Here is a 144179-nt window from a genome sequence, read left to right as displayed (position 1 = left end):
TGTGTCAATACAAGCAACTGTACAAAGCCATCTTCTATTGGCAATATAACAGGCCTTTGATAAGCTCCAACAATAATCAACACAGCTCATACTGATGAGAGCAGGATCAGTCCAGTCAGCGCTAATGTCTGCTCTGGCCTTAGATCAAATTTACTCATGTTTGGACCTCGAGGTCAGCATTTAATCCACGAGGGAGATGAACCATGTCAAATTTGCAATACAGAAATCAGGTTACCAACGCCTTCATAATTTGATGCCATCCAACTGTATTATTTTTAAAATGCAGAGCATTGTGTGAGTATCAGTGTATACAGTAGATTGAAAGGCATCAAGGTTTTCTATACTCATACATCAAATTACATCAGTATTCACAGTAATTCATACTGTACATTTAAACCTGTTTGAATTGATTTTCATGGGCCAAATGACGTGCCTTTCAAAATATATACATATTTACAATTCAAAATATGAAAGGTGAAAATAAGATTACTAAAGAGGTTAAATCGCCCATGTTTACAAACATAAGATACCAGCCCCTTGATGACAATGGCTCAAAGGCTGATATGATACTGTAATTAAAATTGCTCCCATAAGCTTTTGTAACATTCAGTAATAAGTGATATTATTAATAAGTGAGATAATAATGTGGATGATAAGTTAATAAGTGAGATTATAATGTGGATTCATTGTAAGGGTCCTACAATATAGGGAAAAACATCCAACCATAACACAATGCGCTGGTGGAGGCTAAGCTACATGAGGTCAAGAACATGAGGTTTTTATTTGATTTCACCTTCATTTAATCAGATAGGTCAGTTGAGAACCAATTATTATTTACAAAGGTTACTCTGCCCACAATAGAACACAACAATAACATCATCGTTAGCATTAACATTACCTTTCCCAGAAGGCTGTAATGCTGGAGTTTTACTTCTCAGGCAAAACTACTTATAATGTAAAATATTGTTACCTGTACATTGTAACATTGTATAATTGGCATTCATATGGATGCTACTGTGGAGATGAGTTGTCAGTCAATGAATGCTCACCATGACGAGTGGAGCCAGGCCTACAAAGTCCCTCTGAGTGGTGTAGATCCTCATGGTACCTTCAGTCTTTACTCCATCCCTGGAGTCAAATGGTAACTCCAGCCTCCATGTGATGGCCTGACTGTCTGACTGGCTGCCCAGCTCCTCCACCTCAAAGTCCACCTGGAGCACCTCTAGTTGACTGCTGTCAAGCCTGGGAGCGAGAGAGGAGGCTGGGTCATAACAGGACTCTCACAGTGCCATATCATTAGGCTACAATTCAATTCTTTTTGGATTATTTTTGGCTCTTATCCTAAGATGAATGATTAAATTGTGTGTGGAATGTTAATGAAGAACAAGGCCGGCAGTAGTGATGGGCAGGGGTTTGAATGTTTAATTTCCTGTGGGTCCATATACTATGTCTATCGATTCAGTGCTGCCCATAGCCACCGTCGGCCCCCATCAGCCTTGCTACCGATAGCACCTCGCACCCCACCCCCTGTCGGCCTTGCTATGGCTGGCTCCCCCCCTGTCGGCCCGTCGGCCCCTGCCCACCCAAGGTGTTGGTTCTGGCGCCAGGCCTGATGAAGAAAGAGAATGAGTAGCACTTTTTAGCAATAAGCACAGGGCCAGAGTTGCCATAAACCAGCAAGCCAGGACAGCGAAGCCTAAAGTAATCAAGGTGGTGACAGGAGTAATCCTGATGCAGCAGTCAAACAGAGTAGGAAGTAATAAAACACTGGGAGGATGGGAGGGTCTGAGAGCCTCAGTCAAATACACACTGTATAATCATTTATTACGGCATTATTTACTCTCAAGGAAATACAAGACAACCTGGAAATCAGTTTCTAACTCTAACCTTGAGTGGACTGAGAAATAGGGTTGATAGATAGAGTACATTGTTCATGTCTTTTCCACTTGTGCACAATAAAACTCCTTTCCATTCTCTGTTTTGCCAAGTGATTACATTTTAGCAAACCGTCTCCTCCTTCAAGGCATTCACTGTGGCATAAAACACAATTGTTTCCTCATTGATGTACTGTAATTGAATGTTCTTCACATACATTTCCTGTCGTGGTAATAACCTTGTTGATGCACACATGTAAGGTATGACTAGCTGAGCATGCCAAATGAGGAGCAGGGATTTTAATGTGTGTGAGACAACAGATAAATGGGATGGACTACCCTCCTCTAGTGAAACCTACTATTACCTCTAAATAGCCACTTGTGTGCCACAACTGGAGGGGCCCACAGGGGTTAGCAGGATAGATGGCTGATACCAGTGAAGTTTGCTAATAGCCAAATCCTCTCAACGTACCTTGCAAAGGACTTAAGTTCCCCTCTAATCTGATGAATCTATCTAAAATCTCTCAAGTAAAACAGCTTTAAAGCCTGACAAGAAGAGCTGAGAGAGGGTGAGGGCTGTTTTAACTGAAAGTAGGTTACATCATAAACATGGGGATTGAAGAAAGGGTCATTCCAGGGATGCTTTTTATCGTGGGTGTCTAACTCAAAGAGTACATTGGGCTTTCAAGGCTAAAACTCTACTATCATCTTGTTTTTTTTCCATGACAGTGTAACTCTCCATGTAAGCCCACTACTGAAAAGATCAGGTATTCACTCATGGTAAGGCCCATCTGCATCTATTGTCCCTAGCACACACCCTCCCTTTTACACATCAGACACCTACACTTACACAAACATCCAACGATCACATGTTTTCAAATGCATTGTACTGTATGTATGTCACATGCAAGCATAAAGCTTCTTGTATTGACTTTCACTTGGTCTCATTTCCTTTTAATTCCATGCACCATAGGCTATGTACAAAAAAATTATATATATATATATATATATATATATAAGAGAAAAAAAGAAAGAAAGACAGAGAATTACAATAATTGAATAATCTTAGCATATTGCCCAAAGAGACTGAGACCCAAGCAAGTCATAATAGTGCTTTACTTGTGTATCAAAACAAGATGTACTTGACTTAAAAGAGAGTCTATATCCCCTAAAGTATCTATTAAAACAGATTTTTCTATTTTAATCTGGCATTACAGTGAAAAGGGGCACACCAGCATTGCTTTCTGTCATTCTTCTGGGTAAGTAGTGAAATACTCCAAACTCAAAGGGACAGCACTCTCATAAAGTGGCAGTCTTAAAGTATAAAGATCCATCACAAGATATTATCACAGAGGCTAAACATTTCTTAATATCCAGATTCCCTCTGGGACCATATATACTGAAATGTATGCACTCATTGCAATGTAAGTCGCTTTGGATAAAAGCGTCAGCTAAATGGCATATATTATTATATTATAGCCTCACAATAATACTCACAGCACTTATTGGAGCCATGGAGCTGAGAGACATGAAATCCCAAAAGTGGTGTGACATTAGGCAGCTGCTGCAGGAGGTCTATTAAGTTCTATGACATTTTAAGATGGATTAGCCCAATGATTCCTGCTCCACAAATGTGTTACCCAAAACAGTTTTCAATAGAAAACAATGGACTAATCCCCATCAAATGGGAAAAACAAGAAAATGAGGTCAACTTAGTAATGATTCACTTTGCTCAATCAGTTCAGTGTTTCACTCTCTCCATTTGAGCGACAATATTTAAAGCCATTTGAATGAGTTGTTTGTGTATGTGTTCATTATCCTGCCTGCCTTAATTCCTCAAATATTAGTCCCACAATAAACCCCAGGTTCACAAAAACAAAAACAAATGTTTTTTCATTTCACATTAATATCCTGATGGACCACCTGCTGTCCCATCAGACTAAGTCTGTGCAGTGGCTTGTTGAGGTGATCCGAACCATGACGCTATAACACAGAGATAATACTGCATAACATTCTGTGTTCTGTGTTTTTTATGTTATATGGTTTAGAGGTCAATCACAGGCAGGGGTCATCTTATTGTGTGTGGAGGAGCCTTTCTAGTGGATTGTTCTCCAGCAAGGTAATGATTATGCAACCTGAACAACACCATGACTTTCCTACAGTACTTCACCAGTAGTGTAGGAAATACATGCAGCAGACTCAAAAGGTCATTGAAGTTGATCTGCTAGTAAATGAAGCTGCATTACCATAAAAGCCAATAAGCGCTAATGTTGTTAACTTCAAGGGCTAATTACTTCCTAGAAACACTAACGACCTACTGGGTACGCTGACCACACTTTTCAGAAACGCCATGTATAGATGGGTGATTAGAGACTTTTAGAGTGAAGCGCCCAGAGGGACCAATGAGGACAATGCCCTTCTTTTCAGGGTAGCTTTACGAAAGCTTTGTTATCAGCAGACCAGTGCTTAGAGAGCAGAGTTGTCTTCCCTCGTTGACTAAGTCCTGGTCAAATGGCACCACAAGGGGGATGGTGTATTTCATCTAGTTAAGTGTGCACAAGAACATTGGGTTATTCTATGTGCCAGACACTGAGCCTTCAACTCATCTTTCTCATTCTCTTCATATGCTACATTGTTACTGATTGAATCTGAGCAATATGGAGAGAAACAACATGGGCTGATATTAAAGGGAAAGAATTCCAGTGGGTGAAAAGAAAACATGTATGGTTAAATGGATTTCACAACACTGTCAGAATATACGGCAGATAGTTGTGTGTTGTTAGGAGACTTGCCTTTTTCCCGGTATGGCAGACTTCCTCTGACAAGAAACAACGATGCTGCTGTCCACTCCCATGTCCAGAGTGATGTCCCATAGTAAAGAGTTACTAGGTGTTGCTGTGCGAAAGGTCACACCTTTCTTTACTATTGCACTGTAAATACAGATAAAAAAGAGAGACAAACATATGATAAATGGGTAAGAACAAAGGGATTATAAATAAATAGAATAGCTCACATGATTTAACCAGATACGAATATACTTCTACCGTATTTTCCGGACTATAAGTCGCGGTTTTTTTCATACTTTGGCTGGTCCTGCGACTTATAGTCAGGTGCGACTTATATATCAATAATTCATAATCTCTGACTGACATGAACTGACATACGGTAATCTCTGACTGACATGAACCAAGGAGTAAATCCGCTAGCGCCTCATACACGATAGAATAGCCATTATACTTGACAATGTGGACATTAAACACGACAATGTGGACATTAAACATGATGTTATGGACCTTATACACAATGTTATGGACGTTAGAAACGATATTAAAGTCATTTATTCCTTCCAGAGGCTGTTTAACGTTGCAATGTTGTACCCGCGAGTAGCATTTTGCTACTTCCGGTAGCGCTTCATACGCGATAGAATAGCCATTATACTCGACAATGTGGACATTAAACATGACAATGTGGACATTAAACATGATGTTATGGACCTTATACACAATGTTATGGACGTTAGAAACGATATTAAAGTCATTTATTCCTTCCAGAGGCTGTTTAACGTTGCAATGTTGTACCCGCGAGTAGCATTTTGCTACTTCCGGTAGCGCTTCATACGCGATAGAATAGCCATTATACTCGACAATGTGGACATTAAACACGACAATGTGGACATTAAACATGATGTTATGGACCTTATACACAATGTTATGGACGTTAGAAACGATATTAAAGTCATTTATTCCTTCCAGAGGCTGTTTAACGTTGCAATGTTGTACCCGCGAGTAGCATTTTGCTACTTCCGGTAGCGCTTCATACGCGATAGAATAGCCATTATACTCGACAATGTGGACATTAAACACGACAATGTGGACATTAAACATGATGTTATGGACCTTATACACAATGTTATGGACGTTAGAAACGATATTAAAGTCATTTATTACCTTTTAGAGGCTGTTCAAAGTTTCATTTTTCCTCCGCGACGCCATGTTGTTAGCCCCGCGCTAGCTAGCGGACTTTACACTCGATAATACAAGTATTCCTTAACCTTTCAGAAGAAGTTTCAACGTGAATTATGTCCTTCCTGGGCTTACAAATCCTCTCATGTCTCTTCACAGTGCCAGACTAGAGTCAAGCTCAACAGGGTCTTCTTTCCCCGCTGATTCCGCCAAGCCCGTTCCCTTGAACCATGCGACTTATAGTCCAGTGCGACTTATATGTGGTTTTTTCCTCTTCATGGCCCATTTTTGGCCTGCTGCGACTTATACTCGGGTGCGACTTATAGTCCGGAAAATACGGTACTAGAAAAGGTTGGCTGTTATGTTATCAGAATAATATTCTATTTTATATCAGTGTTGGTAAAGCTACAGTGTCTTCCTATAGCCTCCTAAGTGGTCGTCTTTGTCCATACAACATGCATAAACTCAGAAATCTTTTAAAAAAAAATAATAATAATAATAATAATAATAAGTTGCAGAAGAATCTTTGTGGGCTTGCAAAGTCTTATTCTGGTAGTGGAAAAAGTTTGTTTAAAAATTAAGGTTTAAAAAATGTAAGTTACGGTAGTTGGATGGATCGATGAGTGGTTGGTTGGTTTGTTGGTTGATGGATATTACTACTACTAGGTCGTCCCGATCTCCTATACATCTGGCTAGCTCGCCAGTACTTTCTGCTCCTGCATCTTTCTTGAGTACGTCCGTCCTCGTATGTTAGTGTGGGATGCCCTTGTGATCGATGTCCGTGTGCTGGCTCCCACAGAACCAATTTGCTGGCTGACAGCTCCTGGTGTCTCTGGTAGAGACCTGCCAGCCTCATTCTCCTGACTGCTATTTTCTCGCTTATCCTTGGTGACCCCCCATACAGATGCTTGTTGGTATTATGCTCGCTCTTGTCGATGTTAAGTACTGCATACAGCATTCTGGTGTAGCACCCATCTAGGGACTTCTGCAGGGTAGGCTTCAGTGTCCAGGATTCACAGCCGTATAGGAGAACAGACTCTACTGTTGCATAGAAGAAGCTGAGTTTGATTTGTCGTGGGAGGTTGGAGTGCCACACACTGGCCATGCCGTTCAGGGCCCTCCATGCAAGCACCTTCCTCACTTTAAGGTCTTGCTCGGACGAGTTGAACCATGAGCCCAGGTATTTTAAGTCTTTGACTTCCTTCAGAGCAATGCCTGTTGTTATTAGAGGTGGATGGTCCGGGAGGATGTTATAGGTGATTACCTCGGTTTTCTTGGCATTTAGCCGAAGGCCAACCTTGGCACACTCTGTCTCCACTCTGCACAAGAGCTCCTGTGCTTGCTCTAAGTGGTCGGAGAGCAGGCTGATGTCGTCCGCGTAGTCCAGGTCCGTTAGGACTACGGCGGGGTATCGTCTCCCGTCCATTGATGGCCTTCCTGAGTGCATAGTCTAGGACTATGATGAAAAGGAAGGGGGCCAGGGTGTGTCCCCTTGCAACACCCCAGCCAGGAGGTAAAACTCCTCATTGTTGCCGTCTGGGGGCATCACCTTGGCTCTTGTACCCATGTACATGATCTCTATGGCCCGAAATAGATTGGGAGGAACACCATAGGCCTTAAGTATCCTCATAATTGAGCCTCTGTGTATCGAGTCAAATGCCTTCGATGAAGCACAGTACCCCAGTCAGGTTGTTCTTTCTCACCTCCTTGATGATTCTCCTTCAGGCCAAGGTCTGGGCCACAGTGGTCCTCTCCTCTCGAAAACCATTTTGGTTTTCCCTCAGGTGAGGGTTGATGGCACACCGTCTCCAGTTCAGTATCATGCGATTGTACATCTTTCTTCGCAATGATACATACAGACTGATGCCTCGGTAGTTGTCTGGTTTCGGGAGATCTCCGGATTTAGGCACTGGGATGATGTTAGAGAGAGACCACATATCAGGCTGGTTGTTTTTTATCAGAGCAAGGTTGCAAAACTCCAGGATGATGTCATCAAGATCACAGTTCTTAAGGACCTCTGGGATGGATGGATGAATTGATAGTTAGATGATAGATAGATAAATAGATAGATAGATAGATAGATAGATAGATGGAATGTACTCCGAGACTACTTGAGGGTACCACAAACTCTAGGCACTTTTAAAAACGGCCTAAAAACTGTCCTCTTTAGGAATACCTTCTGTTACAGATGTTTTAGCATTGTTCCTTGTTGTCACTATCCTTTGTAGCATCATCTGTGTTCTTGGTTTTATTTTTAATGCACTCACTGTAGCACTTTGAGATTGTTTTTTCGGTTGAACTGGTAGCCAAGTGAGTGCATTGTTGTGTACTCATTTTAAGACTGTGTTCTGAAGGTCTTGTTGTTTCATAGCAGTTGCAGTAAAGATAGAGTACCAATGAAGCTCTCAGAGCGTTTGCCTAAATCAACATTCCTCCATAGACCTTTATGTAAATGTTGCACTTTCAAGTTTAGTTAGTTAAGTTAGTTTAAAAAGTATAATTAGTTAGAACAATATAAATGTAAGCAATGTGAGCTAGATCTGGGGTTAATATTTTAAAGGTTGTAAGGTACAGTAGGAGTAGCAGTGAATAATTGGGAAGTGCTATGTTTAGCATAAAAGCTGTAGCATGTGGAATAATAATAAAAAGAAAAAGTTATATGAAGCAAGAAGATTAAGAAGAAGAAAATGAAATAATTGGAAGAACAATAATTGGACTTGCTGAAGCAAGCCCACTAATTACCCATACTGTATTAATGGATGCTTGGCCTTTCATGTAAATGTTAAACAGTATCTAATGCAGCTCAACACTTACACTGTTCCAGTAGAAAGAGTATACAGCTACTCTAGGGGGTGGAATGCTAATGACATTAATTAATGGCTTAAAGGCAGATGTCCAATTAGGGTGCTGAATTAAGTACTGTATGGAGAGTGCAGGGAGGGAAGTTGGACATGCACATACAGTACATGAAATAGTACAGTTCATTATCCTCATTCACAGCTTTAAAGACGCTTGTCAAATTGCATAAATAAACCTCAACAACAGCAGACTGGCAAGGTGCAAAGATTTACCTTTTCTTTTGTGAGCAATGCTCACCGTGCCGTGGTTTATCTGAATCTCCCCGATAAACATTGTGGCTGTAAAACAGTGTTCAGCACATTACTGACCTCTGAGGAGGTGGAATCTACGATATGAGAATCCATCTGATGCTGAGTACAGCACTTTCAGCACCTTCTGGGAGGGCCAGGACATCCAAGGTTAGGCAGGAAACGGTAGCAAGGCTACAGCATTATATAAACCCCCTACTAAATAAATACAAAAACTAATTTAAAACAAATAAAATAATAGTTATTGTCAATTGCAAGAGTTTGTTTTCTTTTTGTATGTACTGCATGTCTGTGCATGAATGCGTATGTCTGTTTGTGTGTAAGTATGTAAAAACATCTGCGCAAGTAGCTCTTCTGAGATGTAATCACCAGTACTAGCTGGTTTGAAGGCTCAAGGGAGCACTAATCTTGGCATGGAAGTTGCTGTGATTCTGCCACATGGAGCGGCAAGAAATTCTCTCTCTCTCTCTCTCTCTCTCTCTCTCTCTCTCTCTCTCTCTCTCTATTTGCTTGAGTCAGCCCGTCAGCTTTCAACTTGAGAGGACATACTTGTGGCACGTGTGAATTCTGGTGAATTTCACTGATCCTGTCGTGTTACTGCTCCAATCCTGATCTGACACATAACTTGATCTCATGCTTTTCTCAAAAGAGTTACAAGCTACAAACCAAGTTGATATTTGTAGGGCTGGAAAATATACAAAAAGCCACATCCCAATCTTTTTAATATTGATCACAAAAAAAGATTACACACCAGAAGCAATGGTCTGGACTCCCAGATACCTAGATTCTCGTATAATGGATCAGATTGTGGAAATCTCCAGACCAAATCCAAGGTCTATCTGGCCTGTGAAGAGTGACCTGCCTGTCTCTGTCCTGTCCATTAGAATGAACAGAGAGGGCCACTCTATTGTAGTAGGACCAATGACACAGGGGATGGGGATAGGCTCTGAGGGGGAGAGGAGAGAACATGCTTGTCACTGTCAATATCTCCTAGCCACTATGCTTATGGAGCCAGCACAGGTCACCTTGGGGCTTCTACAATATCTAGTATTATATCAAGTACTCTGAATATTCCAAAAGCCAATTCCAAGAAGCTCAATATTCAAACATTCAGTTAGGCCTTAAATTGCCTTTGTTATAATTGATTGGACCCAGAGTGGTAATCAGTACAATGGTATTGTGAATTTCACTGATCCTGCCCTGTTACTGCTACAATAATGTTGTGATTGAAGTAGCATTTGAATCTACTAAGCAGTATTATGGTGAATGACGATACCACAATGCCAGCCTTCTCGTTTTAAGAGATTTCAAGAAACCCTCTGAGAAGAGTTTAATGAGGGTATTTTTTATAAATAGCACACCTATGTTCATTGAAGTGTTTGGTGTAGGATTTACCAAATCAAAAGTGACTGCTACACAAGTACCTATCTGAAGTCTGTTCTCTGTCTTTAAAGGAAAATCCCCCTATAATGGCACAGGAGGAGGAGTTTTTCTTAAGAGTGGTTTAGAGCAGGGATAGAAGTGTGTTGCTGTGGTTAGTGGGCGCTAGGGGAGGTGGGGGAGACGAGAAGAGGCACCAGGGCAGGGAAGATGGATGGGTCTAGAGACTAGAGTTGACAGTGTGTGAGAAAAGCAGCTCTCAGGTGCTGCACCTGCCATCCATCTCACTTCTGGCCAGGCGAGGCTTGAGTGGCGGACTAACGGTGTGTGTTTTACATAACCCCCTTCCCCTCCCCTCTGCCCAACACACACACGCATGCACACACACACACACAGATACGCACGCACACATGCACATGCACACACGCACACGCACAGAATGCCACAGGAAGCCACATACAATCAAGGCAGTCCTTGCCCCCTGGCCCTCTCTTTAGCTTGTTAGCTATTTTCTTTGAGCTTTATTTCAGACATAATAGAGCATGTCAACAATGCCAAAGGGCCTGGACAGAACAGACATCAAGCAGCAGTCTTAATGCAGGATAGCCCATAGAAGAATATAGCAGCTCCAAGTTAATAATTAAATACCACTTTATTTGGAGGAAGTTTTAGATGTAGCCTAAGGCTCCACAATTTGAGCAGGGTCCAAGGCAGGCACAGAGCACTATTCTACTACAGTAGAAAACAGGGACATACTGTACAATCCCACAAACGCACCACTGCAGGGACATGGTACCAATGTACCCAACTGCAATCTGGAACAGATGTAATCGTTAATTATGCAAGCAAATACCCATCGCTAGCCACTCTGATATGCATCCAGTCATCAATGGCGTGCTTGTCATACTTATGGTGCCGTTTAGAGGGTCGGGGAGACATTTAGGGTCATGTCCAGACCAGATGTCCAGCACCAGAAGGCCAAAAACACAGTCAATAGATGGAAAAGTCCTATTTGTCACACAGATCAGTGATCAGCCTAGAAAGCCTACTGATACACTATCTAGCTGACAGCAAAGGTTGTCATGTTTTATCATCTTAATTGCATGATGTGCAGACTTTAAATAAAACACATGATGTCACATGACATCACAGAGATTACAGAGATATCATAGCTCAATAACATCTGATCACATTATGATCACCATTTAATACACTTAAACCAGCTCATTAAGCACATGCTAAACCAATCTGGAACACTCTGATCCCCTGATACCCCTTCATGTCATTCAGCCAACCAAATACCAGGGAGATGTCATGGGCCAGTATTGTCACTATCAGCTGCGATAAAGTTGTCTCTCTCTAGCTCAGATCTCTGGGCCCCTATTCACCAGCTATCGCCACCACTGGGTTCATCATGTTGATAAGTGAGCATTAAGCATGGCTTAATGGAACATCTGACCAGTGGTTAAACACACAGACTGCTGCTGAGGGCCAGACCAAAGGAGACACAGAGGGCCTGTTAATGGCTGGTGATGAGGGGGAGGACTGGCCGCTGTGGGAGGAAAACACTACACACATATATACAGACTAGTCCCTTACCTTGCAAGATAATAAAAGCGAAGGAGGAAGGAGAGGAGAGGAGAGGAGAGGAGGGGAAAAGAGAGGAGAGGAGAGGAGAGGAGAGGAGAGGAGAGGAGAGGTGTATTTTTATTATTGTATTGATAAACCCCATGAGACAGGATGATTGAGGGGAGACATAGTAAAAAGACAATTAAAATTTCATTTAAAGCAACAGTGAATAGAATACACAGCACAGGTGTGACAGAGAAAGTGTAGCGTAGGTTGTATTTCTGGCACCACTGCTTGGTAAGTAAATATAGACTCTAACACAAGGGAGTCGGGCAGGAGAAGAGATCCTGTATCAATCTAATTAAAATCGGTAGACAGATACTATGAGGGAGGTACACAAACTAAAAAAAAACGAATAAATAAATAAAGAGAGTCAGGAAAAAAAAAGAGGGAATGATACTGCACCACTCTCCCAGTCTCTCTTTGAACATAACTTGGTTGATGTCAGTAGAGAGACACAGGCTACTGTTGTTTATCAAACTGGTATCAATGTCCATGAATCAGCCAAAGCATTCCAACGGACCAGCCGTGGTGTGCTTGTTAATAAAACTGTAGCCACAAAGGGACCTATTACAGGAGGGATTACTGTACCTTCATCTCCTCATTGGCCTTCTGAGTCAACATTTTGCCTTCTGCAGCATTTTCATTTGGGTAACACAAGCTAATGAATGAAGGGCCAGCTGAAAAATATAAGAATCATGCAAGTTTGCACCATCCCCTTTTTCCAGCCTAATGGCACTCACCTACAACACACTGTGTCTCACTATCTTCTACAAAGGGAATGAGATCTCCTGGTAAGTCATTGTCATTTGACTGTAGTCGTAGTAGTAGTAGTAGTACTAGTAGTAGCTGTAACCAGGGAGTAGCTAAAAGGACTGTAGGATTTAGGAAGGGGCTGGTTATCTAACTAACTCTAAGCTAAATAGGCAGTGTAGGAGGATACAGGCAGGGGGCGCCAGCAAACCGTTAGACTAGCAGTTACTATTGTTAGCATTAGCATGGGAATTAGCATTAGCATTAGCATTGGAATTAGCATTAGCATTAGCCTTGGAATTAGCATTAGCATACAAACAACTAACACACGGTAACGGTATCACATATGAACAAACACATTTATTTACATAACTGATGTATACATCCCCCGATATATACACTCCCTCCCCGCCGGCCACACACACACTCACTCACTCATAGTATCTGGCCTGAACAGGCTTATAGTCCCGGACTGTGGTGCGCGTTGAGGCCTGGTTGGATGGCATGTGCGTCGAGGAAGGTAGCAGACAAGAAGGGGGGGGTGACGTAGCAACGCGGAGGGAAAGGGCCTTCTTCTTAGTCCGCGCCGAGGGGTGAAGGGCTCAGGTCCGGGTGGTCCACGTCGAAGCTCCGATGGAGTCAGCGTTCGGTCGCAGTCCGTTCGTGGAGGCGACGATTCTGTCCAGTTTGGCGTCTCGCTTGGTCCAACGTTTAACAGCCGGCTGCTGGCAAGGCTGTCTAACGGGGACACAACTAAACGGGCTACAGTGGTAAACTCAATAATCACTTTCCTGGCGTCTTCAGCTTCTGCACGGTGTGCGTGTTACTGAATCCGCCATCTTAGATTGACTTCTCGTTACTCTCTCTCGTTTGGTCTCTCTCGTTCTGATTCTCATCACACACTGACACACTGAGCACTTCCGTTCCTATATATACACCACCGAACCTAGCATCCGGGTCACGGACACACCCCGGATATACCACGTCATCAAACATATACATAAACATTACAATAACAATACATACACTTCACGAAACGTATATGAATAGTATAGAAAATAACAAAGGAAATAACTGGGGCAAAATAGGGCTGGTTTGGGGAAACTAAACTGGCTCTAAACTGTGGGCCTTCACAACAGCCGCCCCATGAAACCCTCGGTTTCAGTTAACTAAGGAAGGCACACTGGCTAGGCTGCTCTAGCAGCGTGAGGTAGGAGGTGATAGTGTCCTTGGTAATTTGAGGGAGCTCAATCAGGCGTGCCACAGGTCGGGTGTAAGTGCGACCACCAACGTCCACGATGGCCGTCCGCACCCTTCCATCCGGACCCGGCAGGACCTTGGTCACTCTGCCTGTCTGCCAGGCGGCGCGTGGAAGGGACTGGTCGATCACCAGTACCACGGCACCTTCGGACAAGTTGTCTCTCTCCCTCAGCAGAGTCTTCTGCTTCTCCTCCTTCTCCAGGGCGCGGATGTGCTCCTCGAAGCAGATCAGAGCGTCTTCCTTGTCCATGTTCTGCAGCTCCTCGTACTCAGCGAAGGTGGGGTTGTCCAGCAGGTACTGCTGGGCCTCGGACCAGGTGGTGCGGTAGGTGACGTTGGCCATGTTGTCCAGAATGCTCTTCAGCGCCTCCCAGTTCCTCTTCCTGAGCTGCTTGGCTTGTTCCTTCTCCTTCTTAGCCTTGTAGGCCTTAAACGCTTGCTTCTTCTCACTCAGCTTGGGCAGGGCGCTGTAGCGTGGGTCGTTGATGATCATTCTCATGGCTTGCTCCCATGACGCGTTGGATGAAACACCATTCTCCTTCAGAAGCTCTTTGAAGGCCTGCTTGGCCTCCTCTTTTGGGTTCCACTTGTACGTTTTCTTCGCCAACTCCGGCCTTTCCTCCTTGGAGGCGTCTACAATACTGGCTGAGACTTCCATGGCTGACGTGTACTCGACGGAGTTGACGGGTGCGTCAATGCTGACCTCGGCCACGTGAGGGTGCATGGCCACCTGCAGGTGTTCCTCGGCAACAGCTGTTGCCGCCATGGCCTCCATGTCCATCATGGTCGCCATGGTAGCAGCAGGATCAACCTGAAGAGTGGGAACGGGGGCGGTGCCAGGAGCTGCAACTTCTACCGTCCCATTCTCCTCCGCTTTGATCATCGCTTCCAGATCTTCCAGCTCTTTGGGCTTGGTCCACCGGGACTCCTCAGTCTGGGAGTTGTAGTAGTAAGGCTTTCCCGTGTCAGACTTGTACTCCTTCCACGGGCACTTAGACAACATTTGCTCAGCAGGAGATTTCAGGTCGTCTGGTTTCTCCCCTGAGGACTGTTTAGTCTCTGTGTTGTAGAAGTAGGTCTTCCCATCCAGAGACTTATGCTCTGTCCACAGAGACTTCTTCTTTGGTTGGTCATCCTGTGGTGAACCATTTGTGGTACTAACTGTTCCAGGTGCACTGGCAGCAATAGATTCCACTCCAGGCGGTCCGGTTGGTTGGTTTGCTTCTTCGGTTCGGACATGGAGGGATGACGTAGCTCTCCCGTCTCTATCTCTCCCCTCGGTAGCGCCCTGGAGGGCCCACCCAAGCGCAGTCTTAACAGCCATCGGGCAGCCTCGTGGTCCTCTCAGCGGAGGACGGAGCGACACGATCAGTTCAGCGTTGTCCGAGCCGATGAGAAGGGTTGGCTCCGCTCCTTCTATCGGATGTAGGTCTACTCGCCGTAGGTGGGGATATCTTGCGCGTAATCTCTCCAGGGGGTAGTCGTAGCGGGAGAGCGCTAGCTGGTCTGCGGTGAAGACATTCCGAAGCCGATATCTGTCCGACGGCCGCCCCGCCGGGGAGATAGAGAAGTTGATTCTCGCCCCGGTGACCTCTTTAAGGTCGCGACGTATCGTGCGCAGAGTCAGCTTCTCCGCAGTCCCTTGGAGCCCCAACTGGCGCACTGCCCCCTGGAGAAGGATGGTCCGTTCCGACCCGTCGTCTAGAACGGCGTACGTGTCGTACACAGCGTTGTTGTGGTGAAGTCGGACCTTCACCACCTTCAGTAGGACCTTGGAGCCGCTGCTCCGGGCTGGGTCTAGGTAGTAGACAGGTGTTGCCTCTTCCGGTGCGCTACCGGACCTAGGGCTTCTGGTGCCCTCCGTGGACCTGGCGAGGGAGACCTCGTGTAGGATGTTGAGGTGGACCTCCTCACAGCGGTTGCACTTTCTCCTCAAGGTGCAGTTCTTAGCCAGATGGTCACGCCCACAGTTCCAGCACCTCTTGTTCTCCTCGAGCCACCTCTGCTTGGCCTCAGTACTCAGGTTGTTGAAGTCACTGCACTCATTGAACCAGTGCTCGCTGGTGCAGTACGGACATGGCGGTGGACCTCTCCGTCCCTTTTGAGGGGGTTGAGAGGAATCCTTTCCCTCAGGTCGGGCTTGCCTCTCTCTCCGAGGCTCCTCCTCCGTGTGCAGCACTCCTACTGGGCGTCCTCTGTTCGAGCTCGGCCCGTCCCAGCGGTCTCCCTTCTCCCTCTCCTTCTTCGGCTCAGCGTAACCCATGGCGTCTACGTTGGTGTCATGCACTTCCTCCAGTAGGAACTCCGCGAAGGCAGCCATGCTCAGACCCAACTTCCCGGGGTTACGAACGCGCTGCTGTCGCCGGAACCTCTCCTGCCGGAAGCGTGGGATCTTGCGGAGCAGCCGCTCTACGTTGGAGGTGCTGTTGATCTCGCTGGCGCCAGCTGGGCCCTGCGTCTTCAGCATTCCAACCAAGGTGTGCACGCGGAGCGCGAAGTCATCCAGCGCCCGTTCATCCTTGATGGGGGCCTGCTGTTCGAGGGCTTGCAGTTCAGCAAGGGCGTGGTTCCAGGGACGACCGTAGCGGGCATCCAAGTCGGCGAGCGCTCTGGTGTAAGGTGTCGGTGCGGAGGCATGGGCCAGAACCATGTTGTGGGCTCTGGGGTTCCTCACATGCTGAAGGAGAATCGCATATTTGTAGGACTCTGAGCAGGAGTCGTCCAAGAGCGTGTCTAGGCAGATGCGTAGCTCCACATACTGGCTCCTGTCCTCGTCCTTGAAGAAGGGGAACTTGGGTCCCTCCACCTGGGGAAACATCCTGTAGTGGATGATCGGGGCTGGAGTGACGGTCTGGGTGTCCGGCCTGCATGCATTTTGGTGCACTGGAGGACCTAGGGGTGTGCTACGCTCTTGGGGGATGGCTCCCCTCCCGGGCAGCGACGCTGGCTCCCTCTGGGCCGCGTAGCGGTCGGGTCCCTGGTCCTCTTCCTTCCAGGTGGTCAGCTGGGCCTGTAGTTGGACAGTCATGGCGGGGGTCATGGAGCCATCGGCGGGGGGTTCAGGAGATGGCACTCGAGAGGGCCGTGCGGATGATGCTCTGGAGCTACGGGCCGACGGAGCTCTGCTGATGCACACGTCGCGCATGGTCTGCATCACTTCCTCCATCTTCTCCGCGTGCAGTTGCTCTCTCTCCATCTGGAGGCGGTCGCGCTCCATCTGGAAGCGTTCACGTTCTAGCGCCTCCTGGCGCTGTCTCTCCGCCGCGCGTTCCGCTCCGTCCATCTGGAAGCGTTCACGTTCTAGCGCCTCCTGGCGCTGTCTCTCCGCCGCGCGTTCCGCTCCGTTCATCTGGAAGCGTTCACGTTCTAGCGCCTCCTGGCGCTGTCTCTCCGCCGCCTCCATCTGGAGGCGCTCGCGCTCGAAATGGATGCGTTCCCTCTCTCGTTCACGCTCGAACTGGAGGCGTTCTCGCTCTAACGCCACCTCGGCCTGTTGGCGCATACATTCGGACAGCGCGGCACTACTCCCTCTGGAGTGCAGGCTATCCGCCCCAGAGGCAGAACTGCCCACGGAAACCCTGGACCGGGAGGAAGCCACTGAGCGGCAGGAGCTAGGTCTCGAGCGCGCCGTACTGGGAGGCAGATCGTTAAGGCTGAGGCCCTCCCTCTTCCGCCCGCAGGCGCTGTCGGACCGGGCCTCTCCTTCCTGCTCTTCCGTTTCCACGGCAAAACCCTGCGGTTCTGCCATCTCATCCTCAGGCTGGTGCTCTTTGAGGGCTGTCTCAGTGCTAGCCACCCGCGCGCCGGCGGACACCTCGGCCTCTCCGACCACTGTATCCCGTGGAGTGCGCTCCTCGCTACCACTCAGTGAGCTTTCGAGCTCAAGCTCATACTCCTGTAACCTCGGAGGCAACCGCGGGACTCTCTGTGGTCGTGGCTCTGGCTCAGGGGGCGGAGAAGGGGGGGTAACTGTCTGGTCTGGTTGGCTGCGCTCAGCCATGCTATCACTACACTACCTATCCGGCTCGAAGGACCAATTGTAACCAGGGAGTAGCTAAAAGGACTGTAGGATTTAGGAAGGGGCTGGTTATCTAACTAACTCTAAGCTAAATAGGCAGTGTAGGAGGATACAGGCAGGGGGCGCCAGCAAACCGTTAGACTAGCAGTTACTATTGTTAGCATTAGCATGGGAATTAGCATTAGCATTAGCATTGGAATTAGCATTAGCATTAGCCTTGGAATTAGCATTAGCATACAAACAACTAACACACGGTAACGGTATCACATATGAACAAACACATTTATTTACATAACTGATGTATACATCCCCCGATATATACACTCCCTCCCCGCCGGCCACACACACACTCACTCACTCATAGTATCTGGCCTGAACAGGCTTATAGTCCCGGACTGTGGTGCGCGTTGAGGCCTGGTTGGATGGCATGTGCGTCGAGGAAGGTAGCAGACAAGAAGGGGGGGGTGACGTAGCAACGCGGAGGGAAAGGGCCTTCTTCTTAGTCCGCGCCGAGGGGTGAAGGGCTCAGGTCCGGGTGGTCCACGTCGAAGCTCCGATGGAGTCAGCGTTCGGTCGCAGTCCGTTCGTGGAGGCGACGATTCTGTCCAGTTTGGCGTCTCGCTTGGTCCAACGTTTAACAGCCGGCTGCTGGCAAGGCTGTCTAACGGGGACACAACTAAACGGGCTACAGTGGTAAACTCAATAATCACTTTCCTGGCGTCTTCAGCTTCTGCACGGTGTGCGTGTTACTGAATCCGCCATCTTAGATTGACTTCTCGTTACTCTCTCTCGTTTGGTCTCTCTCGTTCTGATTCTCATCACACACTGACACACTGAGCACTTCCGTTCCTATATATACACCACCGAACCTAGCATCCGGGTCACGGACACACCCCGGATATACCACGTCATCAAACATATACATAAACATTACAATAACAATACATACACTTCACGAAACGTATATGAATAGTATAGAAAATAACAAAGGAAATAACTGGGGCAAAATAGGGCTGGTTTGGGGAAACTAAACTGGCTCTAAACTGTGGGCCTTCACAACAGCCGCCCCATGAAACCCTCGGTTTCAGTTAACTAAGGAAGGCACACTGGCTAGGCTGCTCTAGCAGCGTGAGGTAGGAGGTGATAGTGTCCTTGGTAATTTGAGGGAGCTCAATCAGGCGTGCCACAGGTCGGGTGTAAGTGCGACCACCAACGTCCACGATGGCCGTCCGCACCCTTCCATCCGGACCCGGCAGGACCTTGGTCACTCTGCCTGTCTGCCAGGCGGCGCGTGGAAGGGACTGGTCGATCACCAGTACCACGGCACCTTCGGACAAGTTGTCTCTCTCCCTCAGCAGAGTCTTCTGCTTCTCCTCCTTCTCCAGGGCGCGGATGTGCTCCTCGAAGCAGATCAGAGCGTCTTCCTTGTCCATGTTCTGCAGCTCCTCGTACTCAGCGAAGGTGGGGTTGTCCAGCAGGTACTGCTGGGCCTCGGACCAGGTGGTGCGGTAGGTGACGTTGGCCATGTTGTCCAGAATGCTCTTCAGCGCCTCCCAGTTCCTCTTCCTGAGCTGCTTGGCTTGTTCCTTCTCCTTCTTAGCCTTGTAGGCCTTAAACGCTTGCTTCTTCTCACTCAGCTTGGGCAGGGCGCTGTAGCGTGGGTCGTTGATGATCATTCTCATGGCTTGCTCCCATGACGCGTTGGATGAAACACCATTCTCCTTCAGAAGCTCTTTGAAGGCCTGCTTGGCCTCCTCTTTTGGGTTCCACTTGTACGTTTTCTTCGCCAACTCCGGCCTTTCCTCCTTGGAGGCGTCTACAATACTGGCTGAGACTTCCATGGCTGACGTGTACTCGACGGAGTTGACGGGTGCGTCAATGCTGACCTCGGCCACGTGAGGGTGCATGGCCACCTGCAGGTGTTCCTCGGCAACAGCTGTTGCCGCCATGGCCTCCATGTCCATCATGGTCGCCATGGTAGCAGCAGGATCAACCTGAAGAGTGGGAACGGGGGCGGTGCCAGGAGCTGCAACTTCTACCGTCCCATTCTCCTCCGCTTTGATCATCGCTTCCAGATCTTCCAGCTCTTTGGGCTTGGTCCACCGGGACTCCTCAGTCTGGGAGTTGTAGTAGTAAGGCTTTCCCGTGTCAGACTTGTACTCCTTCCACGGGCACTTAGACAACATTTGCTCAGCAGGAGATTTCAGGTCGTCTGGTTTCTCCCCTGAGGACTGTTTAGTCTCTGTGTTGTAGAAGTAGGTCTTCCCATCCAGAGACTTATGCTCTGTCCACAGAGACTTCTTCTTTGGTTGGTCATCCTGTGGTGAACCATTTGTGGTACTAACTGTTCCAGGTGCACTGGCAGCAATAGATTCCACTCCAGGCGGTCCGGTTGGTTGGTTTGCTTCTTCGGTTCGGACATGGAGGGATGACGTAGCTCTCCCGTCTCTATCTCTCCCCTCGGTAGCGCCCTGGAGGGCCCACCCAAGCGCAGTCTTAACAGCCATCGGGCAGCCTCGTGGTCCTCTCAGCGGAGGACGGAGCGACACGATCAGTTCAGCGTTGTCCGAGCCGATGAGAAGGGTTGGCTCCGCTCCTTCTATCGGATGTAGGTCTACTCGCCGTAGGTGGGGATATCTTGCGCGTAATCTCTCCAGGGGGTAGTCGTAGCGGGAGAGCGCTAGCTGGTCTGCGGTGAAGACATTCCGAAGCCGATATCTGTCCGACGGCCGCCCCGCCGGGGAGATAGAGAAGTTGATTCTCGCCCCGGTGACCTCTTTAAGGTCGCGACGTATCGTGCGCAGAGTCAGCTTCTCCGCAGTCCCTTGGAGCCCCAACTGGCGCACTGCCCCCTGGAGAAGGATGGTCCGTTCCGACCCGTCGTCTAGAACGGCGTACGTGTCGTACACAGCGTTGTTGTGGTGAAGTCGGACCTTCACCACCTTCAGTAGGACCTTGGAGCCGCTGCTCCGGGCTGGGTCTAGGTAGTAGACAGGTGTTGCCTCTTCCGGTGCGCTACCGGACCTAGGGCTTCTGGTGCCCTCCGTGGACCTGGCGAGGGAGACCTCGTGTAGGATGTTGAGGTGGACCTCCTCACAGCGGTTGCACTTTCTCCTCAAGGTGCAGTTCTTAGCCAGATGGTCACGCCCACAGTTCCAGCACCTCTTGTTCTCCTCGAGCCACCTCTGCTTGGCCTCAGTACTCAGGTTGTTGAAGTCACTGCACTCATTGAACCAGTGCTCGCTGGTGCAGTACGGACATGGCGGTGGACCTCTCCGTCCCTTTTGAGGGGGTTGAGAGGAATCCTTTCCCTCAGGTCGGGCTTGCCTCTCTCTCCGAGGCTCCTCCTCCGTGTGCAGCACTCCTACTGGGCGTCCTCTGTTCGAGCTCGGCCCGTCCCAGCGGTCTCCCTTCTCCCTCTCCTTCTTCGGCTCAGCGTAACCCATGGCGTCTACGTTGGTGTCATGCACTTCCTCCAGTAGGAACTCCGCGAAGGCAGCCATGCTCAGACCCAACTTCCCGGGGTTACGAACGCGCTGCTGTCGCCGGAACCTCTCCTGCCGGAAGCGTGGGATCTTGCGGAGCAGCCGCTCTACGTTGGAGGTGCTGTTGATCTCGCTGGCGCCAGCTGGGCCCTGCGTCTTCAGCATTCCAACCAAGGTGTGCACGCGGAGCGCGAAGTCATCCAGCGCCCGTTCATCCTTGATGGGGGCCTGCTGTTCGAGGGCTTGCAGTTCAGCAAGGGCGTGGTTCCAGGGACGACCGTAGCGGGCATCCAAGTCGGCGAACGCTCTGGTGTAAGGTGTCGGTGCGGAGGCATGGGCCAGAACCATGTTGTGGGCTCTGGGGTTCCTCACATGCTGAAGGAGAATCGCATATTTGTAGGACTCTGAGCAGGAGTCGTCCAAGAGCGTGTCTAGGCAGATGCGTAGCTCCACATACTGGCTCCTGTCCTCGTCCTTGAAGAAGGGGAACTTGGGTCCCTCCACCTGGGGAAACATCCTGTAGTGGATGATCGGGGCTGGAGTGACGGTCTGGGTGTCCGGCCTGCATGCATTTTGGTGCACTGGAGGACCTAGGGGTGTGCTACGCTCTTGGGGGATGGCTCCCCTCCCGGGCAGCGACGCTGGCTCCCTCTGGGCCGCGTAGCGGTCGGGTCCCTGGTCCTCTTCCTTCCAGGTGGTCAGCTGGGCCTGTAGTTGGACAGTCATGGCGGGGGTCATGGAGCCATCGGCGGGGGGTTCAGGAGATGGCACTCGAGAGGGCCGTGCGGATGATGCTCTGGAGCTACGGGCCGACGGAGCTCTGCTGATGCACACGTCGCGCATGGTCTGCATCACTTCCTCCATCTTCTCCGCGTGCAGTTGCTCTCTCTCCATCTGGAGGCGGTCGCGCTCCATCTGGAAGCGTTCACGTTCTAGCGCCTCCTGGCGCTGTCTCTCCGCCGCGCGTTCCGCTCCGTCCATCTGGAAGCGTTCACGTTCTAGCGCCTCCTGGCGCTGTCTCTCCGCCGCGCGTTCCGCTCCGTTCATCTGGAAGCGTTCACGTTCTAGCGCCTCCTGGCGCTGTCTCTCCGCCGCCTCCATCTGGAGGCGCTCGCGCTCGAAATGGATGCGTTCCCTCTCTCGTTCACGCTCGAACTGGAGGCGTTCTCGCTCTAACGCCACCTCGGCCTGTTGGCGCATACATTCGGACAGCGCGGCACTACTCCCTCTGGAGTGCAGGCTATCCGCCCCAGAGGCAGAACTGCCCACGGAAACCCTGGACCGGGAGGAAGCCACTGAGCGGCAGGAGCTAGGTCTCGAGCGCGCCGTACTGGGAGGCAGATCGTTAAGGCTGAGGCCCTCCCTCTTCCGCCCGCAGGCGCTGTCGGACCGGGCCTCTCCTTCCTGCTCTTCCGTTTCCACGGCAAAACCCTGCGGTTCTGCCATCTCATCCTCAGGCTGGTGCTCTTTGAGGGCTGTCTCAGTGCTAGCCACCCGCGCGCCGGCGGACACCTCGGCCTCTCCGACCACTGTATCCCGTGGAGTGCGCTCCTCGCTACCACTCAGTGAGCTTTCGAGCTCAAGCTCATACTCCTGTAACCTCGGAGGCAACCGCGGGACTCTCTGTGGTCGTGGCTCTGGCTCAGGGGGCGGAGAAGGGGGGGTAACTGTCTGGTCTGGTTGGCTGCGCTCAGCCATGCTATCACTACACTACCTATCCGGCTCGAAGGACCAATTGTAACCAGGGAGTAGCTAAAAGGACTGTAGGATTTAGGAAGGGGCTGGTTATCTAACTAACTCTAAGCTAAATAGGCAGTGTAGGAGGATACAGGCAGGGGGCGCCAGCAAACCGTTAGACTAGCAGTTACTATTGTTAGCATTAGCATGGGAATTAGCATTAGCATTAGCATTGGAATTAGCATTAGCATTAGCCTTGGAATTAGCATTAGCATACAAACAACTAACACACGGTAACGGTATCACATATGAACAAACACATTTATTTACATAACTGATGTATACATCCCCCGATATATACACTCCCTCCCCGCCGGCCACACACACACTCACTCACTCATAGTATCTGGCCTGAACAGGCTTATAGTCCCGGACTGTGGTGCGCGTTGAGGCCTGGTTGGATGGCATGTGCGTCGAGGAAGGTAGCAGACAAGAAGGGGGGGGTGACGTAGCAACGCGGAGGGAAAGGGCCTTCTTCTTAGTCCGCGCCGAGGGGTGAAGGGCTCAGGTCCGGGTGGTCCACGTCGAAGCTCCGATGGAGTCAGCGTTCGGTCGCAGTCCGTTCGTGGAGGCGACGATTCTGTCCAGTTTGGCGTCTCGCTTGGTCCAACGTTTAACAGCCGGCTGCTGGCAAGGCTGTCTAACGGGGACACAACTAAACGGGCTACAGTGGTAAACTCAATAATCACTTTCCTGGCGTCTTCAGCTTCTGCACGGTGTGCGTGTTACTGAATCCGCCATCTTAGATTGACTTCTCGTTACTCTCTCTCGTTTGGTCTCTCTCGTTCTGATTCTCATCACACACTGACACACTGAGCACTTCCGTTCCTATATATACACCACCGAACCTAGCATCCGGGTCACGGACACACCCCGGATATACCACGTCATCAAACATATACATAAACATTACAATAACAATACATACACTTCACGAAACGTATATGAATAGTATAGAAAATAACAAAGGAAATAACTGGGGCAAAATAGGGCTGGTTTGGGGAAACTAAACTGGCTCTAAACTGTGGGCCTTCACAACAGTAGCAGTAGTAGTAGTAGTAGTAGTAGTAGTAGTAGTAGTACTATTAGTAGCAGTAGTAGTAGTAGTAGTAGTAGTAGTAGTAGTAGTAGTAGTAGTAGTAGTAGCAGTAGTAGTAGTAGCAGGTGTAGTAGTAGTAGTAGTAGTAGTAGTAGTAGTAGTAGTAGTAGTAGTAGCAGTAGTAGTAGTAGTAGTAGTAGTAGTAGTAGTAGTAGTAGTAGTAGTAGTAGTAGTAGTAGAAGTAGTAGTAGTAGTAGTAGTAGTAGTATTAGTATTAGTAGTAGTAGTAGAAGTAGTAGTAGTAGTAGTAGTAGTAGTACTACTAGTAGTAGTAGTAGTAGTAGTAGCAGTAGTAGTAGCAGTAGTAGTAGTAGTAGTAGTAGTAGTAGTAGTAGTAGTAGTAGTAGTAGTAGCAGTAGTAGTAGTAGTAGTAGTAGTAGCAGTAGTAGTAGTAGTAGTAGTAGTAGCAGCCTAGTCGTAGTAGTAGTAGTAGTAGTAGTAGTAGTAGTAGTAGTAGTAGTAGTAGTAGTAGTAGTAGCAGCAGCAGCAGCAGCAGTAGTAGTAGTAGTAGTAGTAGTAGTAGTAGTAGTAGTAGTAGTAGTAGTAGTAGTAGTAGTAGCAGTAGTAGTAGTAGTAGTAGTAGTAGCAGCCTAGTCGTAGTAGTAGTAGTAGTAGTAGTAGTAGTAGTAGTTATATTAGTAGTAGTAGTAGTAGTACTAGTAGTAGTAGTAGTAGTAGTAGTAGTAGTAGTAGTAGTAGTAGTAGTAGTAGTAGTAGCAGTAGCAGTAGCAGTAGCAGTAGTAGTAGTAGTAGTAGTAGTAGCAGCCTAGTCGTAGTAGTAGTAGAGGAGGAGGAGGAACTCTATTCAAGTATACATCTCCATGTGTCTGGACAGTGACACCCGACAAAGCTAGCTAGATGTTAATCGATGTCTTGGCTGTGAATGAAGATCGTGTGAAGATGGTTTGGGCAATATGGAGATAATGTATACTGCATCCTTACTCACATTTACATTCCAAGTCAGAAAAAATGCTTCAAAAGAACCAGGCAGTCCAGTTAATTTAATGAAAGCCTATCTGTTGATATAATTAACCCCTACATTGCGGAGGCCTCCAATAAACCCTGCATGACCTAGAAAGGTAAATATAATGCTACATAGTGTGAAAGTGCTCTGTCATTCTGTCGAACTAGGACATTTAACACAATGAAAGACTGAGCAATGCCTTGTTGTAAATTAAATTGGGCTTTGTCTGTAATCCCCATGACGATCCATGTAAATACTGTACAGTTTAATTATACTCAGATGCACAACAAACATGGCGCCTATGGACCCATTTAGATCAGACGGATAATGAGACACAAGAAAGCTACACATGAGAGTGCTTTATCTCCACAAAAGCCTGATGACCGGCAAGTTGATTACACTGTGCCCTAACATGTCTTTTTCTATTTAACATTAATAATCTGTAAATTCCCAGAAAGACACCTAGCCTCAATCTAAATGCCATAATCCATGAAAAATCCCAATTCCCCCCAATATTCCCTTATTTCTAACAGGATTTGTGCATGTGCCTAACTACTGCACATCAAGATATTACTGTATATGCCATTATTAACCAATTATTGTTATTGACCAAATATATCAGAAATAGGGTTAGTTGCACTGTGCTCTGCAGTCATAATTTGATTTCCTTTGAGATATAAACTTGATTAACTTTGTAACAATATGCAATGTATTGAATATAAATGCATATTACATTGTAGATAATGTGTGCCCCTCAAAAAATTCATAATTCATAAGATGTATGAAATACATACAGTACATTAACAGAACAGTGAGACTCACCGGAGATTGAAGTTTTCCAGGGAGGAGGGGCTAGCCATGAGGATGTAGAAAGTGGCGATATCTGTCTTCTTGAGGGGTTTGGAGGAGGTCTGTATAACGATGGCATTGCCAAGCTTGAGTTGGGACAGGGATGCACCTCCCTTGGCCATCTGTAGGAGGCGCACACTTCCAAGTCTCTGCATGGCTGTTACAAGGGTATACTCTGGCTGCGACTGCTGCCCTGGGCTGCCCCAGCGGCCCCCATCCCCCACGCTGCACTTCCCATACGTGCTGGGCCGGGCCTGGTAGTACAGCTCCACTATGTTACCATCTGCTGGGTCCAGCCTCTCCCTACTGGAACTCTCCTCAGCAGGGCTAAACCAGCTGGCCACCGGCTCCAGCTCAGCCATGCAGGTGCCCCTATGGCCTCCCATGGCACAGGAACCCCTGACCTCCTGAGTCTGCCAGAAGGCGTACACTGTCACACAGGGCAGCTCATCTTGAGCCCCCTCGGCGCCCCTGTCCCAGTCCCTCCCAGCCACATAGAACAACACCCGTACCTTGGGCATGGTGGAGTAGACCCGGGGGGTCAGCACGAAGGACTGGACCTTCCAGTTGAAGGTGAAGACCCCCAGGGCACGGAAGAGCTGCACTGACTGGACCAGATCTGAAGGGACAGGCTGCTCTGTGGAGAGGGGTCCATAGCTGGCATTGACAACAGGTGGTTGGTTGGCTCTGAAGATGACAAAGGGCTGTGTGTGTGTCTGCATGCTGGAGTTCCTCATGATGTCCTGGCCAACCTCTTTCAGGAAGTAGTAGTCTGCATCCCGCACCTGGTAGCTGACTGGAAGGAAGACAGGGAATGTCGCAGGGCTCATGGTGTTGTCTGATACCTCCTGACTGTCCAAGTCTGTGGCAAAACAAGTAGAGAATTAACACAGGCTAAAAGTGGTTGTATTGTCCTGTAGAAGAAATCATAATGATCCATTCGTAGCTCCTGATGAATAGACATAAATCCTTGACTAGCAAGCACCTCATAGATGATCTTTGTTATCACCAGTAATTAAAATGTTTACTAACATATTGAAAAACAAATGTACATCCAATTAGTCAGTTTAAATACTTCAATTACATCCTTAAATAGGCAAAATGCATTATGTTTATTTCTTAGTTCATACACAGTGAATCAATCCAATCTTGGGTCTAGGATTAATCTGAAACGGATAAGAAAGTTTCTCATAAAGTCCTATCGTATTTGAGAGTAAAAAGATTTCTTTCATCATGAAATTTCCATGAAATCATTTCTAAAAAGTAGTCTCAGGCAGGCTGATCAACTAGATGGGGCATAAAATAATTCAAGTGAAAGGCTAGTACTGACCTTTGACTTAATCTAAAATTCCCATGACTAAGTGCACAACAGGGCCACTGTATATTACAAATTATTGCATAAGCAGATTAAAGGTATTAAATGAATTGAACTCTGTGCGCAAGCTGTGCCATACCTTACGTTGAGCCCAGCGCATCATCATGTGAAGGCGCCATTACTGGTTTAGAGGCAGAGGCATAGGGACACCAGTGGGACTGACAAGTAGAACACACTCTTGCCCTGATAACACTCTTCATAAAAAATCAACCCCATCCTCTCCCCTCATGTCAAGTGAAAATTACCAAAGTGGGGAAATGAGCATCTGCCTGAATGCAAGAGACCAGGCATCAAGGCAGGTGGTAGCTATGGGCAGGGGTGGGCTCAGCCCACCCAAACGTGCGTCTTGCCCTGGTGGCGGCTATGGGCAGTGGTGGGTCCATATACTAGGTCTATATAGTGTAGGTCCATATACAATGTCTATTCATTTTCCCATAGCCACTGCTGGGCTTGCTACGGCTAGCGCTACCACCACCCCTCCCCCCTGAACCCCCTCCCCGTCGGCCCCTGCCCACCCAAGGTGTTGGTTCTGGCACCAGGCCTGGCAGGCATTTGTATTAATTGAGATAATCTTTCTGGCTAATAAAACATCTGGTGTGAAAGTGACATTATGAATAGTTGCTGTATTGACCTTGAAAACAATCACATTACCTCCCTAGTGTATGTATACATTCTAACTGCTTTCAGTTAGAAAGCAATTATGAACTAACATCTGCATCTAAATTATTCAAAGACGGGCACAAATTGCCAGATTCATAGAGTGATTATTCAAATTGGATCATTCCAATATTACCTGTAATTGACTCACGTCATATGTATTGACATAATTACCATAAAAACACATTTAGATTACACTGGGGGACTAATTGTTTTTACATGAGAACTGCCTGGGTGGAGACGGTCTTGTCCTGGAAATTGCAGCATGGAATTGTGCCTGAGTGTGTTTGAAGTAGCGTGTGCAAAGAACAGCATAGAGTCCCATGATCTGGTCTAAAAGCCTGACAGGTCCGTCTGTCTCTCTGGAAATCAAACAGAGGCACAGATCAGCAGGCCATCATCCACTTTCATTTTGCATCCATTTTGATAGATTACACAGATTATCACCATTGACCTGGGCCTGCACTGTCGATCTGAGCCTAATTGGCATACTTGGGGAGAGAGAGACCAATGCAGAAACAGCACCATGGTGTGTGTGCACGTTGGTGGAGGTTGTCCTAGAGTCAGTGGAACTGGAGCTGTTTCTAAACTCAATTCATTTGGCTGGAAATGACAGACATGTCTATAGCTAGACATGCAGCTACATCTAATCCATGGACTAGCCTCAACATCCTGGGATTACTGCACTATTCATCATGAACTAAATCATAATAAGATCAAACAAGACACAATGCATACAGGTCACAATGCGTACAGGTCCCAATGTGAATATTTCTTCAATTAAATTTGAGCCTGGAATGTGGCTATCATCAAAAGTTTTCGCTCGCTCAACCCGCTCGTTGATCATAAACTGCCATAGATGTGTCCTTATAACAGATTAGACTGTGGTTTCAGACCGTATTAGGAATTAGAACATCATTGTTTTCTCTCCTATTCTGCTCTTCATATTCGCATGGAGACACATATGTTTCGGGTCCATTTATAACATGATGACAAAAGATGCCAGAGAGAGAGAGCGGTACATCTGTCGCTGGATGGTTAATGGTTGCTTTTTTGCAGATGAGGAGGGCTTGGAGCTTTTGTAAATCGAACTCAGTGTTGTCTCTCATGTTCTGTGGCATTTGACAGGTCTCTACATCATTCCCTCGCCTGTTTTTATCACCAAGCATCCACCTGGGGCCCAGCCTGCCTGCGGAGGAGCGGTTGGAGAGGCAGACACAGGGAAACGGTTTGTGTGTCACAGCTATGTCCACCCACTACTACCCCAAGGAGGAACACAAGCAGGTGTGCTTCATGATCATGTTCCCTGAGTGGAGGGTAGACTGAGGCAGGCCGGGGTCGTCGTCCCCTCGGCCCCGGCCGTAGGCAGTGACAGATGTGCTGTTTAATGCCAGAGCTGACAACCGTGCCCCCCACTGTGAATAAACACTAGACCCTCATCTCTATCAGGGAGTCACACCGCTGCAAATGTAACAACAAAGCACAGCATTCAATAAACATATTGTTGAGGGAAAAAAACAAAGCACATCACATTCTTAATCGCTTTTAATTTGGGTATGACTGGTCATCCGTGTTTCTCTTGACATCTAAAGTCATCGATGACATCTACAAGGATGAGGCACAATTTCTGTCTATTCACAAATGCAAATAGAAACGAGAACGTATTGATGGCAGTATTGGTCACACATAACACTATTCCTGTTATCCGACCATAAACAATAAGCCTTCATTGTGAAAGAGAGCTATTCTTTACCTATATACTGTATTGTTGTGTCCTGTCCTCTATCCATGGTGAAAGATCTGTATTTAGGTGATAAACAAGAGGCCAAATCCCTTCACCAGCTGTTCCAGCCTCTCAAATCCTTCATTTTGGAGTGGCCCTCAACTCCTCTCTCCTTGGCCAACATACTGGAGATAGCATCAATTCTCAAGTGTTTAAGTACACCTCTTTGAATAATTATTCCACGAACAATTTCTTTCTCCTCTTATGAGGGTAAAGCGCTTCGCTCTCCCAATGAAATATGATAAACAACGTGAAACATATCTCTCTTTGAGTTAATAATTATGCCAACCTTAGAATGAACCGCTATTAATCAAATCTGTTATCCAAATAGACTGACATGACATTTTTTCTCCTTTAGATTTAAAATTAAAAACTGCATGCAGATTTGTATAGTAGATTTACTAGTGGTTGTCTGTTTACAGAATAAGAAACCACTTGCATTAAGGAATAGCAATGTAATAACAATTCTGCTGTAATGAATTAGACATGAAAACATCATTTTTCAATTATGGGACAACATTTCAGAGAGAGTATTCTAGATCTAACTGAACAATACAAACAAACACTTCAGCTCCTTTCTCTGTTAACAAGCCACTGCACAAAGCAGCAGTAATCTAATGGATCTGGATTATGGATAAATAACATGTTCATCCATCATGTCCTTTTCCTCTACCATAACATCATGTTGTGTGCAGACAAGTCTCTGACACTTGACTAAGTACATAGCTTGTGCAACCTCCCGGAATTCAAATGTGCAATAATGAATGTTAACAGATGCATGATATGCATCATGTTAACAGCTTGTTAATGATCTGACGTCACGTCAGTGGCATGACAGGTACTTGCCACAGAGTTGCCTCAGTTATTCAACAATCTGTGGAGAACAGAGCCTGTGTTTCTGGGTCAATATGTTGAACCCCATGTTAGCCTATATGACTAGCCTGGTCATGGTTCTGTATGTGCTTTAGCAAACGTTTTTGTCACTCATCGTCATGTCATGCTGGTTTGGCATGTCAACGAAGTTTTAGTGTAAAAGTCAGCCATGCTTGAGGGATTTATCTAACCAAATAGTGTAGTTGATTTATTCTTGAAAAGAGAGAGAAAGAGAGATACACTTAGGCCTACAGTATGAGATTGGTAGGGATTGCTATGTCGAATGAAACGCTTAAAGCTGCTTTTAAAAATATGTTTTTATCAGGATTTCTCCCTTTTCTAGCTTGCCATTATCCAGTCAGTTTATTGTAATTCAGGAAGCCACATGCAGTTGCCTGGAAATAGACATCTTTGAGGCAGTTAAAAGCCTTTCAGTAAATGCCTTTGAGATATTGTGTTATCATTCTGCAGTGTTTCTGGGTGTCTGGGTGAGTTAGGCATAGAGATAGAACACTATTCTATTCACTATCAACTGCATGTCCATAGGGGCCTGTCTAGTCCATTACCAATATGATTTGAGTGGCATTTTGGACCAACCCCCCTTACAAGGGAACAACTTGCACATTGAAACTAAACTAAGGAATGAGAAAATACATGTCAACATCTGTCACATCAGTTTTGTCCAGTCCCATTTACATCACATAAAGGATTCCAATATAACATGGACAGTGGATAGTGGACACACACACTGTAGCGGTTTCCCACAAGTCAAACAAAACTAGACACAGGTTATATCAACACCACACGCATCCATTAAAACATTATGGCATTGACTAGTGTTGGCAAGCTGGACAGCTAATCAGGCTAGACATCCTTGTCCCACCTGGCTCTGTTACAGTAACACCTGGCACACAACACTGACTGATGTCTCCACAGGGGCCACCCATTAACCACCATAATATGGAGAAATATGGAGGAACTAAAGCTTTCATGTGGAAATAGGGCCTCATTCACAAGTGATAACTCAAATCCAATACTGTCACTAAGGGTTGTTGACCCTTGGTTAATAGAGTCTACTCTACTATTGCATTTTGGATCACACTCTACATTAAGTTGCCCCTATACCTGTGTAGTAACTCTGACTTTATTACACTATAATTCCTAATGACATTATAACAACCCCTATACATCTAGGATAAGTCATGTTTTTAAATCATGATCAATTGGTGCACTTTACAAGTTAGAGAAAAGGTCTATTTATTTATAATCCTGAATACATGTGATTTTCAATCAATTCAATAAAAGTGCATTGATTCATTGGGTACATACCTTGTGTGACAACAGTGACAATAGTCGCAAGGAATATATGTGAGATCCTCCAGATATGAAAGTAAAAGCTCATTTTGGAACGCGACGTGCCTCTCACTTTATTCCATATAGTTCCCAGTCTCGGACTTTTGTGAGTTTGATTAAACTGAGTGTGAGCACACTTCGTCCATTTCTACCCAAGAGGCGCAACTCGCCTACTGTATAAACACACCGGTCATGATATACGTGTTTAGTCCGTGCTGTAAGTGACATGAACTATGCATTGAGATGTAAAACTACGTTCCCGATTGCGTAAAGGTTGTGCGTAACGAGTTTGGAAAGGTCTTGTTAAATTCTTAGATCAAGTCTCTGCAATCAAGTTATTTGAACTTTACTTTATTTCTTATGCCGCTTATCCACCATACCGAATTTGATTGTATGCTCCCAAATTCATTCTTCGACCAACTCGCTTCAGCTCAAAGTCTCCGGACATCTATTTCCATCGTCGGGACGTCGCTGCGTTGTGTTGATCAGTGCTACGTTGTGCGCAATCCTCTGGGCACTGAACTCTGCTGTCACTAGTCCTATAGTGACAATGGTCAAGAGCCTGGGCTACGTCCTTTGCAATTGCTTAACAGCGTCAGTCAATTAATGCACGAGACCATGCATATTTCATGGGATTCCACGTTCAACGTCAGAAGGAGACAGTGGTAGTAATAAGTGTTTACACAATTATTATAAAAGCCATTGATTTTTACAAATCGTTGCAGCTCTCGAATTCTAATTCTAACATTTCATACATTCAAATGAATAACCATCAATGTAATGTTAATTGTCTAATTTGCACTGTAGTGTACATATAGGTTAATAAGTCTGAACCGATGTTGTTCATTCTACCCAATCATTTCTAGAGGGTGGAATTCTAGCGCCCCCTAATGGTTAGAGATGAGGAATTGAGGAGGATTCGCTTGAATACCACAGCCTATTTAAGTATTGTTGTGTTGTGTATTTATCTTATTGGTTATGAATCAAAGAACAGTTATTGAGTTTAAGACGATTTAATTAAAGTACAAAAACAGGGTATACATATACCAACAGTGGAGCCTTGTGTCTGTCCTCCTCTCCTGGGATGGGCTGGTAAAGAGGCCCCCCCTTGGGTCTCACCCCTATTCATCAACAATATGCAAATACAGTCACAGGCCACAGCCTATCACCCTATCTAGATGGTCATGAGGGCCGTCCCCTGTGATGTCACCATGGCCCCAAGTCCGAGGGCTGGTCAGATTACAAGAGCCATTGCACAACACTCAGGGGGCTATTTGCACAACATTGCACAACACTCCCCTTCAGCATATATATGGGCCCCTATCATACTATCTATGCATGTGTGTGTTTAAGTAGAAAATATACGACACATCCCCCCTCGGACCACCCAGAGGGTGTTCCGAAACTAAACGACCACAAAACAAAAACAAAAACACAAAACCCCACATACTGCAGCTAAGAAACCAAAGAAAAAATAAACAACAACAAACAGAAAAACTACACCAACACACAACACAAGAAGCACAATAACACAGACCAACCCAGGACCAGTATTAGGAACCAAGGATATCATAACCAAAAAATAGAAAACAACCAATAAAAAGAATCTTGAAAATAACAATCACAATTAAACTAAACACAGTTCATCATGCACAAATCAATACAGAAACTTCCAACGACCGATGTTTTCTTTGTCCTTGAAGCGTCAGGGTCAGAGGTTACTAGCACGTGAACCCAGTTGGAGAACAGCCTTTACCGCTGTCTCAGATTGATAACACTTTCATAGTCAGGAGCTTCCATTTTCGTTGCGCTAGGAACAGAACCTCTCTCCTAGCTTTGTATAACCACCACATCACTTCTCAACTGACCTCAATCACACGATATAGAAATAAACAAACAATACACAAATAATGACATTCAGTTATCATAACACATAATTCCCCAACAGTAAGCACAGGACAAAGGGAATGCATTAATGCATAGATCTTCACCTCAGGTGAGGACTAGTCTTCTGAAAAGTTCGTCAACGTGGACTGAGTGACTGATTTTCCAAAAACAGTCAATGAGGCCCTGTCTCCTAAGAAAGTCAAAAATCATGTCTGCTATAATAGGTGCTCCTATCTTAGCAAAATAAGTTTCCCATGCCCCTAAGACCGTTTCCAGCCATGCTATCATCTACTGTCCATTCCCGTCGTTCCCTTTGATCTGCTGCTTCACTACCCTATTCATAGTCTTTAATCTTTTCCTAACCGGTCGTCGTCCGTCAGTGTCATTGAGGTTCAGGCAGCCGCCTGGTCCCCTCCCACGCTGATCAAGGTCTGGGGAGTCGCCCTCAGCATCATCTGAAGCATGATGCAGGCACTCGCCAGCATCCCCAGTAGCACAGGTGTCCAGGCTTTGGACACCCCCAGGCTGGACCTCCAGACTGTCAACACTCTCTGCTTCGTTGGTTTCTGGTTTATTGGCATCTGGACAGCTTTCCACTGTCCCCTCGGTTTCAGGCATTGCCGGTAATATCACTGGCTGTAACGCTGGCATTGCCACTGGCTCTGGCAACACCACAGCATCTCGTCGTAGCTCCTCCTTCTCAGGTTTTCTGGGGACCTCGGCACCTGTTGGCACAACATCCTGCCTACTCTGTACATCCACCCCCCTGTCCACCACCCGTGGCCCTATTGGGGTAGGGATATGCCCAGACACCACTGGTGTACCCACTCTGATGTTGTTTCTCCAACAGACCCCACATTGACCTAAAGCATGGTCAATCTGTTCCATCAAATATGGACTCCAAAACCCATATTCCTTGGTGATCTTGCGTCTTACCTCCCCCCTAGCCACATGTGCTAATCCATGAGCTTCCCGTATTAACATGCCTATTAAATCTGAGGGTGCTACAACCAACCCCTCATGATTCCTCCATAGACCTGTGTCATCCTGACTTGCCCCCCTTGCTAGCCAAACGTTCTTGTCTAACGTAGTTACTCTACTCTGTAACATCAATAAATCCTCAAGTGTGACCATGCCCTGTAATTGCTTTTCATGTGTGACCAGAAGACCTTTACCTGCCTTGTCTGCTCCTGTAATGGCTTTGGCTGCATCTTCTGCAGCCCTGTTACCTTGTGTGACATGTGATGAGTCAGACCTGTGTGTGGCACACTTCACTATGGCTAATTCCTTTGGCTTCATCATGGCTTGTAACAGCTTCATGATCTGTGCGTGATGCTGTATAGGCGTACCATCAGTTCTCTTAAAACCCCGCCCCCTCCATACAGCTCCATTAAAATGACAAACATTATGTGCATAGGCAGAGTCGGTGTACACTGTCACTCTCCGTCCGGTTCCCAAGTTGCATGCTTCTGTGAGGGCAATCAACTCAGCCAACTGAGCTGAGCATGGCTGAGGAACTGCCTCAGCCTGTTCTACAATAAACTTTGAATTCTGTGCTTTAACTAAGGAATTCCCAGCGCACAAAGTTTCTCCTACCCGGTAACAAGACCCATCAACCCAATATTCTATATCAGCTCCCTTTAAAGGCAAAGCTTGTAGATCTGTTCTATGCTTAATCACTCTGGCTGTCGATGGAATCTGAACACCGGATGGCACCGTCACCTGACAGCCGTCAGGTGTGCATTTTACTGTACAGTTCAATTGGCATAGAGCATCTCTCCCTAGCAGCCCTGTTGGCGTGTGTTCTGACACAAGTGTTGGCAGAGTTGCTCTCTGTCCCTTGCACTCTAAGTCTACAAGCTCAGTTGTAGGAATCAGCTGTTTAATTCCCTCAAATCCGATTGTCTTCACATATTCTCCAGACATAGGAAGGTGCGTGGCGTCTTCAGGCTTCTTTGTCACCACCAGCTGGCACCTTCCACTCGGATCTTCCGGGCACCCCTATAGGCCAGCTGCTGGGCCTCCGTAAGGGTTCATCACTCCTGGAGCAGGTGTAGCAGGAGGCCAATATCCTCCTCCTTGGCTCCCCCCTGCGCCCCCCTGGGGCCTGTTGTAGCAGGTACAGGCTAGATGTCCATTCTGGTCGCATTGGTAACACGGTTCTAGCATCTTCTTCCCTGCTGCTGTCCATCCCCCTGGTGGTGGTCCTTGGCCAGGCTGTGTGTACATCTGGTATGGAACCGCTTGCACCCCTGGTGGCCCTTGTGGGTATGGATACCCCCCTTGTGGCCCCTGTGGGTAGGACTGGTAAGTAGCAGGATACCCCCCTTGTGGCCCCTGTGAGTAGGACTGGTAAGTAGCAGTCTGCACTCCAGGTGGCTGTTGCTGTGGGGCTAAAGCCTGCACTCCCTCTATGTTCCTCTCGCTTTCAGTCAATTGCACATGAGTCAATATTCTGAGTGATTCTTCGTCTTGTGTTTTCTGTATCTGAATATTCTTTCGATATAACTCAACTTGATGAGCTACGTGGTCTATATAAACAGCTTTGTTCATGTGTCGTAGCCCCACCACTTCTGCTAGCTTATCCTTAACTGGGGTAGGAAGCCCTTCTTGTATTTTTTCCCTGATTACGGATTTTTCTAAGGGGTTATCTTCAGCGTCTTTCCCTGTCACACTTCTCCATTGAGAGTGCACACGGGCAACAAAACCCCTGGGATTCTCATCTCCCCCCAGTGGCTTCACAATGATATTGTCTGGGTGAATGTGAGTAGGGTAGATCTCCCTGATTGCTTTCCACAGTTTGCCTCTGTTTGCTGCGAAGAGCTCTGGATCATAAACTGATGTATTGATATATCTATGAAGTCCTGCCTTCATCAATATTTCCTGCATTGTATCCAATCCTGCAATAAAAGCTAAGAGTCTTTTCAGGTCTCCCATTGCGGCCTGCGTTCCTGTCAGTCTCACGTCCATCTCAGTAGTCCACGGGTATCCACCATCTTGAAGAACGGGGAGCTTCTCCATCACTTCAGACAGATCTGTATGATGCCACGGATGATATTCCATCTTGTTACCCCGAATCAGCACTGGACAGTTCTTTAATGTATTTGATGTCATTCGATGACAATCTTCCTCTTTCTCCCTTTCTCGTTGCTCCTTCAGCCATCTGTGGTGTCTTTCTTCCTCTCTTTCCGCTTTCTCCCGGCGTCTTCTCCCACCTTTCCTTTCGGCTGTGGCTATCATCTTCCTGACCTGAGCGTTGTAGCCTCCATCTGCACTGTCGTCATCTCTTGAGTCTTCACTGCCATCTTTGCTGTCATCTTCCTCGTCACTCCTGTCGTCCCCTTTTCCCCTTGGCTCCTTCTTCTTCTTCTTCTTCTTCTTCTTCTGGGAATGGTCCTCCAGTGCCTTAGCATATGGAGGGGGACTGGAGACTGGACACATGTTTGTGAATGGAATGTTCAATTTCTGTTCCAGTGTTCTGGCCAATTCATTTTTTTTTTCCGTTCCCATTTTTGCTGTTTTCTCATTCCAAGCTGCTGCTATTTTCTGCCCCTCTACCTTAAATAGCTCTAAAATGGCTAATTCTAACTTGCGTTTCTCTGATCTATTCTTTGCCTTTTTCTGGTTTGCTTTATAGGTTTTAATAAGTACCTCTAAAGTTGCAATAACTAGTAAGTTGAAGGTGCCCTCTTTCGGCCACGGCTGTTCAATGTCTGCCCAACGGCTATTCCATTTCGTAGACATTTTGCTAATTTCCCTAACAAGAGGATTCATTTTTTCCACTACAGCCATAGGGGATAAAGTAGCCAATATTCCACTATGTTCACTAATATCTTTTAACACCTTTGTTGAATTTGCTCCCATCTTAAGCTGATTGATTTATACTGCTCAATATGCTGAAAATATTCTATATTAGATAAGGTGTACGCTTCTTACAACCCACCTTATTTTGCCTTATTTGCTAAACAAATGCTAGTCCAATATAACTGTATTAACCGTCCACACAAAACCACTACAACCCAGAACAACAGATTTGCCTCTTGTGTATGTCAGTGCAGTATTAACTTAAATCTAATATCTGTGTAAGTACTTTATACTTAAATGTGTTTCCTAATTGTTTATGAATATGTGTCACTTAATTACTCATTCAATACTAATTACAGTTCTGGTCAACACAATTATCAAATCACAAAGGCTGGTCAACACCTAAGTATTCACTGATTTACAAAAACCCTTTTACTGCTTAATTATCAATACAAACTATTCTGCTATTCCTAATCAAAAGCTGTGGACATGACCTAACTTGAAATAAAAGATGTAAATTACAAATATTAATTATAACCTGTAAAGAAATCGACTTGTTATTTGGAAAATGATTAATTATTAATTACAATCTGTAAAGAAATCAACTTGTTAGTGAAAGGAATGAATGATTAGTTAGAATTATTCATTATATAATCATATACATTGATTTAATACCTGTGGCGTCAATTAGCTGTTATCAAAATATTAAACAAAAGGAATGGTTATTCAGAATGGTTTTCATTAGACAGTCACAGACATTTGACCAAACCTGTGGAATCAATCAATTGTGTTGTGAAACAGACAATGAATGATCTGAATTATTATTTTACCCAATTAGTAATTAAACAAGTAATGTAATAATTCAACAGTCATTTACAAACATCATTCTATGACTGTTCTCTACAGATCTCTCATCAACATTCTATGCAAGCAGGCAGGGCCGTTTTATTGGGGTCATAAATATCTGTGCTGTGACCCTGCTGTGATTCTGCTCAGGGAAAGCAGCCCTGTCTAGGCTCACGCACAAGTTGCCTCATATGCTTTGAATCTAACCTAAAGTCACAATCTATTCTTTTACTTTTAACAAACTATGCTTCACTTTCGTGATCCAACGATCACAACTTTATCACAGAGAGAAAAATGAAAGAAAGGGTTCGAAAGTGAGCTCCGCGCTCACTGCTGTGTGTGAAAATGAATTGAGTCTCCGTGTGTGTAAGGTTTGCGCATGCGCGCGTTCCCCGTGTAAACTCCTCTGTTTTCCGAGTAACCGTACCTTTAAACTATTTAAAATACCCCGAGATCAATTCACTATATCTCTATCTTTATCAATACTAGTCTATGTGAATGAATGTATCTTTATCTGTAAGAGATAAGTAATGCAACAATCACACGCAGCCCCCTAGGGCGTTTCTGCCGCGTGAATGAAGGAATGTATTTGTGTACGAGCGCGGACGCTCGTGCATGTGTGAGCGCGCGTCTATCCACAGGAGAGAAAGGGAGGGGGAGGGGCAAGTCTTTGTCCTTCCTTCTGGGGGAAAAACCGCTCCTGTGAAAAGATTAGTCTCACAACATATACTTTGCTTTCCACAATAATGTTATTTTCTACGACAAAAACAAACATGTTTTTCTGTTTTCTGTACTGAATGTTTTCTGCCCTAACTGAGCTGTTTGACAACAAAATTTCCCCATTGGGGACAATAAAGGTTTTCAATCAATCAACAATTTCAAGATTATCTCTCAATGCAGTTAATCTATTAGTTTCCAACACTTATTCAAATACTCATATGCTTTTCACTGTTCCTTCACAGATATCTAAAGGCCTCTGTGTGTCCGCGTCTCTGCGCGTGTTTTTTCTCCGGACCCAGAACAATGGCGTCTAATAATGGATCCTATGACACAGTTCTGAAGAATCGATTTCTTAATCTATAACAATAATGCTCTTTCTTACAAAACAGACTTCACAGTCTACTTACACTTTATTAAATTAGATAGGAATACTCATTCCATAAACACAATTTTACCGAATTTTACACAGACACACACGATATTCCAATACCATACAAACAAATCACATACCTTACCATCAAACACTATATTTTAAAAAAAACGGGCTTCAAAGTCCGGCTCTCACCAACCCCACTTATTAAAGATTATGAAAGGTTTGTTTCTATTCCAACAAGATACTTTACTTTAAGGTTGTTTTAGTCTCAAAGAAAATGTTTGAAAAACACAGCTGTTCCACACAATCATACCTTTCTTGCAGCTTCAGTTTTCAAACGTAGATTTCCCCTTATAGACTCCTGGGTTTTTGGCTCGCCACTAATGTTGTGTATTTATCTTATTGGTTATGAATCAAAGAACAGTTATTGAGTTTAAGACGATTTAATTAAAGTACAAAAACAGGGTATACATATACCAACAGTGGAGCCTTGTGTCTGTCCTCCTCTCCTGGGATGGGCTGGTAAAGAGGCCCCCCCTTGGGTCTCACCCCTATTCATCAACAATATGCAAATACAGTCACAGGCCACAGCCTATCACCCTATCTAGATGGTCATGAGGGCCGTCCCCTGTGATGTCACCATGGCCCCAAGTCCGAGGGCTGGTCAGATTACAAGAGCCATTGCACAACACTCAGGGGGCTATTTGCACAACATTGCACAACACTCCCCTTCAGCATATATATGGGCCCCTATCATACTATCTATGCATGTGTGTGTTTAAGTAGAAAATATACGACAGTTGCTAACCATGTACATGAATGAATGAATGAATGAATGGTCTTTATTGTCATTGCTACAGTACAGGTATCCCTTCATGGTCACAATTTTACTTCCAGCATGGTCACAATTTTACTTCCAGCATGATAACAAAACAAACTGGTTTCATGAACATGACAATGAGTACAATGATCTTCAGTGGTCTTCCCAGTCAGCGGATCTGAATCCAATAGAACACCTTTGGGATGTGGTAGAACAGGAGATTCACAGCCTGAAAGCGCACCTGAAAAATCTGCAGGAATCGTGTAATGCAATCATCGTGGACCAGAATCTCAAAGGAATGTTTCCAACATCTTGGAATCAATGCCACAAAGAACGAGTGCAGAAGCACCTACCCTAGCAATCGCATCATAACATTTTCGGATGACACTGCCATCCTTGCTTTAATTAAAAAGGAGTCAAGGACAGTGACCTAATTGACTATTATTCTGAAATCCAGAGGTTTGTTAAATGGTGTGATGTTAACTGCCTTGTTTTAAATGTTAAGAAGACTGAGGAGATGGTGTTCGACCCCAGAGGTGTTGGGGACCACAGGCCTGTGGTCATCCACAAACAATCCATCTCGCAGGTCGCCTCTTACAAGTATCTTGGGGTTTTCATTGACAACTCACTCACCTGGAGCACTCATGTAGACAGCCTTTGTAGCAGATTACAACAACGACTACACTTCCTACGCCGCCTTAGAGTTCATGGTGTTGACCAAAAATGTATGCTACTCTTCTATCAGTCTGTCCTAGAGAGTCTCATCAGATACGGCATTACATCTTGGTTTGGTAACCTATCTGTACAACTAAGGTCCAAACTGGTCCGACTGATGCAGACTGCATGGAAGATCATAGGGGTGAAAGACCACTCATCCCTGCAGTCTATTTTTGAACAGGCTACTCTCAGACAGGCTAATAGAATTCTCATGAATCCCTCTCATGTCCTACATGCAGAGTTCGAACTACTGCCCTCTGGGAGGAGGTTCAGAGTCCCCCGCTCTAGATTAAACAGATTTAAAAATTATTTTATTCCGGTTTCTGTTAAACTTTTAAACTGCACCAGATGAATGTGAACATATCTTGCTTATCGTTTTATTTCCACTCTTGTCTTAAACAGGGCTGCCTTCTGTTTGTGTTTTATCATTCTGTATTGTCTGTTGCTCTTTGTTGGCTGCTGTGGGGTGTAAGCCCAATACAAATTTCCCAGTGATGGGACAATAAAGTGACTTTTGACTTGACTTTTTTGACTTTGAATTGAGGCCGTTTTGAGAGCAAATGGAGACCTTACCCAGTATTAGTATTAGTGTTCATAATAAAGTGTTCTGTGAGTGTATTCCTTGCAGCCAGTTACATCAGAAATGATCAGTGGAGCTCATTGTGAGAGAGGTCGCATATGTATTGAAGCCAGAGAGCTATAACTCAGAATATAGAGATAATTTTTACAATTTGTGTATGACATTTGTTTGCAAAACTGTACAGTAGCCTATGGGAGTTGTTGGCATTTGTTGTTTGTGTCAGCAATAATAATAATAATGTTGAAACAGTTTCAGACAGGTGCATTCATATAACACAGAATTCAACTAAAGGGGTGCAGGTAGGCATTTGGGGAGAATATGCTACATAATAATTGATAAATATCACCTGTTCACTCATCACTTTGTCTTTAATCGCAAATACACAGAGTACACACAAATCCAGAGAGAACCTCTCAGCTGTTAATTTGTATTCAATACACTGGTTGCATTTGCCACAGCAGGTACTGATGTCTGCAACAGTCCTGTGACTGCTTTTGCCCCCTGTATTGGAGCACCCCTGATGAACAGTGAGGAGCTTGCACCTCCAAACAGACACACATTTCACATTTATTCAGGAGTGAGGAAAGGGAAAGTTGCCCACTATAGCAACAGCCAGGATCAAACAAACAGAGTGTGTGGCCACAGCTAACGACTTCTATACCAGACTTCCCAGGATCCAGGAGTCAGGGGGAAGTTGCCACAAGCCACAGTGAGCTTCACTGAGCCCCATCTCGGTGCTGCTGCAGGGCGATAAGCTGTGCTGTATGATGGGGCGGCTGTACTGCTGCCATAAGGTCATTTAGATCCTCTGGGCTTTACCTGCCCCTATAGCACCATGGAAACCTAACGACAGCAACGGTTGAAAGTTCAAAAACCCGCTAAAAGTTGCTACATGTCTGTTTGAAAATGTATACTTACTGACAAATACGCGGGCACACACACACACACACACACACACACACACACACACACACACACACACACACAAACACACACACACAAACACACACACACAAACACACACACACACACACACACACACACACACACACACACACACACACACACAGGACAACTATCTCAGAAGCAATTGTCATCTCACTGTGACCCAATCCCTAATAAATTCAGCCTATTCCAGACCATTTTCCAACTTTTCCATTCATCAATTAGGCAGAAAAAAAATCCAGTAACCATGTTAAAACACCGGTGGTCATTTTTTACAGTATAAAGAAGTCATACAATGGTTTTGTGTTGCCTCCAGGTAAAAATGTGTTGAATGATTTTATGACGTCATCCTGAGGTGGCTTGCATTAGCCAGGCAATACTGCTAAGAAAGATAAAAACAGAACAGAGCCTCAGGATATGCAACTAAGGAGAGTTACGTTGTCATAGATGGATGTTAAAGCGGGAGATGTGTCAGAATGGGAATGTGTCCATAAGATGGTGATAGATGACAATGCCATAAGGAATGGAATGTGTTTTCAATGGGTACCATTCTTCTATCTGACAGATGGAGGTAGCTGGTGTCGAGGTGTGCCTACCCATGCACCTTGTTCAAGCGCTCACAACTTTCATTTCCATCCCTACCTCAGAGACTGGGCATATTAACAATCCTTTATACTGTATGTCAGTGACTATAGACACTAGACAGCGATGTCTACCTATGCTGTATTGGTTTGGGTAAATCAATACATTGTAAATGAATTTACAGGCATTCATGCAGCATCCAATCCTTCTAATCCTGGCTTTGTTACAGTAATAGACCCCAGATGGGGGTCTATTACTTTAGTGAAACTACTTCTACATGCAGTACTATGCATAGGCTTGTAATGGTGATCGCATCAATTCTATTCATGATGTGATTTTTCTTTTTTTGTGTGTGTGTTTTGAGATTACATCTGATTTGTTGTATTTATATACCCCTTCATCATATGATTGCACAGTTTTCTCGACTCCAGCACAGAGAGCTTAGCAGCTCCATTAAATAAAAGAAACTGGGCCAGAAGAAGCAAGTCTCCATCCTGGGAATGTACTGTACACCCTCTGATAGTTTAGGGAGAACTTGTTCAAACTTCTTAATCTCTGCTGTGAGTGATGTGTGACTTCTCCCCCTGCCGTCCTGTCCATGTAATCTGCTGTTGCTCCGTTCTTGAACCGTAGTGTACAGAGGGTTTGGAGCTGGGACTACATATTGGCGACTGTCATCTCTCCAATCTATGGGTGCTGCCAGTATGCGTCTAATCCTTGGAGTAATCCTGTACTACAGAGAAATCATCCACACCAATGCGGGGAGGACAAGTCTCCGCAGCTGATGGAGCAGCTGAAAAATCCTCTCACACATACACATACACACACGCAAACGCACACACACACACACACATCCACACACACGCGCACGCACACACGCACACACGCACACACACACACACCCTTATTAGCTGCTCCTATAAAACATTTAAAGGAGCAGCTAATCCTGTGACTGCATAAAAAATATGACTTGACCATGGTTAGGCCTACATGATCAACCCTAACCCAAATAATATTGTTTGCACATGTCTATTTTTGGGCTCACATGTGGTGGTTTTAATTGCATTTAAAATGTATGATGTGAGCCAGCTAACACTAGAGATAGACTGGAATTGGCGATCCCATGCTTTGAAGGACGTCAACCCCAGTTGTTATGTGTGATCATGCATAAATGAGATTTCCTTTTTAAGGGGCTGATAAGTGTCAGCTATAATTGTATTTGTCTTGTCCTCTTAACACATTTGCCTCTTCGTCATAGAGCTACTGTACACAATATTACTAGCCGTAACTAATTGTGACTCAAGCTGTCATGACTCCCAACTGTTGAATGATGTTTTCGTTTTACAGAAATTATTCAAATTTAAATGATTCATGTGGGTGCCAGGTGGAGTTACGGCTGGTGTCTATAATGCAATAGCAAAAATCTGTCAGACAGGGATACAGTAAGATGGTCGTCTCATTTCAATTACTGATACTGAGAGGTCTTCACCCAAACTTAGTGTCATCGCCAAGTGTGTTTGTATAAATGTTCTAACTGAGTGAGAGGGAGCCAAGACTAGAGGATAAAGAGATGTTTGGCCTTGGTTCCAATCTGTTGAGCAGTCTGAACGACATTCCAACAGATTGTTTCAATGCAAGGACAATCTGGCACAGGCAGCTGAAATACTAATCAAATGTTTTGAATGTAGTCCTCACAACGAGGGGCTTATAAGGTGAGGGGTGATTGAGTGGTCAGGGTATGAGTGAATTCACACACCTTATGGTGGGAACATAAAGGAGCGTCGGGGGTGGGTTTCAGAATCAGATAACCAGGGTTGAGAGGTGAAGGGGCCAACATTCAATAAAACATGAGAGCAATGTTCTCACCGGGAGTCAAACTGGCTGGCGGCTGAACGTGAGGCAGCCCTAACAGATTTCCCCAGTGGGCCAAAAACATGGCAGGAGCTCTCAGTCACCACGGCTGGCGATCCAAGCTGCCAGGAAATTCGACAGCAGCTTCAAAAAATGGTTTCTGGAGATTGCCCAAAATGTTGAAAGTGTCTGTCTGATGTCTGACGAAGCTCGTCTTATACAAGCAGAGCCTACGGTAGTGAAACGATGGCGCTGAGAGAAGAGCTACTGTCTCTGCGTTGTCAGCCACCGCTACACAGTAAGGTCATCTGTTCAAATCATTCCTCTATCGTTTCACTGTAAATGAACTAATCAAGACTTCTAATGTGGGTATGCAAACACGTATTGTTTTTGTCGTTTGTCAGGAGTGTTATTTTCCATGCGATAGTTTTTCATGACAGTCCTAACGTTTCCTGCGTAGGTCTGAAGGTAGAGAAGTGATGTCTGCATCCTAAGTTTTCAGCTTTATATTAGAATGCTGCAGGGCGTGAAACTACAGTACAAGACAGATGATAAGCTTTTCCCTCACACTCCAGGGGACAGAGGCAGCCATGATGGAGAGAGTCGTGGGGGCCTGCACGGCCACCCATGGAGATCTCTGTAAATACTCCACATACACAACCTCCATCTGAGCTGGAGATGGTCTCTGTTTGGACATGGTATCAGGAACAGATCTGGAGGATACTCTCCCCATGTGGTCCTGTACCATTGTGTGTATGTGCATGTTTATCATCCATAGCTCTTTGTCTCTGTTATCATCAGAGAAACAAACTGGATGGAAACAGAAATATCTTGTTCAAAGGACCCCATTGATATGTTTGAAATTCACGTCTTCATTCAACTATTGATTGCCTGAAATGTAAAGTGGTACACGCATTAGGTTGTAAACATCAAACTTGTTCATGCCTGGACTCCCTCATAGCTTAATCTAGAGAACATTCTAGGACTGGAGGGGCTACTAATCCTAAACCCAGTTTGCCAACAGCAGATATAGACGGCTCCTGGAATTACCTGACAGAAACCAGGTTCGGGGGATTACTTTGGAAATTCTCCCACCCAAACAGTGCATTTTTCATCTCCAGAGTGGCTTAAGCAAAGGCCAGAGGTTGGATGTCAGAGCCTGGCCTACACTTACATAGTTTTATTTGAATCATACTAATCGTAGTGTGACGTGCAGGCACGGCAGTTAGTCATGCATGTTATTAGATTTTTTTTCTTTCAGGACAGATGTTTTGTAAGCACATCAGGAGCTTAGTTATGGGACTGTGAATGTATGTCAATCATGTCATCACCTAATGGACTGACATTGCTAATGAGGGGAGCACGACAGAGCAAAATTCCTGCTAAATATTAAACTAACTCCAATTAATCACTCCTATTAAACACACAGACATCTCCCAAGAGAAAATGAGGTAGCTCCTATTGTACAGGTAGTTCAGTATATCCTGACACCTAGTGGCAACTCCATTGCACTGCGTTTTGATTTGAATCCTGAAAATGTTGTGAAATTGAATAACAAATTCCTAAACTAAGAATATCAGTTATCCTCTCCAGTGATGTAGCTCCCGATGACAGGACCTTGTTATGGTGTCCTCTGTCCTCTGAGGGCCCAGATGTCCAGCAGCTCTGATGTATAGTATGAGTATACGTACCAAGATGGGCCGAGCTGAGAGAGGATCACTGATCACAGCAAGAGCGATGGATGACCAGGGAACAGAGATGCAGGCTGAGCCACACACTGTGTCATCTGTCAGATCCCCAGGTGAACCAGGGAGGAGAAGAGAGGAGAGAAAATGAGCAGACCAGAGATTTAAAGCCCCCCCTCCTTCCATCATCTCCCCTCAGACCATCTCTCAAGCTCTGGAACACTCCGGGGTTCACTGACAGAGACCTATGAACCAGTGAACATAAGAGTGGTTGAATGATGAGAACAGGAAACCCAGTCCAACAATTATCAATATCTATCTAATCAAACAAGGCTTTGGCACTACAACCAAATTATATTACGTGTCATAATTAATTTACATTGAAACCCTTCTCCAATCAGAGATTTGGACTAAAGCTTAATAAAACGTTGTCATGATGCTGCAGAAAAACAAATAATATCCCTCAGTTACTCAATGAGACACTTTTTTTACATTTTTGAAAAACAGGAAACCAACGAATTGATGATCAATCAGCGCTTGAATGCACTGCTCAGTCTTAGGCCAGTGAGTAGGCCAGTGAGCTTTCCTGACATAATATTCTCTCTGGCTAATGCATTGGTACACCGTTCTGAGCTAGCCCCATGACAGAGAGCTAGAGCAGTGGGGGGTTGGATCCAGAGGAGCTGACACGAACCTACGACCAGATCTGATGTGATTTATGTCCACACAGGCTTGGCTGTGGACGGTTGCGTGGGCAGGTCAATTTGGTTTTGGAGAGGAGGAGCCCGCTGATTGATGGAGTCTGAGTCTGAACATTCTCCACGCTCTGCTCCCTCTCCATCAGGAAACCCGAAATGGCCGATTAATCCCCAGTCCATGCACAGGCACTGAGGGAGAGACAGGTGTGAGTGTGCTGCCTCAGCCCCAGCCAACCAGCCCGCAAGCTAGCCAGGGACCAGGGCACCCTTCTCAGGGCTCATTGAGCCCAGGAGGGGCCTCCATTTACACCAGGGGGATTGAGCCCAGGAGGGGCCTCCATTTACACCAGGGGGATTGAGCCCAGGAGGGGCCTCCATTTACACCAGGGGGATTGAGCCCAGGAGGGGCCTCCATTTACACCAGGGGGATTGCCGGCTGCTAGAGAGAGGATGTGTGCTGTCATGCATAGTCAGGCGGAGGATGCATCCTCTTTGATCTTCAACTTTTAAAGTTCCAGAGAGGTAGTATTTATATAGTCCATTGACAAGGACAAGGACAGTAGTAAGAATTGACTGGCTCCAGGGTGAGATGCATAGGTGAAAGTGGGCCGGAACGGTCCGGTGCGGCGTTCCGGCAAGACTTTCTGTGCCGGAACGCCGTTGGGGGAAGAGATGCAGCTGCCTGTCAATCAAAATCCGATTGCTGCAGAGTGCAGAAGCAATCACGATTCACGATCCATAATTTCCAACAAGGAAACACATGGCTGACGTTATGTTTCGTTGCGTCTATTTTAATACCTTTGAAAAGGACATGTTAACCCGCTTTACAGTAGACCCGACACGACGCGACGTGGTTGGGTGGGCAGCACTGGGCACTGAGACAGTCCGACCGGGATTACAGTCGCGCCGTATGGAAGCATATAGTGGAATTAATTCAAATGTTAATGCAATTTGAGATTGCATTTGTATGTTCCACTTTTGCATGCATTCTTTCAGACAATATTCAAATTCAAATGCAATTCTAATGATTTGCATTTTCATTTTCATGTACCCAGGGGTGAAAGTGGTTTGAGTTTCTTACAGGAACTATAGGCTACTACCCCAACCTTCATCGTTTCATATTGTTCTCCTCCTGCCCCCAGCTTCATGCATCCCTGAACACACACATCGTGGTGTTGGTGTCGAAATTAGAAACACTTTAGGGCTGCCATGTTTCACCAAAAGTTTGGAGTGAGAGTTTTTGGTGGTGGAGCGACCCAAAACTGTGCACGTTTTGGTAGCGGCGGCCCCTCTCTCCCACACAATTATTTGTGCTAGTTTCCTGCAATTTTAAACCAGCACAAGAAATGAAAATAATTGGAACATTTGATAAAACAAGAGAAATTCAGATAATATATCTTAAGTCTTAATAAACAAATACAGTAGCCTACAGAGTCTAAAACAAAATTGGGCCTCATCAAGTGAACTCAACCCCTTGGTCAGCAGCAGAAAGACCCTTGGTCATCATCTTATATACAGTGCATAGATGGCTATCATGTTATACAGTACATACCAGGGTTTTTCCTGGGTCAGAATCAAGCCTTGGAGGTTGATGTTGTGCGCGCGCAGTGCGCCCAACTTTTCTTTGAGGGACCCCCAATTGTTGTATTTGTACTGTAAATTGTAATTATTATTATTAATAATAATAATAATAATAATAATACGATGCGATTTGAAAGTACCAGTAGGCTACCAGATACGTATGCACATATTTTGCTACCAGGGTTGCCAGATGGAATTGACAATTTCCAGCCCAACCAGTCTAAAAGCTGCCGAATCCACCCGTCCAGTGTGACCAAAAGTAGCCCAATCTGGCAACACGGCTTGCTTACGGAAGCATATAGTGGACTAAATTCAAATGTTAATGCAATTTGAGATTGCATTTGCATGTTCCACTTTTGCATGCATTCTTTCAGACAATATTCAAATTCAAATGCAATTCTAATGAGCGGATGTGTTTCCTAGAACATATAAATGCAATTGCTAATCACATTATTGCATTACAATTTGAATATTGACTCAAATAACGCAGGCAAAAGTGGCAAATGAATATGCTATTTTGGGATTGCATAGTCATTTTCACATTAGAATGAAAATTTGAATTTTGTCAGCTACAAAGCGGATGTGTTTACTAGAACATGTAAATGCAATTGCGTATCACATTATTGCATTACAATTTGAATATTGACTCAAATAATGCAGGCAAAAGTGGCAAATGAATATGCTATTTTGGGATTGCATAGTAATTTTCACATTAGAATGAACTTTTGAATTTTGTCAGCTATAAAGCAGCGCATGACTTTGAAAATTAAATGTCAAATGGCTTTGCATTATCATTTTAATATTGACAGCGAATGGGGTACATGCATAGGTGAAAGTGGGCCGGAACGGTCCGGTGCGGCGTTCCGGCAAGACTTTCTGTGCCGGAACGCCGTTGGGGGAAGAGATGCAGCTGCCTGTCAATCAAAATCCGATTGCTGCAGAGTGCAGAAGCAATCACGATTCACGATCCATAATTTCCAACAAGGAAACACATGGCTGACGTTATGTTTCGTTGCGTCTATTTTAATACCTTTGAAAAGGACATGTTAACCCGCTTTACAGTAGACCCGACACGACGCGACGTGGTTGGGTGGGCAGCACTGGGCACTGAGACAGTCCGACCGGGATTACAGTCGCGCCGTATGGAAGCATATAGTGGAATTAATTCAAATGTTAATGCAATTTGAGATTGCATTTGTATGTTCCACTTTTGCATGCATTCTTTCAGACAATATTCAAATTCAAATGCAATTCTAATGATTTGCATTTTCATTTTCATGTACCCCATTCGCTGTCAATATTAAAATGATAATGCAAAGCCATTTGACATTTAATTTTCAAAGTCATGCGCTGCTTTGTAGCTGACAAAATTCAAAAGTTCATTCTAATGTGAAAATTACTATGCAATCCCAAAATAGCATATTCATTTGCCACTTTTGCCTGCATTATTTGAGTCAATATTCAAATTGTAATGCAATAATGTGATACGCAATTGCATTTACATGTTCTAGTAAACACATCCGCTTTGTAGCTGACAAAATTCAAATTTTCATTCTAATGTGAAAATGACTATGCAATCCCAAAATAGCATATTCATTTGCCACTTTTGCCTGCGTTATTTGAGTCAATATTCAAATTGTAATGCAATAATGTGATTAGCAATTGCATTTATATGTTCTAGGAAACACATCCGCTCATTAGAATTGCATTTGAATTTGAATATTGTCTGAAAGAATGCATGCAAAAGTGGAACATGCAAATGCAATCTCAAATTGCATTAACATTTGAATTTAGTCCACTATATGCTTCCGTAAGTAAGCCGTGTTGCCAGATTGGGCTACTTTTGGTCACACTGGACGGGTGGATTCGGCAGCTTTTAGACTGGTTGGGCTGGAAATTGTCAATTCCATCTGGCAACCCTGGTAGCAAAATATGTGCATACGTATCTGGTAGCCTACTGGTACTTTCAAATCGCATCGTATTATTATTATTATTATTATTAATAATAATAATTACAATTTACAATACAAATACAACAATTGGGGGTCCCTCAAAGAAAATTTGGGCGCACTGCGCGCGCACAACATCAACCTCCAAGGCTTGATTCTGACCCAGGAAAAACCCTGGTATGTACTGTATACATCTATGCACTGTATATAAGATGATGACCAAGGGTCTTTCTGCTGCTGACCAAGGGGTTGAGTTCACTTGATGAGGCCCAATTTTGTTTTAGACTCTGTAGGCTACTGTATTTGTTTATTAAGACTTAAGATATATTATCTGAATTTCTCTTGTTTTATCAAATGTTCCAATTATTTTCATTTCTTGTGCTGGTTTAAAATTGCAGGAAACTAGCACAAATAATTGTGTGGGAGAGAGGGGCCGCCGCTACCAAAACGTGCACAGTTTTGGGTCGCTCCACCACCAAAAACTCTCACTCCAAACTTTTGGTGAAACATGGCAGCCCTAAAGTGTTTCTAATTTCGACACCAACACCACGATGTGTGTGTTCAGGGATGCATGAAGCTGGGGGCAGGAGGAGAACAATATGAAACGATGAAGGTTGGGGTAGTAGCCTATAGTTCCTGTAAGAAACTCAAACCACTTTCACCCCTGGTGAGATGAGTTCCAGTCATGTATGGCTAGACAACAATAACTAGTTGTAGGAGCTAAGTTATCTACAGTAACAGTCTTAGCTCCTTGATAATGAATCAATCGGCTCCAATTCTATACTCAGTTCCAACCTGGCTGACCCCAACACTGACTCCCACACCGAACCTAATTCTAATCCTAACACTAACCCCAAGCACAATGCAAGTAGCCTACAGTAAAAACGTAATCAATAATTACACACCCATATACAAACTTGAATGTAAGATGTAACCTATAGTTAGTGGTTTTCTGTTTGACTCAATGATAGCGGCGAAAGATTTTTCACTTAAGTACATCCTTAACAACACCAGATGGTGCTAGGAACCTGCGAACCTGTGAGAGAACTCAATAAAGATGCTAGAACACAAGTCCACAGTACATAAAATTGAGACAGCTGTGGGTAGATGATAGAAAATACATGTTTGAATACTAGGAAATGTCTCCTCCTAACTTAATCATTGGATGATATGGCCATCAGAATTTCTCAGGGAGAGAATTATGAAAACACAACAATGATAAGACCAGCAATGAAAAATCAACACATATACACGAACCATATTTCCTCCATGTAAAGTTAATATATCCTGATCTAAGAAGCTAGGTTTAGTTTAAAGGGCCTTAACGCCCTCTGCTCTGGGAAGGAGGGCCTGTGGCTGTTGACACTCATTGTTACAGTTTTTCTCAATTGCTTCCACACTAACACACTAACACACTAACACCGGAACTTAAGACACAATGACCAAAACCTGAAACTCATGTACCTTATCTTACACCAATTCTGCAGAAATACAAACACATTTTCACTCATTTTGCAGTTCTAAACCACACTTTTTGCAAAACTCAAACCACCAACCACAATGACAATGACCATTGGACAAACACCTATTGCTTTTCAATTAGCAATCATAGCTTTAGTAATAACACGGCCAAAGGTGAGCTCTCCTGTGTTAGAGAACAATGGAGGCCAACTTTGCAGAGAGAGGTAGAGCGAGAGTCAGAGGAGGAGGACGACGACGATGACAACGACGAGAAGGAGGCGGAGGAGGATGAGCAAGAGTAAGAAGGACGACCAAGACCACAACCTAGGAGAGTAATTGCCTCTGACGAGATTTGGGCCACTTTGGTTGACCATGTTGATGAGGTGGGTTTCAACCTCACCAAAAGGTGGCAACGGGGAAGGAACGTCATCGGCCAGTGTGACATTGTTGACGCGAGGGGGAAACATCACCATGCTATAAATCACCACGGCATCCTCCATCACCATTCAACCATTGGCCCCTACAATAGTGCCCATCTCATCACTTGGTCCTGGACACACTAAACAATATCCTCACCTCAGCAGAGCAGATGGTTGGCCCAGAACAGCCCAGGTACGTTGTCATCTTGGACAATGTAAGTTTCCACAGGCCGGCTCTGGTCCGCAACTGGTTTATCAACCAGCCACGTTTTTCCATTCTTCATCTTCCACCATATTCTTTATTTCTCAACCCTATTGAGGAGTTTTTGTCAGCTTGGCGTTGGAAGGTATATGAATGCAGACCCCATGAGTGCATACCACTTCTACAAGCAATGGACGAAGCATGTAGTGACATAGCTGCTGAAGCATATCAGGGCTGAATTTGTCATGGCGATACTTTCCCCACTGCTTGGCCAGGGAGAACATTGTCTGTGATGTCGATTAGGTCCTGTGGCCAGTCAGAAACGAAAGGCAGGATGCAGCCTAATTTTCTTTTTCTTTACAGAAGGGTTATTTTCTTTTTTCTATTGTTGGTTCTGTATGAAGAAATCACAAATCCAACTGTGTTTGCTGAGATGTATACAGTATCAGAATAAAAAAAATGATTACTATTACTATTTTTGTATTTGTGTGTTTTATATTTGAGTATGAAAACTCGTTCGTAACAGGCTTCTGTAAGTACAGTATGTAGTGTAACACTGAAAATGCAAAAGGCCTACTGATAATATTATCATAGTAGTGTTCTATGCTCAACATAGTGTTTTCCATTGGTGTCCATTCATTTGGTGGTGTGTATGTGTCATTTCATGACAAAATGTAATTTTGAGAAGACATAACATTATTTTGAATGCAGTGTTTGCTTTTGCAAGAGACTTGTTGAGTTTTGGGTTTTGTGTGTGAGTTTTTGGATTTCTGTTTCGAGTTTTGAGAAAATGAGCCATGCTTTCAGAAAACGTGTGGAAGCAATTGAGAAAAACTGTAATCAAAACAATAGAGCAGAGGCCTGCCACTACTTCAAACCCCCACACACAGGGCTCCTCCTCCCTATACTCACACTGTGCCCAGATCTGTCGGATCAAGCCAAGATGGTCCTTGGCCCCTCAGAACTCCTGGGTTTGATGTGGTCAAAGTGCTGCCTGTTGAGAAATCCCCCATCCCAGCCCACCTCCCCAGCCATTATCCAAGGCCAAGGCGTCTGGCAATTGACTTTATTTTCTTCCTCTTGAACCAATTGAGTCTCCTTTGCAGTATGTTTTGGTTCGCTGTCCTGCTGGAAGATTCACCCACGTCTCATCCTGGTGGATGGCAACAGACTCCTCTCAAGAATTTCCCGGTACATGGCTCCATTCATCTTCCCTTCAATATTTGGATTCCACCAGCACCATGTGAAGAGAAACAGCCCCATATGATGCTTCCACCTACGAACTTCACTGTAGGTATGGTATTTTTAGGATCATATGCAGAGCCATTTCTCTCCCAAACGTCGGACTGATGTCGAAAAGTTCGATTTTTGTCTCGTCTGACCAGACTACTACTACTACTACAGTCCACTACTAAAAATGGACGGAGACGATTAATGTTGCGTAGGTGGAAATTATGCAGACCGAGTGACATTGTTGATGTGTGATTCAAAAGATAATGTGCTGTCCAGGATGACACCCAGACTCTTGACACCCAACCTGAGGGGAAGGGGAGACTGTGGAGTTGTCAATGGCAAGGGAGAAGCTGTGAGGTTTAGCCAAGGTGGATTTAGGGCCAACGAGGAAAACCTCTGTTTTGTCACTGTAAGTTTTAGGAAGTTGATTGAGAACCAGGATTTGATTTCCAACAAACAGTCAGAGAGGGAAGCAGGTGGGAGGGTAGAATTTGGCTTAGTGGATAGGTACTGTAGAGCTGTATTAACATTAACGTTGACGTTAGCTAGCTTTCTGTTGCTTTAGTGATGTTGACAGTAGATTCTCGTTAACTAACGTTTCCATTTTCATCTTTTAAAATTCATTCAAATGAACATTAATTCATCCTTTTCAGTAGAGCACCCAGAGTGTGCTCTCAGTGCTCCCAGAGCACAGTGCTCTGGATTTCTGAACGACCAGAGAGCACCCCGGGAGCGCTCCGGCGCTCACAGAGCATATTTACAAGTAGCAATGTTGTCATTTTCCTTTTTGAAATGAAGCCACGCTTTGGAGCGTTTCTTCCTAGATTCCACCACGACTCCTTTTTTTTTTTTTTTTTTTTTTTGCCAGCGGTGCTAGCTGTTTATTTGTACTTCTCCGAGCATCTACAACTGTTGCTAACTCTTTTTTGCAAGTTTCAGAGTTTGATGTCATCATGACGCACAAGTTTGTCAGCGCATGCACAAAACATGCCGGCATCGATAAGAGGAATCGATAACCCTGGAGGCATAAGATTACATAGGGAAAGAATTCTGAATAAAAGTCTGAAAAAAAAATATTCTGAATAAAAGTCTGAAAAAAAAATATTCTGAATAAAAGTCTGAACAAGAAATTCTGATTAAAAGTCTGAAAAACAAAAATTCGGAAAAAAAGTCTGAAAAACTAAAATTCTGAATAAAAGTCTGAAAAACTAATGTATGAATAAAAGTCTGAAAAAAGAAAATCTGAATAAAAGTCTGGAAAAAAGATTTCAGAATAAAGATTTTTTTTTTTTTATGATGACATGATTTGTTTACTTGCATTCAGTTTTTCAACAAACTAAAGAGCTGCAATGGAAATATTTTGAATTAAAAACATGCTGACTTATTTCCCCCACTGTATATCTTTCTCTTTCTCTCTCTTCTCTGGTCCTCCAAAGTTGTATTATCGTACTCTCTCTTGTCCTACTGAAGACTCTGACACAATAGTTTTCCTTTATCCTCTCACCTCTTTATCCTCTGAGAAAGTGAGTTATGAGTCTGTACCCTTTCATAAGGTTTCATCACTTTTTATGTCACACTCAGCTTTAGAATCACCCTGTGTCTTGCTATTTCACATGTGAACACTGACACTGAGCCAGTCCATATGAAGCATATTATGAGCTGCAGAGTAGTTATCTGACTCTCATCTTTTAAAAAATGTTGGTTTACAGGAGGGGCGAATATATGTCAAGAAGATATTCTAGAAATGATCTTAATCAAAAAGTAATTGTAAGACTGTACTGCAGGAACCCTTAGATGCAATTAAATGCACTTTGGCAGTGTGCCATGGACATAACTCAGTCAATGTCAGTAGTTGAGTAGCCTCCAAAGCTTCCCACAGTCATTGCATAACACTGGTGGTCCTAGAGTGTAACATGATTCATGAGTGCTCTAATGAAGAAAATGTAAATATATATATATATATATATATTATAATAATTTAAAAAGCAATCACTCATAACTGCAACTGTTATTGTCTCATCAAGTCAATCTGTCTGCATTGGAAGAACAGGAGCTTGAGATACACACCCAACAATGTGTAAACAAGGTTCAGACATGCTGCATTTGACATAGATAGAGAACCTTCATTGATAAGGCACTTTGGATACATGAATTCACCTCTCCCTTTCTGATCTCACAGCTCCTGTTGACTTTACCTGGCTCCTACACACCACTTTTCTCCTGTAGGGGGTGCCATAGAGCCACATCTCCTCCCATGGAACAGTGCATTCCAAACAGAAAAAGGTGTGTGAGGAGAGAATCCATCCCCAGAGCTGTACCTGACCTCCTGTTCCCCTCTGCTGCACACACCTTGTCAGCAGCCAGGGCCTTATCTCACACCGCCTGAATTGAGGCATTGAGCACACACTTGACCTTGTCAGTATCTTGTACCTGGCTTTGTTTTCACTCTCTTTTCCACCTGTGTTTCCTCTCCTGCACTATTTAAACAAAGATAAGCACAGTCTACCCCCCCCCCCTCTCTCTCTCTCTCTCTCTCTCTCTCTCTCTCTCTCTCTCTCTCTCTCTCTCTCTCTCTCTTTCTCTGTGTGTGAAAGAAGCTTTGTGTATGTTGCACAGGAAGGGCCCTTGGCTTAACCATGACCAGGAGTCAGGGAGTACTTGTTCCTTCTTAACATTAAGGGTCACACAAGGGTCACACAAGTGGTAATAATGCCATGCTAGAGTGCTATTGCTTTCTGAAGATACTGTACATGTTTGTCATTCATATTAATTAACAAATTAGCCATTGGACACCTACAATACACACATCAATACACAAGTGGCCTTGAATTGTCAGAACTCTTATGAATTTGTATACAAATTATTTATCTTCAATCTAAAAACATAATTGAAATATCTAAAGCTTTGAAACAGACAGTGTCTATTTCACTCTCTGGTCTAAAACGAATTGATACATATTTGACTTGTATGGAGTTCAGATGATGTGAATAAAGGAGAGGCGCTGTGGTGATTTGGGAGCAAGTCCTCTCTGGTTACTGAGGGAATCTGGTTGGGTTTCAAAGTCATTTCTGGAATAACAATAACAAGGTTATCCAACATTTGTGGCATATGCTACACATAACGTGAGCATGTCTGTATCTGTCCATCAAAAAGTTATCTTACAGCAGTAGGAGTGATAGTCTTGCCCTTTGATTTTAATGCTAAGAGCATAATTTATGTAAGATATTTGAATGGCTTTTTGAATAGGAATAGATTAAAGGCAGTTCCATGTTTGAGGACAAAAAAGTGCATGCAAAGCTGTTTTTAGATCTCCTGGGGCTGCGATTGGGTTGACGAACGGGGTAGGCTGCAAATGGTGATTAGTTCAAGCCATTTACTAAGTGATCAAAAAAGCTTGCCAATCTAGGCCATCCCCATGAGTTTTATATTTTTTTGTAAATATGAAAGGGCCCCATCACGACAGTCACTTGAAACGTGGCAGCCCCCCTATCGGGCCACGCCGTCTCCCTGAGCCCAGCCCTCTGCAGATCAAAACCTGGCTGACAAAAGGAGCCCTAGGTGGCATAATGAGACGCGCTGCTCCTTTCAACTGGAGTGTTTGGAGTGTGACGCTCCCTGACTTCAGTTGACACAACATCAGTCCTGGGGTCTGAAGATGCCTGCCTGGCCAACCTCCTGTTCCCTGGACCACATCCACTCACAGCAACACCAAAAGTCTACCGGCTCCAACATCGTCTAGGGGTGTTCATCCTGTTCATACTGCCTTGTGACTTGTGTCTGGTATTTTTGAAGGTGATGAAGGCTACTATCAGAGATTAGTAGACACTTAGATGCCTGGGCTGAAGGAACATGCTGTCCCATGTGCCCCTCTCCTGTACCCCATGTATGACCATGGTCCTCTATTCAACAGATAAGAACCCACAGAGAGGGTGAGTGGCCAGGCTACCACACTGCTACCACCCTCCTCCACCTCTCATGACCACTCTCCTAAAGCCCCAAAAGAAGGGCCTGACACATGTTTGTTATGGCCATGATGTTCCATATCCACAGACACGTCTCAACACTTCACACACACGTATACAGGAGCCAGGGATCTCCTCACGGAAGAACAGAACCAGGGAACTCTTAACGGAAGCACACATGCGAAGTAACGTTCAACAACATGTCACAACACAGAGAAAGATAAAAGTATAAGCACACAAAGAGGCAGCATTCATATTCATTCACCATTCATTCTCATTCACTGCAAAACACAATTGGACAGGTGGAGTGATAATCTAATACGTCTCTGCTTTTCTTATCCTATTCCTCTCACTTTTCAAATAGTTTACTTGGAGCCCGAGGGTGCAAGGCATCCTGTTTTCAATGGCCCCTGCATTACCTCAGAGCGCGCCGTGCCTAGCTCGCTGCCAGAGAGAGAGGCGGGTATTGTTTTCGTGACAGAGATCAATGGATGGGTGAATGTGCTTTAATTCTGCAGGAGCTCCTCTCCCAGGCTAATAAATGCAAGCCTCCCTGCTGACTCGGCTGTCGTGCTGAGCTCAGCGGGGGTCAGCCTTTTTGTGTTCCCGTGCCCAAATTATGGAACCATCAATACTCTCTGGAACCACTCGATAGAACCATGCTTTGTGGCTGAGGGGAGACCAACTTCAAGGCTAATCTAGAGAGAAAAAAAACAGGTCTGACACATTTACCAAGTAAGATCAGGATCTACAAATACATTCAGAAATACAAGTTCTAGGAATAATACTGCATTTCATATTCGGTTATAGGTATATTAAGGTACTGTATATTCTAGAAGCAAATCCAATCAAATTGGCTGTAGGTCCTGTACTGTTAGAGGGAAAACTACCTTGCTGACGTTTCCAACTGACATATAGATGAACGGCACAGAGGACGAGAGTTTATATATAAAACATCTACTTTGAGCAAAAACACTCCTTAACTAATATATTAGTTAACTAAATAACCCTAAACAACCCTAAACAACTCGGGCTGAAATCTCATCCATTGTCATCATCCACTGTGCCATGCTTGAACTATTTATTCATATGAAGACCAATTTCACCTTCACACCCGAAATGGAATGGATAATCCACTCCTGTTCATTTAGAATAGTTAATGGCCTGAAAGGCAGTTCAGATTTATTTATTCTAATCTTATTTATTCTAATCTTTTTTATAATGACTATTTTACAAAGGTTTATACTGTAAAGTTGAAAAACAATGATGGTTTGAATCAGATCTCATATAGTCTTTGGAAACAGTCATTACACACGACTGTGGTTCCATATAGCCTCACTGCTTGTAGAATCAAGTGAATTATTAAGAATCCTACTTCAAAAAGCTTGTAAAACTCTGTCCCTCTCAAAATGTGAAACTTTTTTCTTTCTCTCTCTCTCTCCTTTTCTCTCCCTCTTTTATTTTCTTTGGCTTCTCTAGCATCAAGTTGTCTCCGGATTTTCAAACAGTTTGAAAAATAAGAGTTTCCTCAGCTTGCGAGCACATTCAAAGGGCGCCTTCTTCAGATGTGCCACCTTGCAGTGTGGTTGTGGCAGAGCAGGAGCAGTAGCAGGATAATTCAGATATGCTAATGGATCAGCGGGGTAGCTCCAAGCATGGCTTACCCCGCTTTAAATAGACAGCTGCCTTCTCCCTTTCTTTTCATGCCCCCCTCTCACCCTCCCTCTCTCTTTCCCACTCTACATTAATAGCAGCTTGAAATTTAATAACCATTTAATTTCTACTAATTAGATAGAGAGAGTAATTAGCTCTGTGCATGTAAAGCTAGGTTGGGAAATATGTTGGACAAAAAGGGTGCAATGGAGAGGTTTGGGACTTGTTAAACAGGGCCGTGGCTCAGGCCGGTGTAGTGTAATGATATCATGCACAATGCAGAGGACAGGAGATAATGGAACCAGTGCCCACCACCACCACCACCCCTCCTCTCAGTAAAAGTGGCCTTCAGTGTCAGAGCCTCTCTCTGAGCGGCTAGCGCTGCCGCCCTAAGCTCCAGTCCCACATTCTCTCCTGCTATCTATTCTCTCCAGCTAGAGCCATGCTGCGCAGGAATCCTGGGTGATTGGGTTTCTTTCAGAGGCCTTGTAGTCAGTCATAAATCGGAGGGGGATCCAGCCCGGCCCCTCGCTCTCACCCCCTAACCCTGGCTCCAGCTGGCAGGGGACGATTGTTGGGGAGCCGAGGTCACTGTGGGGTTGCTCTCTGTGGCGCTTCTTAACTCCCCTAGCCTTTTTTTCTCCCCCCCCTATCCCCCCCATCCCCCCCTCCACCTCTTCACTTCTTCTCCTCTGTTCTCTCCGTCCCCTGGCTGAGGTTGCTATGGCTTGGTATTTGGTTTTTAAGACCATGTTCTAATTACAGAGGAGCCCTGGTTCCCCCTGCTGCCTTTGGGTTTCTCTCTCCTCTTTTTTATCACTCCTGATTGGTGGTAAGAAGCTATGCTGGGGCCATCTCACCCCCCACAACAGGCCTTTGTGCTTCCTGTTCCCTCGGCACACACAGAGCTGATTCATTCACATGGGATAACCTTTACAGAGGCTGAGACAGAGGCAGAGGCCAGGGAAGACCCAGGGTGGCCAGCGGAGCCTCTGAAGGTTGCCGCTACAGGACTAGAGGTGGCAGCTCTGCAGAGGAAGATGAAGTGGATCCTGGGTCCTTGTAGAGGCCTGTGGAAGAAACAAACATGTTTACGCATCGAAATAACACCTCTCAAATTCCTCAGGGTCTTGGAACCTGTGTAAACGCTAAAAACGAAGAAAGAAAAAATAAAACGGAACCTGATCAGTTGTTGTTGTTGTGTCTTGAACGCGACGCGACTGTAAAACAAGTTTCCGCAGGTTTAGGCCACATTTCTCTGTCATGCCTGGGCTCATAGCTGCTTGGTGTTTTGGGAACAGAGGCCTTGTTTAGTGTGTTTCCAGCCATAGACCACAGAGAACATCAGACAGTCGAGGAATGGCTTTACTGAGGGATAACATCACTCTCCAAACATTTGGGGCCATAAAACAGCGAGGATCAAAAAGAGACAATGAGTACAGTATTCTAATGAAAACAAACAATTATGCCATTAGGCAATAAATAGGAGGAGTCCCCTCTAGTCATTGTTTGGTCAACTCTGAGATTCCTTCCTTCCACAGAAAGGGTCACTCTCTTTTTTTTTACGTGAAGTAACTCCCTGTGTGTGTGTGTGTGTGTGTGTGTGTGTGTGTGTGTGTGTGTGTGTGTGTGTGTGTGTGTGTGTGTGTGTGTTGGAGGGGCAGGGCGACATTGAGAACAACAAGTAGTTCATAAGAGTCCTCTTAAAGATAAATCTGATTGTAATGGAACAACACTCATCGTGGTGTGTGTTGGTGCGACACTCACTGGTTAACTGAACCGAGTGGCAATCAGATACATCCAAGCCTGAAATACTGTATCTTATCATAAGCCTCTGTATTTCAGGCTATAACATCATCTTGAACTAACTAATTATACCATCCCTTTGTTCACATCACAATTTCCCCCCCAAAAAAGAGTAAACACTTCATACTTTGAACGCATGCTTGTGAGTTTCCCCAGCACAGTTCAAAGAAAAAGGACAAAAATATCACAACAAAAACGTGTGAAGTGTGTAACCCTATAGGAGCATGCCATGTCTTTCATGTGGATGGAAAAGTGCCACAAACTGAGCATTGTTCCCTATGAAATAAGACGCAGGCTTGGGAGAGCCATTGTTCTATTTCCGTTTGTTTGAGTCTCTTCTGTAGTGTGTTGGCTCTCACCACAACTGTTCTGACTTCTGACAAACAGCATCTGCACTAGGGACTCTGCTTCCTCCCACGAGACAGAGGAGGGAACAAACCAAATATAATCTGTTCAAATAAACAGGATGCCATTAATTGTTTGCGCCATCAATTGAAGTATGTATCTGGATATTCAATAAGAATTCAATTAATCGTTTTAAAAGGGTCTGACTAAATGGGTGCCAATGAAGGGAGATGAATTGTCTGGCAGTGAACAAATCAGTGCTTGAAACCAACTCCTCAGAGCACAGACCCATTTATCACAATAAGTAGCATCACCCCATTTACCGTCCTATTCCTTACTATACAACAATTTCTAACTGTCCTCTGCAAGATAGACCATGACTACAGAGGTTTGGAATGATCCTAAATAACTCTCCTGAGTTGTAGCTTTGCACTGCCCAACTTAAATATTCACTGCCCAGTGTCCAGATATATAAAACATTTAGGACAGTAAAGAGCCCAATGTAAGTTGGACAAGCAACACACCTAGCTTGGTAATCACTAGTATCACTAGCCCCGTGTGACGTGGGCAGTCTAAACCAAATGTTAACTTTGGTAAACAAACACCAAACAGTAAACATTACAGTTGGAGCTGAGAGACTTTGTTCTCTGGAGACTTCCTCCCAGTGTTATTGTGTCTGTCTGCTTTGACGTCGTCAGTGTGGCAGTTTAACAGCGCTCCTCACTAGATCACACTGGCCGTAATCGCCGCATGAAAGGCCCTCACCAAAAGGTGTTAATGGAAACGTTGTGACCCTGACACGCCATCCGCTCCGTCAGACCCACCAAGAGAGAGAGAGAGGTGAGAGAGGGGAAGTGGTGGGTGGTGAGAGACACTGAGAAGAGAGAGAGGGGGGGGGGGGTTGTTTGCCCAGACACAGAACAGAGGGTCACGGTGGAGAAAACCTGCCCTGTCCTTTGCAGTGAAGGTTGGAGGATAAGGGGACCGTGGTGTCACTCGTCACAACAAGGGAGCTGCCAACAAGGCTGTGTCATCTTCCAGAGGAAACAAGGACAGTGTTGTCTTTCACTCCTACCAGCCTGTTTGAACTGCAGTGGGACGCCCGCTGTCACCTTGTTTAGACAGCTACCAGTCTGCTCAATCCATTCATACCTGGACCATCAACAGCACTTGACACACTGTTCAAAGGGGACGACAGAAGTCGTGTTTATTCCTTTTGGTCTCTCTCTCCAGAGACTGAAAGCATAGATTTACCCAACATCTGTAGCAGAGATGAAACAGAATAATAATTGGATGCAATCACACAAAAGTCTGCAGTCCTCCTCCTTGTGAGGCTCGTGCACACCTGAATGCAATTGCAGTTTGGCATGAAACCTGATAATGAAAAAAGACCTGTTAAAGTGGGATCTAGGTGGCTTCAAGGACACAAATTGGATGACCCTTCCCACATGAATTGTAAACCTAGAATTGCAAATTCCAATTCTATAATTGAAACAGGCTCCTCTCCTGAAGAATAAGGCCTACAGAAAAAACATACACTCATGACTCACTAGTCAGTTAAAAGGTGGTTATTTCATTCAGTATAATTGTATATAATGTTTTAGAAGTTAACATGGGTTTAGTAGGCCATGTGGAAGTCACTGTAAATGATCAAAGCTCAGACCTGCCTTTGACTTCACTCTCACACAGTATACATACCAACACAGGGATAGACACACAGAGACACACACAAAGACTCACAAACGATCTTTGAACATTCAATGCAATATGAGAGCTACCAACCTTAAAATTGCTTTCAAATCCCAAAAGATGTGAGGTGTGTGTGTGTGTGTGTGTGTGTGTGTGTGTGTGTGTGTGTGTGTGTGTGTGTGTGTTTGTGCACTGTGTGCACTATATCAACATCCTCTAAAACATGAAGGAGGGAGCAAAAATGAAAGAGCAGAAAAAGAAAGAGCAGTGCATATTGTTTCCTATGCTGTTTAATCAGAGAGAAAAACAGCCATTCCCCAAAGATCCCCTTACTTCAGAGAAGAGAAAAAAAACATGCATATCAAACAGGATGTATGAAACACGCTTTTTTCGAATAGCTCTGAATAGCATTTCTTTTGACACAATGTCAAATGTCACAACTTCTCCTCTCCCTTGGTTAAAGAAAACTGCAGCACCAAAGTCAATCATAAAATAATTTGCTAAATACATCCATTGAAGGGCCCAACACCTCTTGTGACATAAGATGGCAACAACAAGCAAGTATAGACACTTATTTAGAGAGTGAAGTCAAGCCAAGCCCACGGGTACATTCCACTTCTGGATTGCCTATACCTGTCACATCGTCAAAGCATGAAACCAGGTATTTCTAAATAGTAATGTCATATCAGGATTCTTTCATGATCCATATACATCCCTGTTTCTTCAAGTGTATTAGCTAACACATTTGATTTTGTTTCAAATATGACATTCGAGAACAATGACACTCCATATTTCTCAGGTTGTAGCATAGCTCAGCTTTCGGAAATTGTTTAAATGCCTTAGTGTCTCTTGGTGATACTGTTTCGGGGTTTTCTTTCCCCTAAAAAAATGGACCACAGGCTCTATCACGCACAAAGTAGTCTGTTCTGGGGAGGAGAATGACAGGTTATTTAGCGCTGTTTTGATATTTGAGCCTGAGGAATGCCTAAAGATACAGTAATCCTTCTGTCTAAGGAGGAAGCTTCATAGATGAGGTAAGACTGCTTACAGCTATGAAACAATATCTGAAACAGATTAAAAGGCATTTTCCTCAGCTTGATTCATGTTCCTTTCAGCTTGCCCAGGTGTTATACCTTACAAGGGAAAGGTGGAGAGGGCAAGAGAGAAAGACGCACACGTGTGCTGTGCATGCATGTGCCATTGTGTGTGTGTGTGTGTGTGTGTGTGTGTGTGTGTGTGTGTGTGTGTGTGTGTGTGTGTGTGTACTTGTACTTGGGTTTAGGTCTATAGTATAGTACTCTATGTTCAGGCATGCACACTATGTGTTTGTTACAGCTCATGTGCTACTCACATTTGTACTCATAGTAATAGTAGTTGTTATTCCCAGAACGGTAATCAAAAAAGGTTTCAAACATCTACAGTTCTACACTGCTGCAGACAGGCCCAGTGGGCAGAGAGACTGTGCAATAACGCAGCTTGATGCAAGGAGATTATAACAAGACGCAAAGAGTCAGAGGTCTTCTCTGTTGATCATGATTGGTCCAGACGCTGATTGTTCCTGCTTGTCTTCATACCTGTTCAAGTTTCACTGTAAGGCTTGTCAATCCCTCCCAGACTTCAAAGAAAGCCCAGATTCCTTCACCTGCGCCTTCACTCATCCCTTCACACCTTGCTGATAACCCGCAGTGCAAGCAAAGCGCAAAATTACCCATAATTATTCAGGTTTGAGCGCCACATAACAAATACTGTTTTGTTTGGTGTGGTGTTATTATTGGAACATCAAGTTTGAGTTGTCTCTTTTTAATTAGAATTGACATCTTTCCAAAGTGAAGTTATCTTGCTGCACAGCATTGGGATTTCATTCAAGCCTGGTTCTTTGTACAACAGCGAAGTTTAAGCAAATAAGTACTGCCAAAGAAAATGTCTGAGAAAAACGTACTTCAATGTCCTATAGCAAAACAAACAAACTTCAGTGAGAAAGACTCCACATGTGGTTCCTTAAAAGAGAGTACCATGCCTCGGGTGAAAAGACAACAAGAAAAAACTGCTCTGTTCGCTTATTTCTGTCAAAATCACAACTAATAACCGCAAAATAACAGCTCAGTCCTTTTGCTTATCAGCTCATATTCAACTAAATCCATTCAAGTAATAACATTTAAGTCTGTCGCTTTGGCCAAGATACTCCCCAAATGAGTCATTAAGAGTATAATTACAATGTTACTACCACAGAGAGTGAACAGTGTTGTATACAGTATCTATGGTTACTACATAGGTAGGCCTATAGAGGCAAACCTCATGTAATACCTGGCCAGGGGGATCCTTATATGAACCAGCATACCATAGCAAGATGGAGACAGCTTGTGTGGAACATGTCTCTCTTTAAAGGATCTCAATCACTCCCAGCATGAGATCTGTTTAGCCCTCATCATTATAGCTGCGTTTGTCTTCATCGATACTCATTTCCTTTCCCCCTGCAGCAGCACATGGGCCTCACAGCCTCCTCACACAGAGCCAGCACGGTCCCAGGGAGTTCAGGCAAAGGCGGAAATCAATAGAGAAAATATCGCTGCAGGCTCACACATTTTTATCTGGCTTTGAACAAGTCAGCTTTAATTCCGCTTTGATCTCAATTTGCTGCTTTTGGGATGGCTTGGCTGCACACTGAACCAGGAGGAAGCCTCCACCAGGGTTTTCCTATAAAAGGCGCTTTCAACCCAAACCTATATTTTGCTTGTGTGAGTCAGTGTCGCACGCTGGTGCGTTGGTGCACAAGAGAAGCAAAACATCTTTTCACAGGACAGGAGCGTATATAAGCAGACCTACTATAGTCTATAGGAGGATTTACGGCCTTTAGGAAGATTTACAGCCAAGCAGAGCAAATGTTAGACAATGTTAGCGAGGAGCACATAGAGATCCTCTATGTTGTTGCTGACAGAGAAGGCTCTATCTACTTGTGAAGTAACAGGTTGACATGGAGCACAGCTGGCCCTGTTCTCACTGGTCTCTCTGCCAAGCAGCCCTCCCTCCACTCCCACATCCTCACATCATTAGAGGAGCGGAACCAATGGGGGAGTGATATTATGAAATCACCTCTAAGGTCGGTTAAAAATGGTTGCCCTTCCCTCACCCATTTCTAAACCAGTGCCCTTATGGGGGGGGGGGGGGGGTTGTTTGGGAAATTGTTTCTCTTTTTTAGAGCTGAGACAAAAGGGTAGGAAAAAGGTTCAGACAGAGAAAAGACCAGCGCCTCGCTGCAGAGAAAGGGAAGGCTCTAATCTAATTTGGTTGGAGGATGTGTGTGTGTGTGTGTGTGTGTGTGTGTGTGTGTGTGTGTGTGTGTGTGTGTGTGTGTGTGTGCATGCGTGTGTTTCTGCACAGTGTGAAGGGACTGTGGGAATGGTGCAGGAGGGTTGTGGCATTGAATGGAACCTCCAGAGCCAGAAGCAGTGGGGAGTCTCCCCAGACGCGCTGATTCCAGGCCGGCCACTCAAAGAGGGATTAGAAAAGAGAAGGCCTTCCTGATTAGCAATTCACACTCAAGTGCCCCCACAAGGACCCTGGGTAATATTTCCATCAATTCTCTTCTCCAATGGGAGCCTTAAGTTTGTTTACTCTCTTTTAACCATTTTTCCTCCTCATTCGTCTCTCCATCCAAATATTTAATGTCTGTTAAATACTCTATGTTCACAGCAACTTTGTTGAAAACACACCAAGTCTTCCACACATTCCCATAGGAAATGATTTCCCGAACAGAAACTGTGTTTTGCAAGCAGTTGACTGTAACTGTTTTTGGTTCACTGATCTGTCTCAAGCTGGTGAGCAGACTCTAAAGGGACGCCTTCCTCCTCCTCACGCTGCTGTTAAATGACGAGCAGTTGAAAGGAGGATGATGTAAGAACAAACTGCCGAAGTAATATTGCTGTTTCAAAGGCGCCTCAGATGTTATTGAATTTGATGCATAACAAACATAATTCATTATGCCAGTGGGTTTATTACGGAGCTGTCAAAGGGTGGATGAGAGTTCCAGGGTTGTGTGGACTTATCCATCATCATCATATCCTTACTAATCCACACTATAAACACTAACAGTGAGGTTACATTAGCTCATTGACTCCCTGTAATCAACCACCAAGCACAGTGGATATCATCAGTGTGTTATGCCTCAACTATGGGCTATAGTACTGTTTTCCTGACACCACTGCATCATTAGGCTGTAATAAGAATGGCTGCTTATGTGACTGAGATAAAGTAGACTTTCATGTTGCTGAGTGGAAAAGTAGAGTGGGACAAATTAGCCCTCATTAATAAGTTATTTTTATTGAACTATTAAAACCATATGTGCAAAGAATACTGGGGGCTTTGATGTTTGCAGAGCTCTTAAATAATTAATTGCCAGATTCATATGCATTTCCTCAAAATGTCTGACCCTTTACTAAAACTGATGCACTTATTAAAGCGCTTACATTTCAAATGGGACAGAAAAAAGCAGTTCATGGTTTTAGGGGATTATTCTCTCAGACAGATATGGAAGACTCTCTTTAGTGGGCTAAGTCTCACTCAGATCTCTATCAGACAGCCACCCTCTAGATGCCTGTTGTCATTCATTCACTTCTAAAACATCTCTGACTCACAGACAAGCTGCATTCTACCATTTTCCTTACCATGAATTCCGCTCAATACTGTTGCAAATAAATTATAGCTGTTTAGATTGCAAACAGACTAGACCTTTTATGAAAGGTAAAGCACTTTGGTAAACCGATACTCAAATACAATATGTATTTACAAAAAAATTACAAACCTGAGCATTAGGGCAGAAAGAATAACCTAAAAACGATCTTAACAGTCACTAAATGTATGTGATCATGAGGGAAAACAGGAGCGGTGAACAATGCGCAGGGCATCTGGATAAGTAGTCTCACCTCCAACAGGGAGTGTTGTTTCTTCTTATTGTGGCCTCTGAATGAGAAGAGGAGGCCCTTGGTTAAGAAGATTATAGCCCTACCCCACCCGTACGTTTAATCAACATGCCCTTTCAGCTCTGACAACAATACAACTACATGTCTAAAACGTCCCCCCTCTCTCTCCCATGGCATACCTCACATGTTGTAACAGACTGGGCTCCTATTCACCCATAGTCATTAAGGGACATGTTGTGGTTTCTAAGGTTTTGGTTGGTCATCTCCAACCATACAGTATGATAATATTACAAATCAGAATGCAGGTGTCCATTTCAGCCATATCATTCTGAAACACTCATCACTCATCTTCTCATTTGATACTTCACAAAAAAAATAAACATTAACCTCCAATTCCTTTCGAAAATAGCTAATACGATTTCTGTTCATTTAAACTTATCAAAATTCCCACAAGGACCCAAGGAGCTTTCTTTTTTCACCCTTCGTTTCTTTCATCCATGGTTAAATATGTAAATAAAATGTCTAAAGTCATTCTTCAAAGGGGAACAAAAGAAAAAAGGGGGCTGAGGGAAAAGACAGCCATAAAATTCCTCCGATTCTCCATAACATTAGCCGGAGGGGGGCCAGCTTCTAGCCAGAGCCTAGCAGCAGGGGAGCCAGCGCGCTCCATAGAATCACACATCTCAAATCCCACACACAAAAAAATAAAATATCTTTTCAGCTCCAGCCATCAAAGGGCCCCTTTCACTTTATTAGTTACAGAATTATCTCACAGTTGCTGATTTCTCAGAGATGGAACTGCACTGCTTGCTTTATAGTCTTGTTGTGGTTGGAAAGATGAGATAAAGTTGAGTTGTGTGTGTGTGTGTGTGTGTGTGTGTGTGTGTGTGTGTGTGTGTGTGTGTGTGTGTGTGTGTGTGTGTGTGTGTGTGTGTGTGTGCGTTTCTGTGTGTGTGAACGTGCGTGTGCGTCTTTTTGGGGATGAGCGTGCTATGGAGTGAGCTATATTAAAAGAGGGGGAAGGTAGATAGAAAAAAACTACATAAAAGAGACAGTAGTAGCTACAGAGGCTAGAGATGCTAAAGATGGAACAGCACTGATTCCTCCCCTCATTTTCAAAGAGATATCATCATGACCAGCAAAACAATCATGAAAGGGAAGGGGAGAGAGACAAGAAAGAAGAGAGCAGGAACAAAGGCAATGAATTAGACTGTGTATTCTTATTAGGCTATCTGACAATCTTATCATGTATGTTTCATTAAAACAAGAGAGATAGATAATAAGGGTAGATGCCTGCTTTATAATATGTCAAACAGTGTTTCCTCAAAGTTTGACGATCAGTAAATGGAGGTGCACGACGGCTGCGGCCTTGGGAATGTATTTAATATTGCTAAGAATCAGTTACACAGTAAAAGTCCTTTTGAGTGGGAGGGATTGATCAAGCATGTCAGCCTTGTCAGCCTTGTGTGGATGTATTATATGAAAGCCTTCTGCATTTGCATGTGTTAAGAAGAGGAAGTGTCCCCATCAGAGACAAAGGGTCATGTAATAGCTTGACGAGTAGAAACAGATAACCTGCAGGTATGTGGCACATGAGAAAGGGGGCACTATGTGTTCATCATGAACACAGTGTATTCATAACCTGTATTTATGCTCACGCTCCAGACATTGTGCACCAACAGCTGAAATGCCAGCAGTGAGATATGCAGTGCTAAACCATTTAGCTACGCTGGTGCCATGTTTCTCATCTTGCCTGAACACATTTCTGAAATACTTCTAAGAGCACTTTCGTGACTCTAGTAAAAAAGAAAAGTACTAAAAGCCCCCCTGTTTACTTGTGATCCGGATTTCACCCTTAATGAAGACCATGGCCAGTCCAGGGTATAAATCTCAGAAGTAAGGACTTTTACAAGGTAATGTTAGTGAGCTGTGGGGGATCTGGTGTCACACACAGACACTGTGGGGCCCACCGGCCCCTTCTCCTCTCCCAGCCATGCCACTCTGCTGCTGGGGGCCCTGAGCTCAGCAATGGAGCCAGTCTGGGCTGGAGCACATGTGTTTTACTTTAAGCGTAATATCATAGTCATAGTCGTAGTCGTAGTCGTAGTAGTAGTAGTAGTAGTAGTAGTAGTAGTAGTAGTAGTAGTAGTAGTAGTAGTAGTAGTAGTAGTAGTAGTAGTAGTAGTAGTAGTAGTAGTAGTAGTAGTAGTAGTAGTAGCAGTTGTAGTAGTAGCAGTTGTAGTAGCAGTAGTAGTAGTAGTAGTAGTAGTAGTAGTAGTAGTAGTAGTAGTAGTAGTAGTAGTAGTAGTAGTAGTAGTAGTAGTAGTAGTAGTAGTAGTAGTCACAACTGAGAGAGGCTAAGGGTAAGGACATCTAGAATGTCATGAACGGTCAATCCATTCAATGGTGTCCCTGTCATATTCAGTCACATGGTGTCCCTGTCAGTCACATGCCAAAGCAGAATGCATGTTCTAGTTGATACAGTGGGAGAGGGAGACTAGTTGCACAGATAACGCATAGCCAATATTGTTCAATGAATGGTCACAGAAACGTCAAGACTGAACTGTCCCTTTGAACAGTCTGAGCATGTGAGGGGATATGAGGGGAGCGATCATAAAAGTCCCTGGGGTGGTCCAGTGGACTAGCACCATGGCCTACAGTGCACACATAATATTATGCCCATGTTGGCATGGGTTCAAATCCGGCCCATGCCCTCTCCTCCTTACTTTCCTGTCTACCTTCACTATCTCTAAAAAAAAAAAAAAGAGTCACTGACAGACTCTGCCCAATGCTGGCAGTCTAAAACAAAAACAAACAATGCAGCACCCACTCTACACACCTCATCGCCACTATGACAGACAAGGTTGACTGCTAGGGATAGGCCTCTGGTACTGTATGTACTAACACATCACACCTAGTGATAAACCAGACCACTCCTCATGGCAGGGATGAGATAATGATGAATCAACTGAAACAAGACTGATATGGCTTTGTCTCAGAACCTGTCCTCAGGGCACTTTCCTTTCATCGTCCACGCATTTATCACTGACAGCAAAAAACACCTCATAGATTATAAAGCAGTTTAACACGTCCTCTTTTTCCAGATACATGTTCAGATAATGCAATGACATTCAGGTTCAGGTAATATTTTGTTAAATAAAATGTCTTATAATTAGAGTATACTCACATGTGAAGACAGTTTTCTGTAAAATCATGCTGTAAGAAAAAGAATGTGGATTATAAAATGAAGGTCTCTTGCTAAAAAGCAACATAGCCCAAAACTCTCCCGGTGAAAAACTCAGTGTGATAATGTGGGTTGTAGAGTACATCTTATAAAATGTTTGATACTGGAATGTGAAGTGTCTTGTAAAATGTACAAGGGAGGGTTGTGAACAAGTCTCTTGTAAAAGTTTTAATGGTGGATTGTGAGCAGGTTTCTTATTTGGCTGGCGGTGAACAGGTAGCTCTAGTGTGTTAATGGGAGGTAGTCTATAGGGGTGAGTAGATTTTAGGATCGGCATTAAAATGTTACTGCTCTCTTTTTGTGTGTGTCTAGATGGACCAAGGACTTGGATTTACTCTGGTTCTAACGCCATCAATGAACATAATGATGCACAAAGAGGTTAGGAACCTACCCCTGAGGATTAGTGTGAATATGTACGCCTATAAATAAATGGCTGAGTAACTGAGCTTTATGTTAAATATGATGCAGCTGTCATCTTATTCAGAGCACATTGTAATGAACATTAATAGTAGACCCAATGATCACAAATCAGTGATGAAATGGGGATATCCATAATATTGTAAATATGTTACCAATTAAATACAATGGAAAATATGATTTACCACTAGCCCACTTTGTTCTAGTCTGCAGTGATAATGTGTTAATCGTTTTTAACTTGTTGCTTTGAGTGGCACTGATGGCCTGTGTTACTTTTGTAATGCACTACTCAGCTCACAAAAGATAGTAGCCTAAGGGGAATTTAGGGGAGAGAAAAACTGCTGCTCACCCTCTCATTCTATTTCCCCACATTGCGCGGACCGTGAACATTGTCAGTTGTGGCAGAGAAAGGAACATCTCGGCTGGACCGCAACTGAATCAGTTCGGTTGTCTTTGGCAACGTTTGGTGTATGCATGGCACTGCGCTGGAACGTGCTAAATTCTGTCACTTTTGGGATATGCATAAAGTTTTGGTCGGAAAACGCACAAATGGTCAATGAGTTGTTTGCTGTGATCAAACTCTAAAATGCTGTGATGGTGGTTACCCTACAGGCTGTTCCGCACGAATTTAAAATAATTACCGTGTCAGTTTCATCTTTCTTATGCAAAGTAGCTGTCTTTGAAGGCGGATCTTTTGGCAGGTTAGACCAGGACGGTGGCGACGACCAGCTCAAACGAGCAGTGCCACCAACCACACGAACTGATGTCGTCTCCGGAGTGTAGTTATGAATGAATACATATTCGTTTATGAGGAGGGATATTACACCATCTAAGTATCATTTTAGTGCGCACGTACCCCTACACGGTGCAAGAGAAGGAGGACAATTTTGTTCAGTTTACAATTATTCTTACAATTCGCGCTGGAAAACATAGCAGGATACCGCGCTCTGGGAAACAAGCTTGTGAACGTTCCTCTGGATCGGAACTACTCACTAATTATAAAAAGAACCGAAGTGGACGGAAACATTATCAGTGGCAACGGAGTCAGATTTACTGCAGCCAAATGTTGGATTAATTAGCAACAAACTGATATACTTCAAAGCATGGACTTTATGGTAAGCGCCAATTACTTTGAAAGACAATTATTTTCATTTTTGGAATTCGCGCTGGAATTAAATTCTAATCAGGAATAACAAATAAAGAGGAAACTATGGTCCTTTCATAGACAGTTCCGTACATTTTGATCCATTGGTTTGCAAATTCATAAACACAAGCTACAGTAAGCTTGTAAGTACTTGTTTTTTTTGGGAGGAAACGCAACTTCTGCGTTGTCCTACAAGGTGAACATTTTATCCTCAATTATTTGCTACTTGAGGGATCAAAGACAAGAGGATGTATTCTACTGCCCAACTGAGCCTTATCTATCTGTTCCTGGGCTGTTTGAGTGGTGGCTGCTCAGCCATTAGCTCCATAGACCCAGACCGGCCGGGAGAGGGGAGATGTCAACACATTGTTATTCCCCTGTGTAAGGACATTGGTTACAACATGACTAGGATGCCCAATCTGATGGGTCATGAAGACCAGGGAGAAGCAGCCATTAAGCTACATGAGTTTGCCCCGCTGATAGAGTTTGGATGCCACAGTCATCTCAAATTCTTTCTATGCTCGTTGTATGCCCCCATGTGCACGGAGCAGGTTTCCACCCCCATCCCTGCTTGTAGAGTGATGTGTGAGCAGGCCAGGCAAAAGTGCTCCCCCATAATGGAGCAGTTTAACTTTCACTGGCCTGACTCCCTTGACTGCTCCAGACTTCCCACAAAAAATGACCCCAACAACCTCTGCATGGAGGCGCCAAATAACGGCACAGATGAGTCCCCCAAAGGCTCCCACACACAGCGCCCAGACTTCAGACCCCAACGGCCCCTCAGCGGCCAGGACCTGCATATAAGGGAGAGCAACAACAAGGAGACCTGCAGTAACCCAGGCAAATTCCACTATGTACAGAAGAGTGAATCCTGTGCCCCAAAGTGCTACCCCAAGGTGGATGTGTACTGGAGCCAGGCAGACAAGCAGTTCTCGCTGGTCTGGATGGCCATCTGGTCCATCCTCTGCTTTGTCTCCAGCTCCTTCACTGTGCTCACCTTCCTCATCGACCCGCAGCGCTTTAAATACCCTGAGAGGCCCATCATCTTCCTTTCCATGTCCTACTGTGTCTACTCTGTGGGCTACCTTATTCGACTGTTTGTGGGGGCAGATAGCATTGCCTGTGACAGGGACAGTGGGGTCCAGTACATCATCCAGGAGGGCCTGGAGAGCACAGGCTGCACCATTGTCTTCCTCATCCTCTACTACTTTGGCATGGCCAGTTCTCTATGGTGGGTCATCCTGACCCTCACATGGTTCCTGGCTGCAGGGAAGAAGTGGGGCCACGAGGCCATCGAGGCCAACAGCAGCTACTTTCACCTTGCAGCATGGGCCATCCCTGCGGTCAAGACCATCATGATCCTGGTGATGAGGAAGGTGGCGGGGGACGAGCTGACGGGGGTGTGCTACGTGGGCAGTATGGATGTGAAAGCTCTCACAGGCTTCGTGCTCATTCCCCTCTCCTGCTACCTCATCATTGGCACCTCCTTCCTGCTGTCAGGCTTCGTGGCCCTCTTCCACATCCGTAAGATCATGAAGACAGAGGGGGAGAACACAGATAAGCTGGAGAAACTCATGGTGCGCATTGGGGTCTTCTCTGTCCTCTACACTGTGCCCGCCACCTGCGTCATCGCCTGCTACTTCTACGAGAGGCTCAACATGGACTACTGGAGGATTCTAGCCGGGGAGCAAAAGTGTATGGACAGAAGCAGCAACTCTGAGTCAGAGGAGTGCATTATGAAGAGTTCCATCCCGGCTGTGGAAATCTTCATGGTAAAGATATTCATGTTGCTGGTAGTGGGCATCACAAGTGGCATGTGGATCTGGACCTCTAAGACATTGCAGTCATGGCAGAACGTGTTCAGCCGGAAGCTGAAGAAGAGGACAAGGAGGAAGGCTGCCAGCGTGTTCACGAGCAGTGGGCCATACATCAAACCTCACCCATCCCTCAAAGGTCACAACACTAAGTATGAACCTACTAGGCCCCCTCCCACATGTGTTTGAGCTGGCCCTCTCACAGTGTGCAAAGCCAAAACATGTCTAAAGCCCTTACCTAAACCAGACTTTATAATCAGAGTGCCAACAAAAGAGACAACATATTTAATTTATGCAAACTTTCTTTAAGATAATGCAATGTAACAAGTTATTTTTGTGTCTTGATCCCTCTCAAGCATCAAGAACTGCCTTTGTTTAAAAAGATCTGCTACTCCTGGAACCACTTATCCGTTAAGAACTTGAGAGAGAGAAAAAAAAGTAGTTGGTTTCCAAGACAAAGAAAGTGGAATAAACCACTGGATATGTCATGGGGTTGCTTGAATAATGTGCAATAGATGTTTTCCATAGTGGCAAAAAAAGACACTTGTACTGTAGAAACAGAATAAAGACAATGAAAGGACTCCTTTGACAATGGAAGTGAATGGTCTGGGAGATGGAGGCCCTCTCGTGTTGCGTATTGTGGCTTTTTAATGGAAATCAAGGCAGTGTCATACTTGTTTGGACTGAAGTGAGAAAGCAGCTGTTGAAAGGGGCTCAAGACCTTATGGACTGCCTATTGTGAAGCAAATTCATGCCATAAATAAATCAACAAGCACTAGATATTGCAAAAGTTATTTGTACAGACAGTTGAGTTTTCCTGTTTTTTTTTCTTTGCTGTTTTTATAGCAGGGAACATTTGTATATATTTCTAAAAGTTCATATTTTATAAATAAAAAAAGAATAAAAGAATAAAACATCTAGTTTTACATGTTCTAAAACTGGAATTGTATATTACACTGGGTGTTTTTTGTTTGCTATGTGGATAAGTTCACTTAAACAGATTGTGGTCTGAAAGCAGATTATTGGCTTTTATATATTGATCTGGCCTGCAGAATGCAATAAGTTTGTGTGTATGTGTGTGTGTGTGTGTGTGTGTGTGTGTGTGTGTATGTGTGTTTGTTTGAACACTTGACTTATCATTCTCTTTCAAGAGGACATCTGTGTAATTATACAGAGATTAATGCATATTTGATGAGAGCTTAATGAATGCTCAGATGTATGTTTATACCATGTTCTCAATGAAGTACATGAGCACCATTAAGAACAATGGCATCGCTACAGTTTTGCTTAAGTGTTGGGAAGGAAAGCATCATTGGAAATCCAGAGCCAGCTCCATTCATGGCCATTTATTTGAAATGACTAATGTAAAAAGGTTTGATGACATCAAAGAGATTTTGAACAAAGCACTGTTTTTATTATTGTAGAGTCAAGCATTTTTGAGAGCGAGCCTTTCATATTCCACTCCTATTAACATTTATCTATTCACTTCTATGTTCCATATATAAACAATAAGTCAACAAAGGCTTTTAAGTTTGCTTTGTTTCTGTTTTCTAGTTTTTCAACTTATTTGTTACATCAAATCAGGTCATTGCTGATGTTGAGCCTTTGATTTAAATACCTTCTTTTTGGGGGGGCTTAGAATGAAATTCAGAGCACAAATATGCAGATAAGGGCCTGATCATATCCTCTCACTAATAACCTCTCACTCTCATTCAAGTTGGGTTTTAATTCTGTTATGGAGGTAATCAGCCTATGGCTTTACTATTTTTTTGTTGATTACAGTTTAGCTCATAGTTCTGTTTAGCTGAGCATCTATGCCACAAATGTAGAGAGAGATATGATGTTTCTTCCGGTACAAACAAGCAAGACCTTTGACAAGTTAGTAATTCTATGTTTGCTTGCTTGTTTGCTCGGAAGTCGTCCCGCCACTTATGGCTACGTCATATTGCAGAATGTATTCTGTGTGTGTACGCGCACATGTGAGTGCCTGTGTGTGTGTGTGAGTGTGTGTTTTAGGGAAGGGGGTTATGCAATAATCCCAGTCATTCAGGACAGGATTAGACCGTTTGAAGGGTCTGGCTTTGAGAAGAGGATAACTGCAAAACACAATACACAATATCTGTCATCTATCGTCTTCTTATCACCAAGACAGAGATATTTCTAAAGACACATCTGGTGTGGTTTTGAAGCAGTTATGTATTGACTGAGACTAGTTTTCTATAGCATGCTAACCTATTGACTGAAACTAATCTGACAACACACTGAGTTTGGTGGGGGCTAATTGCTCCTACACTGTAAACAATTGAAGGCACAGCCCCTTAAAACTACAAGTCCCATCTTGAGTGGAAGCCACACAAATATGAGCACTGCCCAGCTGCCTCCTGGGCTTTGGGTTTTGAATGTATCTGTCAGAGCACATGAACCAGTCTGTGTGTTTGTTTACATCTCTGAAATGACCGTTAGCAATGTCATCCCACTATGTGGCATTATAATGCAAATGTGTTCTAATCCATGAGACATGAACCTTCAACCACTAGCGATAATGAGAATAGTCATCCGATTGAATACATGTTGAGCAGAATGTCATGGTAGGTATGAACGGCTTTGATGATCTCTCCCTCTTGTCAGTCAGGTAGATGCCCCCCCCCCCCCCCCCCCCCCTCAGGTCAATGAATTTCACTTGGTCAAACCAGAAGACAATTTAGGAAAACATCAAACTAAACACAATACACTTTATCTCTACTTTAAAACTTTGTCAGATTGTTGCACCTCATGTGAGAAAATATTCCCAGGTCTAATAAAGTTGCAGGTCGAGTGTAAATATATTCTCTCCCCCAAGGGCATTCAAGTTCCAGCATCAGCCCAACCCGTTTTTAACAGTCAAAAGCACATGACTCACGTCTTCACTGTGGCTGAATCAAAGTCAAGCACTGTCTATTGATATGCTGTGTTGCGAAAAAGGTGAGTGTTTTTGAGAGCTTCAACAGAGGCCACCTGGATAACAGCCCCTAAGGTGTCTGGGAAGGCTGTAAATATAAATGACAGTTACCACCCCCCTCTGGGGCTTATTCATCCAAGCAGGCTTCACTATCTTCTTTTCAAAGGGAAATACTCTGAAGTATGTGAGCAAGGGCAGAGTAGTGTCAACCCCAAAATGTTTTTCAATAAACTCTACATGCCCCTGATGTTAAAAACGTGTCTCTTTCTATTTTTAGAAGATAGAGTAGAGAGCTGGTCTTGTTTTGTTCCATATAGTTAGACCTACCCAGTTTTCCTTAGCAGTCCAAGTACTTTATTAACTGGGTCCATGAGCTGCTGTGATCGAATCAGGTAAGTGGCTCATTAAGTAATGTCTGTGTGTCACAGGGCCATCTCATAGCCCAGTTGTTGTCCCTAGCGATGGTGTGGTAGACGGGATGTTTTGTTTGTCTCAGTGGGGAATCTGGCAGCCGGCATGTGACTGGGGTTGAGGGTCTTCAGATCACCATATCTCAAAGTCCCACCATGGCCCCTCTCTGAAAGACCCTACTCACCCCCCCCCACAGCCCCTTGCACACCCATTCACTCACTCTCATTCTCTCACCCCTCCCTTCACACTTTCTTCCTCTCTCTACAACTCTCTCTCTCCGATACAACACCCACATGTCTCTACACCAGTTCACGTGGCAACAGCATTTTAGAGGAAGTGTTTGACTAAATAAACTAAAAATAAAGCTTCTGGTTGTGATCAGCTTCGTTGAAAGTATCATCAAACCTTTTCATCAAACCTTTTGATTTTTACTTCTATTTTCACTGGAATGTTTCCACATGTGGGGAGGGGGGGACGTACTCTCACACCATCATTTGAGATGATGCTGCATGGCTGACTGTTACAAACGTACAGTTACTATGACAGAACAGCCCAAGGTTGACTCACTCTCCATGAAAAAGCATCAGGAACATCATCACTTCTGCTGAGCCGTAAAGCCAGCACATCAGTGTCTAAACAGTCATATGCGTACATGTAGATGACTAAGACCCTCTCCCTTTGTCCCTATGCTTATTATTACACAGCTAGCTTCTGTCATTGTGTGTAGAGGTGTGGTTGAAATTCGGTTTAAACCTTTCTATATACCTGTGTATTAGCTGCTGCTGCTGCTATTGCAAGCAGTCATAAAGTACTCTGACACGGTGACATAAATCAGCCTGTCTGGTTGACTGGCGGCTCAGGCAGCTTCTCTTTGATCAGGCTTTCTGAAGACACCCCATGTCCTCATCCTCAGCTGCCCCAGCAGCACCTGTTTACTAGTCCAGGCCTGTCTGTTTGGAGTGGGGTTCTCAGCTTCAGTGTCTTAGTCGTTACACACACACACATGCACACACAGACACAGACACACATGCACACACAGACACACATGCATGCGCGCACACACACACACTCACAGGAATTTGGCTCTAACTGGCGGGGGGCTCTCCCAACATGCATGCTCCTGATGCACTAAAACGGCTGTGTTATCTTTGATGACTGAACTCTGTCACCTCTTCCACTTATTCAACAACAGCAGCACATATAAATCATCTGTCTTTTGGAGAACTACCCTTCATTTGGCTCTGGTGGGAAAGAAGAGTTAACATGAGGAGTAAAAGTGACAATTTTGCTGAAAACTACAGGCTTCTTTGTCCTTTCACAGAGGATGGTATTTGCAACTCTGACATTAACATCCCAAAATGATTACGATGTTACACTGAGCAGCAAGTTGTAGAGCAAGTATTGTAGTACATAATGAAAGTGCCGTCTTATCCTTTCAGGTGTTATGGTGCACAAATCCCTGAGATCAAAAGATTACAGTTTAAGGAAGCAGTGGAAGGCCTCGGGTACTCAATCATTGTATGTGGCAAGAACTGTTCCAGTGAATGTTTCGATGTATCTACATTGCTCAATTGAAAGTGTGCCTGGGAAAGTATACTGTATTTTGCACAATATTCCATTAGAAACTCAAACATCAATATAACGCGCACACACACACACACACACACACACACACACACACACACACACCTCTGTTTGCTCTGGGGCTGCTGTAGAGGCAATGTTCCCCATCACTGTTGAAGGTGAGAGTAATTACATACGAAGCAACAATGAGAGCCTTCCCTGTAAGGTTGGGGCAGGGCACCTATTTCAGATGTATAATGATCTGCCATTCACAGGCCCTCTGCTGATCAAACACATGTTTGATAGTAGCTTTGGTTAGAAAGAGGGCTGAATATGTTTATTTGCATGTTTAGGAGTGAATGACTTTGAGGTGGAGATCAGGCAGATTAGTGTTAACTGAGAGAGACTGTTGAAAGCCGCTGAAAGCAGATTCCTCCAGGAGCTCGGTAGCACTGCCCTTCTTCATTGGTTTCACTAAAAACAACATCAGTCAGGGCATTGAGGGAACCCCTTCTACAGTTTTGCCTTTGTGTTCCCTCTTTGACTCACAGTGTGTCTTTGTTTGATTAGGTGAGTGAAAAGAGCATGCACCTGAACAAGAGCAAACAAAAGCAGAGAGAGAGAGAGAGAGTAATATCACATTTGCCAGGAGGTACAACCACAAAACAAGCAAGCTAGTCCCTTGTGCAACTACAACTCTTTCTTTTTTTCTCACAATGTCAAATGTTTTTCCTCCTGTCTCATGTTTCTCTGCGACATCCCTTCTGCGGTGCCATTTTGAAATTCCATGAAATTTGGATTTCTCTCATAACAGACATCAGAACAGTACTTAACTGTCATGTAATTCCCAGTTAGAGCAGCCGTACCGAGGCATAGCAACATCCCAAATCCAAGAGGGAGAGATCAGTATATTATCAGGACTGAGGGAACAGGACAGTTTATGGCATGCATGCTCTCTATGATCAAAATGGCAGAGGGGTATTAATCATCATGAAACTGAAAAAATTAAAAAACTTGTGTCAAAAATAAGGAAGCAGTATAACTAATACTCATGGCACCCATAGGCTGAAACTAGGCTGAATCTACAAAGGCAAGTGACTGAAGATTCTGCATGGAGGAGGAGGGGGGGATGTGAATAGTCTGGTGTCAGCTGGAAGCAGGGTTTTCGCCATGGTGATTTAGCAGCGCCAGATTGTGACGCTCTAATCTGCCACCTTCCTAATCCTCACAGCAAAGTGCTCAGATAATAAAACCCATCAGAATTCCTGCGCCCTGAATCTCATTGTTGCCCCGGTAGTGGGGATGGGTTTCCTCTCTCATAGGCTGAGCACATTCATTTTCACACACAAACTCATATGCATGTGCACATACAGTTGTGTTCAATGTCCTGGGGACGGTGTTTTGGATCAAGCCTTTGTCTTTACTGCATAGGAATGTAGAGTCACTGATGATGCCCATTGTGATTACAGAACAAATACTTTCCCAGGCACACTTTCAAGCAGGGTGTGTGTGTGTGTGTTTGTGTGTGTGTGTGTGTGTGTGTGTGTGTGTGTGTGTGTGTGTGTGTGTGTGTGTGTGCGTGTGCGTGTGCGTGTGCGTGTGTGCGCATGCAGCATCCATGTGCATGCGTGTCTGTGTGTGTGGCACTTTAAGAGATGTTGGCAAGGCAGTGACAGGATTGATGGTAAGAGGTGCAGGGTGGAGAGAGCAAGCACGCCAGGAGACTGTCAGTGTGTTTGTGCATTTGTGCATGTGTGTCTGTGCGTTTGTTTGTGAGGAAGATAGAGGGAGAAAGATGATGGTGGAACTGGCAGGCCTCATGAACGCCGCTGAGAGAGAATGCCTGTGGTTCAAAGACACTCTCAACAAACTTAACAAAGAAAGATGGCACAGGGGGGGATCATATGAAAGGAAGCTACACCATCAACTGTCACATAAACTTGGGGAAAACATCTCAGCCTCACCAACAGAAAATATACAGACATTCTACAAAACTCCAGTCTGTAACATTTTCATTTCCAAAAGCAACACATATACTATTCATCATACAAGACATATTACAGAATCAATTTGTTTTTCAGAATGCAGGGATAGAAGCAAACCGAAAGGAATACGAATGTTCCCTTTATTAAACACAAAAAATCATCATTGTATCTGGAATAATACTGAACATAAATCTCATCTTTGCATTTAGAATACAAGTGTCTGCTGGTTCATACATGGAACACTATTCATGACGATCCCTGTGCTGAGTGTCCATTGTTTTCTTCTATGTGATGTGTCTCTTCACTCCATGACAACTGATCTTCACTGTCACTTCAACTTCACTGTGATTGTTCCATTCTCATTGTCAGATTGGATACATACACACCATATGTGTTTCTCTCCACAGAACTGTTTAGCGGTGCAATCAGAACCTGCACAGCTCCCTTGAGAGTTTCTCTGGTGCATCCAGTTAATACAAACTGGCACATACAACACAGAACATGTGTTACTCCTCAATGGGACCAAACAATGTCCTGTTTTTCTCCAACAGTGCAGTACGTTTACGTTAGGCAGTGACAGGGCTGGAAACAATTTAGAGCAAACACAGAACAACCGTGAAGGAGTTGATAAATGGAGTTATTGTTTAGTTTTTTTTACTGTATCTGATACCAGAGCATGTGTGCCTTTGAATAATCAAAATTGGGAAGGAATCTGGGTTTCCCGGAGTCTGGCGGTGGCCAAGATGGCCTTGGCGAGATAGTGGTAATGAGTGTGATGGCAGGAGAAGGCAATCTACAGAGAGAGGGGGTCAGGACCCACTTATCTGGCCCGAGTGGAAAATACACACCCACTTAAAGTTTGTCTGGACGACAGCTGTCATAAGTGAGAGAGGCCCACAGGCATGCCCACTGCATTCTATAAAACATGAGTTGTGTCCGCACCACGAAAGCATGCAGAGTCAACTGTATACTTTCACTGAATCCCAATGTCTATGGAGTCTGTCTGTCTGCAAATGCAGCTGAACTATCCGAGTGTTCACAAATACAAGCAACCATGGCTGTCATTTAAATGAAGTTAAACTTAGATAAACTTAGCTCCACATGTTTGATCGTTTGTTGCTGTATACCGTATACCAGGTCATGGTCCACACTTTCAAACAACAAGGCTAGAATCACAAAACAATGTGACAAGATAACTCGATTTTATTCTTCAATGGACAGAATAGTGAAGGAACTATATCAAGGCGCTACATCAAGCTCCTCTCAATTGTTTGACTGGAGGTGGGGTTTGATGGAATGATGGAAGGAGAGATGGATGTGCACTCATTAAGTGTTGTTTTACCCTTAAGAATATGTCCCTCTGAGCTGAATGGAGTGAGTGGATGGAGCAGGTCAGGGAAGGTCAGGGAGGACGAGGAGGGGCTCTCATGTGAGTCGGACACTTTTGAGGACTTTCAGAAGGGGCACTGAGTCAGTTCATTGATATTCAAGGATTTGACCCAGCGACAACAGGGATGTCACTAAGGTTAAGACAGCCTTGCCTCTCCTTATTGTGTCTTGCAGAAAAGCAGAGGGGTCGCCAAGCCCCTCCCCCCTCCGCCAGGTTGTCATGGTGAGCAAATCAAGCCAGCAGCGCTTTGTCACAGTCATGTGGGCACATTCTCTCTTTCTTCCTCTCTTTCTTCCTTTTCTCTGTCTTTCTTTCCTGCTGCTTCACCAAGGGACTGGAAAGGGGAGGTTTCTATCCATTGACAATGTCCAGTGAGACAGTCATCCCCATACTATATGTACACACACACAGGCTGTGGAGATACAAGAACTCCCTCATCCTAAAGCAATACTTTCCCTTCGAGAAAGACGACAGGATTTGTGTAACGATGAGAGGTATCACTGATGCATGTCTACAGCAGACATGAGGACAGGTGATAGGTCACCCAGTGCAAATACAGTACCAGCCAATCAAATTCCTCCTCATACCTGGGAGGAGTGAATACAACATCAGTGCTTGGTCATGTCCTGGCTGTGCCAAATAGACACTGTCATGCCCTGCACTGCCACACACTCTAAAGTTATTGTATGCTTCCGCTTCAAGCGTAATAAGTTGCTGTATGAAAACTACATTTAGCAACAGTGCATGAACATTTCATTTCATTTGCCTTCAAAACACACATTACTCATACATTTACGCTGTCATCAAAAGGAAAACCATTGACTGATGTTTAGCAATAAGCCACTGCTTGTGTCTTGTCATACAAATATGTTCCAAGAGCAAAATGTCAGGGAGATTACGTTGAGGGGAAAATTGCAGCTGTATTTAAGGTTGAGGAACAGGAGAGTAGCTCCTCTCAGGTGATGGGGCATGTCTGTGCCTCACCCCAGCTGAACCTGACGGCTGCTCCGGCTGGCACTGTAATTACACCAGTCAGCCATAAATCAGAAGAGGAGAGGAGAGGCCCCAGGGCCAGGGGAGGCCCTGACAGGAGTCAGCCACCATCAGAGACACAATTTTCACTCCTAGACACACACACACACACACACACACACACACAAACACACAAACACACACACACACAAACACACAAACACACACACACACACACACACAGGGTTAAGAAGCTCCCCTGGCTATGGGAGCCCAGCCATACATGGGCCCGCACCGGTCCAACGGGTTCAGCTCTGCCAGTGCATACCACATGTGCATCCTGCGCTCCTACATTCTGTGCACATTAAAGGAGCTAGCACCAGCCAACAGGAAACAATGGTGGCGACTGCTGATGTGAAACAACACCACAGTTCTCCCTATTGACCCGCCCCACTGAGGAGGGGATCTAATACACTTGGTATGGCTAACCTGACATGGTTACCTATCAAAGAGATTATTTTTTATTTATTGAATAAAAATAGTTTTGTCTGCATTGATTGGCCTGTAAAATCATCATGTTGCAAATGTTAAGCCAACTTCCTCACCAACATCCTCTGTAATTAAAGTTATTAGACATAATTTGTTAATTATTTGTTATTGATGACTATTTGTAATTAATTTGACATTTGCACATTTAGAATTGATATTCAAACCACTACCACTACCACTACTACTGAAGGGACACAACATGTCAAATCCAAAAGGACCCTTGGCAGCGACCTGTCATGTGTCACCCCTCTCCCTCCTCCCATCCTCAGCACACCCTTCAGTTTCGACCATGTATTATATATCTGCACACATTGAACACAAAGCTCACACAGGACCTACATTCCCTTTATCCTTTGAACTGATGCCGATGCATAAAATGGAACAAATGGGGGAAGCTAATTCCTGTTTAAATAGGACATATGGAAACGAACATGACTTTAGCTGCAAGTGCCAGCTTCCATTCATATATCATACTCACGCTGAGATAAAGTTACAGTGCTCAAGGTCAATCCCCCATGTAAAGATAGTGTGTCGGAGAAGACAATCAGCACTCTTGATTGTATTTTGTACCCGTGGAGAGCCAAGGAGCATAAATGAGCTCCACTGATCCACTGATCCATAAAATCATTACAGAAGCTGCAGAGGAGCTTTTTTAACAGGTTCCAAGGACCATGGCTTACTTTTTAAATAAAACATAAACAAGAGAAAATATCAAACCCATTAATCTTTCATTAAGCTAGTCGGATAAAAAAGAATCGCTTAAAGTATCATTCGTTACCATCACTGCGAGTGCAAGCCCCCCTGCTAACATCAAAGGCTTTTCAAAGAAACAGAGAGGCAGAGAGAGTCAGTTAACAGAATTTGGCTGAGAACCAGCTTGTGGCTCGGTTTTAATTTAGTCTGACTCTTAATGGCATTGAAGAGGAAATGGGGGACTGGGCTGTGATGGTTTTAGGAGTGAAAACCCACATAAGCAAACCCACATAAACAAAGCACAGTTTAGCATGTTGAGTGTTAACTATGGATGAGGAGTCCTGATACTGTAAGATGGTATGGCGTGGGGTATGTAACAGCACATTTTAGAAAACAGCTTCTTTTTTTTGCCGTACTGGTCTGAAGAGACCTCTCATTTTGTTGCACTTCTCTTGGAACAGCCATAGAGAAGGGTGAAATATTCATATACTGTATGTCAACTGTGCCACTCTTATTGGGAAAATGTTTGAATTCTAATGGGCAGAAACAAACTCAATTGCCAGCTTTGGTTTGAATGAAAGACTAAGAACAATGAGGCACTCTTATCCCACAGATCAGGTATGAGACTCATCAACTTCTCAGTTTGTTGTTTTGCCAATAAGGTGTGTGTACTGTACATAAAAGCAAATTCATAAATTAATTTTTCTGTCTTTTCAGATGGTGTCAACTTGGATCTGTATGGAGACATTTTAACCGCCAAACTTTTTCTGGGTTGTCTTCTGAATGCATTAAAACGGCTTGGCAGTGGTGTCAAGTAGGTTAATAACATGCAGTGGATTATGGTTTCAGGATGGCTCCACACTGAATTGTAGTGGAACTGATTTACAGGGTAAAATAACATGTAAAACCTATTCCAACACATGTTCCTCTCACACGGTGTCCTGCATTCCAATGCTGAGGCACAACATAAAAATACGGGTCATATTCATTCTTTCTTTAGAAAGTAAGGGAACTGGCTTTCAATATACTTCACAGGCCCAGTATATTACACAAGTTAGTCATGCCTCGGACTGAATTTAACACAAAATGAGTTTATTTTTATCTGCAGCCAAACTGCTGAATTTACCACGGCTATTGATACTATCCCATTTCAAATCTTCTCTTTGATTCATTGATTATTTTCCCCTCTTCAAATGGCTAGTTTTGCTCTCCTCAAACCTTGTTCCCTTAAAAACAAGTCACATTGCAATAATGATATCATTCTGTATAATGAACTTGACTTCTTTTGCCTCACCGAAACCTGGCTCCAACAAAACAAGTTTTTGACACTCAACCAGGCCATTCCACCTGGCTACACCTACCTACAACAGCGACGTGCTGTGTGTCGGGGTGTAGGGCTTGCCGTTCTCCACCGGCCTGTTTTAAGGTAAAGGTAGTCCCCATCTCTGCTGTGACATCTTTAGAATGCCTTGCTTTTAAAATGATTGGTCCCCAACCCATGCTAACCATCCTGGTCTACCGGCCCCCTAGAAACTCCCCTGTATTCATCTCAGAACTGTCTGATCTACTTACCTCCATCAGCTCATGCACCTCTTCCATCCTCCTCCTTGGGGACTTCATGGCCATACACTTGACCTTGTGTGTACCTCGGAGTCCATCACCCCCACCAACCTCTGTGGCCTCAATTTCCACATCGCTGACCACTTTGCCATCCAATTCTCTATTCCTATTCCCTCCACCCCTGGCCGCGCACCATGACGTACATGAATATTAAAAATATCAGCCCCACAGACCTCACTAATGTCCTTAATTCCCATCTCACTCCTGTCCTTCAGCTGTACTCTCCTACCAAGATGGTGACCTCCTACAACAAAGCCCTATCTGCCACCCTGGACACCCTGGCACCCCTCAAAACCCGCATTGTCACCTTCTCTCACACCAACCCCTGGTATACACCTGAGCTTCGTGGCATGAAGGCCAGGGTTCGCCAGTTGGAGAGACTTTGCAAGCGAACTGGTCTGACCGTTCATACCCAGGCCTACCTAGAACACATTGCAACCTACAGATCTGCAAAATCCTCCTATTACTCAAATCTAATATCCACTGGTCAAGGAAATCCTGGCAACTGTCCTCTGATCTCTGCAACAGATTCATTGATTACTTTCAAAGTAAGATGATGGCATCTATCTGCAGCTCAAGCCCACCCCCCCTCATTCTTCATCTATCCCTTCGGCTGATACAATTGTTCCATTACCCCCACCTCCCTGTTCCCTCTCTGTCTTCTCCCCTGTGGAAATGGACTCCATCATGAAGCTGGTCTCTGGCACCCACCCGTCCACCTGCTCCATGGACCCCATGCCCACTTCTCTGGTCAAGGCTAGCCTGCCTGTCCTCTGCCCCCTCACGGTCAATATTATCAGCTCATCTATCTTAATTGGATCCATCCCCGCTGCACTGAAACTGGCTGCTGTCACACCCATCCTAAAGAAGCAGGGCCTGGACCTAGACAACCCTAGCAATTTCCGACCCATCTCCAACCTCCCCTTTTTCAGCAAGATTCTAATCTAGAACATGCAGTTGCCTCTCAACTCCAGAACCATATGTCACACTACCAACTCTTTGAACCACTACAATCTGGATTCAGGGCCAAGCACAGCACTGAAACAGCTCTGGTCAAGGTGGTCAATGATCTCCTCTTGGCTGCTGATGAGTATATATTATATATATTGTTATGTACGACAGTGTCATTGTCATTGCAGCACTTTGTTGCACTTTACGACGTCACGTTCTGTACGTCCGTTAGAGCTTTACGACGGTGTGTGTGTGTGGTCAGATGGAATGGCACTTGACAGTAAACGGAGCTCAGTTTGTATACCTGTGTGGATCTACATTTATTGGCACAACACAAACATAATATTGGCGACGAAGATGGCTGAATTTACTTTGCCACCACCGGCACCTTTCTTGTCTCTGCCCGGCGAGCCTCCGAGTCCGTGGGAAGGATGGCTGGATGACTTTACTGTCTACCTAGACGCCATGGCCCTCACAGAAATTTCCGACAAGCGGAAAATGGCGCTTCTCCGTCACTGTCTCGGTACGGAGGGTCAGAGGATATTCCGAGCCCTCGGCTGCGCTGAGACCTACGAGGAAGCTGTCGCTCTCCTCACTAATCACTTTGCCGGCAAACAACGGGTGCTTCTCCGGCGGTACAAGCTACGAAAACGGCTTCAACGCTCCGGTGAGTCTGTTCTGAGCTACGTGACCGATCTCAGGGATCTGGCGCGAAAATGCAACTACGGGGTGATTCACGATCAAATCGTACGGGATCAACTTATTGAAGGGACATTGTGTGAGAAAATCAGGGAAAAATTACTTTTGGAGCCAGATGAGCTAACACTAGATGATGCTCTAGCTAAAGCCATGCAGGTAGAATCAGCGTTACAGTGTACTAGCATGCTGACTGCCAGCTCACGCTCCGACTCCGCCCCCACGGCCTCACTCACGCAACAGCTTCAGCCTGCCTACCAGGACAGCCAAGAGGACACAGATGCGTGGTTCCCAGTGCAGCAAGCTCGCAGACAGGGGAACACACGTAGCTCTGATAGCTGTAATAACTGTGGGGCTAGCTCACACAATGCACGGGCTCCTAACTGCCCAGCTCGAGGGCAGACATGCAGGAACTGTTTGAAGCCCAACCATTTTGCTAAAGTGTGCAGGTCTGCTCCTGCGGCTCATCCCCCACAGTCCAGACCCCGCTCAACTCGCAGCGACCATACTGAAATTAGAACTGTATCTACAAACCATGTGAGCTTTAAAACATGCACAGTGCAGCTGGGTGAGGTCAGCCTTCCCTTGTTACTGGATACAGGCGCGGTTGCGTCTCTTCTCAATCTCAGCACCTACAACAAATTCTTTGCCCACCTGCCATTGCAGCAGCCCTCCACTCCTCTGTGCGGATATGATAGCTCTAAGATAGAGATTGTGGGCATCCTTCAGGTACCAGTGCACTATGGATCTAAGCACATGTCTGCATTCCCATTCCACATCGCTAAGCGGGGTGCCAATCTGCTGGGCCTTGACCTGTTCACGGGCCTGGGATTCACACTGCATGACGACAGTGGGTCAGCCATTCAACATGTCACCTCCACCTGGGAGCAGAAATGGCCAGCGCTGTTCGATGGACTGGGTTGCCTCACAGCCTTCACACACAGACCCCTGGTGAACACAGAGGTGTCACCAGTCATGCAGCCCCTGCGCCGGATCCCTCTCGCTCTGAGGGATGATGTCACCAAGGAACTCAACATGCTGCTGCAGGCAGGCATCATCGAGCCGGTCAACGCCGCCCCCTGGATTTCAAACCTGGTCATCGCTAAGAAAAAGTCAGGGGGGTTGAGAGTCTGTGTGGACCTGCGGTCTGTCAACAAGGCGGTGATTCCAGATAAATATCCCTTGCCTACCTCAGAGGAGCTGACCACCCACTTCTACGGCTCCACGGTTTTCACAAAGCTTGACCTGCGCCAGGGCTATCTCCAGGTACCCCTCCACCCAGCCAGCAGAGACTTGACAACCTTTGTATCGCACGCTGGGGTCTTCCGGTACACCCGAATGCCTTTCGGGCTTAGCTCCGCCCCCAGCTGCTTCCAGAAGGTCATGACCACCATCCTTGCTGGTATCCCTGGGGTCGCGGTGTTCTTGGATGACATCGTGGTCCATGCCCCAGATGTGCCAACACACAACGAGCGGCTTCACAGGGTGTTTGCAGCCCTCCTGGACAATAATCTGACCCTGAACACAGAGAAATGCTCCTTCGCCGCTACCGCCATCGACTTTGTGGGGTTTCGCCTCACAGCAAAGGGCATCACACCTCTCCTGTCCAATGTCGACGCCATACACCAGATTCCGGAGCCCACCTCTGCTTCCCAAGTAGCCTCATTCCTGGGCATGACAGCTTATTACCTACGGTTCCTGCCCCACTACTCTCAGACCACAGCTCCCCTTCGCCAACTGCTCAAGAAAGAGGAGCCATGGGAGTGGACTGCAGCATGCTCAAGGGCGTTCCACTCGCTGAAGATCCAGCTCACCACAACCCCCATCCTGGCCCACTTTGACCCGTCCAGCCCTACCCTCGTCACCTGTGATGCCTCAGCCGGGGCGGTGGGTGCCGTGCTCTCACAGGTTCAGGACGGCGTCGAGCGGCCAGTTGCCTTTGCCTCCAGGGCTCTTAGCCCCACCGAACAGAGGTATTCAGTCGGCGAACGCGAAGCTCTAGCCTGTGTCTGGGCATGTGAGAGGTGGCACCTCTATCTATACGGCCGGCGGTTCACCCTCCGTACAGACCACCAGGCCCTGACCACACTGCAGTCAGCCTCAGGCAGTGGGCACAGGCCTCTCCGTTTGCACAGGTGGGGGGAGCGGCTCAGGCAGTATGACTACCAGCTCAGGTTCACCCCGGGGAGGGACAACGTAGTGGCCGACCTCCTCTCTCGGTCTATCGAGGCCCCCACCCCAACTGTCTCTCCGGATGACGACACAGAGCCATAGCTCATCCAGATGTTGCATGGGCCCCTGCAGACAGCAGTGTCACTAGAGGAGCTGCAGCGGGAATCGGAACAGGACCCTTTGCTATCCACCCTGCGCACCTACATATGCACCGGATGGCCATCACGGGTGCCGGAGGATCTGGCCCCGTTCGCTAGAGTACGGCACGAACTCTCATGCTGGGGGGACGTCTGTGTCTCCAGGGGCCTCTGCACTGTGATCCCAAGTGGCCTGCGTGCGCGTGTCATGTCCATGGCGCACGAAGGTCATTTGGGCATAGTGAGGGTCAAGCAACGATGCCGCGACCTGGTGTGGTGGCCAGGCATCGACCGTGACATCGAAACAATGGTCAAGGACTGTGCACCATGTCTGCTCAGTGGGAAAAGTGGGTTGCCAGCCTCAACACCCCTGCAGCCTACCCCGTGGCCGCCCCGCCCATGGGAGCATCTCCAGCTTGATATCTGTGGAGAGATCCATGGCCGAGGGGTCCCGCACCACCAACGCTTTCTGGTGGTGGCATGCTACCTCCACTCCAAATGGCCTGAAGTGGTCCCAGCAGGAACGGTCACAACACGGACCATTATTGACATCCTGGATGGCCTGTTTGCTAGATGGGGTCTGCCACTCACCATCACCACAGATAATGGGCCCCAGTTCATCTCAGCAGAGTTCTCGGACTTCCTCCGCACCAAGGGGATCAAGCACATCCGCACGGCATACTTCCACCCTCAGGCCAACGGGGGGGTGGAACGTTTCAACCAAAGCCTTAAAAATGGGATCCGAGCACATCTGTTCCAGGGGTGCACATTCCAGGCCGCACTCAACCAAACACTGTTGCACTACAGAGCTAGTCAGCATGCAATAACGCAGACCTCTCCAGCATCCCTCATGCTTGGCCGTGAGATGGACTTGCCACTGAACAGACTCAGGTCCCGGGATGCAGTGACACCTGCAGCAGGCAGCACCCGAGATGCTGCTCAAGCAGCAGTGGCCACACATCAGGGGGAGATGAAGCGACGCTTCGACAAGAAACGTGGAGTAAAGACCACCACCATCAAGGTGTCCGACTGGGTTCGGGCCCGTAGGCCCCAGCGACATAACAAGATGGCATCTTTCTGGTCTCAGCACCTTCAGGTGACACGTCAGCTGGGGCCAGCCACGTTCCTGCTAAGCGACGGATCCCGCTGGCACGCCAGCCGACTGCGGAGGGTGCCTGGTCCTCCTGGGCCTGCCATGGCCACACTGCTGCCAGCAGCCGGTGCAGCAGAGACAGATAGAACTGTCTCAAAGGCCTCGAGTCCTGTACTGCTAAGGGCAGCTAGGCCGCCCCAGGCTCCGCCGCAGCCACTGCCTATGTGGCCTCCACCCGCTCAGCCTCTACCTGCTGTTCCTCTTCCTCACCCTCCTCCACCTAACCCTGGCTTCCTCGCAGGGTCACAGCCCAGGGGGGAGGTCGATAGGCCACAGCGGGAACGGGCTCGCCCTGCACACCTCCAGGACTATGTCACTAAATTTCACACATAGGCCTTCAGGCCCTACTCCTGTTTGACTGTTACTTTAGTTGTTTGAGTTTTGGAAAGGGGGGGGAAATGTTATGTACGACAGTGTCATTGTCATTGCAGCACTTTGTTGCACTTTACGACGTCACGTTCTGTACGTCCGTTAGAGATTTACGACGGTGTGTGTGTGTGGTCAGATGGAATGGCACTTGACAGTAAACGGAGCTCAGTTTGTATACCTGTGTGGATCTACATTTATTAGCACAACACAAACATAATATATATATACTCATTCTCCTTGACCTTTCCACAGCTTTTGATACTCACACACACCATCCTCCTGGGCCGACTTGAGACAATCCTCAGCATGACTGGAACACCCCAGGCTTGGTTCAAATCATACCTGCCCAATAGATGGCAGTACGTGTCCCTTGGGGGGGTTCAGATCCACCCCAGCACCACTGAAGCAAGACATCTCTCAAGGCTCCGTTCTTGGCCCGCTACTGTTCACCATCTACCAAAATCATTCAGAAATACGACCTCAGATTCCACACATATGCTGACGACACCCAGCTCTATCTACATACCAAAACCTCTATCGCCCTCCCTCCCCCTTCCCTCATCTCCTGCCTCCATGAAATCAAAGAATGGATGACCACTAATCTTCTCAAACTCAACAGCAATAAAACAGAACACATGGTTTTTGCGCAATTTTACGCCACCTAAGCGCCCCCACATTGCAACAACTTCACTGGCTCCCCATGAAACAGAATCTCCTTGAAGATCCTCCTCCTCACCTTTAAGGCACTCCATGGCATGTGGTCTCCGATCCTCCGATGCTGAGCTCCTCATCATACCCCCCACTAGGCAACCGTTTTCTGTTGTTGCACCCAAGCTATGAAACACCCTTCCACCAGCCATCCGGTGCTCTGATACTCTCAATACATTCAAGACCAAACTCAAGAAGCATCTGTTCAGACTCGCCTTCGCAGAGCATGGCATGGGTCCTGACCAACACTATCCCCCATAGCTGCCTGAGCTCTTAGCCCTTTCTTTTGTCGTGTAACCTCACCTGAATACGATTTTATCTTCTGTATCTCTATTCTGTTTTGTTTGTTGTGTTTTTTTGTTTATTGTCTTGCTTCTCTTCTTTTTTCTTTTCTTCTTTTTTTTCCTGTACAATGTCCTTGAGTTTGAAAAAGGTGCTATTAAATCAAATCTATTATTATTATTATCATCATTATTATCATCATTATTATTATTATTATTATTATTATTATTGTTATTATTATTATACTGAAGGCCTAAGAGCTTCAAATGTATCAGTTTGGCGTCATTTTTATAAGAACTTGTGTCCGTCTGACAGTATGAAACTAATATCTCAGATTGTGTAGAAGTGAATGTGTTTTCGTTCAACAACAAATGTCTATCATTAGAGACTCATGATGGTAATCATAATTGGGTCATATTGGGTTGGTCGATTGTCATTTAAGGTCGACACTTTTAGGAAGTTATTTAAAGCAGGACGCAAGGGCTCCTTGAAAACCTTCACTACCTGACTGAAAATGCCAACAATCTGATCAGTTTATCCCCTCACCAGAACAAACACAATGTCATCCAGAGATGCTGAAACTCACAGAACACAGAAAATGTTTGAGATGTAAAGTGAGACCAGGTTGATCTTACACTGATTGTTTGTCCATAAAAGCAGTTGGGGACAGTAACTTGTGTGTGTTCTAAGTATCTTGTGTTGTGATCTAAATTCTATTTTAGTTTATTGATGATGTTTTAATTGGCCTGGAGATACAAATGTGTGTTTTGGTACTGTAGGACTCCCCTTTGTTAGTGTGGAGTTGTGATGTTTTGGGACAAGCGGGGATGAAAGCCCTGGGTCCTGTGGCTAATGAGATACTGAGGCAGTGGGAATGATGGTTTTAATTACTGCCGAGGACTCGTCTAAAGGGGGGATTGCTGAAGAGCATGCTGTGTGTCTTAGGTTGGGAGTTCAGGCCGATGCCAGTCATGCTGTGCCTGCCCGCCTTTGATGCTCACTTCCCTCTGCTTTCCTTCCCCCCTCCTGCTTATTAGATTCTTGCTGCATGATGCTTCAGTGCACCTTTGTTCAAGCCCTTGCTTTGGACAAAGAGAGGCATAACGACTGAAATCTCTACTTCAAACCCCTAGACAGTTTCAGTGGTGCAGATAGCAACTTAATCTTTTGTGGAAATGAAATCAGTGGCACTCCCATTGTGTGATAGCTTTCGGTTGAATCCTGAGGAGGTGGAGATAGATTTGGTGTTTGGGTATGAGAGATTCTTGAATTGTTAGTGGCAGGGATTTGGAGTGACTAAAAAACGATTGCTTCCAAGTCGTGTCAGCATGTAACACTGAATCAGCATAAACCAGTTTGGGAAAAAAGGGTATAATGGGTGAATTGTGGACGATGGCACTCATTATGAAAGCGTTTCCTAATGTAAATGTTTCAAATGTAAACGACCGATATATACTGTATATGCAGTCAGTGGATGTGAGCCCTCCCTCTTCCAGAGCCCAGCAGGAGAGTGTTGCTACACGTCTGCTCTCTGTTCCCCTGAAGCCCAGCTGTGGCCGAGCCCTTTGTTGACTTTTCAAAGATCACATGGCATCCTCTCTGAGGCTCGCTCCAAGGGGGCACAGCCTCTGTAGGACACTGCTCTGGTCAGCATGAGTGGACTCCTCCTACTACCCCTACACAAAAGACAACAGCCGAGCTGGCTAATATTTGTACATGTGGCACAGATCCAAAAACATACGATTCAATTCAAATCAGTTGCTGCTGCTGCGGTACGTGCTATAGGATTAGGTAGTCATATTTTCCTGTCTTTGATCTCTGACTCACAGTGTGAACGGTCTGACAAACTTAACAATGACAACAGTGTGTGAGTTGTTCTTCTATTTTCCTTTGCAGACAATGTTATCCGATAGGTAGGAACACTCAGGCTGTCTGCTGATACAGGTGTTACTTCGTTGCTCCAAATTAAGTTTTTTTCATCCCTGGCTCCATCAACAAACAACCTCCAACATGTTGTTAAGTCCTGAAGTGAGTCAAGGCCTTTGGCTGAGTGTGATCTTTGTTATCAAACACAGAGGAAATGGCATTTGCCAGAGCAAACTTGAACTTGAAGGGGAGACTGTCCTTGGCACTGGTAGTGGCTGGGGGAAGATTGGGTAGTACTTTTTTCAACAATATTTTTTTCACAGCAGAGACCGAATGATCAAATCAGATGTATGGTACAGCATTTTTCCTTGAGCATGTACCCAATTTTCAGCACTGTACTGCAATTTTTATAGGGCTCTAAGCTGTAACAGGTTGGCCTTCCTTTCTTCCTTTTGTACAAACATATGTTAGATGTCAGCATTAACAATTCCTCCCTTACTTGGCTATGCTTGCTATTCCCAAGACAACCATGTTTCCAATAGTTATAATAACTATTCTGGGCAGATCTTTCAAAAAATGGACTGGGAGAGGCATGGTAATTTGAGGTGATTGATTGATTGATTGATTGATTGATTGATTGATTGATTATACTTTATTGTCCCCGAGGGGAAATTTGTCTTGGGCATGGTACTTTCATGCTTCAAGTGCAACAGTGACGATACATACAACATACAGTAGACAAAGTAAACAACAGGACAGCAACAAACATTGAGTGACATTGGCAGCAGTTTCCACCTGGACATGGCATCATTTGGTATAAATATATATTGCACATAACCCTTCAAGTGGTGTTTTCGAATATTGCACATGGCCCTTCAAGTGGTGTCTAAGATAAAGTGCAGGTGCTGGTGATCATGTCCTAGTCATCGTTTCTGCTTGAGAGAATTGATTAGTTTAATGGAGAATGGGACAAATGATAGTTTTAAGAGCTTATAGTTACATCTCAGGTGGAGCAGCTGACCTGACCCTGACGTGACTATCACACCAAGCTAACATGCACTTCTTTTAGTGGGAGGAGCCCAGGTGTACTCATTGCAGCCTGTCAACGAAACAAGAGCAAACCATCTCCCAATTAACAATCAAGCACCCAATAAAACTCCCAAAATGATCAGATGTTCACGAACTAAGTCCTAACAAAGGTAGTCCTGCAAACCATAGAGGGGCCATTGTCTGGTAAGTAGTACTTTATAGCCTACCAGACTAAATCTTTTCAAAACATGTGAAAATGTAATATAGCTTCACATTTGACTGGCCTGTGCTTTGAAAGTCAATTTAGATTACTTATCTAAATACTTGAAAGTAAATATTTCTCCATGAGGATGTTTCCAGTCATACTTGGAACTGCAGATGTGTCACAGTCTAACCAGTTGAACAATCATGGCCTTTTCCTCTCATTCCTCTTATGTTATCATCTTGAACATTAAGTATAATATAAGGATGAATGTCAACCTTTGCTCTTTGTGCATAGCCAATCAGCATGGCACCCTGAGTGTGTGGTTATAGCTGAACTCTGTCATGACGGTTAAGTGTCACTCTGTCTACCAGCTTGTATGACAAACAGTGGGCATACTGTCAGCTCAGGCTTAAATATTTGCTTTGAACACCTTTTTATTTATCTCTTTGCAATCAAGCTTACTCCTACATAAAGAGCTCTGGGTATTAAGAGTTTAGCCCTTGTTGCTCTCAATGTCAGTAGGCTATGAGTAAAAGCACAATGTTAGAGGAGGGAAATGTCCACGGTCATTCAATCACTTTGAAGCTTTGTTTCATCTGGAAAGAGCTAATTTAATTGGACTCTGGTTAAGTATGTCTACTGTATTTCAAAATGACAAAATATAATGCAGGGGTTCGCTATGGCCCTCAGTCATTATGATCACACATGGTCAACAGCAATAACAACAATATCCTGATGATTCTTTGGAGCAAATCACAGTAAATGAGAATGATTTCAGATGTTTATCATACAGAAGATAATGGATATGTTACATTAGAGAGTATCAGTAGTTTACTTTACTGTACCATTGTGATGTGTATCAGGACAACTTCAAACTGTCCGTTAAGGAGGAAATGTGGAAAAATGTCCATGACAGTCATCATCCTCTAGGGAATCTTTATCTCAGTATCCATTTGTTTCCACTTACTGCAGTTCAAAGACATTTCCACATTTTGGTCAAGACTGTATTAAATGGAGATAATGGTACATTTTAGTGCTTATTAAAGATTAAAGGCTAGAAAATGCTCAATCTATCATGGAGAACGAGAACCCTTCCCATGGACTTTAATCTTTTGGGGTAGAAAACCATCTTTTAGCAGTGCTTGCTGACTCAGCTTGGTTAGAGTACTGGATTAAGATGTACATTATGATACAGCCCTCAATAGACCTGGTTATGGTACTTTTTGTAGTGTGGTACATTTCGTTCCACAGTATCTGGTGCTATTGGGGTGGCCAATAGGCTAGGATTCCAACACCATAGTCTATTGCCCATCCTGCACAGGCCATGAAAAACAATCTCTATGATCTGAGAGTTGTGTGTGTATGTGGGGGGTTCTATTTTATAGGGGGATTGCATTGATGCTGAACAGATTATGTTCCACAGCAGGCAATAGAGTAATCTAATTTTCCTAACCCGCTTATTGATATCATGGTGTCCTTATTATTCAGAATCCCCTCTTGTACTACTTGCAATCAAATGTGGGAGCTAAATTGGTACATAGCTTTTGCTTTAAAGGCTTTGATCTTGCTTTGTTTGTATGATTTTTGTTCAAATGGGTCAGTGAGGTTGGAGGACACAGTGCTGACCATGATAGATTGGACACAGACTACTCTTGTATGTATTGAGTCAGAAACACCCCAAATGTTGATAGTGATGTATGTTAATGATTTTTTAAAACAAGATAACCAATTTGGTATTCAGTGTTAAACTACATTACATGTTTCTGTGAGAGGAAAGCACCCACTCAATTGTGTTGGGCCTGGATGTCTCGCAGTGGTTGATTAGTGTAAGTGTGGGATCCACACTTGCTGGGGGCTGCTGGGCCAGCTTGAAGCCTGAAGCGCATTCATCAACGTCCCTGGCAGGGGGCACCTTTCTCAGCCTCACACTGCTCAGCTTTCAGCTCGCTCGCTTTTCTTCTTTTTCCTTTCATTTTCATCCTTTTTTTGGGCTTTGGCCTTTGTTGTTTTATAAGGGAAATGGTGGCGTTTGAAGGAATATTTTTGCCTTCATAGTATGTGTCTGATGCCTTATCATTGGAGTGAAAGGTGGTGTGATAGATAAAATAGTGGTGTGGCTTCTGAAAATAGTTTTTAGCACTTACTGAATGAAATGTATTCTCTGTATCTTCTCACTGAAGAACTATTGAGAGATGTTTGGCCACTAACCTACACTATATCAAATGAAGGATTTGAGATCATCCACCATCTATTTAGTTGGCTGAACACTATGCCCCTAACAATATATTTGCCTTGTATCATGCTCATTGACTGACTTCTGTGTGAAACCTGCAGGATGCATTCTATGACACAGATCCTTATGGAACTTGAAGAATGGTAAACATTCATCTGAGATTGTACACTTTGTTTCCAAGGGAAATAAGTTACTGGAACAGTAGTTATTGAAGGACAAAAGACCAGCCAAACAACCCTCAAACAGAATGGTCAGTTGTTTAGGGGAGCACCCATTCAGTTAGTTTTTATGACCTCATCTTTCTAAAGGGGGTGGGTTTATGTTTCCAGGTGTTCAATTAGGACATTACATGGAGTACTTACTTCTCATTTGCATTTAACTGCCCTGTCAAACAATTACAGAAACATTTATCATGTCCATGGTGGTTTGTGTTAGGTGGTCTGTGTTAGGTCTCTTTTTTTCTCTTTTCTGTTGTGTAATCTTCAACTAATTTACAATGTGCAATGTGTGATTACCAAATAGGAACAATTTAGAATGCCCCCCCCCCCCCTCCCCCTCCCCTCACTCACTCTCTCCTTTTCAGGCAGGTAAACAGTGACTGGAGTGATTCCTCTCAGACTGGTCCCTCAGGTCTGAATCTGTAATCAGTCTTAGATCTCAGACATGAAAGACTTACGTACATCTTCCTCAAAATGCCCTCTAAGGTGCCACGTTCTTTTCTAAAGGATGAAGGGGAGATGGGAGGAAGAGGTTTGAAGGAAGAGATATTGGAACTTACAATCTAACCCTCTTAATGGAGCGTTGAGAGGACATTTTGGACTTTGTCACAGAATCCTTAATACTTTACAGCTGAATCATGAATCTTTCATCAAAGTCAGAAGCAACACCGAAACAAGAAAGGAAATGGTCCGTTCCAACTTCTGGCTTCCTTAATTATGAGTGCTGGTTTAAGTTTGAGCCCAAGATTATCATTATATTATTTTAAGTGCATGTAAGGAGGAGAGTTCCTATCAAACAAATAGCATAGCAAATACAGGCCTTATAACTATGAAAACAACTACTGTATGAGCAACTAACATAAAGAGAGATGACTCAGTAGCAAGAGGGCTTTGGCTGGCAACCATAGGTAACATATGTAGTTTTTCTGTCTAAGCTTCCTTCCATTATCCTTATCGTTACTATCCAACCAACATGGTGAATTTGAATCATATCTTTCATACAAGCACAGCATTGACTTCAGAACATCAATTTATGGGGAAAAGTAACCACACATTTAACTTTCCCCTTTGAACATCCAGAGGAAATTAGATGCAGTATGTCCATCCAGAATCCATGTTCAGCAATGTTATGTGCTTTTCCACAAAAACAGGCATTTCCCATTGATCTTGGCTACATCAAAACAAATGATGTTGATGAGACGGACCAGAGAGGGACTACGGAATGCAATCATAAGCAGCATCAAAACATGTCTTCTAGTTTAATGCTACTGTACATCTTAATACATATAACAAGATAAAAAATGTTACATTCCACATAATTTGATTATTACTTTCATTTCTTAATTCGGGTAGCACAAGAAAACTTAAAATTAAATATTGAGTGACAATTACTGTAATGAATACAGTATGTGATTCATCTTTAATGTGCTTTTGCATCTATTTTTGTGAATATCAACAAATGTCTTGTAGTGTTACAGTTTATCCTACTGACTTGAAGTCAGGTAGGCCTAGCTGGGGCAACATGGGTTTGTGGGAGCCACGCCTGTACTTTGCTACCAACTAGTGGACATATTTTAGATTGGAGCAAGTCGCATGTGACTAGATTATGAAAAGGGGAGGTAGAGGTCTCCTCGAAATGTCCATGGTCGTAGTGATTACTGCGCCATTATACTACCAAAATATAGTTCTCTCTCCTACCCAACTGTATAGCCTACTATACAATGAGTATGTGTACAGTGTATAGTAAAACATTTGTTTTACTTTGAGTCGAAAATAATGCCCGTGTATTCAATAAATAAAATATTTATAGAATTCAGTATTCTGAACCAATGAATGATACGAGAATTGTATTACGTGCGCAGTAATACTCAGGTTGAGAAGCCCTACAAATAACCTGATACAATTCGTATCGCAGACAGTTGAGATTTGAAAGAAGTCACTATGTAAGTACATCTAAGGCGTTCTATGAAAAAATAGAGCTAGCTACATGATGTTTATTACCTTACATGCTGCCAGATAATCACTGTAAAAGTAATTAAAGAATATAAGCTTTTAATTGAGCCACACGAGATGGTTTCAAGTCCAGTTGCCAGTTGTGATTTTAGCGAGCTAGTTTAGACAGGCCGCCTGTTCTAACGCAATGTTTACATTTTCAATAATATTAGCCAGTTAGTAATTAATACATCTAAAGCAATGAATTTTAACTGTAGACTACAGAAGCAACGATGACTCCATTAGCTAATTTATGAACTACAAAGTGGTTGTTAGTTAGCTAGCTAAGTCTTGTTTCTTGCCTCGTGCAGCACTTTGCGCCAGTATGTGGTCACGACTGTGGTCACGACATGTGCTCGTGACTGTCTTTAATTGTGTTCCAAATGTACACGTGGTAGTCATGTCAAACTCTGCTATGTTAAAATTGTAGAATGAGAAGTTTAATTTGTATGTTTCTTCCAGTTCCATTCGAGTTTGAACCAAACCCTATAATGACGGGTCGAGCCAGAGCAAGATCGAGGTGTTGTGCACGCGGTCAAGAGACTGGGCCACCAGGGGCGGTGTCGGTGAGTTCATTAATAATCCTTATACACATCAATTACCAACATATCGTATGAATTAATTCTGCCCACAGGATTTCGCCGTTACGCATGGCTGTACCAGACTTGGGGGTGAAAGACTATGAATTTAGCCTACTGTAGGGCCATCGGTACGGCAGTTCCTCATTTCACCGCATGGTGGCAGCACCACTCTAATGCGATCTGGCTCTGTGAACCCTTCCCCGCTCATTTCTACCATGGCGACTGCAAAAAGTTAAGTTGACAGTGAGGGCCGCCGCTTTCAGGAAAAATGGGAATTACTATATTTCTTAACTGAACATCGAGGCAAAAATCGAAACGGTTGCCTTGTTTAAGGAATTCAATGTAAAGAGACACTACCAGACAAAATTTGCTAACGCATCCGACAAGCTGGCAGGGAGTGACCATACTGAAAACGTGAAGCAACTCCCAAGCTGCTCTGGCATCACAACAGCGATTCTTCACGTGGGCCTGTCAGTGAAATGAAAACATCACCAAAGCAAGCTACGAAGTGGCTATGTTAATAGCTAAACATGGCAGACCTTTTACAGAGGGTACGTTTATCAAAGACTGCTATGAAAAAGTTGGAGAACATTTGCCCCGAGAAGAAGCAACTCATTTTATTAAACTCTTGAATAAGATTTGGCTATAACTGTTGATGTTATGTACCTGTAGATGTGACAAACTATTACTTTATGAATGATCTTGTAAAAGATAAGATAGTGTACATAGCCTTTATTTATGTAAACCAGCTCTTTTCCCTTGTTTTAATAATAAAATATATCCGATGATGGCATCTCTGCCAGAAGATAATGTTATTAACAAATGTAATGCTGAATTTAAAAGGTCACTATTGTATTCTGTCACTAATAGTTTTTAGGCATATCATTAATTCAGTTCTGACTATTTGAATGCTCTTGCACTGCTAATTGAGTGGTTAAGATTACTTCACTTACCTTTATGAGTTTTCACAGTAATTTTGTGGAGTGTTGTTGATATGAAACATGAGTTATTATAGGAACTGGTAAGGGCTTTCAATTAAGTATTTTTTATTACATTTTAATGTTTTTTCTTAAAGGCTCCCCCTCAGGAGGAAGCACGGCCAGTTCACTCCACTTCTGAGGGTCAACTTGTGGGTCGTGGAAGACAGAAGATTGCCCCGGGACTTGTGTCCTCAGAAGGTGCTGTGTTCTATGGTCATTTAAAGTAGCTAATGCATATTAGGGGTGCAACGGTTCTCTGTTTATATTTAACTGTATGGTTCGCCATCCACGGTTCAATATGCACCAGTGAATTTTCAGTGTATGATGCGTTCCATTGAGTCGGAGGTCGAGTTTGTCTGGAACGCAGTTGCTTCTGTAACTTGTTCAAATGTTTGTTCATGGCGAGCGGATTTGAGAGTTGAGGGAACGAAAACAGTGAACAGAAACGTTACTGCAAGCATTGATTAATCATGTCTTTCTGTGCATATGGTCTACCTGTCAAGCCTTAAGTGCACTTTTACTTTTAATTCTTCCTCTCCTATACCAGTAGTCAAGCCGAACATTTTACATTTGAAATGTGTTCAATCAATGTGTTTAATGTGAAATGAGAGTGAGTGAAACTGCATTATTTCTCTGCCCTTTGTTTCCACAGATCTTCTTAAGATATCTGCAGGCTTTCAGCAGGTGAAGATCGGAGAGAGGGGTGGACGCCGTGGTGATTTCCATGATATAGGAATCAACACCAGGCAGGCCATGGAACATGTCAAGGAATCCAAGACTGGTGTGTTAGCCAGCCATTACATGGTCACAATTATAGTGTCGTTTTAGAATAATGAACAACATGATACATCCATGTATGAAATCCTCATTAAACCCATTGCAGAAGAATGTCATTGTTCTGTTTTCTGTAATATAATGCTGTCATCTGTGATATGTCTTCAGGGTCCTCTGGCTCTCCTATTCAACTGAAAGCCAACTTCTTCCGCATCCTTTCCCGCCCTCAGTGGGTGCTTTACCAGTACCATGTGGACTACAAGCCCCCCATAGAGTCCCGCCGCATGCGTTCTGCCCTCTTGTTTCATCATAACGAGACGCTAGGCTCAGCCCGCACCTTTGATGGAGCCCTCCTCTTCCTGCCTCACAGACTTGAGAACCGGGTAAAGTACACTAGAGGGTTCGGTTCTTCTGATGGCTCTATCACTCGGATTTGTGATAGACTAAGATCATAATTTACCAAACGGCATGTAAGAACTTATCAAAGTAGTTAACTGTTAATTGTTGGAGCAAGAGTGAAAAACATACTAACTACAGTATGATCTAAAGCTGATGGATCAGCTCCCACATGCTGTTTTGAGAAGCATGTTCTAATTGTAATTCATTGAGAAACCTTGACACAGAGCTTCCATTGTATTTTGTAGGAGACTGTACTTCAGTCTCGGACCAACCATGGAGAGGATGTCCAGATCACGATCACTCTGACCAATGAGCTGCCACCCACCTCTCCAGTGTGCCTGCAGTTCTACAACATCATCTTCAGAAGGTCAGAGCACCCAGTGAAGGGTTATGGTTGTGTTGACCTATAATAAGACACAAACTCACGTTTCTCTGTCGGTCTCTATTCCGTCATTGTCTGTAAAAACGTTTTTCTCTGTTTGTTCTAGGGTGCTGCGGATGCTAAACATGCAACAAATTGGACGCCATTACTACGACCCAAATGAACCACTCAATATCCCACAGCACAGGTCTGTGCCTTACCTGTCTCGGCAGTGGTTTTACCCATAAAGACAAAAGAGACAGAATAAAGATGTTGTTGTGTCCTTCATTGTGTGGCATGTTGTATGCATGTGCTCTTCAGACTGACCATCTGGCCTGGCTTCACCACCACCATCCTACAGTTTGAGTCGAGCATCATGCTGAGTATGGATGTGAGCCACAAGGTGCTGCGCAGTGAAACAGTGCTCTCTTTCATGGGCAATCTCAAGCAGCAGTGTGGGGACCAGCACTTCATGGAGGCCTGCACCAAGGAGCTGGTGGGCCAAATTGTCCTCACCAAGTAAGACCCACCACTAGATGAACGCAGAGATACAACTGTTATTTCTCTATGGTAACGCTTTACAGTAATGCAGAGTAGGTACTAAGCACTAAGCTCTACTTTGATTTGTGCATATTCTTTTTTTTTTTTTTTTTTAATAACTAAATGTTTATTCAACCTTATAATAACCACTTTTACATTGTTGCAAAGAAACATTCACATTTATAACAACCAACTGTCTATGGGAATTTTTTCTCTCAGGTACAATAACAAGACCTACAGGATTGATGATATCGCATGGGACCACACTCCTACTAACACATTCAAGAAAGGGAACTCTGACATCTCCTTCAAAGAATACTACAAAACTGTAGGTGTTGTCTCATAAACTTAAACTATCAGACCATATCACAGACCATGTGTCACAGTAACCACTGAACTCATTATGATTTAACACTTTCATTCAGCAATATAGTCTGGACATCACCGACAACCGGCAGGCCCTTCTGGTAAGCCATGTGAAGAAGATGGGCCCTTCTGGGGGGCCGCCCCCTGGCCCAGCCATGCTCATCCCAGAGTTCTGCTGCCTTACAGGTACCACTGACTTGACACTAGAGAAACCTCACAAACACTACTTATGGACAGTATTTATTTTAGTATTATATACACTGCTACTTTTTATTTTTATTTTTTAATAGGCCTGACGGACAAGATGCGCAGTGACTTCAACATCATGAAGGACCTGGCCACCCACACCAGACTGAACCCAGAGCAGAGGGAGCAGCGTCTCAATCGCTTTGTCAATAACCTCCACAAGTACGTCACACTCTATATGGTTTGACTATGAGCAGCCTTGCACTGATGTAATGTTGACTCTACACCCCAGCTTTAAGTGGTTCCAATATTGATATCACAACGTTGATTGCAAAACTGACCACCTTGCAGGAACCATGAGGCTGAGGCTGAAATGAATACCTGGGGGCTCAACTTTGACAACAAACTCCTGAACCTCACAGGCAGAATCCTCCCTGCTGAGAAGATTATCCAAGGATCCCGATCGGTATTGAATACATCAGAAATGATGTCCCCAGTGTGGCTTATTACAGTACTTGTTACCTGCAGTTTGAAGCTCTTGCTAAACATTTCTGTTTTACTGCAACATGTACTGATCTAGCTCCAAACAAGAATGTTTGCTGGTCATGTATTTGCATGTAGGCCTATATGCCTGTCATAATCTGTGATTGCAACAAACTCAAAAACCTTTTTTTTTTTTCTTCTTTTGTCTCCCAGTACGAGTACAACTCTTGGGCAGCAGACTGGTCCAAAGAAATGAGGGGGATCCCCCTGATCAGCAGCCGGCCACTGGACAACTGGATCATGTTCCTTACCCACCGCAACACTGACGTAGCCCACGCCCTCCTGGACGGCTTAAATAAGGTGTCCCCACCCATGGGCATCCGCGTGCAGAGGCCTGTTATGTGAGTTCTCACTCTGGGTTGGAGGAGACTGGAAGGAGGCGCACACACACACACACACACACACAGTGCTATAGCACCACCTAGTGGCAGGGAGCAACATATGATACCTAAGTTAATTACAACAGTGAGTCCAGCTGTGAATGGGCACAGCTAGAATTAAGGTTCCAAGCTTGCGTTAATGAGCACCTTAAGCTGCAGTATTGTACCACAGGTGTTTTACAAAGCCTTGAGTATTCTTTGCCAATCATACTTGGGTGTTATCTCAAAATGAACATGGTATCATCAGTGGAAGTCCCATTGGTTAGATGTCCCAGTGCTTTGACAGTTTTGGTCTGTGTACAGGGTGGAGTACGAGGACCGCCAGGAGTCTCTGCTCAGGGCTCTGCAGCACAACGTTACAGAGACCACCCAGATGGTTAGTCTCTGAGCATAACATGTCTAGCAATCGTCTTAATCTGTGTCCAGGTAACCACCTCTAGGTGTTGATTGAGGACTAAAGCATGTGTGTTACCTCCTCAGGTGGTGGTGATCCTCCCCAGCAACAGGAAGGATAAGTATGACAGTGTGAAGAAGTACCTGTGTGTGGACTGTCCCACCCCCAGCCAGTGTGTGTTGGCTCGCACCCTTTCCCGCCAACAGGTCGTCATGACTGTGGCCACCAAGATTGCCCTGCAGATGAACTGCAAGATGGGAGGAGAGCTCTGGAGTGTGGATATCCCAGTAAGTCGCACAGTGAATTGAAATAAACCCAAAGTCACAAATGTTGTTGGGGCCCAATATATAAAAAAACGGCTGTGCACATACAGACCAATGCTCATGATAAATTTAAAGTGGAATTTTATTATTTGTTGTTTTCATTATTCAATAGACACATTAAAAACGATGAAGATATATATATAAACGGTCAAGATATCTCACTTTGAATGCCGTCATCAGTCCTGATGTTCCAAATTGATCAAGATTCCCGATTCCCGATTATATTAACTCTGGGGCTTTTTTAGGAAGTAAACAGACTTTGAGTTTTGATAGCTATGATACGTTTTGAAATTATGATAGTTTGAGACGGTATGCATTATGGATTGACCAGAAATACACATGAACATGAATTTTGGGTAAACTTTACCTTTTTAATGTGGATAACATTTATCTGACTGACTACCTCACATGGGTGCAGGTACAATGTCTACAGCGTGTTCTATTTCTACAACCACACATTTCACACCACACATTTCACACCTATGTGATCTCCATCCACAATATTATGTTCCACCCCATGTATCTCAATAGAAGCATGTGCTAAACCAAACTTTGTAAGGTGTAACTTCACCTGCCTCTGTTTCACAGCTCCAGCAGCTGATGATCGTGGGCATTGACTGCTACCACGACATAGCTGCAGGGAAGAGGTCCATTGGAGCTCTGGTGGCCAGTCTCAACAAGGGCATGTCCAGGTATGTGGATGAGCATGGACAGGGTTTCTGCAGGTTTCAGCAAGTTCAATTTAAGACTTTTTAAGACCTTTTTAATGCCACTTTAAATGGAATTTAAGACCGAAAAAATATATATATGCGATGGTTAGGGGATTCCACTGTACTACAATACAAGCATAGCATGTCAATCAATGAGACTCATTCAAGTTTACTTGTTTTGTTTATTGAACATAAAAGCTCTGGTTCAATAACTTAATTAAATTAAAAGTGCAATTAGTTGGTCGGAAACATCTAACAAAAAAACCCCATCTACTTAACACACTCACGGCATGAGCCTCAATTCTGTGGCCTTACTCTCCAGTTCTGCCTCTATTTTTTTCAAATCACACATTTTTTCTTTGTATCTCTTCCTGAGGACGTTAGACTTTGTGATGAGCTGAGCCATCAAGGTGCCGGACTTCCCCTCAGCTTGCTCAGCAAACTTGTCTGCATCCTTCTCCAGAGAATCAGATACCACTAGAAGAGTTTGCTTCTTCCTTTTCAGCTCGATGATGTGCTCTTCTGCTGCTTTTCTTTTCTGCCCTTGTGCAGCGCTTTGCCTCTTCCTCTTCTCCAGGTCTAGGTGTTCTCTGTACTTTGACCTTGCTGATCCCACCGAAGTTAGCAGCTCCTTGGTGAGAGGGACATTGGCAACCCCCCCACAAACTGCAACATAGTCACAGACCAGTCTCTGGGCAATGACAGTGTCCTCCTGAATGTTAACGGTCTCCACCTCCTTGTTAATGGAGAAGCCTCTCTCGACTGTCGCCTGCCCATGGGATAGGAGAAGAAGCTTCTGACAGAAACCCCAGAGCTCAGGGTAGGGTTGGCTGAGGTAGCCATGCAGGAACACGTCAAGCCTGGTTTCCATGGGCCGGAAGGACAGGAAGTGCTCGTTTTTAGCCTCAACAGACAGGAAGTTCCCAAACTGTTGGATAATCACATCACCTATAACAAAACAGATGAAAGGAAATATGTGAAATATTATTTACATGATTAATCCTGATTAGCAGACAGGCTTATGTCCAATTGTCCATTGGCTAATAATCAGGGACAACATTTCCAGCTTTTCTATTAACTATTCATACCAGCAGAGACACCTCCAGACAACTGCTTGTCTTGCAGTAACTTCTGCACTAGACTTTTCATTCTTCCCTGGCATCCGTCTGGGTTGGCGTACATGACTGTGGGGTCCAGACATGCCATCTGTCTCACGATGGGGTACTTCAGGGGGCTCCTGTCCTGGACTTTCTTTAGGATATTTGACATACCCGTCATGCAGTCCTTCCTAAACTCTAGGGCAGTGAGCTCCCCTACGGTCCCCTTTCTCTGGAGGTCCTGACAGATGGGTAATGTGTTTTAAATACAACTGAATGGCCTAACACAGTATTCTCTCCTGCCTGTATATGGACCATCATTTGATATAAAGTTAAGTAATACATCTAAATTACCTTGAGGGCTGCCTCAGCACCCAGGCCTATGTCGGCTTCCTTCGGGTTGACCCAGCTCTTCTGATCAGCGACATCCAGCCTGACCAGCTGCAGTGGAGTGATGTCATTGAGATGCTCCCTCTTGACGAAACGCCTCAGCACACTCTGAAAGGGTAACAAGAAAATGCATGATGATTGTAAAGCAAGTACCTTTGATAACCACATTAACCATGAAATGCATTTCTATATAGTTATTTAAAATAATATCATATCACATATGCAATATATCAATAACAGTATGATAAGTAACCTTTACTTAGCCAAAACATAATCTTTCAGTAATTTTATGTATTGACTAAGGACGAGTTTAATTAATCAAGCCACCCAGTAGCATCTGCCATTTCTCCCTGCTCACACACACATTCAGCATGCCCACACACACTCAACTTGTTTTGCTTTTGTTGTTGATTGTTCATTATTAATTTGATTACCTTGGACAAGTCAGCCAAATCTTTGCCAAGGAATGGCATGACTGGTGTGTCAGTCTGGTACTTTGTGAGAAAGGGAGTGAAGGTCCTTGAGATGGCCATGAAGAACTGTAGCTTGGGCAAGATGAGCGGATCTCGCTGGGCTGCTTCGATGGTGTCAAATGACGCTGTCCCAGGGTTTGGCAACTTTTTTGTCTTCACTGCATCCACATACTTCACCAGTGATGGCCATACCTTTAATTCCACCATGTGTATGTATTATTTTATCATGCATGTCTATTTTATCATACATTGTGCAGCACCTTGTAACTTTGTTTAGAAAGGTGCTATATAAATCAAGATTTTAATTACCTCTATAGCCCTCTCCACAACTGGCAGGTTCTCAATCCACCGATGGCCACAGAATGGTAATGGGAAGACTGAGGATTTGGTGAGGGCAATGAAGTCATCCCTCCTCGCTGGTGTATTGTGGAAAACAAAGTGCATTGCTCTCAACACCTTGGTGGGAGAGAGGAGAATGCTGAATTAGCCATCATCTCTCATGGGGAATGACACAAAGTGTGTAAGGGAGCAATACTGCAGGTCCTTCCTCACTGCCCTATCAGACTGCTCAACCAGCAGCGCTCCCCAGTAGACCACACACACACAGACACATACCAGAACTAAACTGACAGAATGACTGAACTGTACACATAATGTGTGCAGACACTTTTGATTGCATAAACCCTTAGAAAAATAACTTAGGAGTTAATAGTATGAAACATCTGTAAATTCATGCTCTCTTTAAATCCTGTCAAGTGTCCACTTGCTGTAATATTCCAATTTGCCTTGTGGGACAAATGAAAGATTACTTCTCATAGTTATAATCATCTTACCTTCTCCAGTTGCCACATGGAGAATCCACACTTGAATGCGTTGTGTAGGGTATGGAGCCCACAGCTACCCACAACAACCTAAACCTTATCTCTGTCGTCCCTGGGCGACCAATTACCAATCACAGGCTACTATCACTCCGTCTGTTTGTGTAGTCTTACCACAGGGATGAGATGTACGTTTATGTCAAGTGTTTTTTGCAATAGAATGACATCATTCAATATCTCCGGTGCCACGGCGGAATTCCTGGAGCTTTTGCCTTGTTCTCTCCCGATGCGTTTCTCGTTTTCGGGACGTTTTCCCCCTCGTCGTCTGCCAGGACGTGTTGCTCAGCCTCTCCAAGTTCGCTGGGGTGTCGGATCCCTCATCACCGATGATCAGCCCTCTCTTCCTCAGGTCTTCTCTGCTGCGCTGTTATAGGTGGGGGCCGTCGTTGTAGAATACGCGGAGCTTCGCCGGTGGTGGAGTCTGGAAGCGGAGTCCCTTTTCTTTGAGTAGTTTTCTGATAGGAGCGTACGCCATCCTCTTTTTTTGCGTCTCCTTGGGTAGTCTTGGTCGAAGTACACTCTTTTCCCGTCCAGGTGAACTTCTTTCTTCCTCCATGCAGTGCGGAGCACTAACTCTTATTTTGTACTGGAGAAAGTACATTACAATGGATCAGGGGTTAGCTCCTTGCGGTTTGGTTGCAAGCGCCCTGTGGCAGCGCTGAATGCCAAGTTCAATGTCGGTGAGGGCCAACTCCGCCTTGATAAACCCATCAATGAACTCCTCCATGTTGTCTCCTTCAGTACCCTCGGGGACGCCGTAAATGCGTATGTTTCTTCGGGAGCGTGCTTCGAGGTCTGTCAATTTTGCTTGAAGTTTTTCCTGAGTGTCTAAGGCAGGGGTCCCAAAACGTTTTTCTGTGAGGGCCACATCATTTTTCCTTTCTGTGATGGGGGGCCTGGGTCGGTCTCTAACATAAAATAATATGGAATGGAGTGGAATGGAGGCGGTTGCGCAAAGCAATTGCTCGCAGGAGAGCACTGGTGGATGCAAACAAAGTCTAAACAGTTGAATTTGGATGGAATTTATACCTATAGTGATGTCAATGAAATATAATCAGTTTTACAGTCTGATACTTGAGGGAGGACTCATCATACACGGGGGGACCCATGAAGCAGGGCTGTCTGGGGGTCCTTAAACGAGCATCAAACACTTAATTTCTTGCATTCTGGTGAATTTAGATGCAATTTGTGCCCTTTCTGCATCAATTTATGGTGGAAATGTCATTATTTATGTAAAGGAAAACACAATATTCAGGCACCAGATGACCATTCAAAATGTAATGTAATATAATGCAATATAAGGCTCTCAGGCATTCTGTACTTTCAAATATGTATTCTCCTTGAGCAGTCAACATCAACTATCAGCTATTTCGCTAGCAAAAACGAAAGCTAACTTATTTGTGAAACAGCGCCCCCGCCACCACGTCGGCGCAATGCCGCAATTGCTGTTAGAAATGACAGAAATCCACCGTAGAAAATACGACTGTCAGAGTTTTGTCGAGAGCTGCAGCCTGCAGGCAGGGCTGGACTGGCCATCTGGCATACCGGGCATTTGCCCGGTGGGCCGCGGTAGTTTTGGGCCGAGCCGACCGGCAAAATAAAATTAAAATGTAAAAAAAAAAAAACGTTTTTTTTTTTTTTTTTACCAGCCGGCCCGGCCGAAAGCTACCATCGAACGGCCCATAAATCGAACGCTACCATTGAACGGCCCATAAATCAGGGACAGCGGCCCATTGGTTGCTTTTCTATACAGACACTGGGCTGGCCCAATCAACAGAGAGAAGGGGGTCAGGGGTCACGCACGCACGCAGCACCAGACCTCCGTCTCAGTTTCGCGGTAGTTTTGGGCCGAGCCGGCCGGCAAAATAAATTTAGTTAGCCTGGATAGTTACTAGATAGATACTAAGAGAGATGGAGCGCAAAAGCACACTAAAACGGAAGGGAGGCTGGGAAAAACTTAGGGAGAAAAACAAAAAGAAACTCGAGGCAGATGCTGCCAAATGTGTAAACATTAGGGACATGTTTGCTGCACCCTCAAGTTTACCACAGCAGCAACAGCAACAGGTTGAAGAGGAGGCTGGCAGGGAGGAGCGGGAGCAGGGTACAGATACAGAGGATAAGAGAGGATACAGAAGAAGCGGGGCCGAGTCAGCCTGTAACCGTTGACCCGGTAAGGAAAATATAGGTAGCTGTGTAGGGGTGTAACGGATCGCCCCCCACGGTTCGGCACGCATGTGTACCGCGGATCAATTGCAAAATGTAACCAAGTAATAATATTACTTAATATTAGTTAATATCCCTTTTAAATCACAATGTAGAGTTGCCATGAAAAGATAGACGCGACAGTTGCGTGCTTTGTTTTACTCTAAAGCGCAATGATAGGTTGATAATGGAAAAAAAAATCTAGAACAACAAGGCTGCGTTCGTAAATTCGCTCTGGAATCTGATCACTGAGTACACTGGTCTACTTGCACTGGTACCATTGCTTACTGTATGTAGTCGTCTTTGTAGTGGTTTGGGGGAATACTACAGTTTGTCATATGACTGTACAGCACAGTATATAAGACGAGTATATAAGGCAAGTATTTTTGTGCTGGTGGGTGTGGTCCGACCGATTGGGGTGGGCCTGTCTGGGCCAAAAATGCCAGGGCCTAATTTGTCCCAGTCCAGCCCTGCCTGCAGGCGACTAGAAATATAACGGAGGCGGCCGCCTCATAATTCTCTATGCAGGAAAAACCCTGCTTGACACAGATCATGAACATATCGGTAAAATGATTTAGTCTTCTCCTGCAGCTGGGCATCTACATTGTCTAATCCCCCATTGTTTCAATTCATCTGGTGCCTACCTGCGGACAGACTCACCGCGGGACACACCTCCTCCGCGACCACATTCATACATTTATTGACAAACTTCTTTGCATTTAACAATAATAATCACTTGTGCACTGTTGGTTAAAAACCCTGCATTCTGAATCAACTTTTCTCTTTACCAAACGTTTGGCCATTTTTCATCTCTCTGAATGTTCGTTCTAGCTCACGTGCACCTGCTACAGATCCGTGCTCGTTCACTATGGAACGTTACGTTGAATGTACCGCATTCTGTGGGCGGGTGAAACTAACTAATAATGTTATTAATGAAACTAGTTTATAACTAAGGGACATTTTAATTTGAAAGCCAACCTTTAATATCAAATACAGATATGATATGATTAAAACATATATTTAAAGTTTAATTTTCAAAATATGTTTCTGGCATTGTTGAGTGTGTGGGGGCGACGTTGTACCGTTGTTCGAGCCCCGGCTGGCCACATGTCGAAGTGTCCTTGGGCAAGACACTGAACCCCAAATTGCTCCCAATGAGCGGGCCGGCGCCTTGCATGGTAGCTTGCCGCCGTTGGTGTGTGAATGTATGTGTGAATGGGTGAATGAGAGGCCGTTGTAAAGCGCTTTGGAATAAGGCGCTATATAAGTCAGTCCATTTACGTTGTTCAAAGGGCCGGTCCAAGTGTGGGGGTGGGCCGTGTTCGGCCCGCGGGCCGTAGTTTGGGGACCCCTGGTCTAAGGCTTGGCGTAGCGCTTCGGTACTCCGCTCTTCCATATCCGCCACCCGCTGCTCTGTCTCTTCCACTCTTCCCACCGCGTCCTTCAGGTCAGTGGCAATTTCAGTTAGTTTGTGGTTGATGTCGTCTTGAAAACTTGCCAAATCTCCCCTCAGGTCTTTGGCAAAGGTATCTTGAAAGTTGTTTAATTCCGTTTTCACGTCTGATCGGATAGCCTTTATCTCCGCATGTATGGCGTTGATGCTAGCTTGCAAGATGTCCGGTCTCGTGTTCGTCCATTTCGTTGTCGTTATCCTTTCCAGATGTTTGTCTGTCACTTTTCTTAGATTTCTGGGATGCTGATTCTTTTTTCTTTCGGTTCATTTCCCCTTACATATTAATTTTAAGTACAATTTGTGAAAGAAATTGAACTAGTTAAGGGGAATCAGTTGACCTGTCTGGGAGCTCTTCGTTTACACAGCCGTTTGCCTTGACGCCATACCGGAAGCCCATGAATGTGCTCTTTACCACCAATGTTGGTAGCCAGTACCAACTGATTCCTCTTGTTTTCCAGGTGGTTCTCCAAGTGTGTGGTTCAGAGCCGTGGTCAGGAGATCATGGATGGCTTGAAAGTGCCTCTGCAAGGCAAGTTCAATGAAACAACAAAGCATTTCAAATAAGATACCATATCAAAATTGACCACTGACTGCCACATTGTAACATCTCTTCCAAGTCTTCTGTTCAACATAATCCCTCAGAGAAGCATGAGAATGTTCCCTAGTATCCTAAGTGCAGGCTCTCTTTCCCAGGTGCACTGAAGGCCTGGCTGAAGCACAACCAGTGCCTGCCCTCACGCATCATTATCTACAGAGACGGAGTGGGGGACGGGATGCTGCAGAGTGTGGTCAACTACGAAGTGCCACAGATCATGGACTCAATCAGTACCATGGGAAAGGACTACACGTAAGAGGACCTTAAGGACCTACACCTTAATTGAGGATTTCTAACATAATCAACATTTTTCATGTCTTTCTACCAACATATTTTAGTACGAGATGGCAATTAGAGCGTATTAAGGCCTACATGTCTTCAGTGTTTCCTCTATGATTTTTCACATTAGTGGCGGAGTGGTAAAAAAAAAAAATGTGCGCACTGGCGCTCAAAACAAAGACGTAATTTCACCAAAAACTAAAGGGTGGCAACATAAAAATAAAAAAACGAACCGGTGATTTTTATATAGAAGGTGATCAAATACCAAGATATCCTACAGCTGCAGCAGAACATGCAGAACGCGCATACAGCACTGAACATATACATGTGACTGACAGATACGCCCAATACACACACACACAGAGAAAGATCATCAGCTCATCGAATATGAAGTACACAGGGAACCGGGAACGCGCATACAGCACTGAACATCCGTAGAATATAAACTTGCGACTGACAGTCACAATGAAAGATCAGCTCATCAATACAAAGTATTGCAAGCCTACATGAGTATACACGCACAAAACCGTCTAACGTTACTCATTAACTGTTTACACAAGTAAAATCACAGTGTGACAGTCAGATGGAGCATTCGGTAAACAACCAACAGCAAGGTAATGCTATCAGCTGAGTTAAAGAAAACCAACTTTTACCGTTGACACCGACATGAGCCCTGCTTACCCGTACCTCTGCCGTTCTGTTCGTGGTGATTTTAGAGGCTATAGATAATTTTTGCCCCGCGCATATTGCCCTGTAATTAGACCATGCGACCACACCTTGTGTCTCTTATTGTCCAAATGTTCCCTGAATTTTAGCTGCATGTTTTTCCAGCATCCGTTGTCAATAAAAATTCGACTCCCCTTCTTTTCCCCTGCCAATACTGTGTCGTTTATGACATTTACCAACTTTTATGCTATGAATAGTTCGATGCTAGCGTTAGGTGCGAGGCTGCTCGGTTAACCCATTTGCGGGAACATTATTTGTTTCACAAAATAGCCTGATTTAGTTGACCATGAACATCAGAGACTACATTACGAATGTTCATTTAAAATACTTGTATACTGAGCACTGGTATAAGCACATGAACCAGAGAACAGCAGTAAATGCAATAACCCACAGTCGTCGCTGATGTTGCATTTTCGATTAGGATACGGGATTAAAGGGACCGGCGACGGGCGAAGGGAGAGGAGAGGGATTTCCTGAAATCCGCAAAATTCTGACCAATCACAAAATTGCTTTGCAAGCGCGTTGCCGACGAGGTTAATTGCAACATCGGAACGAAATCGGAACGAAATGTAGGTCTGAAAGCGGCCTAAATCTAGCTTAAATCTGCTTTTTCTTTTTCTATTCTCCGATCATAATTCCTCGCTGCCTTTCTCGTTGCGCAGCCTGAATCAATTAGTGGCGGAGAAAATGTATTTGTGGCGGCCCGCCACAAATCAATGCATATAGAGGAAACACTGTGTCTTAATAACCAGGGTTCCCTTTAACACATTCAATCACCAATCATTCTGATCGTATTTTCTCTCTTCCCCTCCTAGACCCAAACTCACAGTGGTGGTTGTGAAGAAGCGGATCAGTTCCAGGTTCTTTGCCCAAATTGGCGGCAAGATGGCCAACCCACCCCCTGGAACAGTCATCGACACTGAGGTCACCCGCCCAGAATGGTATCGATTCAATACGCAATTCAGACAATATGTTGTTTTTTCAGAGATGTGCTATGTCTGCTTTATCCAGTCTTAAAACGGTGGCTACAGTTGCAATTTCCCATTTTCAGGTACGACTTCTACATTGTCAGCCAAGCTGTTAGACAGGGAAGCGTCTCCCCAACCCACTACAATGTGGTGTATGACAGCAGTGGACTGAAGCCTGACCACATGCAGCGACTGACCTACAAACTCTGCCACATGTACTTCAACTGGCAGGTATGCTGGGTTGTCTTTCCAGTAGTAGTTTTAAAGGGGAGGTTTACCCGAACTATCATTATTTCGTGTGCAGCTGCATCATAGCTATCAAAACGTGAGGTCTGTTGTGACGGGGAGAGAGGGGTGGATCTTGGGAGTTTGGAACATCAGGGCATTCAAAGCGAGATATATTTACTCAGAGATTGTTTTATAACATGATTCTTTGCGTGTGGATATGTCTACTTTAGAATAATGAAAACAACAAATGCACAAAATTACAGGGTAAAAGTCTGCTTAAACTATTCTCTTGGTCAGTAATTCAAATGCAGGCATGAACAGGGTGTAGTTCACATTGAAACACATCTTAAACCTACTGATGTATCCACATTGGTTATGAAATCAAACGTACTGTATTTACATAGGGTTTTCCCATTTCAGGCATGCAAGTTGTTTTTTGATGCATAAATTGTCGTTGATTTTGTCTCCCCCAATTATTTCAGGGGATCATCCGAGTGCCTGCACCCTGCCAGTATGCCCACAAGCTTGCTTTCCTGGTGGGACAGAGCATCCACAGAGAGCCCAACATAAACCTCGATGACTTCCTCTACTACCTGTGAGAGAGCAGCAGCTACCTGAGCTCTTTCACTTTGGAGTGAACTTGTTTTCCTTTCGTTTGTTACGCTAATTCATTTACTGCAGCTGTCATTTTGGCTGTCTCCCTATTTTGCACTAGCAATTTAAAAAGAAAAAAAGTTTAAATAAAGTGCAGTTAGTTCTCAGTTGATTGTGTTGATTGTGTTTTGAAACATTAAATAAATCAATATTAACTGAATTACCAGTGTCATTGCATTCTTAAATACAGTACGTATCAAGCAAATATAGAGAATTGGTCAATGGAAATCGTTATCCCATGTTCATAGATTTCATCTCTAACCGCCATTTTTAAATACCACAACAGATTTCGCTCTCGGAAAATGTCACTTACTGTTTCTGTAATAACTTATTAATAAAGATTAGAAAAAATATGATAACCATCGTATTATCTTAGTTTAATGTCATTTCAATGCATCATATAACTTTTATTTACAACAAGCATAACAAAAAAAATCGCTATTATGGCGATGTGCTGTGCCTATGCTGTTCCTCAGTCCAGCGCGCTTCATCATCCCCCTTCTACAACTGCCATCTCCCCTTTCCATCCCTTATATCATTTTATCAATGAACATTGTATTACTGTTATTTCAACATTTAAGCCTCTTTCACACATAGTTCCCTGTAACTTCAATGGAATCCCAAGCTGTGCCGTCCAGCCATTTTCGCCATTCACTCATGAGTCAAATGCCGGTAGATTCGCGTCTTGCTCCCTTTAACACATGTCGGCGTTTCCCTGGTTGCGAGATCTAAACTACTAGAACTGAAAGCGGCAGGTAACAGGCACGTAACATCCATATGCTGTATATATAAATAAGTATATTTGACTACCAGCAAGAAACCGGCGCACTTGTGTCGTATCTATAACAAACGCGGAGATTGTATGAGCCTCGCGTCAGTCAGCCTTTCCGTTATATATCTAACGTTACATGTTTTAAGGCTGATCTGTGCATGATATTTATTTATTTTCATTTCTTTTGTTATTATGATGTATGTATGTATACAATGTTTGTATGTATATAGTCGCCTGACTTGAACCCCATAGAGAATCTCTGGTGGGATTTGAAGAAGGCTGATGCAAAACGCAATCCCAAGAATATTACTAAACTGGAGGCCATTGCCCATGAGGAATGGGCTAAGATTCCTCAGGAATGCTGTCAGAAGCTGGTGTCTGGCTATGCATCATGTTTGCAGCAGGTCATAACAGCAAAAGGGTGCTCTACTAAGTACTGAAGATGTTTGTCATGAAGGGGTTGAATCATTTTGAGACTGCAGCAGTCATTAAAAGTAGCATTTTGAACTAAAGAGGGGTTAACTAAAGAGGGGCTAACTAAAGAGGGGTTAACTAAAGAGGGCCTAACTAAAGAGGGGTTAACTAAAGATAATTATTTCTGTTTGATGACAGCAAGACTTATTCGGTGATATTGTTACCATTTTATACAAAAGTTGTCAAGAAATGTGTTTATTTAAAAAATCAATAAAATACTGATTACAAAAAAAGAGGGGCTAACTAAAGAGGGCCTAACTAAAGAGGGGCCAACTAAAGAGGGGCCAACTAAAGAGGGGCTAACTAAAGAGGGGCTAACTAAAGAGGGGTTAACTAAAGAGGGGCTAACTAAAGAGGGGCTAACTAAAGAGGGGTTAACTAAAGAGGGCCTAACTAAAAAGGGGGTAACTAAAAAGGGGCTAACTAAAGAGGGGCTAACTAAAGAGGGGCTAACTAAAGAGGGCCTAACTAAAGAGGGGTTAACTAAAGAGGGGTTAACTAAAGACTAAACTAAAGAGGGGCATCAGTGTGGCTGCATGTTATCTACATAGACTACCAACCTATATTAAACAGCGTTCAAAACCATTGGCTGCATTTCCAGTAAGTAAAGCCTGGTCCTCCAGTGTCTCCCGCCAGACTGCGACTGCATTAATACTTTAATACCCAGAGCTGGCAGAGGGTCAGGGAGTGTGGAATTGGCAGCAGCAGAAAGACTTGTGTGATGCTGATCTGGGTGATAAGCAGCCAAAAGGCCAGTCAATACATTGTGCTGAATTTATGTATGAATGAATGAATGAATGAATGAATGAATGAATGGTCTTTATTGTCATTAATATAGTACAGGTACCATACAACGACATTTGGGAGGGGGGGCTCCCCTGGTGCTAGGAAAAAAAAACTAAAAACAAGAAGGGAAAAGAGCTGGTTTACATAAATAAAGGCTATGTACACTATCCACTATACTATACTATACAAATAAAACACTGTGCTGTACTCTATGCTATGCTATACCTATTCTAACATTTCCTATCTCTGAACCTTATGTACCCGAGGGTTGTCATATTGCACATAGTGTTATTGCACATTCATTTAAAGTGTCGCAGTTTGCAGGTTTGAAATGTTCACAGTTGTGTTTCAATTTGACACTCACCATTTGATGGTGGCAAAGGAAGATGCTGTCTTCTTTGTGCCATGCGTGGTGCAAGCTGATGATGTTGCTGGACTCTTGGAGACTCTTGGAGAAAGAGGTCTATGTGCTGCACAGGACCAGGCACTAGAATACACATTCAATATTGGTTAACAAGTTACATTGACTTTACTCAAATTGGTAAAACAATGTTGTTGTTTTTTTATTAAAATGTGAACAAATCAGTGAAATAAGACATGAAACTATTCCTACTTTCAAAATCAATGTTGTAGAATTTGACACTCACCATTTGATGGTGGCAAAGGAAGATGCTGTCTTCTTTGTGCCATGCGTGGTGCAAGCTGATGATGTTGCTGGACGTAAAAGCTCATTTCTGAAGATTTATGGAATATAGATTGGAGCAATAAGTTTCAGGTCTAGTCTTAGGGTTGTTACCACCAAGACTGAATGTTGGTGCTTATCAACCAAACATTCTAACTCCAACATTCTAGAATCAATGCCAATTATTTTGAATCAAAACTAGGGGTGGGCATCAATGATCGATAATTGATCGATAAGGATCTTGGTCGATCACAAAATATTTTGATCGATAATCATTAACTTTTTTTAAAAATTATTATTATTATTATTTTTAAATAATAATAATAATAATGGAAATTAGTTAGGCTGGCCTAACTGTCACCAGATTGCGTTCGTAGTTCCTAGTTTTTTTATTATTTTTTATTATTTTATTTTTTATGAAAAAAAAGCTTATCAATTAATAGATAATTGATCGTTAATTCTTGCGATTATCGAAAAAGAATGTTTGATCGTTTGCCCAGCCCTAGTATTGCACTTGATTACAATCTAGTAGCTGCCATCAAATTGTCTAGATTGTCCAGGGCCTAGAACCTAGGTCTTTGCTGTGTTCAGGGCCTGAATGGCCCTGGGTAGAAGCTGAGCTTCAGTCTATTTGTCCTTGCGAACATGGTCCTGAACCGCCTGTCCGAGGGCAGCCAGCAAAGTGTTCGTTCCCAGGGTGGGATGGGTCTCTGGAGATCTTGGAGGCCTTCCTGAGGCAGTGTGTGTTGTACAGCTCTTCCAGAGAGGGGAGGGGGGCGCCGGTGATCTTCTGGGCCGCGGTAGAAGGTCACAAGCAGCTCCTGTCTGATGTGGTTTTTCCTGAGGACTCTCAGGAAGTAGAGCCGCTGTTGTGCCTTCTATTTAAAGCTGCCCGCTCGCAGCCGTAGTCTCTCTGTATGTGTGTGCATGCGTGCGTGCGTGCTTGTATGTGCATGCGGTTATTTGCAGCTCTATGCACACGTGCTTACAGAACACACAGGACCACCTTACAGAACACACTCAAAATCACAGCACTCACATCACTTACCATTTTCAAAAATGGTTGACTGTTGTTCCTGCTGATTTGCCCCCCCCCCCCCCACATACACACACACACACACGCATACCCCCCCCCCCCCCCCCCCCCCCTGGTTAAATAAAGGTCAAATAAATAAAAAGTTATAATAAATAAAAAATAAAAATTGCATTTTGTGTTGAATTCTGATTAAAAACCCTTGTAATATTAGTTTCATTGAACTACTTAAACAGTTCTTGTGTAATTTGTAGTTTATTGCAAACAGCTAAGCAATTTTATATTTTGCCGATAAACCTAATGTGCAATGGGGGTTGAATAATTTTAATTGCAATTGTAGCTCATAACTCTATATAGCTCATAACTGTTTATACCTCTGAACTAAACTGATGTTTACAATACTACCTCTGCACATACTGTATATTTATACACCACACCACTGTTTTATCACTTACTGACTACTTACTGCTAACAATATTTGCCTTGTATCATGCTCAACTTATCGACTGACTAACCTATGCTCTAGCAAATGAAGGATTTGAGATCATCCACCATCTATTTAGTTGGCTGAACACTAGGCCCCTAACAATATATTTGCCTTGTATCATGCTCGTTGACTGACTTCTGTGTGAAACCTGCAGGATGCATTCTATGACACAGATCCTTATGGAACTTGAAGAATGGTAAACATTCATCTGAGATTGTACACTTTGTTTCCAAGGGAAATAAGTTACTGGAACAGTAGTTATTGAAGGACAAGCCAAGCAATCCTCAAACAGAATGGCCAGTTGTTGTTTTGGGGAGCAACCATTCCGTTTTTATGACCTCATCTTTCTAAAGGGGGTTTCCAGGTGTTCAATTAGGACATTACATGGAGTACTTACTTCTCATTTGCATTTAACTGCCATGTCATAAACATTTACACAAACAGTTGTCATTATATAGATAGACCCTGTCCGTGGTGATTTGTGTTAGGTCTCTTCTTTTCTCTTTTCTGTTGTGTAATCTTCAACTAGTTTACAATGTGCAATGTGTGATTACCAAATAGGAACAATTTAGAATGCCCCCCCCCCCCTCCCCTCACTCACTCTCTCCTTTTCAGGCAGGTAAACAGTGACTGGAGTGATTCCTCTCAGACTGGTCCCTCAGGTCTGAATCTGTAATCAGTCTTAGATCTCAGACATGAAAGACTTACGTACATCTTCCTCAAAATGCCCTCTAAGGTGCCACGTTCTTTTCTAAAGGATGAAGGGGAGATGGGAGGAAGAGGTTTGAAGGAAGAGATATTGTAACTTGCAATCTTTTTTTACTACGTCACAGAATCCTTAATACTTCACATCCGAATCATGAATCTTTCATCAAAGTCAGGAGGAACACAGAAACAAGAAAGGGAATGATCCGTTCCAACTTCTGGTCTTAATTATGAGTGCTGGTTTAAGTTTGAGCCCAAGATGATCATTCTATTATTTTAAGTGCATGTAAGGAGGAGAGTTCCTATCAAACAAATAGCATAGCAAATACAGGCCTTATAACTATGAAAGCAACTACTGTATGAGCAACCAACAAAATGTCACACACTCTACCTATAGGTATCTGGCAGTCCCTCTCCCTTCCTCTCTCTCTTACTAACTCCAGGAGTGGAGTCAGGTGTGTAGGAGTCAGGTGACCGGCTGGTCCTCATTACCACCTTATAGCCTTCCATAAATACCCGGTCCAGCCTTCACCACTCTGCCAGATCGTAACTTCAGTCTACCTGTTAAGTCCCACTTCCAGCCATTGATATTATTCTACTCTGTCAGTTAGCCTGCATTCCTACCCTGTTCTCCCTTTGCCTACACATTTCCTGCCACCTACACCAGCCTGCCTGTCTGCCCCACCTGCCTGCCTGTCTGCCCCACCAGCCTGTCTGCCTGTTGGCCCTGTCTACATCCCTGCCTCGCCTGCTATTGCCTCACCTTACCGTCTGTCCTCCTGCCCGCCTGCCCTCTCTACTTGCCTGCACTGCCCTACCTGCCCTCTCTACCTGCCTGCACTGCCCTACCTGCCCTCTCTACCTACCTGTCTGCACTGCACTGCCCTGCCTGCCCTCTCTACCTGCACTGCCCTGCCTGCCCTCTCTGTCTGCACTGCCCTGCCTGGCCTCTCTACCTGCACTGCCCTACCTGCCCTCTCTGTCTGCACTGCCCTGCCTGCCCTCTCTGTCTGCACTGCCCTGCCTGCCCTCTCTGTCTGCACTGCCCTGCCTGCCTGCCTGCCCTCTCTGTCTGCACTGCACTGCCCTGCCCTGCCTGCCCTCTCTCCCTGCCTGCCCTCTCTACCTGCCTGCAATGCCCTGCCTGCCCTCTCTCCCTGCCTGCCCTCTCTACCTGCACTGCCCTGCCTGCCCTCTCTGCCTGCACTGCCTTGCCCTGCCTGCCCTCTCTACCTGCCTGCCCTGCTTGCTGACCCTCCTGATCTGCCTGCTTCACTATACAGTAGAAGCTCTGCCTCTATTCCCCGGAATCAATAAATACACCCAGCTTTGATTTACTCTCCATCTGCCTCTTGTGTTCTGCACTAGTCTGGTTGTCACAAATAAAGAGACTTGACTCAGTAGTAAGAGGGCATTGGCTGGCAACCATAGGTAACATACTGTATATGTAGTTTTACTGTCTAAACTTCCTTCCATTATCCTTATCAGCCAACATAGTGAATTCAAATCATATCTTTCATACAAGCACAACATTGACTTCAGAACATCAATTTCTGGGGAAAAGTAACCACATTTCACTTTCCCCTTTGAACATCCAGAGGAAATTAGATGCGGTATGTCCATCCAGAATCCATGTTCAGCTCTGTTATGTGCTTTTCCACAAAAACAGGCATTTCCCATTGATCTTGGCTACATCAAAACAAATGATGTTGATGAGACGGACCAGAGAGGGACTACGGAATGCAATCATAAGCAGCATCAAAACATGTCTTCTAGTTTAATGCTACTGTACATCTTAATACATATAACAAGATTTTAAAAATGTACATTCCACATAATTTGATTATTACTTTCATTTCTTAATTCGGGTAGCACAAGAAAACATTAAATTAAATATTGAGTGACAATTACTGTAATGAATACAGTATGTAATTCATCTTTAATGTGCTTTTGCATCTATTTTTGTGAATATCAATAAATGTCTTGTAGTGTTACAGTTTATCCTACTGACTTGAAGTCAGGTAGGCCTAGCTGGGGCAACATGGGTTTGTGGGAGCCACGCCTGTACTCTGCTACTAGTGGGGGTAATATGTGCAAAATGTTAGGGTAATCGTTCACTTTTTCATAAAAGCACGAAACTTGGTACACTTGTACAGTTTGTTGTCCTGAATATTTTCAGACGTGGAGCCCTCGAAAAAACTCCTCCTAGTGGCCGTGGCGGCCATCTTCCTTTCCGAATTGTGTATTTTGCTTCATATCTCCTGAACCAAACATGATAACACCGAACAGATGTTGTCTACCCCTATGTTTTGAAGGTCAAGGATTACAATGATACCATATACAACATCATAAAGTGTTCAGGTGGCCATTTTCCTTTCCGCCATAGCCGAATAATGTATTTTGCTTCATATCTCCTTAACCAAACATGATAACACTGAACAAATGATGTCTACCCTCATGTTTTGAAGGTCAAGGATTACAATGATACAATATACAACATCATAAAGTGTTCTGGTGAATAGTTAAGTGGTGACCTCAGACCTCATAATGTGCCAGGGATCACCGAAGCAGATACATTGGGACAAGGGAACAAGTTTAAGGAAGTTTAATCAAAACAAAGGTGCCACCACACACTACCCTGACACCTATTCTTCACTGTCTCCACAGTCTCCTCCACACTGACACAGAGCAGTGCACTTTAAGGAGGCTTTTCTGCACTTGCAATGCCCCCGGCAGCCTTTCTTGCAGCCACAACTCAAAAGTTCAAGGATGGACTGGCTTGCCTGTGGAAGAGTTGACCACAAAGGTTTCCAGTCACTTGGATCCATCCAACCCCAGTCTGTTGGTGATGGCATCTTAGGTGCAACCACAAGAGCTTGTCCCCAACCATGTCGTCCTTGGTACTGTCACGATCCAACTGTTCCTAGTTGTCATGGTAAGCTCAGGGGGGTGTTGATTGGCTACCCAGGGTACATGGGGGAGTGGCTTGCCTGTTGGCGGGTCTCTCGAAAGGTATATGACAGGTGCTCATTTGCTACCTGGGAGTCGAGAGAGTGGAGAGTGGAGAAGAGTAATACTGATTGAGACGCCTTACCTAGAAGAGAACCCCTTGGACAATTACTATCAAGACTATTACCGTGTGGAATAGTGGATTACCCCCGAGGTTGTGTTGTGTCGTGTCCGGTTTTGTTATATGTCAATACTGAACGGGAAGGAAGACCCCACTGAACGAACGTGCGGGCTGTTCAGTATCCCCACGGACCACGCCACGATACATCGGAGCCAGGTAAGCCATTTCCCCTTAACATCTACCTGAGTGCTGTCAGCTAACCCTGAGCTACCTGTGTCCGGCCTCGGCCCTGTGTGGGAACGAGCCCATTGACTATCAATGTACGCACATTGCTGTTGGGTCGTGACAGTACACTACTCTTTTCCCCTTCCTTTCTTGGTGAATAACTCAAGACGGGCTTCATCGATGTTGAGTTGGCTGCTGGTGCGATTATAGAGTGAATGAAAGAATGAATTATCTTTATTGTCATTGTAACAGGTGCAACAACATTTAAATGCAAGCCCTAGGTTCTAACAATCAAACACAGTCCTAAGATAATAAAAAACAAGAATGAGACATAAATAGACATGAGGCATGATACTGAAGCGCCTGCCTGAGCGCAGCCATATGAAGTGTTTGTAGCCAGGGTGGTGTGGGTCCTTGAGGATTTTGACTGCCTTGTTGAGACATCGGGAGTTGTACAGTTCTTCCAGGGAGGGGAGAGGGCATCTGATGATCTTCTGGGCCGAGTTGACGACCCTCTGGAGCGCTTTCCTCTCTGTGGCTGTGCAGCTGAGGAACCACACGCAGATGCAGTACGTGAGGATGCTTTCCACGGAGCAGCGGTAGAAGGACACAAGCAGGTCTTGTCTGAGGTGGTAGTTTCTGAGTATTCTCAGGAAGTAGAGTCTCTGCTGTGCCTTCTTGATGATCGCCGTGGTGTTGGTTCTCCAGGTCAGGTCATCCTCCAGGTGGACGCCCAGGAATCAGAAGACTGAGACCATCGATGTACAGGGGCTGTATGACGGTATTCTTCCTCCTGTAGTCCACAATTATCTCCTGGGTCTTTAGCTTGTTCAGCTGCAGGTTGTTGGTTTTACACAGGACTGACAGCTGCTCCACCTCGTCGCGGTACGCGGCCTCGTCACCTTCGGAGATGCAGCCCACCACGGTGGTGTCGTCAGCAAACTTGATGATGGCGTTGCTGGGGTGGACGGCGATGAAGTCGTGGGTGTAGATGGAATAGAATAGGGGACTCAGCACGCAGCCCTGGGGGGATCCGGTGCTGAGGCTGATGGCTGTGGAGGTGTGGGGGCCTATCCTGACCCTCTGGGGGCGGTCAGACAGGAAGTCCTTGGACCACCGGCAGAGGAGGTGGTCTAGTCCGAGGTCTAGGAGTTTGGGCACCAATCTGTCGGGTAGGATGGTGTTAAATGCCGAGCTGAAGTCCACGAAGAGCAGCCGTGCGTAGCCCCCCCCCCTCTCTCTCCAGGTGGGACAGGGTAGAGTGGAGAGTTGTGGCGATGGCATCCTCCGTGGACCTGTTAGCTCTGTAGGCAAATTGAGAAGAATTGTGAAGCGCTCCACAGTAGACATAACTTCCATGTCATAGGCATTCCAGGTATCCCATGCTGCCTTCTTGCCCCTGGTTGCAAATGCACACACTGTCACAGCTAGTAAAAACATGAAACACAGGAAGAGCCTTTGATTTGATCTCATGGATGGGTATGTACCTGAAGTTCTTACTAGTCCCAAACGCCACCCACAGCTCCTCAATGTCCAGCTCAGACACGTGTGCAATGGCTAGGACCACAACACAACTGTGTCCACAGTGCGCAGGATGATCTTTCTATACCCGTTTCTTGTAGCATCCGCCACATGGAGTAGCATCCTTGTATCTGCCTCCTCATGTGTGCAAGGGGAAAGATGATGTGTGTCTAGTAGTGGGTGAGTTGACAGAGCATTGGGTCCGTACCTGGAAACAACTTGTTTGGTCGTTGACATTTCCACAAGGTTCCTGGCCAGGAAGTGAAACAGTTCTGTTTTGTTTTCGTCCACTCTCAGGAAGCCTTTCCAGTTGGTTGGTATCTTGTTTTTCCATCCACTCTTCCTCATTTCTGTCTTGTCTGGGACTTTAAGCTGTTTGCTTCATAGCAGTCCCACACCACATCCACTCTGTCAACACTTTCCAAGTAAGGTGCAACAACTGAAATACCTACATTTATAGCCTAATAGACAATTCTGGACTTAGAGAACTATAGTAAATACATTATTATATGAAATATATTATGAAAATTGAATATGCATATTCTCAGATACTGCAATTTCATTTTAATCATTCTCAGTCACAACGTCACTGATTTCACCACTAACTATTCACCAGAACATGTTATGATGTTGTGTATGGTATCATTGTAATCCTTGACCTTCAAAACATGGGGGTAGACATCATTTGTTCAGTGTTATCATGTTTGGTTGAGGAGATATGAAGCAAAATACATTATTCGGCTATGGCGGAAAGGAAAATGCCCGCCATGGCCACTAGGAGGAGTTTTTGCGAGGGCTCCACGTCTGAAAATGTTCAGGACCCCAAACTGTACAAGTGTACCAAGTTTTGTGCTTTTATGAAAAAGTGAACTATTTTTTCACATATTAACCGGACTATACCAACTAGTGGACATATTTTAGATTGGAGCAAATCGCATGTGACTAGATTATGAAAAGGGGAGGTAGAGGTCTCCCCGAAATGTCCATGGTCGTAGTGATTACTGCGGCATTATACTACCAAAATATAGTTCTCTCTCCTACCCAACTGTATAGCCTACTATACAATGAGTATGTGTACAGTGTATAGTAAGCACTGGCTGACTCAGGGGGGGGGGCAGGGGGGGGCACTTTAGCGCGACGTTTTCATCCGTTGAAAACGTCACGCTAAAGTGCCCTTTTGAGTGGAGAAATTCGCGCTAAAGTGCCCTTTTGAGTGGAGAAATTGAGAGGACGTGCCCTATTGGCTGCCCTTCCAATGGTCTAAACTTGACCATGTGCCCCCATAGCATACCTGTCAACATTGGGATTTGAAAATAAGGGATATTTTCCAGAAGATAAGGGATATCCCCGCAAGCCCCCGGGCCGTCCTCCGCCCCCCCCCCCCCACCGTCCACAAACCATACCCCTTACATTTAGACTAGGGTAGACACAGTCAATCCTAACATCACCACTAGACAACCATAGGATACCTCTTACATTTAGACAAGGGTACACACAGTCAATCCTAACATCACCACTAGACAACCATAGGATACCCCTTACATTTAGACTAGGGTAGACACAGTCAATCCTAACATCACCACTAGACAACCATAGGATACCCCTTACATTTAGACAAGGGTACACACAGTCAATCCTAACATCACCACTAGACAACCATAGGATACCTCTTACATTTAGACAAGGGTGCACACAGTCAGTCCTAACATCACCACTAGACAACCATAGGAGACCTCTTACATTTAGACAAGGGTACACACAGTCAGTCCTAACATCACCACTAGACAACCATAAGATACCCCTTACATTTAGACAAGGGGACACACAGTCAATCCTAACATCACCACTAGACAACCATAGGAGACCCCTTACATTTAGACAAGGGTACACACAGTCAATCCTAACATCACCACTAGACAACCATAGGAGACCCCTTACATTTAGACAAGGGTACAAACAGTCAATCCTAACATCACCACTAGACAACCATAGGAGACCCCTTACATTTAGACAAGTGGACACACAGTCAATCCTAACATCACCACTAGACAACCATAGGATACCCCTTACATTTAGACTGTACACACAGTCAATCCTAACATCACCACTAGACAACCATAGGATACCCCTTACATTTAGACAAGGGTACACACAGTCAGTCCTAACATCACCACTAGACAACCATAGGATACCCCTTACATTTAGACAAGGGTACACACAGTCAATCCTAACATCACCACTAGACAACCATAGGATACCCCTTACATTTAGACAAGGGGACACAGTCAATCAACCACCTGCTTCAGTGCAACAAGAATTGGGTTAACTAGTTCCTATGATTAAGTACGTGACTACAGGTGGTCAGAATCAGATACCTGGTTGAAAGTAAAATACGTTGAACATCCCTGCATATATATACATGAAAACACAAAAGGGCATATCAATTCAGCACATTTATTTATACATTACTTGACACCATGATGTCAATGGGAAAAGAGCGGCGCAATGCTGCCAGAGATCATTTCAAAACGGAGATAACCGAGGCTGCGTTCGTAAATACGCTCTGAAAATCTGATCACCACTCATGGAATGCCTCTTGTCCAATCAAATGACTTGGTCCCTTTATGACGTTGCACCTAGTGTGCGTTCCGGCGCTCTCAGAGAGGAAACAAGTCAACTCCGACATGGATATAACGATTGTGCGTACAGGTATGCCCCATAGTTGAAAACGGCTCGCTTAAGTGCCCTTTTGAGTGGAGAAATTGAGAGGACGTGCCCTATTGGCTGCCCTTCCAATGATCTAAACTTGACCATGTGCCCCCACAGTTGAAAACGGTGCGCTTAAGTGCCCTTTTGAGTGGAGAAATTGAGAGGACGTGCCCTATTGGCTGCCCTTCCAATGGGAAAACATAGCAAGAAAATTAAATAACGTGTCTTAATGAGTGCTCTGTTAGTGGATACAATGTGATGCAGCTTACTGGGGCAGGCTTTCTAGGTCTAGGGGTCAGTCTAGGGGCGTTGCCAAATAGTTAAACCCTGCTTACATTCAAAACACATTATATGGCCATCAGCAAATATTTTCTGCGTTTTTGCATGGGGCCGATGGGCTAATATCTAGCTAACATTTAGATGTTTCTCGATCTGCACTGTTCTGCACTGACAAAATTAATTGTTGCCAATGATTAAACATTAACGTTTAAAATACTCATTCCCAATCCCATTGTTGAAAACATACTATTCCATCCATTTCAGTTTTAGACACACCCCCTCTCAAATGTTCAGATGATGTCAGAGTGGGCTTTTAATGCAGTCTGCTCTAACCTGGAAAAAGGACACCCTTTGTAATCCCCACTGCTACCTAGTTAACTAACACTACTTTACATTGTTAGCAGGCTCACAAAACAAGCTGTGGGTTGACTAGCGATGTATCATTGATTTTCAATGTTTAGCTCGCGCTTTTATTTTGAAGTTGCGAAAACGAAAACAGAAGACTATAATGTCATAATGTGCCTCTTGTTGTCTTTCAGAGAACAGAAATGCTAAACTGCCGACATGTTTGCTGTAATTATATGACTTGGCAGTAGGCAGTCATCACTCAACGGTCGTCTCATTCACAAAACAGCATGGGTTGCAATGATACTAAATACAGTGTTTCCTCCAGGATGTTTCACATTAGTGGCGGAGCAGTTGTCTTTCGCGCGCAGCGCGTTTTTTTTTCTGCGTTAATTTTTTTCTGCGTGATGGGGTCCCATGTCGTGCAGTAGGTTAGGTGCCCTTTTTTTCTTTTCGCCCCTGCCCTTCAAACAGCCTGAGTCCGCCACTGATAGTAAGACATTTGTTTTACTTCCTTTGAGTCGAAAATAATGCCCGTGTATTCAATAAATAAAATATTTATAGAATATAAAATATAAAATATTATATATATATATATATATATATATATATATATATATATATATATATATATATATATATATATATATATATAAGTAACCTAGATCCTTCTGATCCAAAAAACTGTAGACCAATATCCAATCTCACTTTTCTAAGCAACATTTTAGAAAAGGCAGCGTATAGACAGCTTCATGAATTTTTAGTCTTAAATAATAGGTATGACCCACTTCAGTCAGGTTTCCGATCATACCACAGCACAGAAACTGCTATGCTTAAGGTAACTAATGACCTTAGGATAAATGCAGACTCGAAAAAACTCTCGATTCTTGTACTCTTAGACTTAAGTGCAGCCTTTGATACGGTAGACCATTCCATACTTATTGAGAGACTTGAAAACTGGGTTGGCCTCTCAGGTCCGGTCTTAAACTGGTTCAGGACTTACCTGGCTACTTTGTAGCCCTTGGTGACCATAAGTCCAAAAATTATAGAACAACCTGTGGAGTTCCCCAGGGGTCCATTTTAGGACCGTTGCTTTTTAGCCTATACATCAGGGGTCGGCAATAGGCGGCCCGTGGGCCATTGCTGGCCCATCACCAAAAATATTTGGCCCGGCAGATTATTTTGAGAATCCACTTATTTTATTTTTTTTATTTTTTATTTTTTTACAATATCGGACCGACAGTCCCACATATAGCGCCTATAATGTCCGAATAGAGAATCTACCTCCACCTGAATAATGCTTATTGTACTTTTATCCATGTTTAGAGTGAATGACACAGGGACAGAAAATCAGGCAGCGGGGTACACCAAAGCGCACTGACGCTGAACCCCTCATAGTGAATCATAAGTAGGTGGACATGGTGCGTGGTGCTGAAATAGCCGACATGCGGTGTGGTTTGAAAAAAATAACACCAGCTCAGTAAATAATTCAAACGTAATGTTTACGTATATGTGACTGCAACACACATATGAACAGTAACAAAGCAAATTCAGTTGAATTTTCTGAAAAACATTGACCTATAGGCCTATGCTCCTGAAACGACAGAGCAAACACGCTATTAGGGATAATAATTACAATGAGCCATTCATTCAAAATATACAAAATACAATTAGGTTATTAAATACAATAACGACAGGCTTGGTGCTCACTTAATGTGAAAAGTGACATCTCCCATCGGTCAGTATTTGCTTGATATCTGGTGATATGAACATCACTTTAATCCGCAGGCAGTTCTCAAGGTTTTTATGCATCAATCGATTCCTCTCGTGCGTCTTTATCACATTCATTGAGGAAAAGGACGACTCGCATGTATAGAAAGGGAACATTGTGAGCACGGAAAATGTGAGTCTCACAACGGCTTTGCATTGATGAAACCAGGTAGGATGAACGTATAGTTCGCTGTCCATTCCTCTTTAAATGCCTTGTTTTCACCGTCAACTTTCCTCTTTAGACCTTTGGAGAGTGACATTATGTTTCTCTTGCTAGCTAGCAGGTTAAATGTTTAGCTAACTTCACCCTGCACACAAACAACCAATCCAATAATAATGTGACCTTGTCTGGGAGGAGGGGGGAATCATTATCAGAATGAAACTATGTTAAATAATTATTAGAATAAGTTAGACTGCGCTACATCGTCAGTCCACACATTTATTATTAAAAAATATGGAAAAGGGTGAAGCTACGTTTCAACGTTGTTGAGAATCACAACACAAACTCGCTAGTCAAGCCAAAATACTGCAACGTAATGGATTGGACTGCTACCTAGTTAACTAGAACACTACTTTACATTGTTAGCAGGCTCACAAAACAAGCTGTGTTAGTTGACTAGCAATGTGTACATTTCTCGAAAGAAATGTCAAAGCATTAGAACGTGTCACATTTTTTAACAATCAATTACTTAAATTAGCCTTTGATTATGTTCGGGCCCGCCATCTAGTGTCAAAATTTTTTTTGGGCCCGAGGCCAAACCTAATTGCCGACCCCTGCTATACATGCTACCCCTCAGTTCTGTTATCAAGAAGCATAGCGTTAACTACCACAGCTATGCTGACGACACTCAGCTTTATATCTCAGTATCTCCCAACGACTACAAGATGATCGACCACCTGATAGATTGTATTGCCGATATTAATATTTGGATGACACAAAACTTTCTCCAACTCAATCAAGAAAAAACAGAGGTATTGATCATTGGCGAGAAAACTGGGAGAGAGAAATTATCTGCACACTTGAAAACACTAGCTCTTAACACTAAGTGTCAGGCCAGGAATCTTGGTGTCATAATTGACCCAGATCTAAATGTTGAAACTCATATTAATAATACTATTAAAACATCCTTCTACCATCTAAGAAACATCACTAAGGTACAATCATTTCTCTCCCAGGCAGACACTGAAAAATTAATGCATGCGTTTGTTACTAGTAGGCTAGATTACTGTAATGCTCTCCTGACAGGTCTCCCCAAAAAAATGATAAATAGACTACAAATGGTTCAAAATGCTGCTGCTCGTGTCCTTACTAGGACCAAACGAAGAGCGCACATCACACCTGTCTTGAGATCACTACACTGGCTCCCTGTCAGTCATAGAATAGACTTTAAGATCCTTTTACTAGTTTATAAATCACTCCAATGCAATATAAATCACTCCGATGCACGCAATTACATGGTGGACATGCTCATAAGATACACACCAGCTAGACCCCTACGGTCTAGTGGCACAGAACTTTTAATAGTGCCAGAGGCTAGGACAAAGAGATTTGGAGGATCAGCTTTTAGCATATATGCTCCTAGATTGTGGAACACCCTACCTGAGGGCCTGAGGTTGTCTAAAACTCAGGAAATTTTTAAGCGTGACCTCAAAACCTACTTATTCAATGTCGCCTTTTGATACTAAGGGAGACATTGGACATTATAGAACTAGGATCACTAGGCCATTACACCATACTCGTGTTTTGAGATTTGTGTTGACAGGAAAATGGACCCGGTTGCTGATGAGGCACTGTCAGCTCCAAATAGCACCTAGAGCAGTACTGGAACCGGTACAAGGGTGTACCAGGACCACCATCAGGTTGTATTGCTGTCATCTTTATTGTCTTTATTGTGTTGTTGCATCATAACTGTGCTTAAGATTATCTTTTGGCAGGACCTGTGACCATGCTGGATGCAGAACGATGCAAATATAACACTACATTTATGGACAGTGTGTACGCCGATAATATGCAAGGAATTTTTCCTGGATACATGGTGTACAGGTTTTTGCCCTTGCTTGCTTGCTTTGTGCCGGTGGTCCTTGGCCTCCCCTTGGGGACCGCTGGGTACTGGTAGGCAAACTGGCTAGTAGTCGCTCTATTGGTAGAGGGCTGCAAGGGAATTTTTCCTGGCTACATAGTGTACAGGTTTTTACTTTTGCCTGCTCGCGGCTCTGTCAGTATTGATTGATTGATTGACTGATTGACTGAACATTTTCATTGTGTGAAGTGCATTGAGTTGCATCTTGTAAGAAATGCGCTATACAAATAAAATTTGATTTGATTTGATTTATAAAATATTTATAGAATTCAGTATTCTGTGAACCAATGCAGTGGCGGCTGGTGCTAACATTTTTGGGTGGGGCACAGGTTATGGGGGCATGCTCCACAGGGAAGAATATCAACTTTAAAATCTGGATTTACAGTCGATTTTAGCATGAGAATATACTGTATATAGTACTGTCCAGACAGTTGTCTTGTTTAGCCATTCAACTAGGCATTATTTATTCAAATGGAGAAAGACATGGAACACAATGCAATTGTGATAATAAATGTGTTCTTTGTTACTTCTTTAATTAAATTAAAGTATACCTTTCTATTATCATACAATATTTCCTTGAACATGTAAACTCTATAATCATACAGTTGTCTTTCTATTAGTTGGGTAATTTTTTTTATACAGTGTCATTTGGACTTCATAACTTGTGAAAAATAAATTGTTGATTAATCTATATTTTAATGTTCTATTATATAAAGGACATATCTAGCTTGCTGAAAAACATAGTGGTCGAGCTCAGGCACCTACATTTATTTTATTTAGAATACCCTCTGTAGTTGAATAGGGCGAGTGTCTCCAGAACAGAGTGGACACATAACAGGGTGGACACTAACAGGGTGGACATTTTGAGTTAAAGTTAGCCTTTAGCCTGCCTGTGTTAGCATAATGCCTAGAATGACCATGAATACTTGATGAGGAATCTAATTTGCACTAAATACTTTTTTTTGAAATTATTCAATTTGATTGATCTCCTCAATATTTAGGCATAACAGGGTGGACACGTTATGGTCAACCACATTAAACTCACTGGATAAAAACATAAAAATCAGATGGTAAAAGAGGTAGAAAATCACACAGCTTACAACATTTAAAATCCCCTCCACTGATGTGATGTCACCTCATGAGAGTGATGTGATTGAGAAATATGGTTTTCTTTTAGAAGGGACATTAACACAGCATAACAGGGTGGACAGTGATCGCAGGGACAAGCAATATTGTAAGCAAAACCTTAATTTTTTGTACCAAAAAAAAAAAAGGATAAAAACTATATTTGATTTCAATAGATATTGATCAGGAAAATGAAATAATAATAACATATTTGGAAATGTATATGTTTTTAATAGTTATTTTTGGGATTGAAGTTGAATGAACAACACTGGGGACATCCCAAATCCCATGCAAAATCCAATTTACATCTTTAACCAAAGCTTTTAAAATGTAGAAAACAACAACTTAGAAGCCCATATCATTGTATTCATAATAAATAACAATTGACTATACATGAAAAACCTAATGGAATTAGTATTTGTCCAAATTTAGACAAAATACAACATGATTTAGTACTGGGGACGGAAAAGGCACCGTATAAAAAAATGTACCCAGTTGTCTCTGTCATACTGAACTGTTTGTTATCACCTCAGTTCTGTCTCTATTGCGCTCCTCTCCTCAGTTCTGTCTCTATTGCTCTCCTCTCCTGTTGTCGTTTCTGTGTCCAAAGTTGGCTGAGGCGCTGTCTTCGAAATGCCGCAATAATAATAATAATAAATTATATTTATATAGCGCTTTTCCGAGGCTCAAATACCCTGACAATATGGGGACAACGGGAAAGTGCTGCTGTGTCCCTTGTTGTATGAATAGATCCGAGTCTAAAAAACTATTGAACTGTCATTCTACCGCTGTAGAACACTAGTACTCTGGTGCGGAGAATTTCTGGTTTGGAGCCGGAAATTACAAAACGTCACGTTTGACGTCAGACTTAACAACCGGATATTCAGGGATATTCAGGGCATTTTTAAATTTGTACTACCCCTAGTGGTAGTGGCCCTAGGCTGCAGCCTAGGTAAGCCTATAATCTGCGCATGCTCGGGGCGCAATTTTTGCCCCAGCCGAGAAATAGGAGACAGCCAATTGGAGCGCTGCTACAGCTCACGTGTAAGCCAAAAGTATTTGCAGTGCCATAGACTTGCATTCAGCCGGCGCCCCGACTCCTCCCCTATGTATTTTAACAGTGAATTTTACACACACACAGATAAAATGTTTAGTGTATTGGAGGATTTTTTATGAATGCTGATAGGCGCCGACAGAATATCAGCCGCATTTTGTGAATAAACAATGTTTATTTTTAAAAAACTTTTACAAGTCGCAACTAGGAAGTGAAGGTGGGGGCGGCGCCCCAGCGCCCTCTATTGGCCAGCCGCCACTGAACCAATGAATGATACGAGAATTGTATTACGTGCGCAGTAATACTCAGGTTGAGAAGCCCTACAAATAACCTGATACAATTCGTATCGCGGACAGTTGACTCGAGATTTGAAAGAAGTCACTATCTAAGTACATCTAAGGCGTTCTATGAAAATTTTTTAGCTAGCTACATGATGTTTATTACCTTACATGCTGCCAGATAATCACTGTAAAAGTAATTAAAGAATATACGCTTTTAATTGAGCCACACGAGATGGTTTCAAGTCCAGTTGCCAGTTGTGATTTTAGCGAGCTAGTTTAGACAGGCCGCCTGTTCTAACGCAATGTTTACATTTTCAATAATATTAGCCAGTTAGTAATTAATACATCTAAAGCAATGAATTTTAACTGTAGACTACAGAAGCAACGATGACTCCATTAGCTAATTTATGAACTACAAAGTGGTTGTTAGTTAGCTAGCTAAGTCTTGTTTCTTGCCTCGTGCAGCACTTTGCGCCAGTATGTGGTCACGACTGTGGTCACGACATGTGCTCGTGACTGTCTTTAATTGTGTTCCAAATGTACACGTGGTAGTCATGTCAAACTTTGCTATGTTAAAATTGTAGAATGAGAAGTTTAATTTGTATGTTTCTTCCAGTTCCATTCCAGTTTTAACCCAAACCCTAAAATTACGGGTCGAGCCAGAGCAAGATTGAGGGGTCGTGCACGCGGTCAAGAGACTGGGCCACCAGGGGCGGTGTCGGTGAGTTAATTAATAATCCTTATACACATCAATTACCAACATATTGTATGAATTAATTCTGCCCACAGGATTTCGCCGTTACGCATGGCTGTACCAACATGGCTGTATGAATTGAGGCTACTGTAGGGTCTTGATGGTCAAATCTTATGTAAATGTATAAATTAAAATGTGTGATGTGAGAACCCCTGATCTTGGAGAGAGCAACAGCAAGACACAATAATTTGGGCAAGGGTGATCACAAAATGTCAGAGGTTTTCCGGTATGAAGATTTTATAAATTGTGTAGTGTATCCTCGATATAAATATAATAGGATGAGAATGGATCAGGCTAAATAATCCTATGATGGCATCTCTGTCAGAAGACAACAAATGTAATGCTGAATTTATAAGGTCACTATTGTATTCTGTCACTGTAATAGTTTTTAGGCATATGTGACGCTGACTGCTCCTGGTGTTTCTGGACACCTCTCGGAAATGAGAAAGACGTCAAATTCGTCTTTAAAGTTTTTTTTGTTTTTTTTCAGATTTTCGTTTTTTTATCTAACATTCAACTCGAAGATGTGAAGTACCCACTCGTTATTTTTCCGAACAGTTTTACGTTCATTAAATAAGTGTAATCTATAACACAATGACTTCGTTTCTTGTTGTTTGATGGGGATTCATTATCTTTGATGGGGATTTTCTGTGCTTAGTGATTTCCGGTGTAGCAACTTTCAAATACTCATGTCGTCTTCAATTTGTTTCCGATTTCAATGTATGATGCATCATTTGAAAGCTTACAATCTGTAGTTTAAGCACATGTAAAAAACTGAAAAATGATTTCGCCTACAGGTAGCCCTTTTCATTGGGCTGTGTCACACATTAATTCAGTTCTGACTGTATTTGAATGCTCTTGCACTGCTAATTGAGTGGTTAAGATTACTTCACTTACCTTTATGAGTTTTCACAGTAATTTTGTGGAGTGTTGTTGATATGAAACATGAGTTATTATAGCAGGGTATCCGCGGTGTCTTGAAAAGTATTAAAAGTATATAAATCAATTTTGGGGAAATCAAGACCCGTAATAAGTATTAAAAAGTCTTTTCACGATTTTATGAGGTCTTGAATTTTGTAGGTATTTTTCTGAATTAGACTCTGTCCAAAGAGTTTGAGTCCTAAAAACTTTTAGTAAAAGTTTGTGAATTTATTAGCCTAGTTTTATTAAAAAACAAAGATGAACCGGAAATTCTGTTGTATGATAGTGGTCTAGTCTGTTGCAAACTAAACCTTTTAAGTTAAAGGTGTCACTGATGTAAACGGTTACAGCTCCAAGTGGCGGTGAGGTCTGGAAAAATATTGACAAGGTCTTTAAAAGGTATTGTCCTTAGAAAGGTATTGAAATTAACCTCAAGATTCCTGTATATACCCTGTATAGGAACTGGTAAGGGCTTTCAATAAAGTATTTTTGATTACATTTTTATGTTTTTTCTTAAAGGCTCCCCCTCAGGAGGAAGCACGGCCAGTTCACTCCACTTCTGAGGGTCAACTTGTGGGTCGTGGAAGACAGAAAATTGCCCCGGGACCTGTGTCCTCAGAAGGTGCAGTGTTCTATGGTCATTTAAAGTAGCTAATGCATATTAGGGGTGCAACAGTTCTCTGTTTATATTGAATGAATGAATGAATGAATGAATGAATGAATGAATGAATGAATGAATGAATGAATGAATGAATGAATGGTCTTTATTGTCATTGCTATAGTACAGGTACCAAACAACGAAATTTGGGAGGGGTGGCTCCCCTGGTGCTAGGAAAGAGAAAAAAAAAACTAAAAAAACAAGAAGGGAAAGGAGCTAGTTTACATAAATAAAGGCTATGTACACTATCCACTATACTATACTGTACAGATAAAACGACTAGGGTTGTCATATTGCACATAGTGTTATTGCACATTAATTTAAAGTGTCGCAGTTTGCAGGCTTGAAATGTACACATTTGTGCCTCAGCACTACACCTGATTTTTTCAATCCAGCAGCTGCCATCAATCCGTCCAGACTGTCCAGGGCCCAGAACCTAGGTCTTTGCTGTGTTCAGGGCCTGGATGGCCCTGGGGTAGAAGCTGAGCTTCAGTCTGTTTGTCCTTGCGGCCATGGTCCTGTACCGCCTTTTCGAGGGCAGCCGGGCAAAGTGTTCGTACCCAGGGTGGGTTGGGTCTCTGGAGATCTTGGAGGCCTTCCTGAGGCAGCGTGTGTTGTACAGCTCTTCCAGAGAGGGGAGGGGGGCGCCGGTGATCTTCTGGGCTGTTCTCACGACTCTCTGTAGCGCATTTCTCTCTGCGGTTGTGCAGCTGGAGAACCAGTTGCAGATGCAGTAGGTGAGGATGCTCTCCACTGCGCCGCGGTAGAAGGCCACCATTATCTCCTGCTTGATGTGTTCCTTCCTGAGGACTCTCAGGATGTAGAGCCCCTGTTGTGCCTTCTTGATGGTGGCTGCTGTGTTGTTCTTCCAGGACAGGTCATCCTGTATGTGCACCCCCAGGAATCGGAGGGTTGAGACTCTCTCCACGCTCTCTCCGTCGATGAGCATGGTATAGCATAGCATGGTTCGCCATCCACGGTTCAATATGCACCAGTGAATTTTCGGTGTATGATGCGGTCCATTGAGTCAGAGGTCGAGTTTGTCTGGAACGCAGTTGCTTCTGTAACTTGTTCAAATGTTTGTTCATGGCGAGCGGATTTGAGAGTTGAGGGAACGAAAACAATGAACAGAAACGTTACTGCAAGCATTGATTAATCATGTCTTTCTGCGCATATGGTCTACCTGTCAAGCCTAAAGTGCACTTTACTTTTAATTCTTCCTCTCCTATACCAGTAGTCAAGCCTAACATTTTACATTTGAAATGTGTTCAATCAATGTGTTTAATGTGAAATGAGAGTGAGTGAAACTGCATTATTTCTCTGCCCTTTGTTTCCACAGATCGTCTTAAGATATCTGCAGGCTTTCAGCAGGTGAAGATCGGACAGAAGGGTGGACGCCGCGGTGATTTCCATGATGTAGGAATCAACACCAGGCAGGCCATGGAACATGTCAAGGAATCCAAGGCTGGTGTGTTAGCCAGCCATTACATGGTTACAATTATAGTATAGTTTTAGAATAATGAACAACATGATACATCCATGTATGAAATCCTCATCAAACCCATTGCAGAAGAATGTCATTGTTCTGTTTTCTGTAATATAATGCTGTCATCTGTGATATGTCTTCAGGGTCCTCTGGCTCTCCTATTCAACTGAAAGCCAACTTCTTCCGCATCCTTTCCCGCCCTCAGTGGGTGCTTTACCAGTACCATGTGGACTACAAGCCCCCCATAGAGTCCCGCTGCATGCGTTCTGCCCTCTTGTATCATCATAACGAGACGCTAGGCTCAGCCCGCACCTTTGATGGAGCCCTCCTCTTCCTGCCTCACAGACTTGAGAACCAGGTACAGTACACGAGAGGGTTCGGTTCTTCTGATGGCTCTATCACTCGGATTTGTGATAGACTAAGATCATAATTTACCAAACGGCATGTAAGAACTTGTCAAAGTAGTTAACTGTTAATTGTTGGAGCAAGAGTGAAAAACATACTAACTACAGTATGATCTAAAGCTGATGGATCAGCTCCCACATGCTGTTTTGAGAAGCATGTTCTAATTGTAATTCATTGAGAAACCTTGACACAGAGCTTCCATTGTATTTTGTAGGAGACTGTACTTCAGTCTCGGACCAACCATGGAGAGGATGTCCAGATCACGATCACTCTGACCAATGAGCTGCCACCCACCTCTCCAGTGTGCCTGCAGTTCTACAACATCATCTTCAGAAGGTCAGAGCACCCAGTGAAAGGTTATGGTTGTGTTGACCTATAATAAGACACAAACTCACGTTTCTCTGTCGGTCTCTATTCCGTCATTGTCTGTAAAAATGTTTTTCTCTGTTTGTTCTAGGGTGCTGCGGATGCTAAACATGCAACAAATTGGACGCCATTACTACGACCCAAATGAACCACTCAATATCCCACAGCACAGGTCTGTGCCTTACCTGTCTCGGCAGTGGTTTTACCCATAAAGACAAAAGAGACAGAATAAAGATGTTGTTGTGTCCTTCATTGTGTGGCATGTTGTATGCATGTGCTCTTCAGACTGACCATCTGGCCTGGCTTCACCACCACCATCCTGCAGTATGAGTCGAGCATCATGCTGAGTATGGATGTGAGCCTTGGTGCTGGGCAATCTCAAGCAGCAGTGTGAGGACCAGCGCTTCATGGAGGCCTGCACCAAGGAGCTGGTGGGCCAAATTGTCCTCACCAAGTAAGACCCACCACTAGATGAACGCAGAGATACAACTGTTGTTTCTCTACGGTAACGCTTTACAGTAATGCAGAGTAGGTACTAAGCACTAAGCTCTACTTTGATTTGTGCATATTCATATATATATATTTTTTAAATAACTAAATGTTTATTCAACCTTATAATAACCACTTTTACATTGTTGCAAAGAAACATTCACATTTATAACAACCAACTGTCTATGGGAATTTTTTCTCTCAGGTACAATAACAAGACCTACAGGATTGATGATATCGCATGGGACCACACTCTTACTAACACATTCAAGAGAGGGAACTCTGACATCTCCTTCAAAGAATACTACAAAACTGTAGGTGTTGTCTCATAAACTTAAACTATCAGACCATATCACTGACCATGTGTCACAGTAACCACTGAACTCATTATGATTTAACACTTTCATTCAGCAATATAGTCTGGACATCACCGACAACCGGCAGGCCCTTCTGGTAAGCCATGTGAAGAAGATGGGCCCTTCTGGGGGGCCGCCCCCTGGCCCAGCCATGCTCATCATAGAGTTCTGCTACCTTACAGGTACCACTGACTTGACACTAGAGAAACCTCACAAACACTACTTATGGACAGTATTTATTTTAGTATTATAAGATATATTGTATTAACGTGTGATGGACCTCGACCCGCCGAGGTCTAAGTAGGCTAAAGGAAGGGACAGTATACTAGGTCCTGGATATTAGATTTCAGGGGTAACCAGGGGTAACCAGGCCCAGGCGTAACCAGGGGTAACCAGGACCAGGCCCCAGGGGTAACCAGGCCCAGGCCCCAGGGGTAACCAGGGGTAACCAGGCCCAGGCCCCAGGGGTAACCAGGCCCCGGTTGAAATACCTTGCAACCAAGTGAGAGGGCAGTACATTGCGGGTGGGGTAGCGTGTACCACAGGTGCAGGTCCCATACTAGCGTGACTACACCCACTGAGGGTGTAGTACATTGCGGGTGGGGTAGCGTGTACCACAGGTGCAGGTCCCATACTAGCGTGACTACACTCACTGGGGGGGCTAAAATAATATATAGTTGTGTATGAATGTATGACATGTATCACATAGTGTGTAAGAGACCAATTGTATGTAAATAATAGAGTTGGAATTGTTATTATTATTGTTGTTATTATTGTTACTAAAAGGGATAGTCGAGTAAAACGCCCCAGAGCAATCGGTTTAGGCTGCGTGGTCTCGGGCTTGGTACCTCTCGAGTATGCCTTGAAGGCTGTAAATAATGTTATGCCTCGATTGAGGAGAAAAAGAAAAAGAAAAAAAGTGTTGTGGAGCGAGTGTGTCACACCATTTGAGCGCGGACAAGAGAAGGAGAAGTGGCTCCGCTAGAAGGAGTGTCTCTATTGACGCACGGTGATTTGTGTCTCGCCGTCTAAGTAATAGTAGTATTTTGGGGGCAATAATAATATTGAATGGACCCCTTATGGTTTGGAGATGGTTAAGAATTTCATCTCAGACTGTGATGTGTGCAACAAGCACAACCCGAAAACAGTACTTAAATGCCCAATGGGCACATATCCAGTGCCTCCCTGCCCATTTCGAGAGATATGTATTGACTTCACCGACATGGGATTAG

At 44.2% G+C, this 144179-nt stretch overlaps 4 protein-coding genes across 4 annotated transcripts in view; 2 read left to right on the top strand and 2 right to left on the bottom strand.

Moving 5' to 3' along the window:
- Positions 1-32207, bottom strand: part of LOC308158420 (transmembrane protein 132D) — a gene marked incomplete at both ends in the record, with an annotated part of 46074 nt that extends 13867 nt beyond the window's left edge. The window contains 4 exons of the mRNA XM_080532007.1: positions 1050-1242; positions 4667-4804; positions 26091-26979; positions 32135-32207. Coding sequence (XP_080388133.1) covers positions 1050-1242; positions 4667-4804; positions 26091-26979; positions 32135-32207 — 1293 coding nt within the window. The remainder of the gene's footprint in view (positions 1-1049; positions 1243-4666; positions 4805-26090; positions 26980-32134) is intronic.
- Positions 32208-73935: 41728 nt separating this feature from the next.
- Positions 73936-75690, top strand: fzd10 (frizzled class receptor 10; the record flags this gene model as incomplete). The annotated part of the gene is made up of 1 exon (XM_080531440.1): positions 73936-75690. One exon carries the CDS (start codon positions 73936-73938, stop codon positions 75688-75690), a length of 1755 nt encoding a protein of 584 aa, XP_080387566.1.
- A 26434-nt stretch (positions 75691-102124) lies between these two features.
- Positions 102125-118079, top strand: piwil1 (piwi-like RNA-mediated gene silencing 1; the record flags this gene model as incomplete). Its single annotated transcript, XM_080532009.1, has 20 exons — positions 102125-102193; positions 103290-103392; positions 103847-103975; positions 104137-104351; positions 104613-104734; positions 104856-104936; positions 105050-105247; positions 105488-105596; positions 105694-105820; positions 105925-106042; positions 106172-106286; positions 106517-106704; positions 107047-107119; positions 107224-107424; positions 108049-108152; positions 115122-115179; positions 115329-115510; positions 117079-117204; positions 117315-117462; positions 117942-118079. The coding sequence occupies 20 exons, from the start codon at positions 102125-102127 to the stop codon at positions 118056-118058; spliced, it is 2583 nt and encodes an 860-aa protein (XP_080388135.1). The 3' UTR covers positions 118059-118079.
- Positions 108235-111032, bottom strand: LOC308158425 (uncharacterized protein). Its single transcript, XM_080532012.1, has 6 exons — positions 110964-111032; positions 110440-110586; positions 110092-110322; positions 109622-109765; positions 109259-109508; positions 108235-109118 (listed from the first exon to the last, which is right to left on the bottom strand). Exons 1-6 carry the CDS (start codon positions 110979-110981, stop codon positions 108454-108456), a joined length of 1455 nt encoding a protein of 484 aa, XP_080388138.1. The 5' UTR covers positions 110982-111032; the 3' UTR covers positions 108235-108453.
- Positions 118080-144179: the final 26100 nt, after the last annotated feature.

The sequence above is a fragment of the Nansenia antarctica genome, assembly GCF_963989245.1.
Source record: "Nansenia antarctica genome assembly, chromosome: 5".
NCBI classification, from domain to species: domain Eukaryota; kingdom Metazoa; phylum Chordata; class Actinopteri; order Argentiniformes; family Microstomatidae; genus Nansenia; species Nansenia antarctica.
Note: the sequence above shows the minus strand (reverse complement) of the source record. Positions and strands in the feature narration are given on the sequence as shown.

Excerpts from the sequence above, each read along its gene's own strand:
- LOC308158425 (XM_080532012.1), bottom strand. Across the intron at positions 109,766-110,091 it reads ATTTGGCTGACTTGTCCAAG|AGTGTGCTGAGGCGTTTCGT; the intron begins GTAATCAAATTA and ends TTACCCTTTCAG. Across the intron at positions 109,119-109,258 it reads GTCTGGAGGTGTCTCTGCTG|GTGATGTGATTATCCAACAG; the intron begins GTATGAATAGTT and ends GTTTTGTTATAG.